The sequence below is a fragment of the Heterodontus francisci genome, chromosome 12 (assembly GCF_036365525.1).
Source record: "Heterodontus francisci isolate sHetFra1 chromosome 12, sHetFra1.hap1, whole genome shotgun sequence".
NCBI classification, from domain to species: Eukaryota; Metazoa; Chordata; class Chondrichthyes; order Heterodontiformes; family Heterodontidae; genus Heterodontus; species Heterodontus francisci.
The window spans coordinates 37152297-37296475 of record NC_090382.1 but is presented as its reverse complement, the minus strand read 5'-3'; the positions used below and the strand labels follow the sequence as shown (position 1 = coordinate 37296475).

The window sequence follows — 144179 nt, the reverse complement described above, 5'->3', positions numbered from 1 at the left end:
CCAGGCCCTAAGCTCTGTAATTTCTTCCATAATCATCTCCACCTCTCTACCTCTCTTTCCTCCTTTAAGATACTCCTTAAAACCAATTCTCTGACCAAGCTTTTGGTTATCTATCCTAATATCTTCTTAAGTGGCTTGGTGTCATATTTTGTTTTATAATGCCTCTGTGAAGTGCCTTGGGCCTTTTTATTATTTAAATGTGCTATATAAATACAAGTTATTGTTAAAGGCTGGATGAAAAGTTTTACCTAAGCCAGTAAGCTTTAATGTTATGAGACATATTTCCTGTGATACTGAAATTGCTCTCAGCACTCTGACCGTCAGTAACTGATCTACAATGCACCCATCTTTCCAATAATTCCTAATTTCTCTCCTTGGTCAGCATCTATTCTCCCATTGACTCCACGGAGAATTCTGTTAGAATTTGTTCCTACATTTTAGGTGCTATATAACATTATTCAGTCAAGGGATCTGAGCATTTATTTCCCTCGAGAAGGTCGTGGTGAGCCACCTTCTTGAACCATTGCAGTCCATGTGGTGTAGGTACTCCCACAGTGCTGTTAGCGAGAGAGTTTCAAGATTTTGACCCAATGGCAATGAAGGATTGGCAATATAGTTCCAAGCGAGGATGGTGTGTGACTTGGAGGAGAACTTGGTGTTGTGGGATGACCTTAACAGCGGAACACCTTAAGAAGCTGTATGTGAAGGTCACAGGAGGAAGTGATGTCGTGTCACACATGACCAGGGAGTTGTGGGTGTAGCCTGACAGAGTGGGATGTGTTTCGATGTGGCTCATGCAGTATATATAGGTTCTCGTTTAAAGTACAATAAAAACCCACATTTTCTTTGGCTATTACCTATAGTCCTGTGAGTCTTACAATAGTCACATATCAAAGGAACAAATAATAGTACATTTGAAGGTGGTGGTGTTCCATGTGTCTGCTGCTCTTGTCCTCTGTAGTAGAGGTTGTGGGCTTGGGAAGTGCTGTCAAAGAGCCCTTGGCAACTTCAAGTTCAAGTGGACTTCACCTTCAAGCAGAGAGTATTCCATAATACTCCTGACTTGTTCCTTGTAGATGTTGGACAGGCTTTGGAGAATCAGGTGATGAATCACTCACTGCAGAATACCTAGCCTCTGACCTGCTGTTGTAGTCACAGTATTTATGTGGCTGGTTCAGTTAAGTTTCTGATCAATCGTGACTTCCAGGATGCTGATGGTGTGGGATTCAGTGATGGTAAGTTGGCATCCTTCCATCTACGAAAGATGATGGACATGCAGCAAACAATCCATTTAGGTGGGATGTCTTCTCTTGGTGCACCTTTGCTGATGGCTATGAAGGCCAATCCTTCAGTAGCAGATTCTGCCACAAGTGCTGCATGTGAAGCTGCCAAATAACGTTGTGAGTTGTTGTTTTTGATGTTGGTGCCTGTTGCCAAGCTGCCGTAGCAACTGGTCATCGTGGTAGTGCACACCAGTCCACAGGATGTGTTGTCATTTCTCTCTTTCACCAGCCCGTGACTCCCATGTGCGATAGTCGACATTTAGGGCCTTCATGTCACGCTTGCAAGCATCCTTGAAGTGGAGCTTTGGGTGCCGCACTGGTCATCTGGTCCTGGCTACCTCATCATACAGAAGTCCTTGGGTGTGCAACCGTCTTCAATCCCGTTGTGCCCAATCCACCAAAGCCGCCTCTGTTTGATTAGTGCCAACACACTTAAGAGCTCTTCCTTTGAAATGGTAATGCTGTTGAATATCAAGCAGAGGTGGTTAGAATCTCTCTTGCTGGAGATGGTCATTGCCTGGGACATGTGTGGTGCAAATGTCACTTATTAGCTCAAACCTGAATATTGTCCAGGTCTTGCTGCATGCAGGCATGGACTGCTTCATTATCTGAGGAGTTGCAAATGATAGTGAACAGTGTGCAATCGGGAGTGAATATGCCCATTTCTGATCTTATGATGGAGTGAAAGTCATTGATGAAGGAGCTGAAGATGTTTAGGCCTAGGACACTACCCTGAGAAACTCCTGGAGTGATGTCCTGGGGCTGAGATAATTGGCCTCCCAACAACCACAACCATCTTCTTTTGTGCTAGTATGACTCCAGCCAGTGGAGAGTTTTCCCCCAATTCCCATTGACTGCAATTTTACAAATGCTCCTTGACAATACACTTGGTCAAATGCTGTCTTGATGTTAAGTGCAGTCAGTCTTATCTCACTTCTGGAATTCAGCTCCATTGTCCATGTTTGGACCAAGGTTGTAATGAGGCCTGGAGCCAAGTGGTACTAGTGATGAAGTGCAGAAGATTGATTTTCTGGGGAGCATGGGAGGCTGAGGGCAGCAATCCAGCCCTGAGTCTCTGGTGACAATTGGCTTTAAAGCCCTGCATTAAATGAATTTTAGTAGCCTTAACCCAGTTCATGATACAAAGCTGACCACAGTGATGCTTGATTGGCAATTTCATTCAAAGAAGCCCCTTAGTAATGACAGTTGTGTGAAATCAAAAAATGTAAAAAGCAAAGGGGATACTTTCCTGCATTTGGAATGAAGGCATATTATTGGGAAGTGTATCTGTGTCTGGTTTGTGCTGTAACTTCTTAGGGATGTCTGAGTGTAGGCCACATAAGGACCCAAGCCCTGACAACTTCAAAGCCTTAGTCCTATTTGTATTTATATCTTTATTTGTTAGTTTGTTCTGTTGAATTTTGTGGGCCTGCAGATTGAAAAAGAGTTGTTCTTAACTCTGTTGCCTTATTGATGGCCAAGTCCTAACATTGAACATCATGCTCTGTTCATATCCATAACTTGAGATATATACAAATAAATGGAAAAAAGATTTAAAATGAATAGCCAATCTGATCCAATCACTGGAGGGGGTGCAGAGGAGATTCACGAGGATGTTGCCTGGGCTGGAGCATTTCAGCTATGAAGAGAGACTGAAAAGGCTAGGGTTGTTTTCCATAGAGCAGAGAAGGGTGAGGGAAGATATGATTGAGGTATACAAAATTATGAGGGGCATTGATAGGTTAGATATGAAGAAACTTTTTCCCTTAGCGGAGGGGTCAATAATCAGGGGGCATAGATTCAAGGTAAGGGGCAGGAGGTTTCGAGGGGATTTGAGGAAAACTTTTTTCACTCAGAGGGTGGTTGGAATCTGGAACGCACTGCCTGAAGAGGTGGTAGAGGCAGGAACCCTCACAACATTTAAGAAGTATTTAGATGAGCATTTTAAACGCCATAGCATACAAGGCTACGGGCCAAGTGCTGGAAAATGGGATTAGAATAATTAGGGGCTTGATGGCTGGCACTGACACAATGGGCCGAAGGGCCTGTTTCTGTGCTGTATAACTCTATGACTCTATAATCCAGCCAGTCTCTCGTTGGGCGGGTTAGATTAAAACAATTCTCCAAGTGTTGGATTATTGCCTGTGGTAACATATTGCAACCAGTAGCAGCAATGATATGCACCATCTCCCCAAACTGTTGTCTGGTGCTGTGACTGCCATTGAATAAGAAGATTTAAACTCACCTGCAAGTGGAGAACTGCAAAAGAGAAGCTTGTGTGTGGGTGTTCCCAACAGCATGGGTCACCAGCCCTATAGAAGGGTAAAATGTCACTGAACCAAGAATCTGGAGACTGTGTTTACTAAGCCTGAGGCACACAAACAAACATTCTTAGACACAGGATACAATAGATATAAATCAGTGTAATGCAGTCTCGGAGATTATAGAGACCATAACATTTCATTCATCTTGAGTACTATGAGTTTACACTTAATGTTACCTGTAAGGTCCACTGTACTCTCTTAGTAACCACAAGCTAGTTCATCCAAAAATAATTTGAGATTGGGTCATCATAGCAATAGGCCAGACAAAAGCAACACAGCAAAAGATCAGACCAGTCTGGAAGACTTCTCTATGTTTCCTGAGAATTATGTAAACAAAGGGCTTAACTTTGTCAGCCTGTCGTGGGTCCCAGTGGCAGCACTGGAAGTGGGTGCCGTTGCTGCATGTCACGTGTGCGGCCAGCTGGCTAACCACAATCACATGTTAGCTGGCCAACTAACATAATCAAGGCATGGAACCTATCCTATTGCAGGATGGTGGGGGCGGGGGGGGGTGGTGGGGGGTGCTATGAGGTGCTGGTCATGTCATCAGCTGATGAGAATGCAGGTGCTGGCACCATCTTTAAAGCACTGCCAGCCCTGCTTGTACTGCAGCCTTTCACTGATGCAGTGAATCTGGAGTGCTGCTGGACCCCTCTTCTGCTGCTGTAATCCTGGACCCCCTTTACTACTGCTGCTGCTGGACCCCTCTCTGGATATCCCTCTACTGCTGCTGCTGCTGGACCCTCTCCTCTGGATAACCCTCTACTGCTGCTGCAGCTGGACCCTCCTCTGGATACCCCTATGCTGCTGCTGCTGTAATGCCTGGGCCCCCCTGTACGACTGCTGCTGCTGCGAATTCTGCATCTCTCTGCGCCCCTGCAGTAGAACTGTGGACCGACCGGACGGATCGGAAGCCAACTGGGAACATGTCCGAGGCAAGACGCTTAGTTACCCCACAGGTTGGAGATTCTGCTCCAGGCTACAAGAGAAGGGCAGAGGTCCTCTTTCCAAGGGATGGCAAGAAGAGATTCTCCCGCCTGACCCTCTGAGAAAAATAAATTCTCCTCATCTCCGTCTAAATGGGAGACTCCATATTTTTAAACTATGTCCCTAGTTCTAGATTCCCCCTTGAGGGGAAACATCCTCTCAACGTCCACCCTGTCAAGTCCCTTCAGGATCTTAAAAGCAAAATACTGCGGATGCTGGAAATCTGAAATAAAAACAGAAATTGCTGGAAATACTCAGCTGGTCTGGCAGCATTTGTGGAGAGAGAAGCAGAGTTAACATTTCAGGTCACTGACCTTTCATCAGAACTGGCAAAGGTTAGAAATGTAATAAGTATTAAGCAAATAAAGGGGGTGGGGGAAAAGAGAACAAAAGCGAAGGTGTTGATAGGACAGAGGGCTGGAGAGATTAACTGACAAGGAGGTCATAGGACAAAGGCAAAGAGAGTGTGCTAATGATATGGTGAAAGACAAAGCATTAGTGGAGAGAGGGTGTTAATGACAGAATAATGAACAGCCCTAGCCAAAAGCACAAACATGAAAAATAATTGGGCAGGCACATGGTAAAAAAAAAGATGAAACAAAATAAAACAAAAAGAAAAAATTAAAATAAAATAAAAAAGGGCCAGTCATGCTCTGAAATTATTGAACTAAATGTTCAGAACGTAGGCAGTAGTGTGCCTAATCAGTAAATGAGGTGTTGTTCCTCGAGCTTGCGTTGATGTTCACTGGAACACTGCAGCAATCCCAGGACAGAGATGTGGGCATGAGAGCAGGGAGTGTGTTGAAATGGCCAGCAACCGGAAGCTCGGGGTCATGTTTCTGAACTGAGCAGACTTGTTCCACAAAGCGATCACCCAATCTGCGTTTGGTCTCCCCAGTGTAGAGGAGACTGCATTGTGAGCAGTGAATACAGTATACTAAATTGAAAAAGTACAAGTAAATCACTACTTCACCTGAAAGGAGTGTTTGGGGCCTTGGATAGTGAGGAGAGAGGAGGTAAAAGGGCAGGTATTACACCTCCTGTGATTGCAAGGGAAGGTGCTTTGGGAAGGGGATGAGGTGTTGGGACTAATGGAGGAGTGGACCAGGGTGTCGCGAAGGGAACAATCCCTTCGGAATGCTAGCAGGGAAGGGGAGGGAAAGATGCGTTTGGTGGTGGCATCACGCTGCAGATGGCAGAAAGCTGATGAGCACACAGTGATGAGAATGGTGGATCCCTTCGGGATCTTATATGTTTCAGTGAGATCACCTCTCATTCTTCTAAGCTCCAATGGGTATAGGCCCAACCTGCTCAACCTTTCCTCATAAGATAACCCCTTCATCCCAGGAATCAGTCAAGTGAACCTTCTCTGAGCTGCTTCTAATGCAGTTATATCCTTTCTTAGGTAAGGAGACCAAAACTGTACTCAGTACCCCAGATGCAGTCTGAGGGCCTGTACAACTGTAGCAACACATCCCTACTTTTGTACTCGAACCCCCTTACAATAAATGCCAACATTCCATTTACCTTCCTAATCTCTCTCCATTTAAATAACTTACTGCTTTTCTATTCTTCCTGCCAAAGTGGACAAGTTCACATTTTCCCACATTATACTCGGGGCTGGAATTTGTGGAGGTGAAATGGTGGGGAAGCTCCACCTCGGCCTTTGCATCAACCCCCCTCACCCCACCCCCACCCCCACCCCCAGAACGATCTTCCGGTGTTTCGAGGGTTGTGTCCCACGTCAGGATCCCGTCCCTTTAAAGACAGCCGTCCTGCCTCCAAGAGCTGCTGGCCAATCACTGGGCCTGCAGTTCAGCTGTACCGGCACGCCACCAGGAGCGGTGGCCACTGCCAGTATTGCAGAGGCCTTGGACTCAGGCCCAACGCTGGAATCCTAGACCTCAGTGAGGCGGGGTTGCCGGGGCCAGTCCGGAAGACCCCGACGAGGGTGGCTGGGTGATGTAATCGTAAAGCCCAGGGAGAAGGGGGCCCTGGAATGTGGATTGCTTCCTGGCCAGGGCCCTCCATGGGTTGTCCACAGAGGGAGAAGGGATGCCCCCACCCAAGCCCGTAAGGAGGGCGTCTCATTTTACAAGGCGCCCTTCCCCGCGGGGTGGTTAGATCCCAGCAGCGGCAGGAAAAGGCCCTTCAGTGACTGCTAATAGGCCACATAAGGGCCTCAATTGGCCTCTGGACAGGAAGGCTGAAGTAGGCCTATCCTGCCTCCCAGCAAGATCATTTGGCGACGGGGCAGTGACGGGCCCTCTGTGCCCCACCACTCTTCGCAATTCTGTGGGCGCAATCACCCCCCCCCCCCACCCCCCACGTTCTACCTCGCCTCGGAGGAGGGGGCATAAAATCCAGTCTTCCATCTGCCAAATTTTTGCCCACTCACTTAACCTGTCTAAATCCCTTTGTAGACCCTTTGGCTGGAATTTTATTTTGGGCAGAAGGCCCCACCCACCGGCCAAAAAGTCAGGCGCGAGCCCGCCTCCGGGGGGGGGGGGGGGGGGCGCCTGGGGAGCCACGCTGGGATTTTCCGCTCCCAAGGCCCTTAATTGGCCTCGGGCGGCAGTTCCACCTCCTTGAGGCAGGAGGTCCTGCCTAATGGAGCTGCCGGCCAAATAGCGGGCCGACAGCTCTCAGTTCCAGCTGCGCCACCGGGAGCGGTGGCCACTGAAAGGACTGCACCCAGCCAATGACAGCAAGAGGGAGGATGGCCCTGAAAAGAAGGTACGTTTTTGGGGCCTCGTCGGGGACAATCAGCCAAGCCCCAGTGAGGCAAGGGGGTTGGTTAGAGGTGGGGGGGGGAACCTTTGTGCAGTGGGGCAGTTGGGCTATGGGGGTCCCTCCGTGGGGCACAGGGTGCCCAATCAGGAAGGCCATTCCAGCCCGCAAGAGAGCCACCAGGTTTTACCTGGCGGCTTTCTGGGGGCCTTTGCTGCCCAGTCGCCGCTGGTAAAATACCAGTGGCAGTGGGAGGAGACCTGTAAGTGTCAGTTAATTGGCCTGGGGTGGGCGGGCCGTTTCTTGCCGCCGCCGCCCAGCATAAAATTGCAGCAGGGCGGGATCGTGTAGGGAACGGCACCCCCTGCCTCCCACTCAATTTTACGGCCCCCCTGCCACCAGCCCGCTCCTGTGGGGGCCGTAAAATTCTGGCCCTTATGTCCTCTTGACAGCTTACTTTCCTACCTATCTTTGTTTCATCAGAAAATTTAGTGACCATCCATTCGGTCCCTTCATCCAAGTCATTGATATAGATTGTAAACAGTTGAGGCCCCAGCACTGATCCCTGTGGCACTCCACTAGTAACAGCTTGCCAACCTGAAAATGACCCATTTATCCTTACTGTCTGCTTCCTGTTAGCTAACCAATCCTCTATCCATGCTAATATGTTATCCCCCACACCATGAGCTCTTATTTTGTTTAATAACATTTAACACGGCACCTTATATAATACCTTTTGGAAATCCAAGTACACTGCATCTACAGGTTCCCCTTTATCCACCTTGCTTGATACTTCCTCAAAGAACTCTAATAAATTAGTCAAATATGATTTCCCTTTCACAAAGCCCTGTTGGCTCTGCCTGATTGTATTCTTATTTTCTAAATGTCCTGCTATTACCTCCTTAATATGGCTTCTAACATTTTCCCGACATCAGATGTTAGGCTAACTGGCCCGAGTTTCCTACTTTCTGTCTCCCTCCTTTCTCGAATAGAGGTGTTATATTTCCGATTTTCCAATCCACTGGGACCTTTCCAGAATCTAGGGAATTTTGGAGGATCACAACCAATCTACTATCTCAGCAGCCACTTCTTTTAAGACCGTAAGATGAAAGCCATCAGGTCCAGGGGACTTGTCAGCCTTTAGTTGTAATGGTTTTCCCAGTACCTTTTCCCTAATGATTGTGATTATGATAGTTTTAATTTCCTTTATTCTGGGAATTTTTTTGTGTTTTCTACAGTGAAGACAGACACAAAATACCTGTTCAACAGTTCTGCCCTTTCCTTGTTTCCCATTATTACTTCCCCAGTCTCAGGAACCAACGCTCGCTTGAGTTACTCTTTTCGTAGAGTCACAGAGTCATTTATGGCACAGAAGGAGGCCATTCAGCCCATCAAGTCTATTCCGCTCTCCATGGAGCTATCCAGTCAGTCCCACTCCCCTGCAAGTCTATTTATCTTAGGTGGCCATCCAACTTCCTCTTGAAGTCATTGATTGTCTCCGCTTCCACTACCTTTGTGGACAGCGAGTTCCAAGTCATTATCAACTGCAGTGTAAAAAAGTACTTCCTCGTATTCCCCCTGCATCTCTTGCCCAGAACTTTCAATCTGTGTCCTCTAGTCCTTGTACCATTAGTGAATGGGAACAGTTTTCCCTTGTCTAACTTATCTAAGCCTGTCATAATCTTGTACACTTCTATTAAATCTTCCCTCAATCTCCTTTGTCCTAAGGAGAACAGTCCCAGCTCTTCTAACCTAACCTTGTAACTAAAACCTTCCAATGCTGGAACCATTCTGGTAAATCTCCTCTGCACCCTCTCAAGGACCCCCACATCCTTCCTGAAGTGTGGTGATCAGAATTGGATGCAGCACTCTCGTTGGGGCCTAAACAGACCTTTATAAAGGTTCAGCATAACTTCCCTGCTTTTATACTCAATGCCTCTATTTATGAAGCCCAAGATCCCATATGCTTTACTAATCACTCTCAATGTGCCCTGACACCTTCAAAGATCTATGCACATGCACCCCCATGTCCCTCTGTCACACAATTCCTAGAATTGTGACATTAAGTATATATTGCCTCTCCCTATTCCTTCTGCCAAAATGCATCATCTCACACTTGTCAGTGTTAAATTCCATCTGCTACCTCTCTGCCCACTCCACTAGCCTATCTATGGCCTGAGAGGCAGAGAGGAGCGGAGCCCAAGGAGCAGCAGGACCGGAGGTTTGTGTGGGAGAGAGGCAGAGAGGAGTGGAGCCCGAGGAGCAGCAGGACCGGAGGTTTGTGTGGGAGAGAGGCAGAGAGGAGTGGAGCCCAAGGAGCAGCAGGACCGGAGGTTTGTGTGGGAGAGAGGCAGAGAGGAGCGGAGCCCGAGGAGCAGCAGGACCGGAGGTTTGTGTGGGAGAGAGGCAGAGAGGGGTGGAGCCCGAGGAGCAGCAGGACCGGAGGTTTGTGTGGGAGAGAGGCAGAGAGGAGCGGAGCCTGAGGAGCAGCAGGACCGGAGGTTTGTGTGGGAGAGAGGCAGAGAGGAGTGGAGCCCGAGGAGCAGCAGGACCGGAGGTTTGTGTGGGAGAGAGGCAGAGAGGAGCGGAGCCCGAGGAGCAGCAGTACTGGAGGTTTGTGTGGGAGAGAGGCAGAGAGGAGTGGAGCCCGAGGAGCAGCAGGACCGGAGGTTTGTGTGGGAGAGAGGCAGAGAGGAGCGGAGCCCGAGGAGCAGCAGTACTGGAGGTTTGTGTGGGAGAGAGGCAGAGCAGAGCGGAGCCCGAGGAGCAGCAGGACCGGAGGTTTGTGTGGGAGAGAGGCAGAGAGGAGCGGAGCCCGAGGAGCAGCAGTACTGGAGGTTTGTGTGGGAGAGAGGCAGAGAGGAGCGGAGCCCGAGGAGCAGCAGGACCGGAGGTTTGTGTGGGAGAGAGGCAGAGAGGAGCGGAGCCCGAGGAGCAACAGTACTGGAGGTTTGTGTGGGAGAGAGGCAGAGAGGAGCGGAGCCCGAGGAGCAGCAGGACCGGAGGTTTGTGTGGGAGAGAGGCAGAGAGGAGCGGAGCCCGAGGAGCAGCAGTACTGGAGGTTTGTGTGGGAGAGAGGCAGAGCAGAGCGGAGCCCGAGGAGCAGCAGGACCGGAGGTTTGTGTGGGAGAGGGGCAGAGAGGAGCGGAGCCCGAGGAGCAGCAGGACCGGAGGTTTGTGTGGGAGAGAGGCAGAGAGGAGCGGAGCCCAAGGAGCGGGAAAAAAAAATTGAAAACTGACATCAGAGTGATGTCACATTGAACAGTGAGAGCAGGGAAACAGAAAGCAGCTGGGGTTAGTATTCAGGTAAGTTTTTAATTTAATTTAATTTAATCAACATTAACATATTGTTTGCCTTTGCCCCGTGACCTTTTGGTCAGCTATGTGGCCTGGTCCAATCTACACCTCCTTTGTTATCTCTTGCCCCACCCCCACCTCACTTGCTTATAACCTGTGACTTTTCTAATATTTGTCAGTTCCGAAGAAGGGTCACTGACCCGAAACGTTAACTCTGCTTCTCTTTTCACAGATGCTGCCAGACCTGCTGAGTGGTTCCAGCATTTCTTGTTTTTATTTCAGATTTCCAGCATCCGCAGTAATTTGCTTTTATTATAGAGTAAGACTTGATTGATTTATAAGTATACAAACTAAAGACTAAAGCGGTTTAAAAATAACTAAAGACCAGTCGGAAATTTAAATAAATTAAAATCTAATTATATAAAATAGAGTTGCAGGGCCAGGTGATGTGTTGACCTGCATGATCTGGGAGCTGGTGGACCCCATTGTGGTTCCTGGTGAACACATCTGTAGCAAGTGTTGGCTGCTCGAGGAACTTCAGCTCAGAGTTGATGAGCTGGAGTCTGAGCTTCGGACACTCTGAGACATCAGGGAGAGGGAGAGTTACCTGGACGCTGTGTTTCAGGAGGCAGTCACACCCCTTAGATTAACTACCTTGAATTTGGCCAGTAGTCAGGGACAGGAGGGTGTGACTATGAGTGAGGCAGGTAGAGGGATCCAGGAGGTAGTGCTGCAGGAGCCTCAGCCATTGTCCTTGTCCAACAGGTTTGAGATTCTTGTTCCCTGTGTGGACGAGAGCAGAGACTATAGGGAGGATGAACAAACTGACCACAGCACCGTGGTTCGGGGAACCATTCAAGTGGGGGGGGGAGAAAAAGAAATGTAGTCGTAATCGGGGATAGTATAGTTGGGGGCATAGATACTGTTCTCTGTGGCCAAGATCGAGAGTCCCGAAGGCTCTGTTGCCTACCTGGTGCCAGGGTTCGGGATATCTCATCTGGGCTGCAGAGGAACTTGGAGTGGGAAGGGAAAGATCCAGTTGTCGTGGTTCACATAGGTACCGACGATATAGGTAGAATGAGGTTAGAGGTTCTGCTGAGGGAATATGAGCAGCTACGGGCTAAATTAAAAAGCAGAACCAAAAAGGTAATAATCTCCGGTTTACTACCTGAGCCACGAGCAAATTGGCAAAGGGTCAATAAGATTAAAGAGGTAAATGTGTGGCTCAAAGATTGGTGTGGGAGAAATGAGTTTGAATTCGTGGGACATTGGCACCAGTACTGGGGAAGGAGGGAGCTGTTCCGATGGGACAGGCTCCACCTGAATCATGCTGGGACCAGAGTCCTGGCGAATCGTATAACTAGGGCTGTAGATAGGGCTTTAAACTAAATAGTGGGGGGGAAGGTTCAGTTGCATGGAAAAACAGGAAATTACAGGAGAAGGCAGGAGTGCAGGTTAGTGGTGAGGCTGATTGTTATCAAACTGCAAGAGGCATACTGGTTAAACCAGAAGAGAGAAATAATTAACAGGTGAATAAAGCATCAGTGCTGAGGGACAGGTTAGGCGGTATAGCCCAAATAAGAGTTCTATATACAAATGCACAGAGTGTAAGGAATAAACTAGATGAACTGCAGGCGCAAATTCAAATGGAAGATTATGATGTGGTGGCTGTTGCGGAGACGTGGCTGCAGGATGGTCGGGACTGGGAACTAAATATACCTGGATATAAAGTTTACAGGAGGGACAGGGAAAATGGCAGAGGGGGTGGAGTAGCCTTACTGATTAGAAATAATATCATCTCATTGGTGAGGGAGGATATAATGAGGGGAAAGCATCCAGTGGAGATCTTATGGGTGGAATTGAGGAACAGAAAAGGATCTAAAACTGTAATAGTTGTATAGACCCCTGGTAGCAGTTCTGAGGTGTTAGTTTGTATAAATGCACAAATTAGGCAAGTGTGTAACGAAGGCAGAATAGTATTAATGGGACATTTTAACTTACACATAGATTTGGAGAGGTAGATTATTACCTGTCAGAAAGGTAGTGAATTTCTGGAACAAAAACAAGAAATGCTGGATTCACTCAGCAGGTCTGGCAGCATCTGTGGAAAGAGAAGCAGAGTTAACGTTTCCGGTCAGTGACCCTTCTTCGGAACTGTGAATTTCTGGTATGTGTCTGGGATAGTTTCCTACAGCAATATGTCCTAGATGTAACAAGGGGACAGGCAATATTAGATTTAGTTATGAGTAATGAGCCAAATTTAATTAGTAGCCTAACTGTGCATGAACATTTATCAAATAGTGATCACAACATGATCAAATTCAAGGTAGCATTTGAAAGTGAAAAGCACGAATCAGCTACTAGAATTTTAGACCTGGGTAAGGCTGACTTTACCGGGATAAGACAGAGATTGTCCACGGTAAACTGGGTAGATCTGTTAATGGGTCAAACGACTGAAGAACAGTGGAGAATACTTAAAGAAACATTTAACGAAGTACAGAGCGAGTAAATACCCCTGAGAGGAAAAAGCTCCACTTCACAGAAAAAATAGCCATGGACAACTAAAGAGATTAGGGATAGCATAAAACAAAAAGAAAGGGCTTACAAAGATGCAAAACGCTGCACAGATCCGGCTGAATGGGATCGATACAAAGACCAGCAAAGGGTCACAAAGCAGCTTATAAGAGCTACTAAAGGGATTATGAAAGGAAACTTGCAAGGAACATCAAAATCAATAAGAAGAAATTTTATAGTTACATAAAGGGAAAGTGGGTGGTCAAGAGCAATGTAGGCCCATTAAAAGCTGAAAATGGAGATATTGTTATTGATAATGGGGAAATGGCAGACATGTTGAACAATTACTTTGTCTCAGTATTTACAGTTGAAAAGGAGGATAACTTGCCGGAAGTCCCGAAACAATTAATAGCTGATAGGGGACAGGAACTTAATACAATTAATGTAAGTAAAACATCAGTAACAAGGAAATTAATGGAACTGAAGAGTGAGAAATCCCCAGGACCTGATGGTTTCCATCCAAGGGTGTTAAAGGAAGTAGGGGAGCACATTGTAGGTGCCCTAACTATAGTCTTTCAGTGTTCCCTAGATTCAGGAGTGGTCCCTCTAGATTGGAAAGTTGCACATGTCATTCCACTTTTTAAGAAGGGTGAAAAGGGGAACCAAAGAAATTAGCCTGGCATCTGTGGTGGGCAAGTTGCTGGAGTCTATAATCAAGGATAGGGTGACTGAACACCTAGAAAAAGTTCAGTTAATCAGGAACAGCCAGCATGGATTCATGACGAGAAGGTCATGCCGGACAAATCTCATAGAATTTTTTGAAAAGGTGACTAAGGTAATGGACAGGGGAGTGTCTATGGATGTTATTTATATGGACTTCAAGAAGACATTTGATAGAGATCCACATAAGAGACTGTTAAATAACGGAGAAGCCCATGGAGTTGAGGGCAAATTATTGACATGGTTAGGAAGTTGGGTGAGTGATAGGCAACAGAGAGTGGGGATAATGGGTAAGTACTCCGATTGGCAGGATGTGTCTCGCAGGGATCTGTGTTGGGGCCTCAATTATTCACATTATTCATTAACGACTTGGATGATGGCATAGTAAGTCATATATCCAAATTTGCTGATGATACAAAGTTAGGCGGCATTGTAGACAGTCTAGATGATAGCATAAAATTGCAAAGAGATATTGACAGACTAGGTGAGTGGGCAAAACTGTGGCAGATGGATTTCAATGCGGGCAAGTGTGAGATTATCCATTTTGGACCAAAAAAGGATAGAGCAGGGTACTTTCTAAATGGGAAGAGGCTAAGTACAGTGGATGTCCAAAGAGACTTGGGGGTTCAGATCTTTAAAATGCCACGAGCAAGTGCAGAAAATAATCAAAAACGCTAATGGAAAGCTAGCCTTTATATCTAGAAGGTTGGAGTATAAAGACACAGAGGTTATGCTGCAGCTGTACAAAACCCTGGTTAGACCCCACTTGAAGTACTGTGAGCAGTTCTGGGCACCACACCTTAGGAAGGATATATTGGCCTTGGAGGGAGTGCAACGTAGGTTTACAAGAATGATACCTGAACTATAGGGGTTAACTTACGAGGAGAGATTACACAAATTAGGCCTGTTTTCACTAGAATTTTGAAGGTTAAGGGGTGATCTGTTTGAAGTCTTCAAGATATTAACTGGAAAAGACAGGCTAGATAAAGATAAACTATTTCCGCTGGTTGGAGATTCTAAAACTAGGGGGCATAGTCTAAAAATTAGGACCAGACCATTCAGGAGAGATGTTAGGAAGCACTTCTCCATGCAAAGGGTGGTAGAGGTTTGGAACTCTCTCCCACAAACAGCAGTTGAAGCTAGAACAGTTGTTAATTTTAAATCTGAGATAGATAGATTTTTGTTAAGCAAAGATATAAAAACATAGAAAATAGGAGCAGGAGTAGGCCATTTGGCCCTTCGAGCCTGCTCCGCCATTCATTATGATCATGGCTGACCATCCAACTCAGTAGCCTGTTCCGGCTTTCTCCCCATACCTTTTGATCCCTTTAGACCCAAGAGCTATATCTAACTCCTTTTTGAAAACATTCAATGTTTTGGCCTCAATTGCTTTCTGTGGTAGCGAATTCCACAGACTCACCACTCTCTGAGTGAAGAAATTTCTCCTCATCTCAGTCCTGAAAGGTTTACCCCATATCCTTAGACTATGACCCTTGGTTCTGGACTCCCCCACCATCGGGAACATCCTTCCTGCATCTACCCTGTCAAGTCCTCTTAGAATTTTAAAGGTTTTTATGAGATTCCCCCGCACTCTTCTGAACTCCAGCGAATATAATCCTAACCGACTCAATCTCTCCTCATATGTCAGTCACGCCATCCCAGGAATCAGTCTGGTAAACCTTCCCTGCAGATAATAGCAGATAAGACCAAAACTGCACACAATATTCCAGGTGTGGCCTCACCAAGACCCTGTATAATTGCAGCAAGACATCCCTGCTTCTGTACTTGAATCCTCTCGCTATGAAGGCCAACATACCATTTGCCTTTTTTACCGCCTGTTGCACCTGCATGCTTACCTTCAGCGACTGGTGTACGAGAACACCTAGGTCTCGCTGCATATTCCCCTCTTTCAGTTTATAGCCATTCAGATAATCTGCCTTCCTGTTTTTGCTACCTTACTTTTATCCACATTATACTGCATCTGCCATGCATTAGCCCACTCACTCAACTTGTCCAAATTACCCTGAAGCCTCTCTGCATCCTCCTCACAACTCACCCTCCCACCCAGTTTTGTGTCATTTGCAAATTTGGAGATATTACATTTAGTTCCCTCATCTAAATCATTAATATATATTGTGAATAGCTGGGGTCCTAGCACCGATCCCTGCAGTACCCCACTAGTCACTGCCTGCCATTCGGAAAAAGACCCATTTATCCCTACTCTTTGTTTGCTGTCCACCAACCAATTTTCTATCAATCGCAATACACTACCCCCAATCCCATGCGCTTTAATTTTACATGCTAATCTCTTGTGTGGGACTTTGTTGAAAGCCTTCTGAAAGTCCAAATAAATCACATCTACTGTCCCCCTCATCAACTCTGCTCGTTACGTCCTCGAAGAATTCTAGTAGATTTGTCAAGTATGATTTCCCTTTTGTAAATCCATGCTGACTCTGTCCGATTCTACCACTGTTCTCCAAGTGCTCTGCTATAAAATCTTTGATAATGGACTCTAGAATTTTCCCACCACCGACGTCAGGCGGATATAAAGAGATATGGGCCAAAGGCAGGTATAGGGAGTTAGGCCACGGATCAGCCATGATCTCATTGAATGGCGGACAGGCTCGAGGGGCTGAATGGCCTACTCCTGTTCCTATCTTCCTATGTTGCAGGTGGGTCATATCATCCTGACCGTTTGCCGCACCTCTAAGTTTGGGGTCATTGGCAAATTTTGAGATTCTACTCTGTATTCCAAGATCCAAGTCATTTATATATAGCAAAAAAAAACCGTGGTCCCAGCACTGACCCTTGGGGAACACCACTGTCTACCATCCTGCAGTCTGAAAAGTAAACATTTACTATGACTCACTCTTTCTGTCCTTAAACAAATTTTCTATCCAGTTGGACAGTGACCCTCCTATTCCATGAGCCTCAGTTTTGTCAACCAGCCTTTTATGTGGCACCTTATCAAATGTATTCTTAAAATCCATACAGCCAACATCCACCGCATTCCCTTCTTCAACCTTCTCTGTTACTTCATCAAAAAATTCAATTAGATTAGCTAAGCATGATCTGTCTTTGACAAATCCATGCTGGCTATCCTTAATTAACTCAAACCTCTCTAATTGTTGATATTTTCTCTGGTAATTGTTTCTAAAACCTTAGTCACCACAGATGTTAAACTAACTAGCCTATAGTTGCTAGGACTGTCCTTATACTGTTTTTTGAATAAGGATGTCACATTTGCCACTCTCCATTCCTCTGGCACCTCCCCTATATCCAGGCACGATTCGAAGATTATGGCAAGCCCTTCCACTACCTCCATCCCCACTTCCTTTAGCAACCTTGGATGCAAGCCATCCAGACGAGGTGACTTAACTACCCTAAGCATAGCCAGCCTTTGTAGTACCTCTCCCCTCCAATTTTTATCTTATCTATTGCCTCTACTTCTACTGATATTTTGTCACGTTCCATTTCCTTTGTAAACACTGATACAAAGTACTCATTAAGTATATTAGCCTTGCCCTGTGCCTCTAAGTATATATTACCCTCTTTGTCCGTAATAAGGCCCACTCCATTTCTTACTTCTCGCTTACTATTTACACGCTGGCAGAAAATCTTTGGGTTCCCTTTTATGTTGACTGTTATTCTATTCTCATAGTCTCTCTTTGTCAGTCTTATTTTCCTCTTCACCTCAATTCTCAGCTTATTGTATATGCCCTGGTTCTTACTTGATGAGTTCACCTGACATGCATCATACTTTTTTTGTTTCATCGTAATTTCTATCTCCCTCATCATCCTTTTAAAATATTTTCACTAGATAGCTCTCATACTCCAGCTTATCCCTCGTTTTTTTTTGTGATTCTTTGCTGGTTTCTAAAATCTGTCCAATCTCCTGACCTATCACTAATCTTTGCAGTATTGTATGTGTTTTCTTTCAATTTGATACGATCCTTAACTTCCTTAGTTAGCCACGATGGTGCATCCTTCTCATAGCATCTTTCTTTATCACTGGAACAAATCTTTGCTGAGATTTACGAAATATCTCCTTAAATGTCTGCCACTGCTTCTCTACTATTTTCCCAGTTCATTTTAGCCAACTCTGTCCTCATCTATTTAAATAAAGGCAATTACAAGGGTAAGACACTTGTCTTAGACCAACACGTCTCACCCTCAAACTGAGTGTGAAATTCTATCATGTTATGATTACAGTTGCCTAGAGACTCCTTTACTATGAGGTCATTAATTAATCCTGTCCCATTGCACATTGCCAGGTCTAAAATAGCATGCTTCCTGGTTGGCACTAAAACATAATGCTCTAAGAAATTGTCCCGAATACACTCTATGAATTCATCATCCAGGCTACCTTTGCCAATTTGATTTGTCTGATCTATATGAAGATTAAAATCACCCATGATTCCTTGCAAGCTCTCATTATTTCTTCCTGTATACTCTGTCCTACAGTGTAGCTACTGTTAGGGAGCCTATAAGCTACTCCCACAAGTGACTTCTTAGCTTTGCTATTTCTTATCTCTAACCAAACTGATTCTACATCTTGATCTTCTGAACTAAGGTCATCTCTCACTTCTGAACTAAGGTCATCTCTCACTACAGTACTAATGTCATCCTAAATAACAGAGCTACCCCACTATCTTTTCCTAGCTTCCTGTCCTTCCAAAATGTCAAATACCCTTGATTATTTAGGTCCCAGCCTTGGTCACCTTGCAACCACGGCTCTCAAATGGCTATCAGGTCATACATTTTTTTTTGCTATCAATTCGTCTGTTTTGTTATGAATGCTGTGCACATTCAGATACAGAGCCTTTAATTCTGTCTTTTTAGTATTCTTGCAAACTCTATCCTTATCTGCTGGTGCACTCTTAAGTTTACACATTCTGTCCCATCCTGCCACACTCTGGTTATCATTACCCATATCGCTATTCTGCTCTATTGCCTTGTCCTTTCTCTTTAATTTAGCACATCTTCCCTCACATGATTCCTAGCTCCCACTTTTTAGTTTAAAGTTCTCTCTACCACTGTAGTTACGCGACTCGCCAGAACACTGGTCCCAGCACGGTTCAGGTGAAGACTAATCCAATGATAGAGCTGCCACTTTCCCCAGTACTGTTTCCAGTGCCCCATGAATAGAAACCTATTTCTCCCACACCAATCTTTGAGCTATGCATTCAACTCTCTAATCTTATTTACTCTATGCCACTTCACTCGTAGCTCAGGTAGTAATCTAAGGATTGTTATCTTTGTGGTTCTGCTTTTTAATTTAGCCCCTAGCTGCTCATAATCCCTAAGCCGAACCTCTTTCCTCATCCTACCTATGTCGTTGGTATCCACATGGACCACGACAACTGGATTCTCCTCCTCCCACTACAAGTTCCTCTCCAAACCCGAGCATATGTCCCGAACCCTGGCACCGGGTAACCAACATAGCCTTTTGGACTCACGCTCTCAGCTGCAGAGAACTATCCCTCTGACGATACTGTCCCCAAAACCACTACATTTCTATTTACTCTCCCCACTTGAATGGCAGATTCATTGCTGTAAATGGCTCATGCTTCTATTGCTGCCTTGTGAGAGGCAACCTTTACCTTTGCTCTCCCAATGGGCTGCAGTGTAGGCAAAGGCCACATTTTGTCAGCATCTCAGATGTGTCAGAGCACGTGGTAATCCTGGTTGCTAGACTCTGGAGTGCGATAGGAAGGAGACGACAGGCGGAATACAGTTAGGTGAGTCTTTGTTGAGTTCACTTTGAGAGGCCATCACGGTGGCAGAAAGCAGGTATGTATGAGATTGTGTTGTGTCTCCTTTACGTGACTCTCAATGGCCATGGCTTCTGGTGCAAGGGAAGTAAGATCCAGTGCTATCTGTTGAATAGCCTTTTCCACATCCTCTTCATCAGATGAGGATTGGCAATCAATCATGACCTCTTCATGCAAGGCCTCCCCTTCTGCTGTGCTAGATTGTGCAGAGCACAGCAGACCACCACGATACACGAGACCTTCACTGGGGCAAACTGTAAGGCTCCACCAGAGCGATCAAAGCACTGGAATCTCATCTTCAGAGGCCCAGTGGCTTGCTTGATGGTCTCTCGGGTGGAGCCATGGCAGGTGTTGTATCTCTTCTCTGCTGCATTGCGAGGATTCCTCACAGGCATGAGTAGCCATGTCTTCAATGGGTAGCCCTTATCCCAAGAATCCATCCCTGAAGGCAAGCAAGGGGCCTGAAAAACTGTGGCATCTGGGACTACCGAAGTATGTAGGCATCGTGTCTGCTGCCTGGGAAGCGGGCGCACATCTCCAAAATGCGCTTGCAGTGGTCGCAGACCAGTCGACCGTTGATTAAATGTAAGCCCGTCCTGTTGAGGAAGGCCACTGGCTGCGCCGTGGGAGTCTTGGTGGCCACGTGTGCAGTTGATGCCACCTTGCACCTGAGGAAATCCAGTGATGACCCTGAAGCCAATGGCCCTCTCCGCCTGACTGTCAGGGTCAATCCGATATCGCACATTGTCATCACAATGCATTGGTCACTTCCTTGTTGCAACGATGGGCTGCTGCCTGTGAGACCCCACATATGTCCCCAGTGGATCCCTGGAAAGAGCCAGAGCTATAGAAATTGAATGCCACAACGATCCTCAGAGCCACCGAAGCCCATGGGTCGCAGCTCGGCCTGCAGCATGGCACATAAGTCGGTGATGGCCTCCCTGGAGGGCCAAAGTCTTGGCTGACATTGCCGCTCGGACATTTGGAGGTAACTGAGGCAAGCTTGGTACACTCTCTGGTGCGGATATACCCTTCTTGGAGTGGCCGGCTACTGCTGCTCCCCTGTTGGAACTTCACGGATAGGTGCAGCCAGATACTAGCCCTCCCTCCCTCTGAGCCACTGCTGTGTGGCATGGGGGTCCACAAAGACATAGTGTATCAGAGCCATGCCAGCTGATTTTTCCCCTCCCGTGTGCTGTCCTTGCAGAAACAAACTTGCCTTGTGACCTTTCCATTGCTACTTCCCTCCGAAGACGCACTAATGCCCCTCAGTGCAAACCCTTGAGAGCCCAGTACCAAAAACAGCACCCGCCCTATCCTTGCACCTAAGACTGCGCCCACCCTACCACCCGAGACTGCGCCCACCCTGTCACCCGTGACTGCCACCCACCATACCCTTGCACCCAAGGCTCCACCCACCCTTGCAGAGAGCCCAGCACTGTAGGCCGACAATGGCCTCCGCTCCCCGTTCTTCCCTAATCCATCACTCCCCATGGCTGCCTTCCCGCGGTGTCACTGAGGACAATCCTTGGTGCTGCCACTTTTAAACAGCCGGGGATTTGAAGGCACTTGATCCCTGTGTGCCATTGACTAAATCTGAAATCCACCCCATAAAATTTGCTTCAAATTCAATGTAAATGCATTTTAACTAGCTGTTCACCAATTCAAATTGCAGTCCTGCTGCTTTGCAAAGGCAACGCGGTCTTGGAGCATTTCTGCCACTGACCAAATCCGGAACTGACATCATGACCAGTTTCCGGGCAAGCATGTCTATCCTGACTTTTCGGACCCCAGCCCTCCAGTCCCGTTCCTGTTGGCTGAATAAATTCCAGTCTAAGAAGTCACAGACCTGAGTTAGAACCATCTGCTTTGTAAATAAGGAAGAAACCAGGTAATGACAACTTGTATTTATATAGCACCTTTGATATGAAAAGAAGTTCTAATCTAATTCAAAGGTGTCATCAGAAATAAATGAATGCCAATCTAAAGAAAGAGATATTAGAAGGAGTGACCGAAGGCTTAGAATTCCAATATATAGGGCCAAATTGGCAGAAAACATGGCTGCCAATGGTGACAAAAAGGGACTGGGGTGGGGGTGCACAAAAGACTGCAGTCAGAGGAACAGAGAGTTCGGGATGGGGTTTATAGGACCGAAGAAAGTTACGGAAATAGGGAGGGTGAGACTATCAAGGGGTATAAACACGAGTATGAGATTTTTGAATTGGAGGCATTAGGGAACAGGACCTAATGCAGATCAGTGAGGACAGGAGCACTGGGTGAGTGGGACTTCATGCAGAAGAGCATACAGGCAAAAGAGGTTTGGACAAACCACTCAGGGTGGAAGATAGGAGGGTGCCCAGGAGAGCAGTGCAATACTCCAGTCTGGAGATGACAAAGGGTATTACTAAGGGTTTCTTATTGGATGGAAGAAGAATTACTGCTGACGAGAGCCAGGAGTAGGCTTGATTTTGTTCTAAGTATACTAAAAAAAGAGCAAGCTTCTACTCAGCTGTCTGTTGTTTCTTCGTGGGGAAAAAGGGAAGGTCCAGTTTGTGCTCAGTTTTGGTGGGGGTGAGGGTGGTAAAGTCTAGTTTGTTCTCAGTGGGGATGGGAGGGGAAGGAAGAGTTTGTCCACTGTGGAAAGAGGAAAGGCTGAATTTTTTTTCTGTTTTAGTGGCAGATGGGATGATGTAGGGGTCGAGGCGCTTGATATTGCATAGTCAGAAATCGGCCTTCTTTGTGAAGAAGAGAACTTGGGGTCAGAAGCACAGCTCAGGATCGAATAGGATGCAAGATTGCGAACAATCTGGTTTAGCATGATGGAGTGGCCAGGGAGAGGCATGGAAAAGTGCCGAGGGTGCAGAGTTTGTGGCAGGGACCAAAGACGATGGCTTTGCTTATCAATATTTAACTAGGGGAAATTGCAGCTCATCCAGACTGGACACGTACTTACATCAGAGATAACCAAGCCACTGAAACAGAAGAAAAATTCAGCCTTCCCTCTTTCCACAGAGGACAAACTCGTCCTTCCCCTCCCATCCCCACTGAGTACAAACTAGACTTTACCACCCTCACCCCCACCAAGACTGAGCACAAACTGGACCTTCCCTTTCTCCCCATGAGAAAACAACAGCCAGCTGAGAAGAAGCTTGCTCTTTTTTAGTATACTTAGAACAAAATCAAGCCTACTGCTGGCTCTCGTCAGCAGTAATTCTTTCTCCATCCAATAAGTAGCAAAATCTACCTCCTCACCCATTAGAAAAGACTTGTGCCTCTTCCAGTCCCTCACTCAGAAGAAACTCAGCATCATCAAGCACCTTGAGCTGAAAATCTACACTCTATTACATACTTCCTCTCCAAAAAACACACACACAAGAAGAAAAATACTCATTGTGCTTCTTGGAGATGGAATAGGGCTCCAGGACAATGCAGCTCCCCACCTCCACTGAGAGGAAAATTGGCCCAGTGCTGCAACGCCACCCAGTGCTTCCTCATCCAACATTGCTGCCTCTCCTCCCCACTGGACTAGAAACACAGAGACCCAGGGTATTGCTTTGGGGACTTGGGTTCAAATCCCACCATGGCAGAAGGTGGAATTTGAATTCAATTAACAAATCTGGAATTAAAAAAGCTAGTTTAATGATGGCCATGAAACCATTATCAATGGTTGCAAATCTGGTTCACTAATGTCCTTTAGGGAAGGAAATCTGTTGTCCTTACTTGGCCTGGCCTACATGTGACTCCAGACCCACAGCAATGTGGTTGACTCTTAAACACCTTCTGAAATGGCCGAGCAAGCCACTCAGCTGAATCTAACCGCTACGAAGTCAATAAGGAATGAAACCAGACAGACCACCTGGTGTCGACCGAGGCACCGGAAATGACAACAGAAAACCCAGCCCTGTCGACCCTGCAAAGTCCTTCTTACTAACATCTGAGGGCTTGTGCCAAAGTTGGGAGAGCTGTCCCACAAACTAGTCAAGCAACAGCCTGGCCGAATCATACCTTACAAACAATGTCTTAGACACCGCCATCACCATCCCTAGGTATGTCCTGTCCCACCGGCAAGACAGACCCAGCAGAGGTGGTGGCACAGTGGTATACAGCCAGGAGGGAGTTGCCCTGGGAGTCCTCAATATCGACTTCAGACCCCGTGAAGTCTCATGGCATCAGGTCAAACATTGGCAAGGAAACCCCCTGCTGATTACCACCTACTACCCTTCCTCATCTGATGAGTCAGTATTCCTTCATGTTGAACAGCACTTGGAGGAAGTACTGAGAGCGGCAAGGGCACAGAATGTACCCTGGGCGGGGGACTTCAATGTCCATCACCAAGAGTGGCTCGGTAGCACCACTATTGACTGAGCTGGCCGAGTCCTAAAGTAGGTAGGTAGGAGAATGGTGGGGATGTGGTAGGGAATATGGGATTAATGTAGGGATAGTATACAAATGGGTGGTGTTGGTCAGCACAGACTCGGTGGGCCGAAGGGCCTGTTTCAGTGCTGCATTTCTCTATGACATAGCTCCAAGACTGAATCTGCATCAGGTGGTGAGGGAACCAACAAGAGAGAAAAACATACTCGACCTAGTCCTCACCAATCTGCCTGGCGCAGATGCACCTGTCCATGACAGTATTGGTAGGAGTGACCACCGCACAGTCCTTTTGGAGGCAAAATCCCGTCTTCACATTCAGGATACCCTCCATCATGTTGTGTGGCACTACCACCGTGCTAAATAGGATAGATTTCGAACAGATTTAGCAATACAAAACTGGGTATCCATGAAGTGTTGTGGGCCATCAGCAGCAGCAGAATTGTACTCAAACACAATCTGTAACCTCATAGCCCGGGATATCCCCCACTCTACCATTACCATCAAGTGGGGAGACCAAATGGCATGCCAGGAGCAGCACCAAGGCATACCTCAAAATGAGGTGTCAACTTGGTGAAGCTACAACCCAGGACTACTTGCGTACCAAACTGTGTAAACAGCATGCGATAGACAGAGCTAAGCAATCTCATAACCAACAGATCAGATCTAAGCTCTGCAGTCCTGCCACATACAGTCGTGATTGGTGGTGGACAATTAAACAACTGACTGGAGGAGGTGGCTCCACAAATATCCCCACCCTCAATGATGGTGGAGCCCAGCACATCAGTGCAAAAGACAAGCCTGAAGCATTTGCATCCATCTTCAGCCAGAAGCACCGAGTGGATGATCCATCTCGACCTCCTCCTGAAGTCCCCAGCATCACAGATGCCAGTCTTCAGCCAATTCGATTCACTCCATGTGATATCAAGGAACGACTGAAGGTACTGGATACTGCAAAGGCTATAGGCCCTGACAATATTCCGGCAATAGTACTGAAGACCTGTGCTCCAGAACTTGCTGTGCCCCTAGCCAAGCTGTTCCAGTACAGCTACAACACTGGCATCTACCTGGCAATGTGAAATATTGCCCAGGTATGTCCTGTACACAAAAAGCAGGACAAATCCAACCCGGCCAGTTACTACCCCACCAGTCTACTCTCAATCATCAGTAAAGTGATGGAAGGTGTCATCGAAAGTGCTATCAAGCGACACTTGCTTAGCAAAAACCAGCTCAGTGACGCTCAGTTTGGGTTCCCTCAGGGCCACTCAGCTCCTGACCTCATTACAGCCTTGGTTCAATCATGGACAAAAGAATTGAACTCAAAAGGTGAGGTGAGAGTGACTGCCCTTGACTTCAAAGCAGCATTTGACCAAGTATGGCATCAAGGAGCCAGAGCAAAACTGGACTCAATGGGAATCAGGGGGAAAACATTCCGCTGGTTGGAGTTGTACCCAGCGCAAAGGAAGATGATTGTGGTTGTTGGAGATCAATCATCTCAGTTCCAGGACATCAATGCAGGAGTTCCTCAGGGTAGTGTACTATGCCCAACCATCTTCAGCAACTTTAGCAATGACCTTCCTTCAATCATAAGGTCAGAAGTAGGGATGTTTGCTGATGATTGCACAATGTTCAGTACCATTCGTGACTCCTCAGATACTGAAGCAGTCGTGTAGAAATGCAGACAATATCCAGTCTTGGGCTGAGAAGTGGCAACTAACATTCGCGCCACACAAGTGCCAGGCAATGACCATCTCCAATAAGAGCGAATCTAACCATCTCCCCTTGACATTCAATGGCATTACCATCGCTGAAGCCCCCACTATCAACATCCTAGAGGTTACCATTGAACAGAATCTGAAATGACGTAGCCATATAAATACTGTGGCTACAAGAGCAGGTCAGAGGCTAGGAATCCTGCAGCGAGTAACTCACCTTCCGACTCCCCAAAGCCTGTCCACCATCTACAAGGCACAAGTCAGGAGTGTGATGGAATACTCTCCACTTGCCTGGATGGTGCAGCTCCAACAACACTCAAGAGGCTCGACATCATCCAGGACAAAGCAGCCCGCTTGACTGGCACTCCGTCCACAAACATTCACTCCCTCTTCCACCGACGCACTGTGGCAGCAGTGTGTACCATCTACAAGATGCACTGCAGCAACTCACCAAGGCTCCTTAGATAGCACCTTCCAAACCCACAACCTCTAGCATCTAGAAGGACAAGGGCAGCAGATGCATGGCAATACCACCACCTGCAAGTTCCTCTCCAAGCCACACTCTATCCTGCCTTGGAACTATATCGCCGTTCCTTCACTGTCGCTGGGTCAAAATCCTGGAACTCCCTTCCTAACAACACTGTTGGTATACCTACCCCACATGGACTACAGTGGTTTAAGAAGACCACCTTCTCAAGGGCAATTAGGGATGGGAAATAAATGCTGTCCTACCCAGCGACGCCCACATCCCATGAATGAATTAAAATAAATATATATAATGTGTATAGCCAATCTAATGCCATCAAGACACTGTATGATTTAAAACACATTTCTCCCTATAAATAAAGCAACTAAGCATACAAACATCAATGGAGAGCAGCACAAATGTATTAGCTAGCTAGCAAGCAAAATAGTATGCAATGCTAATGCTAATTATTTTTGTTGACAGAATAGAGATAGCTACACCATATCATGGGGTGGTAGATGGACCTTATCAGATGACCTCTGTGGATTCACACTTTATCAGGAGTGCAGATTCATTCAATAAACCGTGGAACTCAAGGAGATGATTGTTATTGTGGTTATTGAGGTGAGGCAATAGAAAAATCAGCAATAGGAAGATGGACCATTTCTCATGCTGCTGTTGTCACAAGCCAATTTAACCTGTGATGGTCAATGTTTGTGCAACTTCTACACCTGCTTGTAATATGTGTCTGAAGACAGGGCAGCCAACAAAAGGACAGTGATCTCCAAATCAGAAGAATTTTATAGGATGAAGCAGATAGTACTTCAGAAGAGTCAGGTAAAACAGAAAAGCAGAGTGGGACAGGAAGGGACAGAGAGATTAATGGTAGGTAGCTAAGACTAGTTTATTCATCTTGACAAGCTGTTAAACCAGGTCCTGGATTCTAAAATACAGAAACAACAGCACCTCTCATGGACAAAATGTTATTTACTCACCAAAGCTAGTGACAAAATTAGATAAACACAATTACAAATAGAGAGCGCCCTTCAGTTCCTCCAATAAAGTGATTGTCTTAAATTCACTTATGTCTATATCTCAGTCGATTACTGGCAATCCCAATTCAGCTCTGATTATCACTAACAAAAAGCTTTTCTGCAAAAGGTTGAGCAGTTGTTACTGCATGTATTATTCAGTTATAAAATGCTTAGTCACTATATGCAAGATTGTACTCCAGACTAATTTATGTCTACGCCAAATCTCTTACCGTTTTCAAAGGTACACTTTTAATGTAATATAATTGTATGATACAGGCAACTTTCAAATGACATTGGCCACTCAGGTTATCTGCCCTCAAACTGTATAGTAAATGACACACATTGCAGTTACTGATCTCTCACATACTTGTAAAACTTGTCCTTTAAACCAATTCACAGCAAAAAAAATTGTTAATGACGGTTTCTAACATGGCCATTGAAACACAATAAATTTTTACTATGTATTCCCCAACAGGTTTTAAAACTGCCAATGCAGCATGTATTTTGTTAAGGAATTTTAGACAGTTCATCATAGATTAAGGTCTATTAAAGCTTTCCATTACTGTGTATTTACTAACCATTGTATACGGGTCAGCAGCATCCTGTTTTTTACCAGTATCACTCAGTCCCATTACACTGTACTCTTGTATTCATGAGGAACTTACAGTGCAGGCATCTGGAGATTCCTTGGATTTTCTTGCCTGTTTTCCCCTCCATACAAGTTCTGAAACAATATGATTCCAAATGGATAGCAGCGGAATTGTGACAGTGCAGTGACTTCTCCTATTTTAAGATGAGTTGCATAACACAAGCCTTTAAACTTGTGTTTTAAAATTACCTCGCTGCTAAGGAGTGGCAGGCCAGGGAGAGAGAGAGGAGGACAGAGAGAGAGAGAGTGACAGAGAGGGGAGAGAGAGAGAGAGAGAGAGGGGGCTGTCCAACCTTCTCGCGTGGTGGGGGGGAGGGGGGCACATTACCATGTTCCCCCCTCTCTCTCTGTCTCCCTCTCTCTCTCCCTCTGTTCCCCTCTCTCTCCCTCTCTCTCTCTCTCTGCCCCCTCCCTCTCACTTTCTGTCCCCCATCTCTCTTTCTCTGTCCCCCACCTCTCTCTCTCTGTCCCCCTCTCTCACCCTGTCGCCCTCTCTCTCTCCCTCTGTCCCCCTTCTCCCTATGTCCTTTTCTCTCCCCCTCTCTCTCTGTCGCCTCTCTCTTTCTCTGTCCCCCCTCTTTTTCTGTCTCTCTCTCTGTCTTCTCCCTCTGTCCCTCTGTCTCCCCCCTCTCTCTCTGTCCCTCCTTTCTCTCTCTGTCCCCCCATCTCTCTCTGTCCTCTCTCTCTGTCCTCTCTCTCTCACTCTCTGTCCCCAATCTCTCACTCTCTGTCCCCAAACTCTCTCTCTCTCTGTCCCCCAGCTCTCTTTCTGTTCCCCTCTCTCACTCTGTCCCCCTCTCTCACCCTGTCCCCCCTCTGTCTCCGTCTGTCCCCCCTCTCCCTATGTCCTTTTCTCTCCCCCTCTCTCTGTCCCCCCTCCTTCTCTTTCTCTCTCTGTCTCCCCCTCTTCTCTCTCCCCACTCTCTCTCTGTCCCTCGTCTCTCTCTATCCCCTCTCACTCTCTCTCCATCTGTCTCCCATCTCTCTCTCTCTGTCCCCCTCTCTTGCGCTCTCCCTCTGTCCCCCTCACTCTCTCTGTCCCCCTCTCTTTCCCCCCCTCTCTTTCTTTCCCCCCTCTCTCTCTTTCCCCCCTCTCTCTGTCTCTGTCCCTCCTCTCTCTCTCTGTCCCCTATCTCTTTCTCTGTGTCCCCTCTCTCTCTCTATCTCTTCTCTCTTCCCCCTCTCTCTCCTTGTACCCCCCTCGGTCTCTGTCTGCCTCCCCTCGCTGTGTCCCTTCTCTCTCTCTATCCTCTCTCTCTCTCCCTCTCTCTCTGTCCGCCTCTCTCCCTCTGTCCCTTCCCTCCCTCTGTCTCTCTTTCTCCCCCCCAAACACTCTCTTTGTCCTCTCTCTCTGTCCCCCCCAAACACTCTCTCTGTCCGCCTCCCTCTCTCTGTGTCCCCTCTCTCTCTCTCTCTGTCTCGGTGTCCCCCCCTGTCTGTGTTTTCTCTCTCTCTCTCTCTCTCTCTCTCCCTCTCTCTTCCTCTGTCCCCCTCTCTCTCTTCCTCTGTCCCCCTCTCTCTGTGTCCTCTCTCTCTGTCCCCCTCCCCTCTCTCTCTGTGTCCCCCCTTTCTCGGTGTCCCTTTCTCTCTCTGTCCCCCCTCTCTCCTCTCTCTCTCTCTCTGTCCCCTCGCTCTCTCTCTGTCCCCTCTCTCTTTCTCTGTGTCACCTCTCTCTGTCCCCTCTGTCTTCCCCCTCTCTCCTTGTAACCCCTCACTCTGTCTGCCCCCCCCGTCTCGCTGTGTCCCCTCTCTCTCTCTCTATCCTCTCTACCCCTCTCTTCCCCCTCTCTCTCTGTCCCCCTCTCTCTCTCCCTCTGTCTCCCTCTCTCTGCCTCTGTACCCCTCTATCTTTCCCTCTGTCCCTTCCCTCCCTCTGTCCCTTTCTCTCCCACCTCTCTCTTTGTCCTCTCTCTCTCTCTGTTCCCTTTCTCTCTCTGTCCTCTCTCTCTCTGACCCCTCTCTTTCTGTTCTCTCTCTCTCTCTCAGTGTCTCTCTCTCTCTCCCTCTGTTTGCCTCTCTCTCCCTCTGTCCCCTTCTCTCTCCCTCTTCCCCCCTCTCTCTTCGCTCCCTCTGTCCCTCTCTCTCTTTCTATCCCCCCCTCTCTCTCTGTCCCCCCCCCTCTCTCTGTCGCCCCTCTCTCTCTCTGTGCCCTCTCTCTCTCTCTGTGCCCTCTCTCTCTGTCTGTCTGTCTGCCCTCCCTCTCTCTCTCTGTCCCCCCCCGTCCCTCTCCCTCTCTCTCTCTCTCCCCATCCCTCTCTCTCTCTCTCTCTCAGTCTCTCTCCCCCACCCTCTCTCTCCATCCCTCTCTCTCTGCCCCTGCCCCAATCCTTGCTGGGAGCAGGAACAGCAGTTTCTGAATTGCGGGCAGATTCGGGGTTTTCCGGCAGGCTTTTAAAAAACTCGGAACCCACCGGAAAACCCCAAAGCTGTCCAAAGTTCAGAAACTGCTGTTCCCATCCCAGCACCTGTCTGCTGTCAGCTGTGATGGAGTGATTTTTATTTTACAGCCATTCTGGTTGGAAAGAAGAAGCCAATGGGAAATTTCTCGTCCCTGAAATTACCAGTCATGGACCTCAAAATCTTTTACCACAGGACTGGAGCCAGAGAATCACCTGCAATGGCTTCTCTTCCTGCTCCTGCACCATTACTTCAGGGGTCTCCCGAGGAATTATCTGTGGCCCCCTCCTATTTCTCATCTACATGCTGTCCCTTAGTGAAATCATTGAAACATACAACGGCAGTTTTTACATGTACGCTGATGACCCTCAACTCTACCTCACTACTGACTCTTTTGATTCCTCCACTGTCTCCAAATTATCAGACTGCTCTTCCGACATCCAATACTGTATGAGCAAAAATTCCCTGCGTTGAAATATTGGAAAGACTGAAGCCATTGTTTTCAGTCCCCACCACAAATTCCAATCCATAACTACTGTCTCCATCTCTCTCCCTGGCAACTGGCTGAGGCTGAAGCACACTGTTCTCAACATTGGTGTCATTAAATTTGACCCTGAGATGAGCTTCTGACTACATACCCGTGCCATCACTAAGACCGCCTATTTCCACCTCCATAACATTGCATGACTCCGCCCCGCCTCTGCTGTTGAAGTCCTCATCCATGCCTTTGTAACTTCTAGACCTGACTATTCCAATGGACTCCTAGCCATCCTCCCACATTCTACCCTCTGTAAACTTGAAATCGTGCTTTGTCCTAACTTGCACCAAGTCTGTTCACCCATGACCCCTGTGCTTGCTGACCTATATTGGGACCCAGTTAAGTAATGCCTTGATTTAAAAATTCTCATCCTTGTTTTCAAATCACTCCATGGCCTCACCTCTCTGTCTGTAATCTTCTCCAGCCCAACAATGCCCCGATATAACTGCACTCATCTAATTCAGGCTTTTTGAGTATCTCCAATTTTAACTACTCCACAGTTGGTGGCTGTGCCTTCAGTTACCTCGGCCCTAAGCTCTGGAATTCCCTTTCTACATCTCTATGCTTCTCTGCCTCTCTTTCCTCCTTTAAGACACTCTTTAAAATCTACCTCTTTGACCAAGTATTGTTCCTCTGCCCCAATATCTTCTTATGTGGCTCAGTGTCACATTCTACTTTATAATGCTCATGTAAAGTGCCTTGAGACGTTTTATTACGTTAAAGGTAATACAAGTTGTTGTTGTTATTGTTGTTGTTGGTGCATGAGGTGAACAGGAGGAAAGAGGACCTGTAACCACAGGGGGCCAGGAGGCCCTCCAGACAAACTTTGCGAAGGCAGCGGAAGCAGATAGCCATCACTGTTGATGCAAGTAGTCTAGCCCCGAGGAACTGGATGCAGTGCAGGAAGAAGTTTAATGACCTCACACAAGTGGTCAAGGTCAGTGAATTCATCCTCAAATGCCATATCCTCACAACTGAACCGCTAGCCTCCCACACTGCTCAATTCACCATCCTTTCTTCACTTACCTACCAACATTTAACATTCATAGCTTCACTTCACCCTCACACCCAAATCTCAAAGCTTGCACACATTTCCATCTGTTCTACCATGTCAGGCACATCACCCAAACAGATAGCACCATACCCATTGACAAACTTCTCTCTCTTGCAGGACAACGAGTCCCATAACTGGAGGCAGCAGAAGCTAACCTACAGGGGACAGACATGGCTGCATGTCCTTATCCTCATGGAGGAGACGGTGCTCGCCTTCATTGGAGTGGCCATAACTGTGGCTGTGGCCAGCGGTGGGGCTGAAACAATTGAAGATGACATATATTCATACTTAATCCTCCTCCTCACATTCCATTTCCCTTTCATCCCACAATATATTTTGATTTACAGTCTGCAGCTGGTTTAAGGATGCACCTTTTGGTTTCTATCCCTCCCCTCAGCACAACCCTCTCGTCCTTCAGATATCCAAGAACTGCAACCTGGCCAGGCAGTGGTGCAGGGGCAAGAAGTAGTAGAGGAAGAAGAGACTGATAAAGAAACACTGTCACTTGTTCTAACACTCGCAGTCACCAGATATTGACATTGTGCCTCCTTTAGAGGGAAGTTAAGAGACAAGATCTGCCTGTGGTGAAGCATCAGGTTCAAGTGGCCTGCAACCAGGGCAGGGGAAAGCGATAGCGCAGGTGCCAGACTGCCAGAAGGTGAGGTCGCACACGCGTTCTGCTGCACCACACTTCGATGGGGCGACGACAGGTAAAAGCTGATGGCCATGCACGCAAAATGCTTGCTGCATTGGCAGGCCTGTCAGAAAGCTCGCAGTCACTGCCAAGGAGCATGCAGGAATCTGACACCAACCTTGCACAGGGCTTTGTGCAGAGCTTGGAGCCCATCCTTTCCATGAGAAGACCCAACCGTGATGCAGTGTCTGATGGCTGATGTCTCAGCTCCCATTGCAACACTTGCAGAAACCACGCAACAGCTGAGTGCTGCATTGGAAGCTCAGACTGAAGTCATGCAAGTGCTCAAACTGCTGCCACCATGGTTGTGGATACCAGTGCTCAAAGGGGTTTGCAGGATATCACAGCAGTCCACAAATCTGCTCCAGCACATTACTAGCATTGCTGAGGTGCTGCCCTGGGGGAGTGGCAGTGGCTCTATGGAGCAGGGCCCTACTGTCCTCTCTCAGGATCATGACAGGTGGCAGATTTCAGTCAGCACCTCCTTAGTGGACGTGTTGGCCAACTTGATGACAACACTTGTGGATCCATCATGATGTAGCATCTGATGGCCAATGTCTCAGCTTCTTTTGAATCAAATGCAGAAGCTATGCAACGCCTGTGCTGCAGCGGAAGCTCAGACCAAAATCACGTAATCTCAGCTGTTGCCATGCTAACTATATCACCCGTGACTGGGAATAAGTGGTCTGAGCAGAAACCTTGAAGTGAAAACCAAGGCCTTCACCACATGCCACACCGTTCCCTGCAGATTTCACCAACTTTAAATAACAGTACAAACCATCAAACACTTCTATTAAGTCAGCAGCAGCCAGCAGAAATCAATCAGCAACTAACGATCACTATAAATAGCGCTGGTGGGGGTGGGCAGGGTGTCAGTTGCATACAAATCTTCCTACTCTGCATACATCTGACGCATGCTACTAGTGCCGGTGCTACTGACTTATCCAGAACAGCGCCCGGCAGGGCCTGCACCAGAAGTGTGCATGCATGGTGTGGATGCTGCTTGGATGTTAAATGGTATCGTTAGCACCAAAAATATGGGCACTAAAGGTCGATTTTTGCAGCAGGAGAGTCAGAGAGGTGAGGGAGAGAAAGATTGTCTTTCTTCACAATATTACTTCAATATCAAAAGAAAATGGCTGTTGAATTTTGAAGCTAGTAAATTACCTCACTTGCGCTTAGTGACAGAAAAGCTTAAACATCATTCTAACAGCATTGGGATGAGGGAGAGAGATAGAGAATGACAAAAATAGAGAGGAAGATAGGCAGGGGATGGGAGCAGGGAACCTGGCTGAGGATCGGGGGCCTCTAGAATCTTACCACCTGCCCTTGGAGGAGCAAATAAAAATGGAGGGATTGGATGGAGAGTTATGGCTGAGGTGAATGAGAGTGGAGCAAGGGAGAGGGGAGAATAAAGAAGTTGATTGGGAGTGAGGGTATGATGCTGATGGGAGTTTGGATGTCAGTATAAGGGGAGTGGAATCTTAAGAGGTGTGGGACATGAGATTGAAAGAAAACTATTGATTGGCGGAGGTGATGAAAAGAACCATTCAGGGCCACCTTCTTCCCATCACCCCCAACCCAATCCCAGCAGCTATTGGTGTCTCCTTTGCTTGCCACGTCATTCCATACCAACTGCCACTTCCCATACAAAAGGAAAGGAAACTAAAAAATAGAGAAAGTAAGAAAAAAACTAACAGGAGAAAAGTAAAAGAGAAGATAGAGAGGCAGAACTAGAGGAGACACAAACAACAATATGAAGATAGCAGAGGTAGATAAAAGAGAGACTATTTTCAACACCATGGTAGATCAGCTTGTATACAAATAAATATAAAAAGTTATGATTGGAAGGATTGTCACAGATGGGAACCTATTTAAATATGCAAATAATTGAGCATTGCTGTCCTTGAAAGGATGATGTGAAGGTGGCCTTGTTCATGTAGTACAGTAATAAATACCCATCATGTTGCATTCAATACTTCGCTGAGCCAGCTGCGTTTGCTTTTTGACATTGTTTCTAAGATTATTTGACTGTGGTAGAAACAGTGATGTCAGACTGCATCTTGTCTATGATCTGCTCCAGACAGCATAGCAACAAATCACTACAAAGAATATCTCCATAATAAAGGTTATCAGTAATGGAGCCACCCTGTATCACTGTACTGCAACTATTAATCAATTGCCCACATACCAGTTAGTGATAAAGGAATGAAGACCTAAGCCATGCCTACATAAACATGAGATACTAGAGTTACAAACTATCAAATTGTTCCTGGGACCCCGAGCAAGTCTAATTATCTCTGACTTTGATGTGGTTGTTTACAGGCACGGAGGAACAAGAGTAAAACACAAAGGGGGCTGTTCAGTTTTGAACATTATTGATTAGTGCAGGTTCAGGTGGGTGAAGGAGGAACAGTACAGGGTTTGTTGAGTGTTCTTCTAACAGCCTTCATAATTGATCTGACTGCATGGGCTGAATTTTACTAGCCCCTCGACGCGGCGGGGGGCCCGTAAAATTCAGTGGGGAGAGGCCCGCCTTGACCCGCCTTGACCCCCGACGTCGAGAAGGGCCCGCCGCATATCACCAGCAGCGGGGGGACCTCGGTGCGGCGGCAGGGCCTTCATCTAAATATGCAAATTAACATAAATTAGATGTAAATTGACCTACCTGCAGGTGGCGGCCGTCCCACGCCGATTTTACCGCTGCCGAACGCAACTCCAAACGGAGTTCCGAGGTGAGAATCTGGTGGGGAGGGTGGAGGAATAAAATTTTCAGGTCAGGAGGAGTGGGGGAGCGGGGAAAGCAATTTTTATTGGCCGTGGGGATGGTGGGAAGGGGTTGAGGGTCAAAGGGAACAAGTTGCAGGGGGAAAGTTCAGGAGACTAATAAAAGTTTATTATGGGGGGAGGAGAGGGCACTTAATGTATAAATTACCTATGGGGGGTGGGAGATGTGATTTATATTTGAAATAACAGAGCATTTTTATTTCCCGGAGATCGGAACCTTTAAATTTTAAGATATAACTGAAGGGCTTGAAGCCCTTTAAAAATGGCGCCTGCATGATGGCACCAGACACCGTTGCCGGGGATGCGGCGGCCACCCCCTCTACGTCATCGGGGGCAGCCACATCGCCCCCTCTATTCAAATCAGTCCCCACTCGTAATATCGCGGGGCTGTATGGCAGCACTTCCATGTTGGAAGGCTGCCAGGTTCAAAGTAAAATCCAGCCCCATATGTCACTAAGACACATCACATTTCCTTCTAGCAAACCATTGTTCTACAGAACTTGAGAAAATGTTATGATTGGAAGGATTGTGGCTGATGAAATCCTGTTTAAATATTTATATAAGTGGGAGTTGATAATTCTGGATATTGGGCTTTATATTTTGCAGCTTTCTGCTTTGTTGTTTGGCCACCAGATACACCATCTCTCTACATTATTCATATGATGCTAATTTAATGTTTAACTTAACGCAGAAGAAACAAACCAATTTAAACATCATTGTTATTTCTTATATTGGAATAGTCGTACTGAAATAGTCGCAGTGGTGTCGTGTCTACCTGCAACAACAACTCGCATTTAAATGGCGCCTTTAACATAGTAAAACTTCCCAAGGTGCTTCAGAGGGGCGTTATCAAACAAAATTTGTCACCGAGCCACCTAAGTCGGTATTGGGACAGTTGACCAAATATTGGATCAAAGAGATAGGTTTTAAAGAGCATCTTTAAGAAGGAGAGGTGGAGAGGTTTAGGGAGTGAATTCCAGAACTTACAGCCTAGGCAGCTGAAGGCACGCTGCCAATAGTGGAATAATGAAGATCAAGTGACATCATAAGTCTCACAAAACAAATTTAGCACAATCCAAGACAAACCTCATTCAAAATTAGCAGTACAGTAGTGCTGTGACACAAATATCCCTATCAGCAGCAAGTGTAGAAACTCCAAAAGAGGATTTCTGGAGTTTGCCATTCCTTGAATTGAAACTCTGCTGAAGGCCCCTTTATGCCTTGAGTTAAAGGGCATGGGGTCAGAGAATATCTGCATAGTTGGCAACCTTCAGCAGGAATTATATAGTCAGCCCAAATGCCACATAAAAATATTTCTTATAACTTCGTAGAATAATTTGAAAATATACAATAATGCACAGTGGTGCAGTGGTTAGCACCGCAGCCTCACAGCGCCAGGGACCTGGGTTCGATTCCGGGTACTGCCTGTGTGGAGTTTGCAAGTTCTCCCTGTGTCTGTGTGGGTTTTCTCCGGGTGCTCCGGTTTCCTCCCACAAGCCAAAAGACTTGCAGGTTGATAGGTAAATTGGCCATTATAAATTGTCACTAGTATAGGTAGGTGGTAGGGAAATATAGGGACAGGTGGGGATGTTTGGTAGGAATATAGGATTAGTATAAATGGGTGGTTGATGTTCGGCACAGACTCGGTGGGCCGAAGGGCCTGTTTCAGTGCTGTATCTCTAATCTAATACAAAGCACAAGGAATAGCAATTTTTTTCTGGCTTGCCATTATTTTGTCTCAGATAATACAATTTTTTAACTTAAGTTTTTGTGCTCATCAAGGTGAGGAGTGTTTGTACTGGGGAGTGGAACATTTGACATTTTGAAGACCCAGAATGGGTGCAGCATGGTTAGATGCAGAGAAAAGCTCCCTCCACTCTACTCCAACAGCGTACCATGGCACCAACTTCAGAAGATTGGTCCATTACTACATCAATACAACATTTTTCCACCTCACACACCCGTCCTATGACCTATCTCAAATGAAATTGCTACAAGAATGCAAGAAATAGGAGCAGGAGTTGGCCATTCAGCCCTTCAAGCCTACTCCACCATTCAATGAGATCATGGCTGATCTTCTACTTCAACACCATTTTCCTGCACTATCCCTGTAACCCTTGATGTTTTTAATATGTAGAAATCTATCAATCTCAGTCTTGAACATACTCAACGACTCAGCCTCCACAGCCCTCTGGGGTAGAGAATTCCAAAGATTCACCACCCTCTGAGTGAAGAAATTCCTCCTCATCTCAGTCCTAAATGGCCTGCCCCTTATTCTGAGACTGTGTCCCCTGGTTCTGGACTCCCCAGCCGGGGGAAACATCCTTCCTGCATCAACCTCGTCGAGCCCTTTAAGAATTGTATATGTTTGAATGAGATCATCTCTCATTCTTCTAAACTGCTGAGAATAAAGGTCCAGTCTATTCAATCTTTCCTCATAGGACAATTCCTCCATCCCAGGAATTAGTTTGGTGAACCTTCTTTGCACTCCCTCTATGGCAAGTATATCCTTCCTTAGGTAGGGAGACCAAAACTGCATGCATTACTCCAGGTGCGGTCTCACCAAGGCTCTATATAATTGCAGTAAGATATCTTGACTCCTATGCTCAAATTCTCTTGTAATGAAGGCCAACATACCATTTGCCTTCTTAATTGCTCGCGATATCTGCATGTTAGCTTTCAGTACTTTGAAAGGCTTTAAAAGACTTACATTCATTTAACATAAGAACTTCAGTGGAGAACTGCTATAATATTTCAAGTGATTTTATAACAAAACTAATACCCAATTTTAACTCTTGGCCAGTTTTGGGTAGCTGCACTTGGGTAGGTAGAAATTCAACTTCTGCTCCAAAGATGAGGTCGGAAAGTTGGGAGGAAATGGCAGAAAATTGTGCTCCTCAGAGGCCAGTTGCAGATCAGCTACTTAGAACATCCCACTAGGGTCTCACAATTAGGAAAGCAGGAGTAGGTCTGTGTATGTGAGGTCCTCGTGAGGTGCCGTTGTGGGCCCCATAGGGACAGCAAAAAAAGTTTTAAAAACGTATCTTTTTGGGCCTCTTCGGGACAGCTCTTCTTCCTCCCAGTCTAAAACTGATGGGAAACAGTGCCGTTCCCACTCTGACGCCTAGATAAAATTGCAGTCGGGTCCCGATTACATCATCAAAGCCCAATATGCAATATGTAAAAAGATGCCACCAGCTTCGGGTCAGAGTTTTTGCCACTTGCTCACATGCGTAGATTAAAATTGGGAACTATCGGCTCCCAGCAATCACCAGAGCGGGTAAGTAACCTCAGCAATTTTAACTGCCCACCTGCCCATCCTAGAGTGCAAAGATAACTCCATGTTCCTTTACTCCATTACTAATTGCCTCCTTAAACCCCTCTGCCTGCCTACCCCACTCTTACCTTAATCAAGAAGTGGGATGAGCTCATTGATTTCTTCGTCACCAAGATGAAAGACCATCAGTTCAGCTATCTTTGCTGCTTCCCTGCTTTCCCCTTGCCCACCATAGCAAACATTGCTCAGCCCTCATCCTACAATAGCATGAGCCCTCCCCCTCTCTAGTTTCTCTCCCACCTTCCGCACACCCTTTCCAAGCTTGCTGCATCCTGGAGACCCAGCTCCTACATGCTCAACCTCATTCCCACTAAATCACTTCACCACCCACCATTCCCTCCTGGCCTCCATAGTAGCTGACATTGAAATGGTTCCTTCCCCTCAGCTACTGCTTTCTTCCCTTTCAAATTCCCTTCAGCCTCCCTTCTTCAAAAAACCTAACTTCAATTTATAACTTGCCTTTATAACTTACGGAGCCAAACCTAACCTCTCTGACTTCTCTAAATTCCTTTTGTTGCCTCCTAGATTTGTGCCAGTGTTTCGTACTAGCCTTTGTTTCAGTTCCTCCAGTCAAGTTTCTGCCCATCCAAGAATACTGAAATCGCCATAACCAACATCATTCTCTGTGATTGGAGCCTGGGTATCTTTATGCCGAATGGCAGCCATGCTTCCAGTACCACATTCTCAAATTCCCTCCCTAAATTGCTTTACTACTCTACCTTTGAGACTCAGCTGAAAACCCATCAAGCAGTTATTCATCCCTCTTAATAGCACCTTTCTTTGCTTGGCATCCATTTAATTCCTATGTCTCTGTGAAGTGTCTTGGGATGTTTTTACTTAAAAGGTACTATATAAATGCAAGCAGTTGTTGTTGCTTTACAGTAGCTTTTCTTTCTGCTAAACTGGGAGTGTTACTGCACAGGAAGAGATAGAGTTATAGAGTTATATAAACATCACAAAGCTGATTTCACCTTAAATGTCTTTATTTGGCCCTAAAACTGGACAGTTTATTGTTGAATACATGAGGTACACAGACAGGGTTCACTAGGTCAGTCTGGCTCAATGACCTTTTACATAAAACAAGTTAAACAAGGAAATTGTTCCAGATTAAATCAATGTTGAAAAAGGCAGGAATTACTTAATTGGCTCTAATTGATTTCAATTATCTATGTAACTCTGAAAATACAGCAAGTGACAGGTTGCTGCTGTGGAGCAGGTCTTCAAACATCTTCAAATACAATGTCAGGGAAGATGAGGCCTTCAAACATTTCAACTAGAATATATAGTTTCTTTCATAAAAATCAATAAATTAAATGTAATTCTCTGAATTGCAAAAACACATTTTAATTTTACAAGTTGATTGAAAAGTTACTCATTTTTTGGAACATTTCTATCAATGAATTAACTCACCTAAAATGGGCTAAAATGTTCCAGTTGGGAGAAATTCCCATTTCCGGGTTTCTTCATCATACTATAGCTGGGCAATTGGTCTTCTTCACACTGCCCCAGTGGAATATCCTACTGATATACAGTATTCCAGCTCGTGAACTGGCTGTCTCAAGGACTGATTCTGGCAATAGTAGCAGGGAGATTTAAGTGATAGGTACCATGGGACTCAGACTGAACTCTGCACAGTTTGGAAATAGCTGTTGTAACTGGTGTGACAAGGGAATGATATTGTCACCGATATGGTGCATAATGGTATGCACACTTACGGCAAGGAGATTGTGTTGTTTGTTTGTGTGCATGTGAGTACAAGGGTATGTATGTCTGACAAGGGAACAGTACTGTATAGGAGAGGATGTCACCATGGATGTGCATGAGACAGAGCATTAATGTTGAGTATGTAATGACCTGGAACTCACTGCCCACAAGAGGAAGTTGAATGACCACCTGAGAGAAATAGACTTGCAGGGCTGCAGGAATCGAGCCAGAGAGTGGGACTGACTGCATAGTTTCATGGACAGCCGGCACAGACCCGATCGACCGCATGACCTCCTTCTGTGCCATAAATGACTCTGTGACTCTATTTCAGTAAATGTGAGAGACGAGGGCATTGTGCTTGCATGTATCAGTGACATGGGATTATGTGATATGTGCACTGTCAGGAAATAGGTTGTTGTATATGGATATCACATACATTAGGTGTTCCATACATTCACAATATGTTTGATATTAGAGTTCACAATTTTGAGGCTAGTGAGTCTTCTGCCAGTTCTATGGTAGAAAAATTACAAATAAGACCACCCAGAGAAGCAGTATAAACCCTGCTGTGATTTTAAAAATGTACGGACACTCACAAAAGAAATTGTAGAGTATTCTTGCATACAAATGACTTACAATATATTTGATTAATATTTTAAAAATATTACTGATAAAATTAATATATGGATTGTTATTTCAATGTAATAATCAGCCATTAAAGGTAGTACAAAAATATAGGTTCATTAATGAAATTATTTCTTAAACTGCTGATTCTTTCCTCCCAGTACACCTTGTGATGATTTCCAAAATGTTGTTGGTATTTTTACAACATAAGTATTTAACCATATGACTCAGTAATTGGCTGGTACCAACCTTGGTAAGACCAGTGTACAGTAATTGGCTGGCACAGCCTTGGTAAGACCAGGGCACAGTAGTATGATGAACTCAATCCCAAATAGTAGCACTACCGACTGGATGTGCTAGGAAACCTGATGAATTGTCTAATATGAAGGCCCCTAAGTTTCTAGATTAATGTCACTGGAATTTCTACATTAGGCTGATGTGAAAATCCTTCCTGTTGTCTTACAAAGTGGTTTTCATGGAGGTTGTCCATCAATTCTGTTTAAGCTTCAAACTAGAAAAAAAACCAATATTTGAGGAGGTATGAAAGAAAGTACCTCACAGCTTGTAAATCAATACTATTCAATATCTCAATGATCATCTCCTCTCTGGGTTTTGCCTTTACACTGTACTGTTCTTAGAGAAGAAAAAAATCCCAATTTAGGACAACAAAACCATGAATTTCCTATTGAGAAGACTGAAAAAAGGCTCAGTGAATCTATCTAGTCAGTAACAGAGATATAGATCAGGTTCAATCCCTAGTTTGCATGGCTCAGCAAGTTTGGCCTTGGGGATAGGATAGGAAAGTGGAGTTGATGTAAAAGATCAGCCATGAACTTATTGAATGGCAGAGCAGGCTCAAGGGGCTGTATGGCCTACTCCTGCTCCTATTTCTTATGTTCTTGTTCAGAGAGTGAATGAGGGGAGAGGATAAAATTAGTAAGGAAAAAAATGAAAGTTTTTGGGTTGTGGAGAGGTAATTTAAATGAATTGGTTTCTATAAATGATGGGGTAATGTATGCAACCAATCTTTGTGCCACCAGTGTTAGCAATGGTCCTTTATTGGTAAATGTTAATATGAATGTCAGGGTGTAATCACACAGTAATAACTAGATTAACTCTAGATAAACATTACACCTTTTAGTTCAATTCTCAGTCAGCATCCTGCCGACACTAAGATGACACACAACCCCACTACCTTAGGGGGTGGAAGATGCAAGCAGGCAGTCCTGCTTCCTATATGAGGATTGCAGTTCTGCCTGCTCAAGGGAGACCATATACAGGAATGCTGTCTCACCTTCCTGATTCTGTTTTATCCCAATCCTGACTTTAAATACAGTTCCACCTTCTTACTATTTCAATCGAACTGCTGTATCAGTCCACAGCAGGTTTTGAGGCAGCAGGCAGCTCCAAGAGGAATAACAAAACGAAGGGGAAAGAGCAGGAAAGAACCAGCATTCATTTTTACAAAGTGTTGTTGATGCTGAAGACATCAGTCATCCATGAGGAACCTTCAGCAACATAATGGAAAGAGGGGAGAAGCTTTCAGTCTTGTGCTTCAGCCTCTTATTCCTGTGGGTAAATTGTGCACAATAAAATGCACAATTACTGTAAATCCCTGCCCTGCCAACAGTATATCCCAGAACTCTTCAATTGTATTGTTGAAGAAAGGCACCTTCATTGTAGTACCAGTTTATGAAAAATAATTTAAAAAAAGGCAACAATTTGTTTGCAATAAACATGCCAATATAAGACATTCTGTACAGCTACATTCAATTCAATCTTATTTACAGGAAATGTGATTGATAGAAGGACAGGACAATTCAGGCATTCTGTGGTGACTGTTGGTCACATGTTCAAGGGTCCCGAGGTCATATTTATACTCATAATGCTAAAGTCTGGTTGGAAGGCACCCTATTTACAAATACTGCAGCAGAGCTAACTTCTTATCAGTCACTGAGTTTTGGTACATCAATGACTGACATTAAAATAATACATGAACTTACAGCAGCAGCTTCGGATCCTAAACAAAGCACTGTTTTTTTTTCATGGTCTCTATCTTGAGAACAGCCACTGGCAGCATGATTACAGTAATGGTGATGCTCCCTGAAGAGACAGTGTCCCTGATACAAACCAGCTATCAACATTCCTGCATCCCACTGCCTCTGAGAATGCTAAGGAAGTTAAACTTTTCAGCTGAAGCATGTTGGAGCAATTCTCCCACCCTCTGGACCCTGGACCAGTGGGATATGGATTCATTACTGCAATTTCTCTTCCCCTGCCCCTTTCCTCCACATTGCCAATCTGAGCTGTCTCAGTGTGTGGAGCAAAGTTCCCACAGTAGGAGATAGGTAAAATTGGAATGAAAGCTGCTCATATTTTCATGCCCTGGGAGTTGGTTATTCTCTGTTCGCTCAGCAACCGTTTGTGTATGGTATAAGAAACCAGGGAATGGGCAAATAACAAAAAAAGGAGTCTTACTCTCAAGAAAAAAACATAACATCCGAATGTTCTTTTCTACAGATGTCTCCAATAGCTACTGTAAATAATTCTAGACCACAAAAATATTGAAACTAATAACCAGAAAAGGAAGTATGACTGCCAATAAGTTTGGACATGCTCCTTAAACAAAAATTTCAGATACAAATATTTTTCTATTTTACAGTTTTCTGCAAGGTTTAAAACAGTAAACTGATGATTATCTGGATAAGTGGTGTTGCAAACAGCTGGACCAGCTGTTCTTGTTCCCAGACTGTTTTATTCACACAGAAAAATTAATTTAATTTTCTATAGAGAGTTGCTATGGTAATACCTCTTGTGAGACTAGTCACTGTGTTTAAAGGCAAAGGTGAATTCAGCGAATCAGTGGGATAAATGACTATGTTATTATGTCGCCAATTGTGTCTGGAGCTTCAATTCTAATATTGTTTAAATCAATCTGCTTATAAAAAAGTTAAACTTGAACTAGACGCATAAATCTTCCCATGGACATTTGTGGTGAGCTCAGTCACTGGGTCTTCAGAGCAGGCAGTTCCAGGAAAAGAGCCAGCCCAGATGTGGTACCAGCTCTGTAAAGATGGCAGAAATTAGAATTATATCACATTTATTTTGATAGCTATTTGCCTGTGTAGATACAGGGATATTTTCTCTTTAAAATGGGATATCAAACTATTACATCCTTAGGATTCCAAATACTCCAGAACTGATTCATCACTGTGATTTGGTTATAGTAGGATCATCATTTCAAGGCCGTCTAAGGCAAGTCGACAGGAACATGCCATCAGGACCAGGTGAAATTGTTATCTCAAAAGTTTTGTACTCCTTCTGTAGCAGTAAGTGGGAGCAAAATTGAACTCTTTTTAAAAAAAAATCTGGATTGCTGAGTGATGCAATCTCATTGGGAATTCATCATGTTGTTGAAGAAGATAGAGTTGATCCTTTTACTGGAAAGGTTAGTCCAGGAATTTCATGCTAACACACTTTCACTTGATCTGTTCCAATCATTGAAGTTTGTGATGAATCACAATAAAGGTTGAATCATGAAGTAAAATGTACTTTTTTCACTGGTTGATTCTTCACAAGTGGACACCCCTTGATATTAATTGCTTTTCAGTTTCTTCTTCTAGTCTAGGCGAATTTCTATTCCAGCTAAATTCTCTACTGGTCTCTGCTGTAGCTAAGTTTATGTTCCTTGACTGCCATAAGTCATCCCACTGTGATACTGCAGGTTCTTTGTTAGTGTCTTGCAGGAAAGTTGAAAATCATTATGATCACCATAAAGGGTAAAGCACAGAGCTCCGTAAGTAGGGAGTTCTGCTGCTGCCCCATGCCTGAATACACTGAGCTTTTCTCCATTCAAATATGGCTTTCATTGTCAAAATTATCAATCTCAAGTGGCAAGAATTTTTATGTCAGAATCAATGAAGATCTTAATGGTTTTACACAGCCATGCTGGGAAAGGATTTTCCTCTGAAAAAAGATATTTCATATCTTTCAGGAAGAAGGAGATCTTAAGGAAATTCAGTCTCTATCCAGTTTTGAACCACCTGCAAAGTACTGCCATGGTAAATTACAGGGGAAATTAACAATATTGAGCCAACAGTTCCAGAATTACATTTCTCTCAAGTCCTGTTTCGAGTGTTACAGTCATGGTAGTTGAGTAAGCAAGGGTCATCAGACAAAGGCTCATGGGCAAAGACAGAGTCATTAGACGAGCATGTACTGTTGCTGTCTTCACATAAGGGAGAATACTGCTCAAAAGGAGTGGAGAGGTCCAAATACTGTTGAGGGAGAAAATTCAAACACACTTACTTCATCTGTCAGACATCACAATCATTTACAAAATACAGTATACATTAAGAACAAAGTTATCATTGGACTTTTACATAACCTAGCTGGAATGAAAGCATCTCCAAAATAGGGGAACTGGGCTGTACAGTTGGTTATTACATTGTCTTTTTACATCTCAGGCTTGGGTTCCTATCCAGTGCATTTGGATAGAATGAACGTCTCCTCTGTTTAATGTCATAATGAAATGAGTTTGGCCAGGTTCAGTCCAGTTCCAAATAGGCACTGATTCTCAACACAAAGCTACCATAATTAAGCAAAAATTTAGATTTCACTTTAGAAATCTCACTTTAGAAGCTGTGAAGACAGGTGGTGTAGTAAATGGAGATATTTATACTGGTGCAGTAGAAGTGCTCTTCTGAGATTGGGAGTCAGGTACATTGGTGAAGCAATTTATCCATTATGTACTTGACAAAGGAATGTTTGCATTCCACAAAATGAGCATTTTACACCTTGTTATAAAAAAAATGAGAAACACTTCTTTGCTTCAAATTGTCTTCTATGCTACAATTTATATGGTTTGTAAGGCAACATAAAATCAGGAAAAAGAGATTGGGTAATGCCAAGCTTGGGTTTTAAATGCCTGGCGATACCAGGAGGAAGAACACACACAGTGTGGGCGGCACAGCACCGCAGTGGCTAGCACCGCAGCCTCACAGCTCCAGCGACCCGGGTTCGTTTTTGGGTACTGCCTTTGCGGAGTTTGCAAGTTCTCCCTGTGACCGCGTGGGTTTCCTCCGGGTGCTCCGGTTTCCTCCCACATGCCAAAGACTTGCGAGTTGATAGGTAAATTGGCCATTGTAAAAATTGCCCCTGGTGTAGGTAGATGATAGGAGAATTGAGGGAAGGTGGGGATGTGAGAGGAAAAAAATGGGATTAATGTAGGATTAGTATAAATGGGTGGTTGATGGTCGGTGCGGACTCGTTGAGCCGAAGGGCCTGTTTCAGTGCTGTTTCTCTCTATGACTCTATGATTAACAGACTGATGGAAATATTGGGGTGCATTGCTGAGATTGTTTTTGGAAAGAACGGACTAGTGTCCTAGCCTTTCTTCTATTCGTTCATGGGATGTTAAAATTGCTGGCAGGGTTGGCATTTTTGCCCATGTCTAATTGCCCTTGAGAACTGGTGAGCTATATTCTTGAACCGCCGCAGTCTGCAGGTCCATCCACAGTGCTGTTAGGTAGGAGGTTCAAGGAATCTGAGCCAGTGATGAAGGAACGACAATCTCTTTCCAAGTCAGGCTGCTGTGTGACTTAGAATCACAGAATCATAGAACTTTACAGCATGGAAGGAGGTCATTCGGCCCATCGTGTCTGCGCCGGCCAACAAGTAGCCATCCAACTTAATCCCACTTTCAGCTATTGGTCCATAGCCTTGTGGCTTACGGCATATCCAAGTACATTTTACATGTTATGAGGGTTTCTGCCCTTTCAGGCAGTGAGTTCCAGATCCTCACCACCCTCTGGGTGAAAACATTTAAAACATTTACACTTTTAATTAGGTCTCTCCTCAGCCTCCCCTGTTCCAAACAAGCCTATCCAATTTTTCCTCATAACTAAAATTCTCCAGTCCAGGCAGCATCCTTGTAAATCTCCTCTGTACCTTCTCTAGTGCAATCATATCTTTCCTATAGTGTGATGAACAGAACTGTACTCAGTACTCCAGCTGTTGCCTAACTAGTGTTTTATACAGTTCAACTGTATACAGACTCGAAGTCACTCTGTACAAGGTATTTTGACTTCAGTACAGTAAGGATGCACAGAGGAAGAAAACTGTCCAGGGGAGAAAACTTGAAAGCACAGCACATAGTATGTAGGTGCACTAACCTCATCTGATATTGAAGTCAACACCTTGTCAAGCTCTGCCACCAGTTGTTTGAATGTTGGTCTCTGAGAAGACACTGCGTGCCAGCATTCCCTCATGAGCAAATACCTGAAAGAGAGAAATACAATTTGTAGGATCCAATGACAATAGTTTCACACAAATCACACATTTTGTCACAAACATTTGAAGAGCAGACTTGCTATTGCTATTTTGAATGCCTTTGCATGGAATCTATTGAATGAGATGCACATAAACAGTCCAAACAATCCCCATATTAAGACACGCAAGGAAAAACTGCATCAAGCCCATTTGTGCAACCACCCCACGCCTAGTCCCAACAAGGCAGGCAGCATGCAAACTTTGTGCTGGCTCCTCATTTCAATGATTGCAGCATGCAGCCCAGTGCAGAACTTGCTGCCAACTGGCTGCACACTTGAAAGGGGACCCAGCAGTGTGCGTGGCTAGCACGTGTTCAACAAAAATACATTCCATTAAAAGTTCAACAAAAATAAGTTCCATTAAAAAACAAAAAATCAGTGAGAAAGATCCATCTGTGGCTTACTAGGGAAGTTAAGGGTAGTATTAGATTAAAAGAGCAAAAGTAAACATTGGTACCCTAGAAACAGACACGAGAAATTAGCACAGGGGATGAAGAAATGGCAGAGACTTTGAACAAATATTTTGTGTCTGTCTTCACAGTAGAAGACACAAATTACATACCAGAAATAGAGGGTAACCAAGAGGCTAATAAGTGAGGAACTTAAAGTAATTAATATCAGCAGAGAAAAGGTATTGGATAAACTTAAGGGACTAAAACCTGGCAAATATCCAGGGCCTAATGGCCTAGATCCTAAGGTTCTAAAAGAGGCAGCAGGAGAGATTGTGGATGCACTGGTTATGATTTTTCAAAATTCCCTAGATTCTAGAATGGTCCCAGCAGATTGGAAGTTAGCAAATGTCAGTTAGCCTGACATCGGTTGTCAGAAAAATGCTGGAAAAAATTACTAAGGTAGTCTTAACAATGCACTTAGAAAATAATGGTAATGATCAGACAGAGTCAACATGGTTTTACGAAAGGAAATTATGTTTGACAAATTTATTAGAGTTTTTTGAGGATGTAACTAGTAGTATAAATAAAAGGGTAAATATAGTATACCTGGATTTTCAAAAGGCGTTCGATAAGGTGCCACACAAAAGGTTAATATGCAAGATAGAGGCTCATGGAGTTAGGGGTAATATATTAGCATGGGTGGAGGATTGGTTAACGGACAGGAAGCAGAGAGTAAGGATAAACGGGGCAATTTCAAGTTGGCAGGCTGTAACTCGTGGAGTGCTGCAAGGATCAGTACTGGGGCTCAGCTATTTACAATCTATATTAATAACTTAGATGAAGGGACTGAGAGTTAAGTAGCTATGTTTTCTGGCGTTACAAAGCTAGGTGGGAATGTAAGCTTTGAGGAGGACAGAAAGCAGATGCAAAGAGATTGAGTGAGTGGGCAATAAAGTGGCAGATTGAATATAATGTGGGGAAATGTGAGGTTAATCACTTTAGTAGTAAGAATAGAAAAACAGAATATTTTTAAAAGGCATGAAACTCCTAAATGTTGATGTTCATGGGTGTATTCATACAAGAAACACAGAAAGTTAGCATGCAGGTACAGCAACCAATTTGGAAGGCAAATGGCAACTTGGCCTTTATTGCAAGGGGATTGGACTACAAGAATAAACAAGTCTTGCTACAATTGCACGGGGCTTTACTGTGCTGTACTGTGCACAGTTTTGGTCTCCATATTTAAGGAAGGTATCACGCCAACTTGCTTTGCTGAACAATAATTTTCGTTAATCCACTGACTGGAGATCTGAATATTTTTTTTTGAAGAAATTTAAAAGGAACAGATAAAAAAAGGATGAATTTGCTGGCCGCTTAAGATGGCCCCCTAATTTGTAACACTGTAGCCTATGTTACAAGGCTTGTAAGGCAGAGATGAAATGGCTGCTCACCCCATTAGGAACCAAGACCAGGAAGTTTAAGGGAACAACCTGTTCTTTTTAGCTAGAAAAGAAACACTGCTTCCATGTTTGAATCACTGGGTGACTGTCATGTAAAGGCCTGCTCGGATCTGCAAAAAAAAACCGGACCCGAGCCCGATAGAACCACATCCGATCCGAGCCCGACCTGGCCCGGTTCCTTCCATTTTTTCCTGCGCCTAACCCGACCCGACCATCAATTAATTTCCGTTTTTCCCTTTGTTGCTGATCTGCACAAGCTTACAATAACGGTAAAAAACCCCCACCTTTCTAGGCAAATTATTACATTAACAGTGGAGCCACTTACCTGCGATAGAGCGTGTCCGACCTGAGCCCGAATGCTGGACCTGGAAGTGCAACCCGACCCGACCTGAACCCAACACATGTCGTCGGGTCCCGTCAGGTTCAGGTTGGGTAGCAGGTCTTTACTGTCAAGTGACAAGCCCCTCCCCATCTGTGGTTCTAAACTTGTGTTTTTCTGCAACAGAGAGATGATGATTCTGGACTCTGATACATGCAGACCCAAGTGGGAGTCCCTCTCTCTCCATTTCAGCTTACAAGCTTTCAGCTCTGCCTGTTGACTGACCACCTTTGCATACTCCGGCTACAATCAGAAATCCTGTTGGGAGGAAATCATCTACATCGCTGTCTCCAAGAGACCCACCGAACCAGTCGTCTACCTCTTCAAACTAAAAGCCTCAGTAGCACCGAATTCAGCCGAATCACCAAACACCACAGACGGTATACCCCTTTTTTCTATGGACTCGAACTCAACCAAAATACCCTTCCCCACTGTGTAACCTATTTGTGTGTGTGTAAACCTCCAGTGTGTGTATGTGAGTGAAAGTTGGCACTTAGTTTATTATTTTTATTAGTCCGGTTTAGGTACAATAATGTTAACCTTTGTTAAACTCAAGAAAACCTGTCCGATTGGTTCTTCTTGTGATCATAGCAAGTAAGTAATCAAACACCTACTGTATTGGCCAGTACATCCACTTTAAAAAAAATTAAACCTGTTTTGGTCAAACAGGGAGAGGGAAAAAAGGGAAGCCCTTTGACCCTTCCTCACCTGACAGTAACAGAAATTTGGGGGCTCACATCTGGGATCAAATCCAAAGACAAATGGGAAATTGGAAGCGGGAAACCAAATTGATCCCTAGCAATAATTTTAAAACGTCAGTTCCGGTTTTCTTATGGTTTTCACTGCTGGAGTATTAAAATGTCCACATTTGAGGCCAGTACCTTCCTAGACCAGAGTGAAGTAACTTGGGCCAGGTTAGAAGCCCTACCTGTTGAAGAGTGACGAATGTAGCTGGACAGTTAGAGATTACTATCCATCCAAAAGCTAGGAAGCCTGAAATCCTAAAACTTGTGGCCAACCTTTTTAAAATTGACACAGAAGAACCGGAGACAGGCATAGAAACTGAAACAGACGAAGTAACATTAGCTAAGATACAACTAGAACAAAGGAGACACAGCAGAGAGAATTTCAGGAAAGAGGAAAAGAGAAAGCTTTCCAGAGAGAGAAAGAGGAAAGAATTCTGGGAAAGGGAAAAAGGAAGAGCTTTCCAAAGGGAGTTAAGGCAGCTTGAACTGAATAGGGGAAGACCCAATGTACCCAGTGAAGGTGCCGTTAGTGAGGAAACCTACCCCTAGCTCAGGACCGGCTGCTGAGCTCTTAAACTTCTCCCAATTCATTCCAAAGTTCAATGACGGGGATGTGGAAGCATTTTTTGTCTCTTTTGAAAAGCTTGCAAAACAGTTGAAGTGGCCGGCAGAGAGCTGGACACTGTTATTGCAAAGCAAACAAATAGGAAAAGCGCATGAGGTTTATTCAGTGTTGTCTGATGAGAGTTCATCAGATTATGAGATGACTAAAAATGCTATCCTGGGAGCATTTGAGCTAGTACAGGAGGCGTACCGCCAAAAATTCTGAACCCTCCGAAAGCACCCTGAACAAACTTACCTCGAGTTTCTAAGAGTTAAGCACTTGCTTTTGACCAGTGGATACGGGCACTTAAGATAGAGTCCACCTATGAAAACCTTAGAGAGGTGATCCTCCTCGAGGATTTCAAAAACTTGCTTCCCCTTTCCATAAAAAAACCATGTGGAGGAACAAAAGATTCCAAGAGCCAGGCAGGCAGCAATCCTGGCTGATTATACACTTATTCACAAGCCCTTGCCCCAAGTCACCTTAGTCACCTCCAAAAATCTGAAAAGGATAGAAAGTGGGAGGGTGATAGGAGGATGAACAGCCATGGGTGAGAATGGAGAGCTGGAAACACAGTGGGCACTCCTCAGGCCTAATAGAAAGGTGCTGAGAACAGGGGTGATGCCCAAAAGCCTGTATGTTTCCATTGTAACAAGGCAGGTCACCTTCGAGCTGACTGCTGGAAGTTATGGGGAAAACCCATAGGTTTAGTCAAGGTACACCAGACCAGTGCAGGAAAAGGGGCCCTGATGGAAAGCACAGCAGACCAGGCAGTAAAAATCAGTAAACCTACCACTGAGAGTGCGGGAAAACTTAACAAAATCCCTGAGAGTTACCAGAATTTTGTGTCCAGAGGAAAAATGACCCCATACCCCTCGAGTGAGGCGTGTAAGCCATAGTCATACTTAGGATACAAAGGCATAAGCTTTCCCCCGAGAAAAGTATATGCCCTTTACTTTATACAGGGTGCACCTGGAGTGCGACCTTGTTTCAGGACCGGCAACCCTGAAAATTGCCCCTAGTTTACCTGTGGACGGGGTCGACCTGCGCCTGGGTAATGATCTGGCGGGGGAGAAGGTGGTAGCTTCCCCAGTGGTTTTAGAGAGACCGAAAGAGGTCAGGGAGACAGAGCAGTTACAGGAAAAGATTTCTGGCATTTTTCCTGACTGTGTGGTTACCTGGTCCATGGCCAAACAAGCTCCGTCAGAGGAGGCTGAACTGGCACTGCAGACAGATGACCGTACTGTCTGGTTATCTGAAACCTTCTTTGGGAAGTTAGAGGAACAAAAGGATGGGGTTAAACAGGTCTTCCTTCGTCGAGGCTCAGCAAGTTGACCCAGGGTTAAAAATGTTAGCACAGACTGCCCAAACTGAAGCTGAAGCAGACGGAGTCCCAGAGTGCTACTATTTAAAGGTTGAGGTGCTGATGAGAAGAGTGGACAGTGATTCACCAGGTAGTGGTGCTGCCGAGGTACCGTAGGGAAATACTGAGAACAATTCATGAGATTCCAATGGCTGGACATGTCAGTATCAAAAGAACCCGAGCCCACATCAGACAGCATTTTCACTGTCCAAAACACCACAAGGATGTGGTGGAGTTCTGTATGACTTGCCACACGTCCAGGTTGTGGGGAAGCCTCAAACTGCAATAAAATCTGCACGCCTAATTCCTATAACCTGCTTTTGGGGAACCGTTCAACAGAGTGCTGGTAGATTGTGTGGGACCCTGCCGAAAACAAAAGGGGGCTATAAGCATCTTCTCACCATTGTGGATGTAGCTACTCGATTTCCGGAGGCTATTCCTCTAAGAACTATCTCTGCCAATATAGTGGTGGAGGGGCTAACCCGATTCTTCACCCGATATGGGCTGCCTGCTGAGATCCAGTTGGATCAGGGCACAAACTTTATGTTCAGTATTTTTTAAAAGGTCATGGGTAATTTGGGCAAAACCCAGCTAAAGTCCTCAGCCTACCACCCACAATCACAAGGGGCTTTGAAGTGGTACCACCGGACCGTAAAGACAATGATCAGGGCATACTGCTATGAGTACCCCCATGACTCGGACAAAAGGCTGGGATTTCTTCTGTTTGCTACCAGAGACTCACCCAATGAGTCCACTGGCTTTAGTCCCTTTAAATTAGTTTCTGGACAAGAGATGAGAGGTCCTCTAAAACTAATCAAGGAGAGGTTTTGGGGACACAGGGACGGATCATCCCCATTCGACTACATCTCCATGTTCTGAGAACAGCTCACGAGAGCCTGTGCAGTGACTCAGGAACACCTAAAAACCTCCCAGACAGCTATGAAAAGGCAGGCAGATAAACATGCCAAGGCGAGAACATTTCAGCCCCAAGACCATGTGTTAGTGCTATTACCAATACAGGGAGAACCAGTGAAAGCCTGGTTCAGTGGCCCATACAGAGTAGTAAAGAGAATTAGCAAGGTGAATTATGTAATTGACACTCAAGGTCGTAGGAGAAAGCAAAGGCTGTGCCACATCAATATGTTAAAACAGTATCACAGCTGGGAAGGGGCCAAATAAGCCTGTCAGGCAGTCAGGAAAGAGGAGGGCAAAAGGAACAGTGAGGACGAGTTAGAGGGAGGCCTGGAGGATTCCCAAATCTAACCCCCTACTGTCTGGTTAGCTAACACTGAAATGTGAGAGAAATTAGACACCGTACTCTTGTATTTAAAAGCAGAACAGAGAGGTGACCTAACAAGGCTGCTCACAGTGTTCAAAGGGATCTGCAGGAACAAACCAGGGTTCGCAACCCTAACCCTACGTGATGTGGATGTAGGAGAGACCCCTCCCATAAAACAAAATCCCTCTCGCCTAGTTCCCAGGAAACTGACCCATGTTCGGGAGGAAGTTCAGAATGAAGACCTAGAAATTAAAGATTTAAATTCTGAAGGGAGACACAGGAAAGCTGATAAGCCAAAGGAAAACCCTAAGCCCTAAGGTTTTGTGGCAGATTTGGAAGGTGGTGATGGTAGTGGTGACTGCAAATCAAGTATCCTAACTGAGGAGGAATTGTGGGCCAGGCTGGATGAGCTGGAACAGGAAGAGATGCAGAACGAAATTGATTGGTGGTCTCAAGCTGCAAGGAAAAAAATCCAGCACTGTGTTAAAGTACAAAATACTATGAAGAACTTCAAGGCAGGATTAAAACTTTGCCTGACAACATGTCTTATGATGTTATAGTGCCATTTGGCTCACTTGCATTTATGCCAGGACAGCTAATCCACACAAATGAAGTCACTGTTTTACCAGGTGACAATTGGTTTGCAAAGTGCTCTGTAAAGCAAGCTGCTGGCCTGGTGCAGCACAGGAAAAACCATGTACAAAAAGCACTGGATGATCTTCACAAAGTTATGAACAACTTTGAATCCAGGGTAGAGTTTATTGATATAGAGAAACTGGAAATGGAATGTATTGTAGCAGTACACGAGGAAATACGGTACATGCTGGAGCACAAGCTGATTGAGCCCAGTCAAAGCAATTGTACTCATGCCCAATCCCGGATTTAAAAAAATTAAAGCAGAGTATGGCTATGGCAGTGAGACTGATGAGTGTGTGTGTGCCGTTTCTTTTTAATTTGTGACCTCATAATGAAATGTTCCTGTTGTCACATTTCATTTTGTGTGGTGGGGAGGTTAAATTGTGACGTTCATTAATCCACTGACTGGAGATCTGAATTTATATTTTTTTGAAGAAATTTAAAAGGAACAGATTAAAAAAAATATGAATTTGCTGGCAGCTTATGATGGCCACCTAATTTGCAACACTGTGTCCTACATTGCAAGGCTTGTGAGGTGGAGACGAAATGGCTGTTCACCCAGCAAGAACCAAGACCAGGAAGTTTAAAGGATCTACCTGTTCTTTTTAGCAAGAAAAGAAACGCTGATACCCTGTGTGAATCATTGGGTGACTGTCGTGTGACAAGCCCCTTCCCATTTGTGGTTTTAAGCTTGTGTTTCTCCACATCAGAGAGGAGAAATTTCTGGACTCTGATACAGGCAGACATAAGTGAGGGTCCCTCTCTCTCCCTATTTCAGCTTACAAGCTTTCAACTCTGCCTGTTGACTGACCACCTTTGCATACTCCGTTTACAATCAGAAACCCCATTGGAGGAAATCATCCACATCGCTGTCTCCAAGAGACCCACCAAACCAGTCGTCTACCTCTTCAAACTAAAAGCCACGGGACCACCGAATTCAGCTAGAAGCCAGCCGAATCACCAAACGCCACAGACTGTATATCCCTTTTTTTCTATGGACTCGAACACAACCAATCTACCTTTCCCCACTGTGTAACCTATTTGTGTGTGTGTAAACCTCTGTTGTGTGTGTGTGAGTGAAAGTTGGCGCGTAGTTAATTATTTTGATTAGTTTGGTTTAGGTAAAATAAAGTTAACCTCTTTCTTTGTTAAACTCAAGAAAACCTGTCTGATTACTTACTTGCTATGATCACAACAAGAACCAATCAAACACCTACTGAATTTGCCAGTACATCCACTTTAAAGAAAAAGAATTAAAGCTGTTGTGGTCAAACAGGGAGAGGGAGAAAAGAGAAGCCCTTCGATCCCTCCACCTGACTGTAACAAAGGATATAGGAGGCAGTACAGTGAAGGTTCACTAGATTAGTCCCTGGGATGAGATGGTCGTAGCTCCCACCACTGTCACTTCGCCAGTGTCCATGCTGTTGCCTCTTAGCCAGCCCGCTGAGACTGCTGCCACCCATGCTGAGGTGGTGCAGGACGAAGCAGGACCTCAAGGCCCAAAGCTGCTCAAGGTTGACCTGCAAGGCCAATTACTGTTTCCTCCAGTAAAAATCAGCAACCTTCCACCAGCCATGCTTCAAAAGAACTTTGTCATTTAATCTCTCCTGCCCTCTGCCCTATCACATAACTTATCTTTTGTTCTTCTTCCCCCACTCCACCTTTCCCTTGCTGAAAGCCTATTACAATTCTAACCTTTGCCAGTTCTGATGAAAGGTCACAGACCTGAAATGTTAACTGTTTCTCGCCACAGATGCTGCCAGATCTGCTGAGTATTTCCAACACTTTGTTTTTATTCATGCTACATATTAAGTTGTTTTAGGTCCCTTAACAATATTACTAAGAGTATATTAATAAACACTCATATCTATGTTTTTCCTACTCTTCTTTTTGTCATTAATAGTAAATTTCACACTCCCAATGGGGAGCAGCATTTACAGAGGATGCTGGGATTGCAGACTCTGCCTTTAAAAAAAACTAACAGGTGAAAGGGGTAAAGAAAAGTTTATCAGTTTATTTGTATATACCCAATGCAATGCTGATAAGTAACTTACAGCTCATGTGTACAGTTGGAGGGTTTGTCCATTCGATGGCCCTCCTTGAGAAGCTTGAATAACTCCTCTACAGGGATTCCTGGATAGGGAGAGCCGCCAAGTGTGAAGATCTCCCACATCAAGACTCCAAATGACCATCTGCATCGGGATGGGAACAAACCAAGGATTCAGGTCAATCACTCTGTTGTCTAACTACTTGAACACACTCATGGAAATTGTTATTAGTATTGTGATTGAGAGAATTTACAAATGATCCACAGTGTGTTTTCATGAAAATTATGACAATGGCATCAAGTGCAATTTTTTTCATACAGCAAGGCTGGATTAATCATATTGTTCATAATTCAGTGCAATTTGAAATAAGCCATATTTATTTCACGAGATCACAAGGTAATTAGGGATGATGAAGGAAGCCATTTATCCCAGTTGGATTCACCCAACCATTCACACCATTGTCACATTCACTTGTAGCTTAAATTATTCCAGGGTTTGGTTTCACTACTCTATCTTGAAGTCTACTCCACAAGATGATCACTCTTCTGTGAAGAAAATATCCTGATATGCATCCTAAAAGTACTCTTCTTTAGTTTGAACCTGTTTCCCCTAGCTCTAGACCTACAGTTGAATTTAAAGTAATATTCTGGGTTAACTCTTACCTTATCCTTAACATGTTAGATATTACATTGCAGGGATGGTGTAGGAGGGAGGGTTTTGGTTTCCTGGATAATTGGGGCTCTTTCTGGGGTAGGTGGGACCTCTACAAACAGGATGGTCTTCACCTGAACCAGAGGGGTACCAATATCCTGGGGGGGAGATTTGTTAGTGCTCTTCGGGGGGGTTTAAACTAAATCAGCAGGGGAATGGGAACCTAAATTGCAGTGCCAGTGTACAGGCTGTTGAGAGTAGTGAGGTAGGGGATAAGGTTACAGGGACACAAGAGGGCACTGGCAAGCAAGAACTTGGTTTAAAGTGTGTCTACTTCAACGCCAGGAGCATCCGGAATAAGGTGGGTGAGCTTGCAGCATGGGTTGGTACCTGGGATCCTGATGTTGTGGCCATTTCGGAGACATGGGTAGAGCAGGGGCAGGAATGGATGTTGCAGGTTCCGGGATTTAGATGTTTCAGAAAGAACAGAGAAGAGGGTAAAAGAGGGGGGGGTGTGGCATTGTTAATCAAGGAAAGTATTACAGCGGCAGAAAGGACGTTTGAGGACTCGTCTACTGAGGTAGTCTGGGCCGAGGTTAGAAACAGGAGAGGAGAGGTCACCCTGTTGGGAGTTTTCTATAGACCTCCGAATAGTTCCAGAGATGTAGAGGAAAGGATAGCGAAGATGATTCTCGACAGGAGCGAGAGTAACAGGGTAGTGGTTATGGGGGACTTTAACTTTCCAAATATTGACTGGAAATACTATAGTTCGAGTACTTTAGATGGGTCTGTTTTTGTCCAGTGTGTGCAGGAGGGTTTTCTGACACAGTATGTGGACAGGCCAACCAGGGGCGATGCCACATTGGATTTGGTACTGGGTAATGAACCCGGCCAGGTGTTTGATTTAGATGTAGGTGAGCACTTTGGCGATAGTGATCACAATTCGGTTAGGTTTACCTTAGCGATGGGCAGGGACAGGTATATACCGCAGGGCAAGAATTATAGCTGGGGGAAAGGAAATTATGACGCGATTAGGCAAGATTTAGGATGTGTAGGATGGGGAAGGAAACTGCAGGGGATGGGCACAAACGAAATGTGGAGCTTATTCAAGGAGCAGCTAATGCGTGTCCTTGATAAGTATGTACCTGTCAGGCAGGGAGGAAGTTGTCGAGCAAGGGAGCCGTGGTTTACTCAAGAAGTTGAAGCGCTTGTCAAGAGGAAGAGGGCGGCTTATGTTAGGATGAGACGTGAAGGCTCAGTTAGGGCGCTTGAGAGTTACAAGCTAGCCAGGAAGGATCTAAAGGGAGGGCTAAGAAGAGCAAGGAGAGGACACGAGAAGTCATTGGCGGATAGGATCAAAGAAAACCCTAAGGCTTTCTATAGGTATATCAGGAATAAACGAATGATAAGAGTTAGAACAGGGCCAATCAAGGATAGTAGTGGGAAGTTGTGTGCGGAATCAGAGGAGATAGGGGAAGCGTTAAATGAATGTTTTTCGTCAGTATTTACAGTAGAGAAAGAAAATGTTGCCGAGGAGATTACTGAGATACAGCCTACTAGGCTAGATGGGATTGAGATTCACAAGGAGGAGGTGTTAGCAATTTTGGAAAGAGTGAAAATAGATAAGTCCCCTGGGCCAGATGGGATTTATCCTAGGATTCTCTGGGAAGCCAGGGAGGAGATTGCAGAGCCGTTGTTGTTGATCTTTAAGTCGTCATTGTCGACAGGAGTAGTGCCGGAGGACTGGAGGATAGCAAATGTTGTCCCCTTGTTCAAGAAGGGGAGTAGAGACAGCCCTGGTAATTATAGACCTGTGAGCCTTACTTCGGTTGTGGGTAAAATGTTGGAAAAGGTTATAAGAGACAGGATTTATAATCATCTTGAAAAGAATACGTTCATTTGCGATAGTCAGCACGGTTTTGTGAAAGGTAGGTCGTGCCTCACAAACCTTATTGAGTTTTTCGAGAAGGTGACCAAACAGGTGGATGAGGGTAAAGCCGTGGATGTGGTGTATATGGATTTCAGTAAGGCGTTTGATAAGGTTCCCCACGGTAGGCTATTGCAGAAAATACGCAAGTATGGGGTTGAAGGTGATTTAGAGCTTTGGATCAGAAATTGGCTAGCTGAAAGAAGACAGAGGGTGGTGGTTGATGGCAAATGCTCATCCTGGAGTTTAGTTACTAGTGGTGTACCGCAAGGTTCTGTTTTGGGGCCACTGCTGTTTGTCATTTTTATAAACGACCTGGATGAGGGTGTAGAAGGGTGGGTTAGTAAATTTGCGGATGACACGAAGGTCGGTGGAGTTGTGGATAGTGTCGAAGGGTGTTGTAGGGTACAGAGGGACATAGATAGGCTGCAGAGCTGGGCTGAGAGATGGCAAATGGAGTTTAATGCGGAGAAGTGTGAGGTGATTCACTTTGGAAGGAGTAACAGCAATGCAGAGTACTGGGCTAATGGGAAGATTCTTGGTAGTGTAGATGAGCAGAGAGATCTTGGTATCCAGGTACATAAATCCCTGAAAGTTGCTACCCAGGTTAATAGGGCTGTTAAGAAGGCATATGGTGTGTTAGCCTTTATTAGTAGGGGGATCGAGTTTCAGAGCCACGGGGTCATGATGCAGCTGTACAAAACTCTGGTGAGGCCGCACCTGGAGTATTGCGTGCAGTTCTGGTCACCGCATTATAGGAAGGATGTCGAAGCTTTGGAAAGGGTGCAGAGGAGATTTACTAGGATGTTGCCTGGTATGGAAGGAAGGTCTTACGAGGAAAGGCTGAGGGACTTGGGGTTGTTTTCGTTAGAGAGAAGGAGGAGGAGAGGTGACTTAATAGAGACATACAAGATAATCAGAGGGTTAGATAGGGTGGATAGTGAGAGTCTTTTTCCTCGGATGAGGATGGCAAACACGAGGGGACATAGCTTTAAGTTGAGGGGTGAAAGATATAGGACAGATGTCAGAGGTAGTTTCTTTACGCAGAGAGTAGTAGGGGCGTGGAACGCCCTGCCTGCAACAGTAGTAGACTCGCCAACTTTAAGGGCATTTAAGTGGTCATTGGATAGACATATGGATGTAAATGGAATAGTGTAGGTCAGATGATCGGCGCAACATCGAGGGCCGAAGGGCCTGTACTGCGCTGTAATATTCTAATTCTAATTCTAACATTCTCTGCACTACCTCTAGCACTCTACCATCTCTCTTGTTTCTTGATGACCAAAACTGCAGTACTCAAGGTGATGTCTGAATAGAGCACTATACAGTTTCATCATTACCTCCTCTGACTTACATTCTAGTGTTTTGAATATTGTAGTTCAACATCCGATTTGTTCATTATTGCTCTGCATTGGTTGGACAGCTCCACTAAGACGCCTAGGTTTCTTTCAACTTTGTCCTTAACTATTTCCACACATTAATGGAATATATTTGTTCTCTATTTTTCTTCCAAGTTGTAGCACTTTATATTGGTCTATATTAAATTTCACTCATCATAGATCTAACCAGTTACATTTCTTATACAACTTATTCTATAGTTTCTATGCTGCCTCTTCCAATTCTACAGTTCTTGCTAGTTTGGTATCACCTGCAAATTGACCACTGTATGTAAATTAGAAACAGTAATAGTCTCAACACTAAGCCCTGAGGTACCCCACCCAGTATTTGACCCCTCCACACAGATATTACTCCTCTAATGAGTACTTGTTTCCTATTCTTCAGCCAATTTCTTATCCATTTCCAGGGTTTACCCTGAATTCTCACAGCTTTGAGTTGAATGAATAAGCTTCTGTATGGAACTATATATCACTTTTGAAACAAAAGGGAAATTAAGTGGAGATCTCAGATGTTTTGGATAACATCAGTTTAGTAATCGGTGACTTGAGTGGATATAAATTTTTCAGGTGCAGGCATGGCTTCTACTATCAGTAGTGAGTGACTCATATCTCTTCAATTTCCTAGCAGCTATGTGACAGAGAACAAGTAGTCTGAATCTCTCCCTTTTTGCACACTATACATAATAGATATTGGCTGATTCAGCCTATTCCACTTTGCCTGTTGAATGAGTGATGGCAAGTGGTTCAGATGAAGGTATGCAGTAAACAGATAGCAGTCCAGCTGCCCTGTCCTTTCCATTGCAGCAGGACTTATAATATGTTTACCACTATATATATTGAAATGCAGTGGATTCCACAAAGTTTATCACATTCGGAATAAATTATATCCAAAGTTAAGGAGGAGCCTCCATCAGTAAAGTGAGTTAATATTATGACAGAATGTCTAACTTGTCAATCCATTCAGTGCAGGGTGTAATGACACAGCACTGGCAGGTTCCTGTCAATCATCTCTTAACTTTCTTACATTCAGTGCAACCTGTTCAGACTGAGTGAGGAGAATGCAATACTTAAGAGTACTTAAACATGATCAGTACTTACACATCACTCTGGTGCGTGTACACTCTGTCAAACAAGGCCTCTGGCGCCATCCACTTTACTGGCAAGCGACCCTGGAATAAAACATCAAAGTCATCATCAGTGAGCCTAATATCCCCTTTGGACAAATTCAATGTACTTTCACATTAACATTCATGACAAACTGCCAGCCATAGCCTCATGTATTGTGGTTCCAAATATTACAATAAACTATATGCATTGTCCAAAGCACATTACTTATTTGGACCTACAATACTAGATTTATTTGTATTTGCTACTTACCTCCTTTCCTGAAATTTGGGTCTGGTTTTAATAGTATGAGCAGTGCGCCAGCAGTTTTCCAAATTTTTTTTTTTTAATTTGTTCTTGGGATGTGAGCATCACTGGCAAGGCCAGCATTTATTGCCCATCCCTATTTGCCCTTGAGAAGGTGGTGGTAAGCCTCCTTCTTGAACTTCTGCAGTCCATCTGGTGTAGGTACACTCACAGTGTTTGCATCTGTAGCAGTTTGGAGTGTAGCAGAGTGGCTTGCTACACCATTTTAGAGGGCAGTTAAGAGTCATTCACATTGCTGTGTATCTGGACTTACATGTATGCCATACCTGGACAGGATGGCAGATTTCCTTCTGTGAAGGTCATTAGTGAATCAGATGGGTTTTTACAACAATCCTGTAGTTTCATGATTATTATTAATGAGACTGGCATTTATTCCAGATTTATTAATTAATTGAATTTAAATTCCCCCAGCTGCCTTAGTGGGATTTGAACTAATGTCGCCAGAGCATAAATCCAGGCCTCTGGATTACCAGGCCAGGAAATTACCACTATGCTACTGTCCCCCTCTATTTAAATATTTAGAATTAAATCAAGGCTTACAAATTTAGGAGATCCCAGAGCTGCTTTATTGAGTTTCCTGATCTCAGCTGGGTTGGCATAAATTATGACTTTATTTCCAAAACATTACAAAGCGAGTTTAGTTACCTCTTTTCAGGTCACTGGAGCTGCTACAATTGATTCTGTTTAACTGAGTCTATCTTATATTACTCTACTTAGTGGGAAGGTTCTTCCTATTCCTATCTCACTTGAAGTTTGTTACTTTTGTACTCAAAATAAGCCCTGCTTTTTGTTTTAGTCTCAAAAGCAGTTTAGTGTTTGATCCTTTCATTCCTCAGTAATTCAAATGCCTTTTTACTTCCTAGTCTATTTTCTGGCTTTCCTGGATAAATCCCCAATGAATTTGTCTCATTCCTTGATGTGTTCACCCCCCTCACCTCTCTGAAGAATGAGTTCAACTAGATAGGGTTGGTGCAGGCCTGTAAATTCAGTAGTATTTTGTGCTTATCTAGTTCTGGAGAAAGTACAGCCCCCATATGTGGTTGTCAGGGCACTCTGCTACTTACATTGGTGGTTTTCTTGTAGTAGTCAATGTTGTTCACACCTCGTGCCAGACCAAAGTCTGCAATTTTCATGACATTGTCTTCAGTTACCAACACATTCCTAGCTGCCAAGTCACGATGGATACACTGTAGAAGGCATTAAAACAATGTACTTAATGTGCTCACATCTCTGTGCTACAGCACAAGCTTCCAAGTGATGAGAAGTAAAGGAGTACCATAGCATCGGGAAAATCTGGCACAGTATAGTGTTACAAGGACAGATAGTGTACTGCCTATTTGAGACAATACTCTTCAACATAGCATGCTGGTGCTCAACACATTGACCACTGGACACTTTTAACGATGTCCTATTTATAGTCTGAATGTCTAAGATGTCAGTCCAACAACTCTCCTTCAGAAAGCAGTCAAATGTAAATCATGCTTGACGGCTACCTGACAAGCCTGAAAAATCTAATCCTCGCTCTTCATAGCTGCTCTTGCTAAGTCACTGTAATGTGAGCTTCATTCCCCTTTGCTTGTCTGGGGTGGTTGCTGTTTTTGAACCATCATCTTACTCGTAGAACATGGGAAAAGTGAGACAGTGCCCTTCCCACATTGCTCAGTTCACACGACCTTTCACCTATCCCAAGGGGCCAATGCACATACCCAAACTCTCCCTAAGTTAAATGAACAATCCACCTGGGCCTCATCCAAACAAGCTACCAACAAAACCTCTGTCCCATTATGTCACATGGAAAGCTAGATTAGTTGATGACTTACCTTTTTAGATGCCAAATATTCCATGCCCCGTGCCACTTGGTAGGCACTGGACACCAGATCTTTAAATGTTAACTGTTCTTCAGGCACCTTTGTGATGTGAAAGTTGTAATCCATACCAGGTGGCCGCCGGGCCCTAAGGTATTCCCGTAAGTTACCTTTCGCTGCATACTCCACTATTACATACAGCAAACCTAGGATACAAACAGCAGATTTAAACACTGAACTCTCAACAAACAGAAGCACCTCTTTCATGACATTTTCACCTTGTACCCATCATGGTACAGAATTAATGTCCTCAGAATTAGCTGCCTTTATATAAATCTTATACCCAATGTGTTGCCATTCATTGCATGCTAGTTACAAGAGCAATATAATCAAATCGTGCTGCCCCTTATGCTTTGCAATACTGTATAGTCCTGTATAACTGGGGAATACAATTGTCTGTACTTGATGTGTGATTGTTTTCTGTTCCCTCCTTTCCTGAAGGTAGTGGCATTTATGGTTGGTATAGTTACATTAGTACCAGCAGCTCTCCTTTGCCTCATCAAAGTGGCCATCCTTCACGTACAAGCTTAAGAGGGTAAATTTTAGCAGACTATTCGAACATGAACGGTATCACAGCTAAGTTCAGTTCTATTCTCAGTGCAGACATACACTGGATGGTTTTCCAGAGTGGAAATTCTTTCTGATTTTTCCAAAATCTCTCTAACCCAGAGGCAGCAAACTATGGCTGCTCCTCAAGCTGAGATCAGCACAGTGTTGCACTGGGCCAGTGCTTTTAATGCTGATGGAAGTTTCCCAGTCCCACGTTAAAGTGACAAGCATAACACACCAGCAATGGTGCATGGAAAATATCCCATAGTAGTCAGTCAGTGTATTTGATCGATACCACAATATATAGCATTCTCGTGTATCAGAGTGCTCACTCCAATATATCACAGCAATACTGTCATATGTATTCCATTGTGGGTGCAATATTGCAACATATAATGCTGCAGTGTATGTCATACTATTGTATTTGTATAATATCGCTTTGTGCATTTCTGAATACTATATGTATGTAATACAGTTATAGAATCATAGAAAGTTTAAGGCACAGAAAGAGGCCACTCGGCCCATCATGTCAGTGCTGGCCGAAAAACAATCCACCCATTCTAATCCCACCTTCCGGCATTTGGTCCTGCAGATTATGGCACTTGCGGTGCATATCCAGACTTCTTTCAGGCAGTGAGTTTCAGACCCCCACCACCTCTGGGTGAAAAAATCTTTCCTCATCTCCCCTCTAATTTTTCTACCAATCACTTTAAATCTACAGTAATGTATGCCCTAGTGTGTGTATAATTTTAATATCCTTGTGTGTACTCCATAAAATGTATGTTGTGTAATACTGGATCATGTAACATTACACTTTTGGTGCCCTAATACTAGTTAAAGTACTGACAGTATTACGAAATTCTCGGTTATCTGTATCCACCATACACTCACCATCCTGTGTGCAGGCACCGAGCAAGTTAATGATATTTTTGTGCTTATCCATCATTTTCATCATCTCCATCTCTGATATTAGATCTGCCAGGTCTTTTTCTGTAGCATCATCTAGAGATAAGAATTTTAAAAGTTATATTTTAACAGCTTCCTTCAGGTTGATTTCAGCAAGAGAGAGAAACTGTTACATTTACCAACTGAGATCAGAGAGCAGTCACCTGGAGTTATTTGAAATATTCTATTTGTAACAGGTTAAATTATTAATTCTCCTACTGGGGTCAGCTAGAAAGCAGACTGCATATTGGGTCTCATATTGGGTCCAACAAAGGAACAAGCTGAGTTACAAGGTTTCATATTTTGTGAAACTGTTTCTTGCTCACCTTTCAGTGATTTCACTGCCACAGTAACTGGTTTATCTGGGTTGTCCTTATCAATCCCATAGGCTTCTGCTTTAACCACCTGTCCAAAGCAACCTTCTCCGAGGGGTTTCCCCAGTACTAGTCTGGAAAAGGAACAGCAATTTCAAAGGTATAGCACATTTGTGAATTTTATGCTTTACTATATGGCTGACTGTCTGAATTCTTTAGCACTATTTTCCATATGATGAATCTTCTGGATAAATTTTCAGAAATACAGATGACAGCAATGAAGGTGAGATAAAATACCAGACCCCTAACACTGACCATTTAACTCATGATTTCATAGTCCCCTAAACTGCCCTTTCAGCACAAAAGCAGATGGAAGATTGGTTGCTTCATGTCTTATTTAGGTCCATCTGTCTTTGAGCCATCTGCCATCTGTCCAGATAACTGCAAGGTTTGAAGTTTAATATTCTGTCTGCAGCCCTTCTCCTCATCACACTTACTTATCTCGATGGAATTCCCATTTTGGATCCATTGGCAGCTCAAACTCCACAACACCTGCCAACATGGGTGTGCCACTGGAGGATAGCCTTGCCACCCTCACCAGAGAGGCATTTGACTTCATTGAAGAGTTTGATTCTCGCGAAAACTACAAAAGAAATAAAGTGAGTAATTAGACTGAATGTAGGCATACATAAAACATCACTTCAAGCCTACTTATCACCAGCAAGACCCAACTTGTGGTCGTGAAGATTGATTGTACTTTTGTAATATTGTTGGTGCACTTTGGTTGTTTACTGCGATATTGCTGGTGCAGGTTGACTGTATTGTGATAGTGTTGGTGCAGGTTGGCTGTACTGTGATAGTGTTGGTGAAGGTTGACTGTATTTGGTAGTGTTGGTGTAGGTTGACTGTACTATAAAAATGTTGGTGCAGCTTGTCTGTACTGTAATCATGTTGGTGTAGGTTGACTGGCTGGAACCCGTGTAAAATCCCTCGGGCTGTATGCACCAAAATATGGTTTTGCTGTGTAATGCAAATGTACATTGCATGTAAGATAGAATGGCAAGGATTGTGAGTCAGGTTGACTGTACTGTGATAATGTTGGTGCAGGTTGGCTGTACTTTAATAGTGTGGGTGTAGGTTGGCTATAATGTGATAGTGTTGGTATTGGTTGACTTTACTCTGAAATGTTGGTGCATGTTGACTGTTCTGTGCTAGTATTCAAGTTTTAATGCCATTCAAGGCTAGAAATCGCTATTTGTGATGTTACTGCATAAACACAAGTTTGTATCAATTTCCTCTTTTTGGAACTTTTAACCTGCAAGAAAATATCAACATTTTAAGAATTTGTATGAAAACACCAGCAACTGTAATTTCAGACTATATAATATGTTACGGCAGCGTGCCTCTCTACAAAGAAATGTAGATTTAGCCAGTCTCAGTCACAGTGCTCATAGGTGAGTGGCTACAATTGGCCTCAGCATCCCTAGATTTGAGAAAAGATTAAGCCAGGATTCCCACTCCCGATTGGTATCTCGTGACCCCTATTAATATTGATAATGTTAGGTGAGGGCAGGATCAGGCTCTGATATGATGCCTCCCACCATAATGACAGAACAGCCTACCAGGCTCACATATGGAGAGTAACTATTTAGGCAATGCACAAGAGGGTTGTTGGTGCCCATGCAACCAGCATGAATTATCAGCTCCACAGCTGAAGAAGAGAGAAAAAAAGAAAAGCAGTAACATGCTACATCAGATATGACAAAAGCCCATAAATGAAGACTCAGTACTCTGCACTTTTAGTAGTTGCTTATTTTCAGGCATTATTCAACACTGTTCTGTGATGTGCTGGGAAATGTCCAGGGTTTAACACAGTGATAAAGATCCTATTATGCCCATAATTCTATTATCCAAAAACCTAGCTGATACTCTTACCTATCTCCGATTCATGAAAGACAGTAACATTTTTCTTAATTTTTTTTTGACAGTAAAATATTGTTTGGAATTTTATTACCTGTCTTTTGAAAGGGAACTTGGAGAGTTTCTGCACAGGAAGTGGGTCAAAGGCCCTCTTGGTGGACCTTGCCTGCATCCTGCATAGTATAACGATGACCACTGACAAGATGATGGCCAGAGAGGTAGCAGCATAAATCAAGATATCAGTGTATTTGGCCCCAGAGGAGTCAACTGTTTTCAGGGGTTCTTCTTCTATGGAATAAGACATAGGACAACTCTCATGAATATTCGTTACAACTTACATTTATAATTACAGAGATTACTGAGGCCAGCACTACAAGTATGTGAAACAGCATGCAAAAACTATGGCCGGGATTTTACGTGACCAGGCGGGGAGGGGAAGGCCCTATTGGAAACAGATGGTGCTGGCGTTCCTGCTCCGATCCTCTTTCTCGGAGCAACTTTGCACGGCTGGCCAATTAAAGACTGGCAGGTGGGGTGGCCGACCATTCACTGGCTAGAGGTGGAGACTGAGGTGGCGGCCGGGTTGTCAGCTGACACAGTCGGATGTGCTGGGCCATCTTTAAAGGGCCGCCAGCACTGGAAAACTGCCACAGACATCCTGCCCAGCAGCCTGTGACCAACTGTGCAGCAGCCTCAGACCATCCTGCCCAGCAGCCTGTGACCAACTGTGCAGCAGCCTCAGACCATCCTGCCCAGCAGCCTGTGACCAGCTGTGCAGCAGCCTCAGACCATCCTGCCCAGCAGCCTGCGACCAACTGTGCAGCAGCCTCAGAAGACATCCAGCCAGCAGTGTGGACCAACCATTGGCAGAGGGCGAAGAGGTCACCAATGCAGCCTTCTGCCACTTCACCATCCCGAGGTTGCCGTAGCAGGTGGACATGAGGTTGCTGCTGACCAGATCTGTGTACCCGCATCTCCCTTCCTCTCAGGCTCTCCTCTTCGCTGGAGGACCCACCTCCTAAATGAACAATGCCCATGTCACTTGAGCACTGCCGGTCTGAAGGGCCATTCTGCCAGTTGCTTCCTCAACACTGCCCACCCCACACCACTCTAAGGCCCCTCTCGATTGGTCCCCATGCCAGGAGCTTGATGGTATGATAGAGGCTCGACCCCAGACCCCTGGATCCTCAAATCCCCCTCCTCCACGCTAAACATTCTGGCCATGCTGCACCAGCCTTCCTGTGAAGACGAACTCCCTGACTGCACAGTTGCTGGATGCTTCAATGGCCTCAGCTACTGTCCCGTTGCCACCCTTAAATACCTGCCGGGGCTCCGACACCCTGTGTCCCCCCATGCACCCCTTGTAAAATTGGAATGGGCAAGTAAAATGCCGTTCAATTGTGTCTTCAACAATCTTAACAACCTCTCAATTGCTGATTTTGAAAAAGCATGAGATGCTCTCACTCAACTTGCCATCCGCTGCTGGTAAAATGTGGACTTAGTGTGATGACGTCAGAGGCCCGTCCTGATGCCACTCCATGTGATATTATGCCCCCCAACCACTACCAATGCCGTCCGATTTGCAGCCATAAAATACCAGCCTAAATCAGAGCCTGTCAGCATCCACACAGCAACTAAGGTAGCATGCAGATCAGTGGTCAGCACTTCTCTTGTATATAAGTCTACATTATTTTCAAACAAAGGTTCATTTTCATCCTGCCGCCCAGCTGGAATGATGCAGGAGGAAGGTTAAGGTAGCTGGTGGTGGGGGGCGGGGGGGGTGGGTGGAGGGAATTTTGCCATGTTCCCTTACCTCAGAATAGGCATGAGTGGGCTGCCCACCCCAGGGGCAGGTGGTGGTCTATTTTACAGTCAAAAGTCACATCCCAATGATGTCATCAGCACCTCAATGCCATCTTAATTAAAACTGGGAGGCACGCTCAGGGCCAAACCTGACAGCAGGATATGGCGGCAATCAGTGGAGAGGCAATGGTAGGTATTTACATTTACTTTACTGCAGATTGCTTGTGTTTCCCAAGACTGTGCAAGGAGTTCTCTGATCTCCCCAGTCCCAGTTTTGTCACTCCCACACAATGCTAACAGTGTCTGTGAATACCACACCCCCTCCCCACTCACAGCACTAACATTGTGCCAAGGACCATTCACATGTATTTGTGGTGTCCTTGGGCTCATGTCTCAATTTCTACCACCACCCGCTGCACTGGCCCTAACGTCATTGCCCCCCCAGTTTCTGGCAGGAGACAGTGTTTCAATATTTAAATGAGGTCAGGGTGTTAAAATGACCTGGATTGCATGCTGAAGTCTCTGTTGGGGTTTCCATCTCATCCTTTTCTTGCCAGGCCTGTATGCACCCTGAGTTAAAGTCGACCCTACAATCTTTTAAGCACACATTTTAAGTGCCCACCTCCTGTCTCAACTGGTTTACATTGTCTCCATCCTATAGGTACAGCAGTACACACCTGGTAAAACTGTCAGCCATGCTGAGTGGTAAGAGATCCCAATAGAATTGCCTGCCAAGCAGGTGTACTTCCCCGCATCCTCAAATGTGACATTATGCAAATAGAGGACTTCAATTTCAGTGCTGTTAATATCAGCAGTCTGTGAAGAGAGGAAAAATACATCAACTGGCTTAGGAATGAATAATATTCTGCAGAGGGCAACATGTGTATAAATTGTGTTCTGCAGGTGCATAATATTGGGTTACAGAGAGATGCGACAGGAAATAACTGGGTTATTCAAGGTTGTATTAGCATGGTTTGTGCCATAATAATAACAATGGCAAGCTACTGTCAAGGTTATTTGAGAACCAGCTTGTCAACTAAGTGTACTATAATTGGTTATAAACAGCTTTAGAATGGTTATAGTCCCGAAAATGATCCATTTGTTGGCCCACGTACCTACCTTTAAAACCTGGACATATGGGACCTCATCTGGCCCATATCTACTGCCATTCACCTCCACATGTTTCAGCCATTGGATGTGAGGCTGGGCATCACTGAAAACTCTGCAATAGAACTCTACATTGCTGCCCACCACCACGGATTTGTTAGCTGGCAGTCCAACCTGCAGGATAGGCCGGTGAGGAGACCGTTCTGTGGGCAGAAGTTACAATACATATATAAATTTAGGATACTGTACTTAAGGATGAAGAGCCTTGCAACCTAGAGAATCTATGTAAGTGTATGTGTGTGTGTATATATATTTATGTATATATATATATATATATTTAAAAATACAATTTAGGAGCTCCCGATACTTAAGTCCCTATTTATGTTTGTCTCTGCATTTGTTTAGCTGATTGTCCTGAGTCATCTCAGACTACTCGAACAGGAAGAAAATAGTACTATGGCAGCACTCTCAGTTTCTTGCCCACTGTTTATTTGTATTGCTAATCATAACAGAACCTGGCTGACTCTTTCCATTCTTCAAATAATTTCCAGGCAGAAATTGTCAACATTTATTCCTAATTCCCTACAGTAGATAGATACAGTAGACAGATAAACAAGCAATGTAACATGAAGGATCAGAACAGCTCATAATGGGTTTTATTATTACAGATAACATTGTTGTGACCTTTGATGTTCCTTTGAAGTCTTGTTGTACACAGAGATCTTGGTCAAACCCTACACTAACTCTAATTGCACCACTAATAACATCTTAGGTCAACCAGAAACATCATATCGGCTCAGATCCAAAGTCAACCACAACCAAGTCCAACAAAAACACCTGGCTTTCATGGAAATTTTTGAATCATTTGTAGACTTTTACTTCTGTTTGATTCTTATCAGCATTTGTAATTTGGACATAGTTGAACCTATATTCCACAAGCAAAAATCTGCCATTATCAGAATCATAACAATTGGCGCCCTTTTGCCTATAATTACCTGACTCTAATTTGAAGATTATTTTTCATGCAATTGTGTTCATTCCATTTTGTAGGCACAATGCTTAGTTTGAATATAATGGGCGAAACAAATGCACCTAATATGGCTTTGTTATACATACTGGCTTGGATTTTCAGCCCATGATTTTAATATTCAAAAAATTCATGAACTGGGAGTGCAAAAAATCCCAACATGTTCTCCTGGTGTTCATAAAGAGCACTGAAGCAGAAAATCCAAGCCATTACATGTACAACAGACCTCAGAAGATCAAAGCATAGAAATTACTGTTACTGATAATAGTGGAGAACTGCTTAATGTGTTAATATGATATTCCTCTGTTCTCTATTTTAATGGAAACATGCAGCATTTATTTTAGAGCAATACAACACAAACATTCTGAGTCATTTCTAGCTGTAGGACGTTATAACCTAATTATTAGAATCGAAAGAAGTAAGAAGCAAGGTTCTTCAGATATTTGAACCTACTTTTTAATTACCTATCCCAATTCCCACATCAAGTTGCTTCTCTCCAAATCACTCAAGACTTACCTAACACCTCCAGTTGGTAACTGTGGTTGATGCTACCATACTTGTTCTCTACCACGCAGGTATAGTTACCACGGTCAGATGGTACAACACTCTCCATCACCAGGCTCCAACGCTGATGGCGTAGCTGACAGGAAAAATGAAATTAAAAATTTGCAAACCAGATAAAAGGCAAATAAACTTGTAAAAGGCTCTAAAAAAACCATGAACTGAGTAAAGACCAGGAATCAAACTAAGACTTTCTGGACTGTATGCCTTGTCTACGTGTTCATTTTACCATTGAGGTTTGGATTAAGATCATTTAATCAGGACAGATTATTATACACATGGTAATGCTGTCCAGAAAATACCTGCTGGGTCTCTGTCGAGGGAACTTTGCTTAACATCTAACCTCTGTTATATTTGATTTGGCAATGCTTGTTGGGATAATGTATAACCATGTTTGTCATGATAACATCATGTGTAATTGATGTGATTATGTTTTCAGGTGATATATAGTAAACAAGGTTTGCCAAACAATTTTTCATGAAGACAATGCCCCTCTAATTTTAAAAGGCAACATGGTCATTACTAATTTCAAAAATATGCAGAGGCTGACACCAGACAGGCAGGCAGTTAAAATTTCCTGGGCCTCATGCTGAAAAGGTCAGGGAGGATTTGTGCTCGACTCCACCTGCCTGATTACTGTTCTGGGTTAAGATTTGGGCTATTGGTACTGGATATTTTATTCTGCTTTACAGCATTCACCTAACAAATTGTTTGGTCTTGTTTTATCCAAAGAAAAAAATTGCATTTATATAGTGCTTTATCTTGTCTTCAGGCATCCCAAAGTTTTACAACCTAGGAATTTGTTTCTGAAATGTCGGCAAACACAGCTGCCAATTTGCTTACAACAAGATCTCACAAGCAGTAAATTAGGTAAGTGACCCCCCCAGTTATCTGTTACTAGTGAGAGTACTTCCAACTGAGCCAAATGAACTCTAAACAAGTTATATATTTAGAAGCAAAGCCTGTTGATTTATATGTCAAGACAGAATACAATGATCATAGAACACTCTTAAAGCAGCACGCCAATTCTGTCAGCGATGACAGCTCTGATTTTAAGACTTTGCCCATAAACACAATTCTTAATATTCTTAACTTCCTAAAAAAAAAAATTCTAAAAATAGTTATAGAAGCTGCCAAACTCTCATTCTTTTTGTTGGTTATGGCTCCTCCTCTGCTGGCAGACTCCTACATGTTAGGAAAGAATCATATATCACTCATACACCTCTGCCTTTTTGATAATTTATTATTCATATAAACCACTTTTTTAATGCGTTATTCACACAGCTGCTGGCAATGTTCCAGGCCTGCCTTTCAAATGGTAAAATCTTTTATACTGGAGCTGAGCTATATAGTACCTCTGTAATGCCAATTTCAGTGATGTAGTAATGCAGGAACACTCAGCTGGATTGAAATACAATATTAATTACTCAGGATTGTGTTTCATTAAAGCAGTACATTTAAGAAAACAAAAAGAATTGGAATAGTATTGCTTTAGTGGCCTTCATATCCTTTTCCTTTATGGATTAGTTGGGGGAGGGTTATCCACCTGATCCCTGTTGGACTCATGAGATTTGCCAACCTAAGTTATATCCTAGTGGTCTAGTGGGGCAGACACCTGGCTAAATGGTTGGTGTTTAGGGGAAATAGAATAGGTATATGATCACTAGTGGTCCTGGGGAAGAGGTGGGGAAGAAGGTATGTGTGTCTGACTGGTCTAATTTTGAAATAAAAACAAGAAATGCTGGAAATACTCAGCAGGTCTGGCAGCATCTGTGGAGAGAGAAGCAGAGTTAATGTTTCAGGTTTGTGACCCTTCTTCAGAACTGGCAAACATTAGAAATGTCAAAGGTTATAAGCAAGTAAAGCGGGGGTTGGGCAAGAGATAACAAAGGAGAAGGTGTGGATAGGACAAGATCACAGAATAGCTGACCAGAAGGTCGTGGAGCCAAGGCAAACAATATGTTAATGTCTAATTTTGATGTGTGTATGTCAAATTCCTGGTAGTCTGTTGAGGTCCCTGGTGATTTTGAGAGAATATTTATTAACCTCTTTATTTAAATTCAGACTTTGTGTGGTTTGAATTGTGATTCTTCTGAATCTGAATCAACTCTTATCCCCAGCATTATGTCGTTCATGGTAAATCTGAGTTATACCTTAATGCCTCCGATTCGCTGCTCTCCTCTGAACTCCCTGCTGTTCTTCAGCCAGCGTATGCTAGGAATGGGATTTCCAGCAGCTGGGCAGCGAAATTTAACCGTATTCGCAGCTGGAACCACATGCAGGTGCTTCTCCATACGCTCAAAGTGTGTCCAGTAAGGTGTTCCTGTGTGTGAGGAGGGGAACCAGGAAGGAAAGCTCTTCAGTTAGCAATGAGTAATTAATTAGACAATAACAGACCTGGATCCATACTGGCAATGGGATATACAGAACATATTTAATTTATAATTATGTGGAACATAGCAACTATTTGATAAGAAACTTTAGAGCTGGATCAGCATCTCTATAAAACTATGGACAAGAGGGAAAACTGATCCTGCACTCCTGGTGAGAGTTCTACTTGAAGGGAATGTAGGTTGGAGAATTGGCATAAAGTGTTATACCTCCATCTCTGACCTTTGCTCACTTTGAACAGGGCTTCATACTGGTAGCACAGATCAGTGAATTTATCCTATACGGTATGAAAAACATATGTGTCACTGTCTATTTAATCAATTCATTTGCATTCTCAGGATAGAATGAAGTGACCAGAAATCCTTAATAGTGGAAGGAATGAACCTGCTATATATTTGTGGCATATATATTCGATAAAAGCACACAAAATAGCAAAACTAACACACACAAAAGAAAGTACTTGTAATCACATCCTCAGAACATCCCAAAGCACTTCACACCCAGTGAATTGCATTTGAAATGAAGTCATTTGTTATGTAGGCAAACATGGCAACCAATTTGCATATAGCTAGCTCACACAAACAGTTATGAGGTAAATGAGGTAATCTGTTATTGGAGGTTTTGATTGAGGGATAAATGTTGGTCATATACCAGGACAACTTCCCTGCTCACCAAGAGCTAGGAGAACTTTCCTGCTTGCCTTCAAAAAGTACCATGGGATACCTGACAATGCAAACAGGGCCTTGATTTAACATTTAATCCAAAAGGTTGCACTTCCAACTATGCAGCAACTCTCTCATTACTACATGGAAATGTCAGCCTATATAATGTGCTTAGGTCCTGGAATAAAGCTTGAAATCACATCTTTCTGATTCAGAGACAAGAGCACTACCACTGAGCTAAGATGCCACTTAAATGTTTGTGTTACAACTGGTGTTGTAGTTTATGATGTGTGTGTTGAGTGTTAAATTGGTAGTGCAGAGTTGCCAACTCAATGTATGTATCAACTTTCCAAAGATGTTTGATAAAGTACCACACATTAGGTTAAGCAAAATTGAAGCCCATGGGATATAAGGGGCAGTAGCAGCATGATACAAAATTAGGTAAGAGATAGAAAATAGAGTTGTGGTGAATGGTTGCTTTCAGACCGGAGAGAGGTATACAGTGGTGTTCCCTAAGGTTCAGTACTAAGACCACTGCTATTTTAGATATAAATGACTTGGACTTGGGCACCATTTCAAAATTTGCAGATGATATGAAACTTGGAAGTGTAGTAAACAGTAAGGAAGGGAGTAATAGACTTCAATAGGACATTGACAGGCTGGTGGAGTGGGTGGACATCTGGCAGATGAAATTCAATGCAGAAATGTGTGAAATGATACATTATGGTAGGAAGAATGACGAGTGACAATATAAGTTGAATTTTAAAGCAGGTGCAAGAACATAGAGACCTGGGGGTGTTTGTGCAGAAATCTGTTAAGGTGGTGGGACAGGTCAACAAAACAGTTAATAAAGCATATGGGATCCTGGACTTTGAAAATAGAGACATTGAAAACAAAAGCCAGGAATTTCTGTTAGAGCTACACAAAACACCAATTCAGTCCCAGCTGGAGTATCATGTCCAATTTTGGGCGCCACACTTTAGTATGTGAAGGCTTTGGAGAGGGTGCAGAAGAGATTTATGAGAATGATTCCAGGAATGAGGGATTACTGTTACGTGAAGAGACTGGAGAAGCTGTGATTGTTCTCCTTAGAGCAGAGAAGGCTAAAAGGAGATTTGATAGAGGTTGTCTAAAATCCTGATAGGTTTAGATAGAGTAAATAAAGAGAAACTGGGTTGACGTTTCCCAAGCCCTTGAAGGCAGGGATGGAGGCGGGGTGGGTGGGGCAAGCATATACTGAAAAAAAAGTGTCAGGCTAGTTTGCCGATGAGTTCTCGCCTCCGGCTGCTTTTGCCAGGGGCAGGCTGGGTCTGATGCCACCAACCTGCGCGTCCACAGCGGGATGCCAGTTCAGATTGTTGAGTGACTAGTTATCGGCCACCACACAGCAATTTTGCCAGTGTCGCACGAGCCCCCTGCTGTGTCAGAACCCCAGTAACTAAGGAGGTGGCTTCACAATGGGATGTTAGAGCTGCGTGAGAACTGAAGAAGTTTTCGTGGCTACCAGCAAAAAATGGCAAGGCTGCTGTCTTGGCAAAATAACCAGAAGTGACATGAGGAAAAAATGTTTTTACATAATGAATGATTAGGATTTTGAATTATAGAGTGGTGGATACAGATTCAGTAGTAGCTTTCAAAAGGGAATTGGATAAATACTTGAAGGAGAAAAAATTGGCAAGATATGGGTAAAAAGCCAGGGCATGAGATTAATTGGATTGCTCTTCAAAAGAGCTGACACCGACTCAATGGGCCGCCTGGTCTCCTTCTGTGCGGTTCTATTTTGTGATTCTATGATCCTCATTCCAGTATAAACGCCAATCAACATTTTCTCACTGAATTTATGTGAAAGAATTCTGAAGCCAGTTGGCAATGAACACAAATGGGGATGGAGTGGTGGTTGTGGTTACTGGAGTAGTTTAGTTTAGTTTAGAGATACAGCACTGAAACAGGCCCTTCGGCCCACTGAGTCTGTGCCGACCATCAACCACCCATTTATACTAATCCTACACTAATTCCATATTCCTACCACACCCCCACCTGTCCCCTATATTTCCCTACCACCTACCTATACTAGGGGCAATTTATAATGGCCAATTTACCGATCAAGCTGCAAGTCTTTGGCATGTGGGAGGAAACCGGAGCACCCGGAGGAAACCCACGCAGACACAGGGAGAACTTGCAAACTCCACACAGGCAGTACCCAGAATTGAACCCGGGTCGCTGGAGCTGTGAGGCTGCGGTGCTAACCACTGCGCCACTGTGCCGCATTTACATAGGGTAAATCATAGAATCATAGAAAGTTTAAGGCACAGAAAGAGGCCACTTGGCCCATCATGTCTGTGTCGGCCAAAAAAAGATCCACCTATTCTAATCCCACCTTCCAGTATTTGGTCTGTAGCCCTGCAGATTATTTGAGGTGCATATTCAGATTCCATTTGAATGAGTTGAGGGTTTCTGCCTCAACTACTCTTTCAGGCAGTGAGTTCCAGACCCCCACCACCCTCTGGGTGAAAAAGTTTTTCCTCATCTCCCCTCTAATTTTTCTACCAATCACTAAATCTGTGCCCCCTCGTCACTGACCTCTCTGCTAAGGTGAATAGACCCTTCACCTCTACTCTATCCAGGCCCCTCAAAATTTTGTACATTTCAATCAGATCTCCCCTCAGCCTTCTCTGTTCCAAGGAGAACAACCCCAGCCTCTCCAATCTTTCCTCATAGCTGCATTTTTCTAGTCCTGACAATATCCTCATAAATCTCCTCTGTACCCTCTCCAGTGCAATTACATCCTTTCTGTAATGATATGACCAGAACTGCACACAGTACTCAAGCTGTGGCCTAACCATTGAGTTATACAGTTCCAGCATAACCTCCCTGCTCTTATATTCTATACCTCGGCTAATAAAGGAAAGGATTCCATATGCCTTCTTAACCACCCTACCGACCTGTCCTGCTACCTTCAGGAATCTGTGGGCATTGACTCCAAGGTCTCACTTCCTCTACACTTCTCAGTATTTTCCCATTAATCGTGTATTCCTTTGCCTTGTTTGACCTCCCCAAATGCATCACCTCACACTTATATCCAGGTTGAATTCCATTTGCCACTTTTCTGCCCATCTGACCAGACCATCAATATGTTCCTGCGGCCTACAGCTATCCTCCTTGCTTTCTACCACACGGCCAATCTTTGTGCAAACTTCCTGATCATGCCCCCTACATATACGTCCAAACCGTTAATAGATACCACAAAAAGCAGGGGACCCAGTACTGAGCCCTGCAGAATGCCACTGGAAACAGCCCTCCAGTCGCTAAAACACCCGTCAACAATTTCCTTTTGTTTCCTGCCACTGAGCCAATTTTGTATCCACCTTGCTACATTTTCGTGGATCTCATGGGTTTTAATTTTTTTTAAATATCTGCATTACCTTCAGAATCTCTAAAAATCTGACACTCTGGCCAACATGAGTCTGTTGTTTTAACCTGAATTTAGGAACTCTGTATAAGTGAAACTCAACAGTAACATCAAGCACTAACCATTTTGAAACTCTCTCCCAAAGAGGTTATACATTCCTAAACATTCCTGCCTAATCAGCTCTACAGTAATTGACCCAATTAGCTGGACTGGGAGCTCCTGTGGTAATTAGGCTACGCATTTAGCAGTAGACTGAATCCTCAGAGCCTGAACAATTAGAGCCAAGACAAATTGTCGCCCAAAAATACACAGAGCGGTTTAATTGGAGAGCTCAGTGATTGGTTTGAGAGTGACTCAATTGCTTCTCCAAGTCAGAGACATGTTAGGACCCTGAATGTTTCCAACAGCCCTTAGACCACAGTACTGCAAAGAGCTGATTTAAATTAATACATACAAGTGTGGCTAACAAAGGGGCTGTACAATGGGTGGCTGAAAAATCACATTGTCTCACTGTTCTAATGTACTCATAACTCTGCATTCCACACCCAGTTATTAATCAATATGCAAACCAAAACCAGGTTGTTCCATTGCAGCTTAACAGTAGTATGTACCTGACAATGTGGAAAATTGCCCAAATGTGTCTTAGCCACAAAAACCAGGTGAATCTAACCAAGCCAATGACAGCCCTGCCAGCCTCCTCCCAATCATTAGTTCAGTGATCGAATGAATAATGCCATCAAGCAGCACTTACACACCAATAACATGTCCACTGATGCTCAGACTCTGTCATGGCCTTGATCCATGCTGTAGTATATATACTATCCACACTGTGGTGTATACACTATGCATGCTGTGATGTATACATGACTCAAGCAGTGCTTTATAAATGAACCACACTGTGCTTTATCCTCCAGGCTTGTTTAATATACAGGCCACATCGTATTTGATACACCACATATACTGTGATTGATATACTACCCACAATGTGTTTTATACACCAGCCACCAAGACTCCTAAATGTCTGTAGACCATACTATGCCTGAAAAAGGTACAAAATATTTTTGGACTCATGATTGTGTGTGTGTGTGTGTGTGGGGGGGGGGGGGGGGGGGGGTGGCGGGGGGTGGTGGTGTGTGAAACAACAGATGATCAAAACCACTGACCTTTGCGAGGATAAGTATGGCCATCAACAGATTCTGGAGCTGAATCTTCAGATCCACCATCTTCATCATCATCACCAGAGGACAATGAGTCTGAAACAATTAATGTAGGGGATATTAGGCCTCATAAATCTCGACCTGGAATCTCATACTGTGCTCACTCCAGTCTGGATTTTACTGTCTGTACTGTAGTAACACTGCAACGAAGGAGCTGTGTTGGTTATATTGTATTGACTATGCAATAGGTTTAATCTTGTACTCCAGAAGGGATCTGTCAATGGAGGGGAGCCCATTTCCCTCTTCCAGTACTAGACCTGTACTAAGGAAATGGATGCTAAGCACCCTGTAAGTAGCATGTCCAAGTGCACATTCTTTACACAGTTGTAGGAAGTGAGGATTTGAGAGCTGTTAGATTGGGGTGCAGATCATAGCTCCATCCTGTCCTTGCCTTACTTGTGCAGGTGCTGCTTATTTTACTGAGTATGCTGTATATCCTGTATTAATTATATGGTATCAAATATATAATTAGATTCTTACAATATACTGATATCAGACCTGGCATTTTTGTGCAAAGCTGTGAGCTGAATTTGAATTTTACAATCTGAATATCTGCATTGTACCTAATTTTCCAGAATGCATCAGTACTGTTTAGTCAAATGTACTGGTGGAATAATTTTCCTCAGCTTCTAGCATTTTCACTCAGTTGTAAAGACTATATAATTGCCCATAGTAATACAGTACTATAAGAACTGTGATCAAACATTATTTATGCAAATATTATTAAAATTGGTACATCTGTCACATCTTCCAGTGAAAACACCAATTAATCGATTCCCTATGAGATATCCCATTCCAAAAAGTATAGGTCCCATTACCTTAAAGATCAGTTTGGCAATAGCTTCTGACTTATTCGCCAAGTTCAAACATATGGGTGTCAAATGCTGCCAATAATGAATTGTGTTTAGTTTATTTTTCAACGGAAGAGGCAATTCCCATACCAACACAATATTCAATTTTGAGTCCTAAATCAGCATTTTATTAAATACCTGAAGGTTGCACATTTAGCCCTATTGAATAAACATGCACAAACAAACAATGCATATGATGGGCATGCTTTTGTACCTGCACACCTAAATTCCGACAGGACATTGGGTCAAAATAGGCTGCCTGACACAGAAATTAGGGAAGGTCCTTTTATTCCAGATTGGGGGATCTGTATTTCAAATACATAAAGGGGATTTTAATTCCCCAATATTTACATTGAATTGTTGCCCACTCAGGGATGGAGAAATGTGCCTCCCAATGGTTCAGGCCCATGAAAATCCTAGGCATTAACAATAATTAAATGACTGTACCTCATATGCTGTATTAACAAAGTCTCAAACCCTTCTTAGCATCTTTTTTTTAAATTTACAAACTCAAATGAAGAGCTAAGATCGATAGTGCAGAGCACCATCAAGACTGAAAAACATTAGAAAGCAACTTAAAAAGAAAAAGTGATTAATTGCAGTGCTTAAAGTTACACACAGAATATAATGCTATATTCTCCTTAGATATGCTTACATGTCAGAGACTTTAATGAATAGAATTAAGAGTCTTACCTGCTACGGTTACTGTGAAGTTTCTTAGAATCTCGCCTGTTCCACGCACCACACAAAGGTATAGGCCAGAATCATCATATGTAATCTCTGCAATTTCCAGAACCTTCTGGACTACATGCACCCTGTCACTAGTCAGGATCTGCTTGTCTTCTTTGTACCAGTTGATGTTTACAGATCGATTGGTGTCACATGTTAACTTGAGTCCATCACCAAGATTCAGGAGGATATTGTCCTGGGGTTCTGCAGTTTCACTGCCAAACAATACTATAGAGATGGAAAAAGGAAACTTTAAATACGATGACATAACATAAATTGCTTCAAATTCTCTCTCTCTTGTATATCTATCTCTATCTTATTAAACAGCTTGCGCTTCCTGTCTTTGGAAAGTGTTACTTTTGGGTGTCAGTTTTTTCTAACACACTTTTGTGTCAACTTTTTCCATTATAAATTCATACGTCCACTTTTATAATAGAAACCACAGACACAAACCTGTCACCCTGTAATTGTATAGTATGGCCACCAGTTGCCAGTATATTATCTTTTCCCCACACATTGCTCAAAATATCACCTAGGGTTCCAAGGTAAAGTCAGAGCCTATACCCCTGAAGATAAGGGGACTGATCAAAATTATGGGGGGCTTTTAAGTGGCCCCCTTTTTCAGGGGCCTGCTACCCAGACTCCCTCCCCCCCCAACTTTGGGCAAGTCAGTTACCTTCAGTGTGTTTGGGATCTCTGATGTGGGGCACCACAGATGTGCGCACAAGGCCAGCTTCTGTGGTTTCTCCTTCTGACCCATGAACTTTAGCGCAGTCAGTAGCAGAGTTTCATGACAACTGTCATCTTTGCTTAACCTGTGCACGCCAGTGGCCCAAGTGTCTTTCCTCATCTTAATTTGAGGGTTTTCTCCTAAATTAAGAAACAACTGAGGTGGATTTTGAAAGCTCTAATTATCTAATTTTGTTAATAGTGATTGGAATAGTTACATTTCTTGTACATGTAAGAGACAGAAACAAAGAGCCAAACACAAAGATACACATTCAGGAAATAATCACAAAAGTCTAAATCTAATGTTTATTGACATTTCTTAGAAAGTCACAAATCAGCATGGCCAGATGCACGATTACACCCTAACCCCCACCCAGTGCTGTCCAGGCCAAATCTTTCCCCTCCTCTTACTGTTGATAAATACCAGGAATCCAACAGTGAGCCAAACCTCAAATTCCATCCCCAGTTGTGGCAAACCACAGACTTACCTTACAGTTATACCAAACCATAGGTTACTACTCTAAAGTTCTGCCTGGTGGACCCTCCATATTGCTATACTCCGACAGCCTCACTGTAGTTCTGTTCAAACTTCAGCAACTCAATTTCAGTTGAGCCATGCCTATAAACATTCCTTAGTGCTAACAAAGTCCAGGACTGAACCCAAAGTGCAGCTAAATGACATCCCACCATCCAAGTACTACTATACAACTACCTACAATTGTTGTACTATGCACACAAAGCCCTGGTTAGACCACACCTGGAATACTGTGAGCAGTTCTGGGCACACCTGAGGAAGGATATATTGGCCTTGGAGGGAGTGCAGCATGGAGTTACTAGATTGACACCTGGACTTGAAGGGTTAAGCTACGGAGAGAGATTAAATAAACTAGGCTTGTATTTCCTGAAATTTAGAAGGTTAAGGGGTGCTTTGATTGACGTTTTCAAGCTATCAAGGGGAACAGATAGGGTAGATTGGGAGAAACTATTTCCACTAGTTAGGGACTCTAAGACGAGGGAGCATAGTCTAAAAATTAGATCCAGACCTTTCAGGAGTAAAATCAGGAAACACTTATGCCTACAAAGGGTGGGAAAAATTTGGAACTCTCTTCTGCAAATGGCAATTGATGCTAGATCAATTGTTAATTTTAAAACTGAGATTGATAGATTTTTGTTTGTCAAAGGCATTAAGGGATATGGGGCAAAGGTTCCGAAGAAGGGTCACTGACCCGAAACGTCAACTCTGCTTCTCTTTCCACAGATGCTGCCAGACCTGCTGAGTGGTTCTAGCATTTCTTGTTTTTATTTCAGATTACCAGCATCCGCAGTATTTTGCTTTTATTTTAGTGGGTATATGGAGTTAGGTCGCAGATCAGCCATGATCTCATTGAATGCTAGAACAGGCTTGAGGGCCTAAGTGGTCTTCTCCTGCTCCTATGTCCTATGTTCCAACCATCTTCCTGTGTACTCTCAGCTTTAAAAATAATAGATAAAATTACATTTCTAAATATTAAAATATTTAGTCATTCATTCATTCATGGCTTTCACAATAATGTATTCAATTCAATCCCCAAAGCAACAGTTAAAAGTCCCAGAATGCCATTTAATAGAAATGGAGCTTGACTTATTAAATCATTGGCTGTAATGCTCTGAATTTGAGATAAAAATTACTCTCTCTGACATGGTGAGCAACACACACATATCTCGATCCCTGAAATGCTGTTCTCCACCCAATGGTTTTACTTCATGAAATAAGGAGGTCTTCTTGTATGGAAAATATGTAAGCCATCTCTAAAGTACTCTTGTACAAAACCTACTGGGCAGAATTTAGTGAGCCCATCATGGGCCCCGCCATCAGACTTGGAAGTGGGCGCCGTCAACACTAGTTACGTATGTGGGCCAGCTGACCGTGATCACACAATGGCCGGCCCATTTGAATGCAGGAGGTGCGGGGCCCCTCGCATTGGAGGGCAGACGGAGGCAGCAAGGCGCCGATAGTGTTATCAGCAGAGATGAAAGCAGGTGCTGGCGCTATATTTAAAGCGCTGACAGCCCTGCTTAAATTGCTGCTTCACTGATTGACTTTTTCTGCTGCTGTGCCTTTAATGCTGCTTTGCTTTTGCTGCTGCTGTACTGCTGTGATGCTGACCCCCAGCCTGGAGTCCCTCTGCTGCTGAACCCCTCCTGGAGTCACTCTGCTGCTGACCCCCTGCCTGGAGTCCCTTTGCTGCTGCTGACCCTCTGCCTGGAGTCCCTCTGCTGCTGCTGCTGACCCCCTGCCTGGAGTCCCTCTGCTGCTGAACCCCTCCTGGAGTCACTCTGCTGCTGACCCCCAGCCTGGAGTCCCTCTGCTGCTGAACCCCTCCTGGAGTCACTCTGCTGCTGACCCCCAGCCTGGAGTCCCTCTGCTGCTGAACCCCTCCTGGAGTCCCTCTGCTGCTGCTGCTGACCCCCTGCCTGGAGTCCCTCTGCTGCTGCTGCTGACCCCCTGCCTGGAGTCCCTCTGCTGCTGCTGCTGACCCCCTGCCTGGAGTCCCTCTGCTGCTGCTGACCCCCAGCCTGGAGTCCCTCTGCTGCTGCTGACCCCCTGCCTGGAGTCGCTCTGCTGCTGCTGACCCCCTGCATGGAGTCCCTCTGCTGCTGCTGCTGACCCCCTGCCCTGAAGTCCCTCTGCTGCTGCTGACCCCCTGCCCTGGAGTCCCTCTGCTGCTGACCCCCAGCCTGGAGTCCCTCTGCTGCTGAACCCCTCCTGGAGTCACGCTGCTGCTGACCCCCTGCCTGGAGTCCCTCTGCTGGTGACCCCCAGCCTGGAGTCCCTCTGCTGCTGAAACCCATGCCTGGAGTCACTCTGCTGCTGACCCCCTGCCTGGAGTCCCTCTGCTGCTGACCCCCTGCATGGAGTCCCTCTGCTGCTGCTGCTGACCCCCTGCCCTGGTCCCTCTGCTGCTGCTGACTCCCTGCCCTGGAGTCCCTCTGCTGCTGACCCCCTGCCTGCAGTCCCTCTGCTGCTGCTGCTGACCCCCTGCCCTGAAGTCCCTCTGCTGCTGCTGACCCCCTGCCCTGGAGTCCCTCTGCTGCTGACCCCCAGCCTGGAGTCCCTCTGCTGCTGAACCCCTCCTGGAGTCACGCTGCTGCTGACCCCCTGCCTGGAGTCCCTCTGCTGGTGACCCCCAGCCTGGAGTCCCTCTGCTGCTGAAACCCATGCCTGGAGTCACTCTGCTGCTGACCCCCTGCCTGGAGTCCCTCTGCTGCTGCTGCTGACCCCCTGCCTGGAGTCCCTCTGCTGGTGACCCCCAGCCTGGAGTCCCTCTGCTGCTAAACCCCATGCCTGGAGTCACTCTGCTGGTGACCCCCAGCCTGGAGTCCCTCTGCTGCTGAAACCCATGCCTGGAGTCACTCTGCTGCTGACCCCCTGCCTGGAGTCCCTCTGCTGCTGCTGCTGACCCCCTGCCTGGAGTCCCTCTGGTGCGGCTGACCCCCTGCCCTGGTGTCCCTCTGCTGCTGCCGCTGAACCCCTGCCTAGAGTCCCTCTGCTGCTGCTGCTGACCCCCTGCCTGAAGTCCCTCTGCTGCTGCTGACCCCCTGCCTGGAGTCCCTCTGCTGCTGCTGACCCCCAGCCTGGAGTCCCTCTGCTGCTGCTGCTGACCCCCTGCCTGGAGTCCCTCTGCTGCTGCTGCTGACCCTCTGCCTGGAGTCCCTCTGCTGCTGCTGCTGACTCCCTGCCCTGGAGTCCCTCTGCTGCCTCTGACCCCCTGCCTGGAGCCCCTCTGCTGCTGCTGCTGACCCCCTGCCTGGAGTCTCTCTGCTGCTGCTGACCCCCTGCCTGGAGTCCCTCTGCTGCTGCTGACCCCCTGCCTGGAGTCCCTCTGCTGCTGCTGCTGACCCCCTGCCCTGGAGTCCCTCTGCTGGTGACCCCCAGCCTGGAGTCCCTCTGCTGCTGAACCCCATGCCTGGAGTCACTCTGCTGCTGACCCCCTGCCTGGAGTCCCTCTGCTGCTGCTGCTGACCCCCTGCCTGGAGTCCCTCTGGTGCGGCTGACCCCCTGCCCTGGAGTCCCTCTGCTGCTGCTGCTGAACCCCTGCCTGGAGTCCCTCTGCTGCTACTGACCCCCTGCCTGGAGTCCCTCTGCTGCTGCTGACCCCCTGCCTGGAGTCCCTCTGCTGCTGCTGACCCCCTGCCTGGAGTCCCTCTGCTGCTGCTGCTGACTCCCTGCCTGGAGTCCCTCTGCTGCTGCTGACCCCCTGCCCTGGAGTCCCTCAGCTGCTGCTGACCCCCTGCCCTGGAGTCCCTCTGCTGCTGCTGACCCCCTGCCTGGAGTCCCTCTGCTGCTGCTGACCCCCTGCCTGGAGTCCCTCTGCTGCTGCTGACCCACTGCCTGGAGTCCCTCTGCTGCTGCTGACCCCCTGCCTGGAGTCCCTCTGCTGCTGCTGACCCCCTGCCTGGAGCCCCTCTGCTGCTGCTGACCCCCTGCCTGGAGTCCCTCTGCTGCTGCTGCTGACCCCCTGCCTGGAGTCCCTCTGCTGCTGCTGCAGACCCCCTGCCTGGAGTCCCTCTGCTGCTGCTGACTCCCTGCCCTGGAGTCCCTCTGCTGCTGCTGCTGACCCCCTGCCTGGAGTCCCTCTGCTGCTGCTGGCCCCCTGCCTGGAGTCCCTCTGCTGCTGCTGCTGACCCCCTGCCTGGAGTCCCTCTGCTGCTGCTGACCCCCTGCCTGGAGTCCCACTGCAGCTGCTGCTGACCCCCTGCCTGGAGTCCCTCTGCTGCTGCTGCTGACCCCCTGCCTGCAGTCCCTCTGCTGCTGCTGACCCCCTGCCTGGAGTCCCTCTGCTGCTGCTGCTGACCCCCTGCCCTGGAATCCCTCTGCTGCTGCTGCTGACCCCCTGCCTGGAGTCCCTCTGCTGCTGCTGCTGACCCCCTGCCTGGAGTCCCTCTGCTGCTGCTGCAGACCCCCTGCCTGGAGTCCCTCTGCTGCTGCTGACTCCCTGCCCTGGAGGCCCTCTGCTGCTGCTGCTGACCCCCTGCCTGGAGTCCCTCTGCTGCTGCTGACCCCCTGCCTGGAGTCCGTCTGCTGCTGCTGGCCCCCTGCCTGGAGTCCCTCTGCTGCTGCTGCTGACCCCCTGCCTGGAGTCCCTCTGCAGCTGCTGCTGACCCCCTGCCTGGAGTCCCTCTGCTGCTGCTGACCCCCTGCCCTGGAATCCCTCTGCTGCTGCTGCTGACCCAATGCCCTGGAGTCCCTCTGCTGCTGCTGACCCCCTGCCTGGAGTCCCTCTGCTGCTGCTGACCCCCAGCCTGGAGTCCCTCTGCTGCTGCTGACCCCCTGCCTGGAGTCCCTCTGCTGTTGCTGACCCCCTGCCTGGAGTCCCTCTGCTGCTGCTGACCCCCTGCCTGGAGTCCCTCTGCTGCTGCTGACCCTCTGCCTGGAGTCCCTCTGCTGCTGCTGACCCCTTGCCCTGGAGTCCCCCTGCTGACCCCCTGCCTGGAGTCCCTCTGCTGCTGCTGACCCCTTGCCCTGGAGTCCCTCTGCTGCTGCTGACCCCTTGCCCTGGAGTCCCTCTGCTGCTGCTGACCACCTGCCCTGGAGTCCCTCTGCTGCTGCTGACCCCTTGCCCTGGAGTCCCTCTGCTGCTGCTGACCCCCTGCCTGGAGTCCCTCTGCTGCTGCTGACCACCTGCCCTGGAGTCCCTCTGCTGCTGCTGACCCCCTGCCTGGAGTCCCTCTGCTGCTGCTACTGACCCCTTGCCCTGGAGTCCCTCTGCTGCTGCTGACCCCCTGCCTGGAGTCCCTCTGCTGCTGCTGACCCCTTGTCCTGGAGTCCCTCTGCTGCTGCTGCTGACCCCCTGCCTGGAGTCCCTCTGCTGCTGCTGCTGACCCCCTCCCTGAAGTCCCTCTGCTGCTGCTAACCCCCAGCCTGGAGTCCCTCTGCTGCTGCTGCTGACCCCCTGCCTGGAGTCCCTCTGCTGCTGCTGCTGACCCCCTGCCTGGAGTCCCTCTGCTGCTGCTGACCCCTTGCCCTGGAGTCCCTCTGCTGCTGCTGCTGACCCCCTGCCTGGAGTCCCTCTGCTGCTGCTGCTGACCCCCTCCCTGAAGTCCCTCTGCTGCTGCTGACCCCCAGCCTGGAGTCCCTCTGCTGCTGCTGCTGACCCCCTGCCTGGAGTCCCTCTGCTGCTGCTGCTGACCCCCTGCCCTGGAGTCCCTCTGCTGCTGCTGCTGACCCCCTGCCCTGGAATCCCTCTGCTGCTGCTGCTGACCCCCTGCCTGGAGTCCCTCTGCTGCTGACCCCCTGCCTGGAGACCCTCTGCTGCTGCTGCTGCTGCTGACCCCCTGCCCTGGAATCCCTCTGCTGCTGCTGCTGACCCCCTGCCTGGAGTCCCTCTGCTGCTGACCCCCTGCCTGGAGACCCTCTGCTGCTGCTGCTGCTGCTGACCCCCTGCCCTGGAATCCCTCTGCTGCTGCTGCTGACCCCCTGCCTGGAGTCCCTCTGCTGCTGCTGCTGACCCCCTGCCTGGAGTCCCTCTGCTGCTGACCCCCTGCCCTGGAGTCCCTCTGCTGCTGAACCCCTGCCCTGGAGTCCCTCTGATGCTGAACCCCTGCCCTGGAGTCCCTCTGCTGCTGCTGCTGACCCCCTGCCTGGAGTCCCTCTGCTGCTGACTCCCTGCCCTGGAGTCCCTCTGCTGCTGAACCCCTGCCCTGGAGTCCCTCTGCTGCTGCTGCTGACCCCCTGCCCTGGAGTCCCTCTGCTGCTGCTGACCCCCTGCCTGGAGCCCCTCTGCTGCTGCTGCTGACCCCCTGCCTGGAGTCTCTCTGCTGCTGCTGACCCCCTGCCTGGAGTCCCTCTACTGCTGCTGCTGACCCCCTGCCTGGAGTCCCTCTGCTGCTGCTGACCCCCTGCCTGGAGTCCCTCTGCTGCTGCTGACCCACTGCCTGGAGTCCCTCTGCTGCTGCTGACCCCCTGCCTGGAGTCCCTCTGCTGCTGCTGACCCCCTGCCTGGAGCCCCTCTGCTGCTGCTGACCCCCTGCCTGGAGTCCCTCTGCTGCTGCTGACCCCCTGCCTGGAGTCCCTCTGCTGCTGCTGCTGACCCCCTGCCTGGAGTCCCTCTGCTGCTGCTGCAGACCCCCTGCCTGGAGTCCCTCTGCTGCTGCTGACTCCCTGCCCTGGAGTCCCTCTGCTGCTGCTGCTGACCCCCTGCCTGGAGTCCCTCTGCTGCTGCTGGCCCCCTGCCTGGAGTCCCTCTGCTGCTGCTGGCCCCCTGCCTGGAGTCCCTCTGCTGCTGCTGCTGACCCCCTGCCTGGAGTCCCTCTGCTGCTGCTGACCCCCTGCCTGGAGTCCCTCTGCAGCTGCTGCTGACCCCCTGCCTGGAGTCCCTCTGCTGCTGCTGCTGACCCCCTGCCTGGAGTCCCTCTGCTGCTGCTGACCCCCTGCCTGGAGTCCCTCTGCTGCTGCTGCTGACCCCCTGCCCTGGAATCCCTCTGCTGCTGCTGCTGACCCCCTGCCTGGAGTCCCTCTGCTGCTGCTGACCCCCTGCCTGGAGTCCCTCTGCTGCTGCTGCTGACCCCCTGCCCTGGAATCCCTCTGCTGCTGCTGCTGACCCCCTGCCCTGGAGTCCCTCTGCTGCTGCTGACCCCCTGCCTGGAGTCCCTCTGCTGCTGCTGACCCCCTGCCTGGAGTCCCTCTGCTGCTGCTGACCCACTGCCTGGAGTCCCTCTGCTGCTGCTGACCCCCTGCCTGGAGTCCCTCTGCTGCTGCTGACCCCCTGCCTGGAGCCCCTCTGCTGCTGCTGACCCCCTGCCTGGAGTCCCTCTGCTGCTGCTGCTGACCCCCTGCCTGGAGTCCCTCTGCTGCTGCTGCAGACCCCCTGCCTGGAGTCCCTCTGCTGCTGCTGACTCCCTGCCCTGGAGTCCCTCTGCTGCTGCTGCTGACCCCCTGCCTGGAGTCCCTCTGCTGCTGCTGGCCCCCTGCCTGGAGTCCCTCTGCTGCTGCTGCTGACCCCCTGCCTGGAGTCCCTCTGCTGCTGCTGACCCCCTGCCTGGAGTCCCACTGCAGCTGCTGCTGACCCCCTGCCTGGAGTCCCTCTGCTGCTGCTGCTGACCCCCTGCCTGCAGTCCCTCTGCTGCTGCTGACCCCCTGCCTGGAGTCCCTCTGCTGCTGCTGCTGACCCCCTGCCCTGGAATCCCTCTGCTGCTGCTGCTGACCCCCTGCCTGGAGTCCCTCTGCTGCTGCTGCTGACCCCCTGCCTGGAGTCCCTCTGCTGCTGCTGCAGACCCCCTGCCTGGAGTCCCTCTGCTGCTGCTGACTCCCTGCCCTGGAGGCCCTCTGCTGCTGCTGCTGACCCCCTGCCTGGAGTCCCTCTGCTGCTGCTGACCCCCTGCCTGGAGTCCGTCTGCTGCTGCTGGCCCCCTGCCTGGAGTCCCTCTGCTGCTGCTGCTGACCCCCTGCCTGGAGTCCCTCTGCAGCTGCTGCTGACCCCCTGCCTGGAGTCCCTCTGCTGCTGCTGACCCCCTGCCCTGGAATCCCTCTGCTGCTGCTGCTGACCCAATGCCCTGGAGTCCCTCTGCTGCTGCTGACCCCCTGCCTGGAGTCCCTCTGCTGCTGCTGACCCCCAGCCTGGAGTCCCTCTGCTGCTGCTGACCCCCTGCCTGGAGTCCCTCTGCTGTTGCTGACCCCCTGCCTGGAGTCCCTCTGCTGCTGCTGACCCCCTGCCTGGAGTCCCTCTGCTGCTGCTGACCCTCTGCCTGGAGTCCCTCTGCTGCTGCTGACCCCTTGCCCTGGAGTCCCCCTGCTGACCCCCTGCCTGGAGTCCCTCTGCTGCTGCTGACCCCTTGCCCTGGAGTCCCTCTGCTGCTGCTGACCCCTTGCCCTGGAGTCCCTCTGCTGCTGCTGACCACCTGCCCTGGAGTCCCTCTGCTGCTGCTGACCCCTTGCCCTGGAGTCCCTCTGCTGCTGCTGACCCCCTGCCTGGAGTCCCTCTGCTGCTGCTGACCACCTGCCCTGGAGTCCCTCTGCTGCTGCTGACCCCCTGCCTGGAGTCCCTCTGCTGCTGCTGACCCCTTGTCCTGGAGTCCCTCTGCTGCTGCTGCTGACCCCCTGCCTGGAGTCCCTCTGCTGCTGCTGCTGACCCCCTCCCTGAAGTCCCTCTGCTGCTGCTAACCCCCAGCCTGGAGTCCCTCTGCTGCTGCTGCTGACCCCCTGCCTGGAGTCCCTCTGCTGCTGCTGCTGACCCCCTGCCTGGAGTCCCTCTGCTGCTGCTGACCCCTTGCCCTGGAGTCCCTCTGCTGCTGCTGCTGACCCCCTGCCTGGAGTCCCTCTGCTGCTGCTGCTGACCCCCTCCCTGAAGTCCCTCTGCTGCTGCTGACCCCCAGCCTGGAGTCCCTCTGCTGCTGCTGCTGACCCCCTGCCTGGAGTCCCTCTGCTGCTGCTGCTGACCCCCTGCCCTGGAGTCCCTCTGCTGCTGCTGCTGACCCCCTGCCCTGGAATCCCTCTGCTGCTGCTGCTGACCCCCTGCCTGGAGTCCCTCTGCTGCTGACCCCCTGCCTGGAGACCCTCTGCTGCTGCTGCTGCTGCTGACCCCCTGCCCTGGAATCCCTCTGCTGCTGCTGCTGACCCCCTGCCTGGAGTCCCTCTGCTGCTGACCCCCTGCCTGGAGACCCTCTGCTGCTGCTGCTGCTGACCCCCTGCCCTGGAATCCCTCTGCTGCTGCTGCTGACCCCCTGCCTGGAGTCCCTCTGCTGCTGCTGCTGACCCCCTGCCTGGAGTCCCTCTGCTGCTGACCCCCTGCCCTGGAGTCCCTCTGCTGCTGAACCCCTGCCCTGGAGTCCCTCTGATGCTGAACCCCTGCCCTGGAGTCCCTCTGCTGCTGCTGCTGACCCCCTGCCTGGAGTCCCTCTGCTGCTGACTCCCTGCCCTGGAGTCCCTCTGCTGCTGAACCCCTGCCCTGGAGTCCCTCTGCTGCTGCTGCTGACCCCCTGCCCTGGAGTCCCTCTGCTGCTGCTGACCCCCTGCCTGGAGCCCCTCTGCTGCTGCTGCTGACCCCCTGCCTGGAGTCTCTCTGCTGCTGCTGACCCCCTGCCTGGAGTCCCTCTACTGCTGCTGCTGACCCCCTGCCTGGAGTCCCTCTGCTGCTGCTGACCCCCTGCCTGGAGTCCCTCTGCTGCTGCTGACCCACTGCCTGGAGTCCCTCTGCTGCTGCTGACCCCCTGCCTGGAGTCCCTCTGCTGCTGCTGACCCCCTGCCTGGAGCCCCTCTGCTGCTGCTGACCCCCTGCCTGGAGTCCCTCTGCTGCTGCTGACCCCCTGCCTGGAGTCCCTCTGCTGCTGCTGCTGACCCCCTGCCTGGAGTCCCTCTGCTGCTGCTGCAGACCCCCTGCCTGGAGTCCCTCTGCTGCTGCTGACTCCCTGCCCTGGAGTCCCTCTGCTGCTGCTGCTGACCCCCTGCCTGGAGTCCCTCTGCTGCTGCTGGCCCCCTGCCTGGAGTCCCTCTGCTGCTGCTGGCCCCCTGCCTGGAGTCCCTCTGCTGCTGCTGCTGACCCCCTGCCTGGAGTCCCTCTGCTGCTGCTGACCCCCTGCCTGGAGTCCCTCTGCAGCTGCTGCTGACCCCCTGCCTGGAGTCCCTCTGCTGCTGCTGCTGACCCCCTGCCTGGAGTCCCTCTGCTGCTGCTGACCCCCTGCCTGGAGTCCCTCTGCTGCTGCTGCTGACCCCCTGCCCTGGAATCCCTCTGCTGCTGCTGCTGACCCCCTGCCTGGAGTCCCTCTGCTGCTGCTGCTGACCCCCTGCCTGGAGTCCCTCTGCTGCTGCTGCAGACCCCCTGCCTGGAGTCCCTCTGCTGCTGCTGACTCCCTGCCCTGGAGTTCCTCTGCTGCTGCTGCTGACCCCCTGCCTGGAGTCCCTCTGCTGCTGCTGACCCCCTGCCTGGAGTCCGTCTGCTGCCGCTGGCCCCCTGCCTGGTGTCCCTCTGCTGCTGCTGCTGACCCCCTGCCTGGAGTCCCTCTGCAGCTGCTGCTGACCCCCTGCCTGGAGTCCCTCTGCTGCTGCTGACCCCCTGCCCTGTAATCCCTCTGCTGCTGCTGCTGACCCAATGCCCTGGAGTCCCTCTGCTGCTGCTGACCCCCTCCTGGAGTCCCTCTGCTGCTGCTGACCCCCAGCCTGGAGTCCCTCTGCTGCTGCTGACCCCCTGCCTGGAGTCCCTCTGCTGTTGCTGACCCCCTGCCTGGAGTCCCTCTGCTGCTGCTGACCCCCTGCCTGGAGTCCCTCTGCTGCTGCTGACCCTCTGCCTGGAGTCCCTCTGCTGCTGCTGACCCCTTGCCCTGGAGTCCCCCTGCTGACCCCCTGCCTGGAGTCCCTCTGCTGCTGCTGACCCCTTGCCCTGGAGTCCCTCTGCTGCTGCTGACCCCTTGCCCTGGAGTCCCTCTGCTGCTGCTGACCCCTTGCCCTGGAGTCCTTCTGCTGCTGCTGACCACCTGCCCTGGAGTCCCTCTGCTGCTGCTGACCCCTTGCCCTGGAGTCCCTCTGCTGCTGCTGACCCCCTGCCTGGAGTCCCTCTGCTGCTGCTGACCCCCTGCCTGGAGTCCCTCTGCTGCTGCTGACCCCTTGCCCTGGAGTCCCTCTGCTGCTGCTGCTGACCACCTGCCCTGGAGTCCCTCTGCTGCTGCTGACCCCCTGCCTGGACTCCCTCTGCTGCTGCTGCTGACCCCTTGCCCTGGAGTCCCTCTGCTGCTGCTGACCCCCTGCCTGGAGTCCCTCTGCTGCTGCTGCTGACCCCCTGCCCTGGAGTCCCTCTGCTGGTGACCCCCAGCCTGGAGTCCCTCTGCTGCTGAACCCCATGCCTGGAGTCACTCTGCTGCTGACCCCCTGCCTGGAGTCCCTCTGCTGCTGCTGCTGACCCCCTGCCTGGAGTCCCTCTGGTGCGGCTGACCCCCTGCCCTGGAGTCCCTCTGCTGCTGCTGCTGAACCCCTGCCTGGAGTCCCTCTGCTGCTACTGACCCCCTGCCTGGAGTCCCTCTGCTGCTGCTGACCCCCTGCCTGGAGTCCCTCTGCTGCTGCTGACCCCCTGCCTGGAGTCCCTCTGCTGCTGCTGCTGACTCCCTGCCTGGAGTCCCTCTGCTGCTGCTGACCCCCTGCCCTGGAGTCCCTCTGCTGCTGCTGACCCCCTGCCCTGGAGTCCCTCTGCTGCTGCTGACCCCCTGCCTGGAGTCCCTCTGCTGCTGCTGACCCCCTGCCTGGAGTCCCTCTGCTGCTGCTGACCCACTGCCTGGAGTCCCTCTGCTGCTGCTGACCCCCTGCCTGGAGTCCCTCTGCTGCTGCTGACCCCCTGCCTGGAGCCCCTCTGCTGCTGCTGACCCCCTGCCTGGAGTCCCTCTGCTGCTGCTGCTGACCCCCTGCCTGGAGTCCCTCTGCTGCTGCTGCTGACCCCCTGCCTGGAGTCCCTCTGCTGCTGCTGCAGACCCCCTGCCTGGAGTCCCTCTGCTGCTGCTGACTCCCTGCCCTGGAGTCCCTCTGCTGCTGCTGCTGACCCCCTGCCTGGAGTCCCTCTGCTGCTGCTGGCCCCCTGCCTGGAGTCCCTCTGCTGCTGCTGCTGACCCCCTGCCTGGAGTCCCTCTGCTGCTGCTGACCCCCTGCCTGGAGTCCCTCTGCAGCTGCTGCTGACCCCCTGCCTGGAGTCCCTCTGCTGCTGCTGCTGACCCCCTGCCTGGAGTCCCTCTGCTGCTGCTGACCCCCTGCCTGGAGTCCCTCTGCTGCTGCTGCTGACCCCCTGCCCTGGAATCCCTCTGCTGCTGCTGCTGACCCCCTGCCTGGAGTCCCTCTGCTGCTGCTGCTGACCCCCTGCCTGGAGTCCCTCTGCTGCTGCTGCAGACCCCCTGCCTGGAGTCCCTCTGCTGCTGCTGACTCCCTGCCCTGGAGGCCCTCTGCTGCTGCTGCTGACCCCCTGCCTGGAGTCCCTCTGCTGCTGCTGACCCCCTGCCTGGAGTCCGTCTGCTGCTGCTGGCCCCCTGCCTGGAGTCCCTCTGCTGCTGCTGCTGACCCCCTGCCTGGAGTCCCTCTGCAGCTGCTGCTGACCCCCTGCCTGGAGTCCCTCTGCTGCTGCTGACCCCCTGCCCTGGAATCCCTCTGCTGCTGCTGCTGACCCAATGCCCTGGAGTCCCTCTGCTGCTGACCCCCTGCCTGGAGTCCCTCTGCTGCTGCTGACCCCCAGCCTGGAGTCCCTCTGCTGCTGCTGACCCCCTGCCTGGAGTCCCTCTGCTGTTGCTGACCCCCTGCCTGGAGTCCCTCTGCTGCTGCTGACCCCCTGCCTGGAGTCCCTCTGCTGCTGCTGACCCTCTGCCTGGAGTCCCTCTGCTGCTGCTGACCCCTTGCCCTGGAGTCCCCCTGCTGACCCCCTGCCTGGAGTCCCTCTGCTGCTGCTGACCCCTTGCCCTGGAGTCCCTCTGCTGCTGCTGACCCCTTGCCCTGGAGTCCCTCTGCTGCTGCTGACCACCTGCCCTGGAGTCCCTCTGCTGCTGCTGACCCCTTGCCCTGGAGTCCCTCTGCTGCTGCTGACCCCCTGCCTGGAGTCCCTCTGCTGCTGCTGACCACCTGCCCTGGAGTCCCTCTGCTGCTGCTGACCCCCTGCCTGGAGTCCCTCTGCTGCTGCTACTGACCCCTTGCCCTGGAGTCCCTCTGCTGCTGCTGACCCCCTGCCTGGAGTCCCTCTGCTGCTGCTGACCCCTTGTCCTGGAGTCCCTCTGCTGCTGCTGCTGACCCCCTGCCTGGAGTCCCTCTGCTGCTGCTGCTGACCCCCTCCCTGAAGTCCCTCTGCTGCTGCTAACCCCCAGCCTGGAGTCCCTCTGCTGCTGCTGCTGACCTCCTGCCTGGAGTCCCTCTGCTGCTGCTGACCCCCTGCCTGGAGTCCCTCTGCTGCTGCTGACCCCTTGCCCTGGAGTCCCTCTGCTGCTGCTGCTGACCCCCTGCCTGGAGTCCCTCTGCTGCTGCTGCTGACCCCCTCCCTGAAGTCCCTCTGCTGCTGCTGACCCCCAGCCTGGAGTCCCTCTGCTGCTGCTGCTGACCCCCTGCCTGGAGTCCCTCTGCTGCTGCTGCTGACCCCCTGCCCTGGAGTCCCTCTGCTGCTGCTGCTGACCCCCTGCCCTGGAATCCCTCTGCTGCTGCTGACCCCCTGCCTGGAGTCCCTCTGCTGCTGCTGACCCACTGCCTGGAGTCCCTCTGCTGCTGCTGACCCCCTGCCTGGAGTCCCTCTGCTGCTGCTGACCCCCTGCCTGGAGCCCCTCTGCTGCTGCTGACCCCCTGCCTGGAGTCCCTCTGCTGCTGCTGACCCCCTGCCTGGAGTCCCTCTGCTGCTGCTGCTGACCCCCTGCCTGGAGTCCCTCTGCTGCTGCTGCAGACCCCCTGCCTGGAGTCCCTCTGCTGCTGCTGACTCCCTGCCCTGGAGTCCCTCTGCTGCTGCTGCTGACCCCCTGCCTGGAGTCCCTCTGCTGCTGCTGGCCCCCTGCCTGGAGTCCCTCTGCTGCTGCTGGCCCCCTGCCTGGAGTCCCTCTGCTGCTGCTGCTGACCCCCTGCCTGGAGTCCCTCTGCTGCTGCTGACCCCCTGCCTGGAGTCCCTCTGCAGCTGCTGCTGACCCCCTGCCTGGAGTCCCTCTGCTGCTGCTGCTGACCCCCTGCCTGGAGTCCCTCTGCTGCTGCTGACACCCTGCCTGGAGTCCCTCTGCTGCTGCTGCTGACCCCCTGCCCTGGAATCCCTCTGCTGCTGCTGCTGACCCCCTGCCTGGAGTCCCTCTGCTGCTGCTGCTGACCCCCTGCCTGGAGTCCCTCTGCTGCTGCTGCAGACCCCCTGCCTGGAGTCCCTCTGCTGCTGCTGACTCCCTGCCCTGGAGTTCCTCTGCTGCTGCTGCTGACCCCCTGCCTGGAGTCCCTCTGCTGCTGCTGACCCCCTGCCTGGAGTCCGTCTGCTGCCGCTGGCCCCCTGCCTGGTGTCCCTCTGCTGCTGCTGCTGACCCCCTGCCTGGAGTCCCTCTGCAGCTGCTGCTGACCCCCTGCCTGGAGTCCCTCTGCTGCTGCTGACCCCCTGCCCTGGAATCCCTCTGCTGCTGCTGCTGACCCAATGCCCTGGAGTCCCTCTGCTGCTGCTGACCCCCTCCTGGAGTCCCTCTGCTGCTGCTGACCCCCAGCCTGGAGTCCCTCTGCTGCTGCTGACCCCCTGCCTGGAGTCCCTCTGCTGTTGCTGACCCCCTGCCTGGAGTCCCTCTGCTGCTGCTGACCCCCTGCCTGGAGTCCCTCTGCTGCTGCTGACCCTCTGCCTGGAGTCCCTCTGCTGCTGCTGACCCCTTGCCCTGGAGTCCCCCTGCTGACCCCCTGCCTGGAGTCCCTCTGCTGCTGCTGACCCCTTGCCCTGGAGTCCCTCTGCTGCTGCTGACCCCTTGCCCTGGAGTCCCTCTGCTGCTGCTGACCCCTTGCCCTGGAGTCCTTCTGCTGCTGCTGACCACCTGCCCTGGAGTCCCTCTGCTGCTGCTGACCCCTTGCCCTGGAGTCCCTCTGCTGCTGCTGACCCCCTGCCTGGAGTCCCTCTGCTGCTGCTGACCCCCTGCCTGGAGTCCCTCTGCTGCTGCTGACCCCTTGCCCTGGAGTCCCTCTGCTGCTGCTGCTGACCACCTGCCCTGGAGTCCCTCTGCTGCTGCTGACCCCCTGCCTGGAGTCCCTCTGCTGCTGCTGCTGACCCCTTGCCCTGGAGTCCCTCTGCTGCTGCTGACCACCTGCCTGGAGTCCCTCTGCTGCTGCTGACCCCCTGCCTGGAGTCCCTCTGCTGCTGCTGACCCCTTGCCCTGGAGTCCCTCTGCTGCTGCTGCTGACCCCCTGCCTGGAGTCCCTCTGCTGCTGCTGCTGACCCCCTCCCTGAAGTCCCTCTGCTGCTGCTGACCCCCAGCCTGGAGTCCCTCTGCTGCTGCTGCTGACCCCCTGCCTGGATTCCCTCTGCTGCTGCTGCTGACCCCCTGCCTGGAGTCCCTCTGCTGCTGCTGACCCCCTGCCTGGAGTCCCTCTGCTGCTGCTGACCCCTTGCCCTGGAGTCCCTCTGCTGCTGCTGCTGACCCCCTCCCTGAAGTCCCTCTGCTGCTGCTGACCCCCAGCCTGGAGTCCCTCTGCTGCTGCTGCTGACCCCCTGCCTGGAGTCCCTCTGCTGCTGCTGCTGACCCCCTGCCCTGGAGTCCCTCTGCTGCTGCTGCTGACCCCCTGCCCTGGAATCCCTCTGCTGCTGCTGCTGACCCCCTGCCTGGAGTCCCTCTGCTGCTGACCCCCTGCCTGGAGACCCTCTGCTGCTGCTGCTGCTGCTGACCCCCTGCCCTGGAATCCCTCTGCTGCTGCTGCTGACCCCCTGCCTGGAGTCCCTCTGCTGCTGACCCCCTGCCTGGAGACCCTCTGCTGCTGCTGCTGCTGCTGACCCCCTGTCCTGGAATCCCTCTGCTGCTGCTGCTGACCCCCTGCCTGGAGTCCCTCTGCTGCTGCTGCTGACCCCCTGCCTGGAGTCCCTCTGCTGCTGACCCCCTGCCCTGGAGTCCCTCTGCTGCTGAACCCCTGCCCTGGAGTCCCTCTGATGCTGAACCCCTGCCCTGGAGTCCCTCTGCTGCTGCTGCTGACTCCCTGCCTGGAGTCCCTCTGCTGCTGACTCCCTGCCCTGGAGTCCCTCTGCTGCTGAACCCCTGCCCTGGAGTCCCTCTGCTGCTGCTGCTGATCCCATGCCTGGAGTCCCTCTGCTGCTGACCCCCTGCCCTGGAGTCCCTCTGCTGCTGCTGCTGATCACCTGCCTGGAGTCCCTCTGCTGCTGTGCTACTGACCAAGGCCTCAAAAGGCCAGGAGCTCTCCAGAGGCCATGAGGAACCAAGTCAGGCGGAAATTACCAGGTGGCCTCACGGTTCAGCGATGCTTCCCTGGAGATTCTCCTCCAGGCTCCAAGGGAAAGGCACGAGGTCCTCTTTCCAAAGGATGGCAAGAATGGGACTCCTTGCCTAATCAGGCAAGTCTGGCTGGAGATCACAGAGGAGGTCAGCAGCCATGGGATCACCCAAAGCAACAGGTTCCAGTGCAGGAAGAGTCAATGACCTCATTTGTTCTGCCAAGGTGAGCGCTCCAATCCTCTCTCTTCTTTGGGACTTGTATGTGGCTATGCGGGAGGCAGCGTGACATGGTGAGAGAGTGACCACAAAGGCAGTGGCTGCATCTCAGTGACGGCCCACCTTCTTTCAATGCCGTCCCCTCAGCATGGGCGTTGGGAGGAGCCCCATCAGGCGACGAGAGGCTGTCACCAAGAGAACTGTTCTCTTGCTCTTCCTGCAAAGTCTTACTATCTCCCTCTTTCCACTTGCAGGACAAGCAGGCCCATAACACCAGGGAGATCTTGTAGGCTGGCTGAGGAATAGCCGACATCTAGCGTCTTTCCACAGCGGAGGAGGTGACACTGGAGCTAGCAGGGGCTCAGGGCAGCCACTCATTAGCAGATGGTGAGACTGGAATCTTCATACAAGAGAGTGAAGATTGTGCTCATTCAACATCCACTAGACTTCCAGAGATCCACATCACGCATGGTTGGCATGACAAGATCTGCACACCCTAACCCACAGATGTTTGTGTTCTCTCATGCAGGTCGTCGTCCTCAGGAGGATCCAGCTGAAGGGGGGCAGCCATCAGCCTCTGAGAAGGAGGAGCAGTCAGAAGATGCACCGTCACATGATTCTCCTGCACCTTTCACCAGCACAGATACTTTCACCTTGGTGGGTTTGCGCTCAGCCTTAGAATTCGGGTCACAAGCTGGCGAGAGCACCCTACACACACCCGAGCAGCTGGCTGAGGCTGTGATAGCCGAGGCCTCTGACAGTTGAAGGATTGTGGGTGGCCAGGTACATGCTGAGCCCCAGGCTCATGACAAGCCTCTGGTGTCGACAGCACAGGGCATGCTGGAGTTCCAGAGAAAGGTAAGGCAACATATGGCAGAGATGCCAGAGGCAATGCGCAACCATGAGCGGACATTGGAGGAGTCCATCCATGCCTTCATTGCTGTGATGTCTCAGGCGTGTGAGTGCATGGCTTCCTCCATCGAGAAGTTTTGCAACCCTTATGGAGAGCCAGATCCCACAAATGCTTGCAGACCTGTACACCATCGCCGTGGCCATAAGCTCAGAGCAGCAGAGGCAAGGCGAGAGAAGGACAAGGTGCCTGGAGTCTTCTCCAGGGCCTCATCTGTCTCTGGTCAGCAGGGAGGTTCAAGTGAGCCTTGAAAAGGAGGATTAGAGACTGACCTGCACAGCTGGGGACTCCCCTCAGGGCGCTCTGATTGTGAGCAGAGGCTCCTCAGCCTTTCCGCCAGCGAGTCCAACTCCAGTAGCCGCGACGCCTGAGGAAAGACCTGCACCTGTGCAGAAAACCCTCAGGCAGCTGGGGGCCTCCAAGTCTCAGGCAGGGATGGACACCAACATGTTCCACCACAGACATTTGACAGAATTATTGACTCAGTCACGGACATGGGGGTAGTTAATATGTATACAAATCTAATGCCATCAAAACACAGTCTGATTTAAAACACATTTCTTCCTATAAATAAAGTAGCTAAGCCTACAAACATCAATGGAGAGCAGCACAACTGTATTAGCAATCAAAACATCCACTAGGAATCACTTTGAGAACTGTTGGGTTGATGCTTGTCTATGTATTGCAACTAAACAACGAGCACAAAGGACTTCGATGTAACTGCAGCGGTGAGGTACATTCAGAATCGAAAACATTAAAGTGTGTTGAATTTATTATTATTAGCTTGCTAGCTAACTAGGACAGCTAGCGAATTGTTTTTTCCAGTGTGGAAAATTATTTACAGTTTTACTGGTTGAATGACAAAGTTACTTCTCACAGTCCTGGTTTTTATCACGTAATGGTTTAGCTGGCTGGCTACATGCTAATACAACATTAGCACATGGTGTAGTTAGCTCTATTCTGTCAACAAAAGTCATTTGCATTGGCATTGCATACTGTTTTGCTTGCTAGCTAATAGAGTTGTGCAGACGCATGTAAGAAAGAACTTGCATTAATGTAGCACCTTTCACCACACTGTGACTGAATTTAGGATGGATCCTGGGTCCAGTCCCAATTCCAGACCCCCACCTTTCCCCGACTGATAAACTGCTTGAGAGACGCACCCTCCCAGAGTCTGCGTCCAAGGCAAGAGTGTCACTGACTGGGACAACTGCCCCTCCAGAGTGAGACTTGCCAGTTTAGTGCCAATTTGGGCCACTTGGATTTCTGTGTTTCAAACCAGGAAGAGTCTCTCTCCCAGAACCAAAAGAATCCAGGGGAGGAAATACACATGGATGTTGGTGCAGAAAACTGAGTTTGAGCTGTTAGTGAGTCAGTACCGTCTCTGAATTTTGAAGCATTGAAAATATTTGAAAATCTATACTGAATTTACTCCTTGGTGTTTACTAACCAGTTTCTTTGTAAATTAAATCTTTTTTTTTGATATGTAGAAATGTTTAAAATATGCCTACTGGTGCCTGTGTGATTCAGAGATGCTCAATGTGAAAACCCTCCTCGAAGGGGTACCGAAACTTACCAGGCTCATTATTTCTATCTGGGGGTGGGGGCCAGCATCGAGTGAAATGACTTGTACACCAGGGTTAAAGTTACACCAAGCGTAAACTGAGTTTACTCGATCGTTTATACTGATTTGGCTGATTTCACTCGAATTACACGAATAAAACCAGTGGAAAGTCGACCCCCTTATAGTTAACTTAGTGATTCCTTTTGCAAATAAACTTCAGGTATAAACTGTGGCTTTGTGTAAAAAAAGAGTAATTTATTATATTGTAGAAAAATATCGCATTATAATTAAACAGTATCTATAATTGATGCACGACTTAGAATTGCTTTAACAACAAGAAAGATTTCTGACTTCCCATTCCCTTATCTGAAAACAAAGGCCTATTCCAGACTAACCTCTAAACGGAAGTATGACGTGTGCTTATAGGTAGCTCAAACTTGCCGAAGTCCTTGAAATATCTCCATGTTCCTGGATTGTGGTGGAGCTCATGGTCTGGAGTCAGGTTATGTGGATCTTCAGCTAGTCTGGAACCATGTGGTTCTTCAGCTGGTCCTGATTTTATTTATTGTTCCCACTATTAGCCCCTGCCTGTGTGTGAATAGTGCAATGTGACTTCCTGTCCCGTCGCCACTTCATGTTCTGGGACCGATCCTGATGCCTTACTTTCACTCTTGGTAATTTTAAATGTTTTGCTCCAAGCCTTTAAACTTGTGTTTTTAAATATTTAAAATAAATACTTAATATATTTAAATATTTTTAAATAATTTTAAAACACAGTTTAAAGTCTTGGAGCAAGACATTTAAAATTACCACAGACCTCAGATTTTTTACCATGGACTGTACGGATACCTTGCCGACCCCTGGCCTCAGGCAGCCAGAGGACGGCCATCAAAGTCATCACAGGCCAAGGGGCAGTGTGATCAGCAGCCTGCCTCCAGCCCAGTTGCTATTGCATGGGTCACATCTTGTAGAAACACTTGTATTAAGATTAAGATTAAGGATTAAGATAAGGATTAAGAAAAGCACATAGACACACGTGCGGTTTCACTGCTGTTTGATATTTGCGATGTGTATTGTGTTATTTAGTTCTATGGTTATTACAGTTCACATTCATTATTGAAAAATGCTTATTCGTTCATGCCTTAATTGGGAGATGCTGCTATTATTCCTTGCTCCCTCATTGGGCTGCCAATATAGGTACAGTCCTTCTTTGGTAAGTGTCTCAGATGTGCCAGAGCATGTGCTTAAGCTGGGCATTAGGCATGGAATCCAGATAGAAATGAGGTAACAGACTGAATGCATTGAGGTGATTCTTTATTGATTTCATTTTGGGAGTGTATAAGTATGAGATTGTCTCTTGCCTCCCTGGCCCGTCACTCAATGTGCCTGGACTCCAGTGCAAGGGGTTCAACATCCAGTGCTGCCTGCTCATCACCCTCCTCCGCATCCTCCTCGTCATATAAAGACTGGCAGTCAATCATGTCATCTTCATGGAAAGTCTCCCCACTCTGCAGTGTTAGATTGTGCAGAGTACAGCAGACCACCACGATACTCGAGACCCGAGCCGGGTATGCTGCAGGGCTCCACCAGATCAATCGAGGCAGCGGAATCTCATCTTCAACAGCCCAATGTTCTGCTTGGTGGTCACTCAGGTGGAGCTGTGGCAAGTGTTATACCTCGCCTCTGCTGCAGTGTGAGGGCTCCTCACAGGCGTCAGTAGCCACGTCATCAAGGGTTAGCCCTTATCCCAAGAACCACACCTGAGACTGTCAAAGTATGTAGACATCGTGGCTGCTTCCAGGGAAGTAGGCACAAGCCTGCAAGAAACACTTTTGGTGGTCGCAGACAAGTTGAACGTGATGGAATGGAAGTCCTTCCTGTTAATGAACGCAGCTGGCTGGTCCGTTGGAGTCTTGATGGCCACATGTGTGCAGTCTATCACACCTTGCACCTGGGGGAATCCAGCAATGGCTTGAAACTGACGGCCCTCTCTGCCTGTCATGGTCAGTCCCGTAGCACACAGTTGTGGCCTCTTGAACAGGGCACTGATGAAGCCTGCTTGATGAAGCAGTGGGCTCCTGCCTGGGATACCCCATACATGTCCCCAGTGGATCCCTGGAAAGATCCAGATGCGTAAAAGTTGAGTGCTATGGCAATCTTCACGAGTACTGGCATAGGGCAACCACCAAATCTCATAGGTCACAACTTATCCTGCAGCATGGCACGCAAGTCGGTGACAGCCTCCCTGGAGAGTTACAGTCTTCGCTGGCACTGCCGCTGGAACATTTGGAGGTAGCTGAGTCAAGTCTGGCAAACTCCCTGGCGCAGATGGGCCCTTTTTGGCATAGCTGGCTGCTGTCACTCTCGTCATGGAGCTTTACAGGCAGGCACAGCTGCCTCCTTGCCCTCCCTGAGGCACAGCATTATGCCATGGGGCCACAAAGAGAATGTATGAAACTGATGCCAGCTGATCAGTAGGCTTCCAGAGTGCTGTGCTTGTAGTGACGAATTTGCTTTGGCATCTTTACCTTTGCTACTCCTCTCAACTTACGCAGTAATGGTTCTCAGTGCCCACCCTTGCTGACAACCAGCCTAGCACCCAGTTGTATGGCCACTCAGTCCTCTCTGTTAGAGAAAATTCCAAGCCTATTTGTGAATAAGATACTGAGACAAGGATACCTTGGTGGAGCCTGTTTATTGCTTGCCACAGAACTTACTTCTCCACTCCAGACAACACCCAGCCAGTGCTAGCTGGCTCTTCTTTATATATACAATTAACTAATCAACACCCAACACCTGTTCACCCTATTACCTTCAACTACTAGGTATTTAACATCCATCAAAGAACTTATTAGACACTAACACTCTCACCTGAGACCAAGCCCACCAGTACTGCCATCCAAGACCAAGTCCACACATGCAGAGCACAGCACTGCAGGCCGGCAATGGCCTCTGCTCCCCCATTCCCCTATCCAGTGCACGTCATGGCTGCCTTCCCGTCGCAACTCTGAGGCTTCACCTTGGTGCCACCACTTTTCAACGGCCAGGGATCAGGAGGCATGTGATCCCCACCTGCCGTTCACTTAATTCCAGGCCCCCCCCATTGAATTGCGATCAATTGCATGCTAATATTACAATGACCTGTTCACCAATTCCATCGCAGTCCCATCACATCGGGGCGGCGATGCCGCCTTGGAGCTTTCCCACCACTGACTAAATCTGGAACCGACGTCATGATGTCGGATTTCCGGGCGGGCACGTCCATCACTATTCTGCAGCCCCCCACGCCTCCATTCCTGCTCCTAATGGTCTCACAAAATTGCATCCACTGTGTGCAATAAGGGAGGATTAAAAGATGGTTTCTTCACAAAGGTCAAGAAACATTTTGGAGTGTCCACTAACTGCACTTGAGACCACTTTTGTGAGCTCTAAATTTCACCACGTTTGGCTTGGCTAGGAATACCTTTAATCTAGCAGCTCAAAACTGGGCATTAATGAGGCACTCTGGGCTATCAGCAGCAGCAGAATTGTATTCAACGACAATCTGTAACCTCATGGCCTGGCATATCCCTCATTCTACCATTACCATCAAGCCAGGGGACCAACACAAGTTCAATGATGAATGTAGAACAGCATGGTAGGAGCAGCACCAGACATACCTAAAAATGAGGTGCCAACCTAGTGAAGCCACAACACAGGACTACTTGCATGTTAAATAGCAGAATCAGCATTCTATAGACAGAACTAAGAAGGTGTCCAGAGGGCAAGAGAGAGACAGAGGGAAATGTCCCTACTCCAGAAAAGAATGCAAAATCTGCTGCGGCTGCAGTCGATGGGGGTCAAGGTCAAGGAGGATCTCCAAGAGGTGAAGAGCAAGCAAGCCTCGCTCTTTGCCAGGGAGGCTTCCAAGATCATCTTCTGGTCCAGAGTCTGCTCCGTTGAGCAGGATGAGATGTGCTCGCGTTTATTCTTCCAAAAGGTGCACAGAGAGAGCTCTGTGATTAGCAGCCTGAAGGAAGAGGATGGCTCGGTAACGTCATCGCAGTCTGACATACTAAGGATCAGCAAATTCTTTTATGCTGGGCTGTACAATGTGAAGCCCATGGACAGCACGGCCTCCCAGTCCTTCCTGTCATCTATCATGGAGGTCTTAGACAACAGCATGTGGGAGAGTCTGGACAAACCGCCAACTCTGGACAAGTTGACAAAGGCCGTCAGATCCTTCCAGATGAGTAAAACTCCCGGAAACGTCGGCTTACCAGTTGAGTTGTATTCGGCTCTGTGGGACTGGGTCGGCCCAGACCTGCTGGACGTGTATGAGAGGAAGCTTCTGGTCGGCAGCATTTCAGAATCCATGAGGAAAAGCAACATCATCCTCATCTACAAGTGGAAGAGGGAGAGGGCGGAAATCAGAAATTGGCAGCCCATCTCACTGCTTAATGTTGACTACAAGATTCTTTCCAAAGTCATCGCCAGTCGGGTCAACTCTGCTGTGGAGTTGGTAATTCATGCTGACCAGACCTGTACTGTACCCGGCAGGAAGATCTCTGATAGTCTCGTGCTACTCAGGGATACGATCGCCTATGTACGGGGCAGAGTGGTAGACACCTGCCTCATCAGCTTGGACCAGGAGAAGGCTTTTGACAGGATATCGGACACTTACATGATGGACATGCTCTCCAAAATGGGATTTGGGGAGGAAATCTGCAATTGGATCAAACTGCTCTTCACAAACATGAGTAGTGCAGTCTCAATCAATGGGTGGGAATCAGAAAGTTTCCTGATCAAATCTGGAGTAAGACAGGGCTGTCCTCTGTCTCCTGCCTTGTTTTTTTGCTGTATTGACCCTTTTGCTGAGTCCATTCGGAAGGATGCGGGCATAAGAGGAGTGACAGTCCCAGGCAGCGGAGGCACTCAGGTCAAAGCCTCCCTGTACATGGACGACGTTGCATCTTCTGTTCGGATCCATTGTCCGTTCGCAGACTGATGAGCATCTGCGACCAGCTCGAACTGGCCTCCGGAGCCAAAGTAAATCGCGGCAAGAGCGAAACCATGTTCTTTGGGAACTGGGTCGATCGATCCCTTGTCCCCTTCACCATCAGGTCAGACTACCTGAAGGTGCTGGTGATATGGTTCGGAGGGGCCGGGGAGTGCACCAAAACCTGGAAGGAGCAAGTAGCCATAGAGAGATACAGCACTGAAACAGGCCCTTCGACCCACTGAGTCTGTGCTGACCATCAGCCACCCATTTATACTAATCCTACATTAATCCCATTCCTGTCTCACATCCCCACCTTCCCTCAATTCTCCTACCACCTACCTACACTAGGGGAAATTTTACAATGGCCAATTTACCTATCAACACGCAAGTCTTTGGCATGTGGGAGGAAACCGGAGCACCCGAAGGAAACCCACGCAGGTCACAGGGAGAACTTGCAAATTCTGCACAGGCAGTACCCAGAACTGAATCCAGGTCGCTGGAGCTGTGAGGCTGCAGTGCTAACCACTGCGCCGCTGTGCCACCCTACACCATGGTACACCATAAACTGAGCACTTGGGAGTGGCGTTCTCTCTCCATTGTGGGTAAGAACCTGGTCATCAGATGCGAGGCGATCATGTTGTTGCTGTATGTGGCGCAGGTCTGACCCCACTCCTGTGCCGTGGTGGTCATCCAAACCATTTTCCGCTTTATCTGGAGATGCAAAATGGACCAGGTCCGCAGGGACACCATGTTCAAACCTCTGGATAAAGGTGGAAAAAACATACCCAACATTGCCCTCATCCTGATGACCTTTGTGTACGGCTGTATCTGTCCCTGGTGTTGCGAAGGATGGGTCTGGCCACTTTGCCATGGAACGCTCCATCCAGTTGGACTGGGCCGTGCCACCTACCCTTCATGGAAAGGTTTGTGCAGATAAACACCTTTGACCACAAATCCATCAGGCAGTGGGCTGCACAGAATGTTCTCAAGGCCCTACAGGTAAAGGAGATAGTGGATCCTGTCAGATAGTTCCCCAAGCAGACTTCCAAAGTGATTTGACGGAATGCCTCATCACCAGAACTTTCAAACAAGCACCAAGACATAGCTTAGCTGGTGGTGAGAAGGGCACTCCCCGACAGATACTTCCTGCACGCCCGGAATCTCACTGCCTCCGCATGCTGCCCTCAAGGTGGCTGTAGTGGGGAAGAGAATGTTGCCCACCTCCTTCTGGAATGTGCCTTTGCAAAGTAGGTGTGGAAATAGATGCAGTGGTTTTTGTCGAGGCTCATCCCAAGCATCTCTGTAACACAGGAGTCTGCGCTCTACGGGATGTTCCCAAGGGCGTACACTGAGATAAACATCAACTGCTGCTGGAGGACCATCATTTCAGTGAAAGATGCTCTTTGGTCTGCCCGGAACTTGCTGGTCTTCCAGTGCAAAGAGTTGTCCATGACCGAGTGTTGCGGACTGGCACATTCCAAGATCCAGGACTACGTGCCGAGGGACATACTAAAGCTTGGTGCAGCCGCTGCAAAGGTTCAATGGAGAAAGACCACTGTGTAAGGTTCTCCCGCCATAGTGAACCAAGGGGCTGGACCTGTGGAAAACCCCTCGGGCTGGATACACCAAATATGGTTTTGCTGTAAAATGTACATTTTATGTAAAATGGAATGAAAGGGTTGTAAGGCAACTCACTCCTGTATTGAAGAAAACTGACTCCTTTGCACTTTCTGGAATGTCAACTTGGTACTGTTTCGAACTGATTTGTAATGTGTTTTTTTTTTACAGATTTTTATGAAGAAAATATATTTTTGAGAAAAAAAAGTGATCCCACAATCAATGGATCAGATCTAAAATAAAAACAAGAAATGCTGGAAATACTCAGCAGGTCTGGCAGCATCTGTGGAGAGAGATGCAGAGTGAACGTTTCAGGTCAGTGACCCTTCTTCAGAACTGGCAAATATTAGAAATGCAAAAGGTTATAAGCAAGTAAAGCCAGGGTGGGGCAAGAGATAACAAAGGAGAAGGTGTAGATAGGACAAGGTCACAGACTAGCTGACCAGAAGGTCATGGAGCAAAGGCAAACAATATGTTAATGGTGTGTTGAAAGACAAAGCATTAGTACAGATAGGGTGTTAACGGACTGAAAATTGAACAGCTGCAAGTACAAACATGAAAAAAAAACCAGTGGGCAACCAAACTGAACAAACTAAGATAAAATAAAATAAAATAAACCCAAAAAAATATTTAAAAAAGGAAAAAGAAAAAAAAACTAAAAATAAAAGTAAAATGGGGGGCCTGTCATGCTCTGAAATGATTGAACTCAATGTTCAGTCCAGCAGGCTGCAGTGTGCCTAATCGGTAAATGAGATGCTGTTCCTCGAGCTTGCATTGATGTTCACTGGAACACTGCAGCAATCCCAGGACAGAGATGTGAGCATGTGAGCAGGGGGAGGAGTGTTGAAATGGCAATCAGATCTAAGCTGTTGTAGCCCTGCCACATCCAGTCATGAATGGTGGTGGACAACTAAACAACTAACTGGAGAAGGAGCTCCACAAACATCTCCACCCTGAATGTTGGCAGAGCCCAACACGTCAGTGCAAAAGACAAGGCTGAAGCATTTGCAACTATCTTCAGCCAAGTGCCGAGTGGATGATCTATCTCAGTTTCCTCCGGAGGTCCCCACCATCATAGATGTCAGTATTCAGACAATTCGATAAAGCAAAGGCTGTGGGCCCTGATAACATCCCAGCTGTAGTACAGACGACTTGTGCTCTAGAACTATCCATGCCCCGAGCCAAACTGTTTCAGTACAGCTACAACATTGGCATCTCCCTGACAATGTAGAAAACTTCTCAGGTATGCTCTGTCCACAAAAAACAGGACAAATCCAAACCTGCCAATTACTGCCCCATCAGTCTACTCTTGATCATCAGCAAAGTGATGGAAGATGTTGTCAACAGTGCTATCAAGTGACACTTATTCAACAACAACCTGCTCATGATGCTCAGTTCCACTCGCCTCCAGACCTCATTACAGCCTTGGTCCAAACACATACAAAAGAGCTGAATTTCAGAGGTGAGATGAGATTGACTCCCCTTGACATCAAGGTAGCATTTAACTGAGTATAGGATCAAGGAGCCCTAGCAAAACTGCAGTCAATGGGAATCAGGGGGAAACCTCTCCACTGATTGGAGTCATACCTAGCACAAAGGAAGATGGCTGTGGTTGTTGGAGGCCAATCATCTCAGCTCCAGGACATTGCTGCAGGAGTGCCTCAGGGTAGTATACTAGATTCAACCAGCTTCAGCTGCTTCATCAATGACCTTCCCTCCATCATAAAGTCAGAAGTAGGGATGTTTGCTGATGATTACACAGTGTTCAGTACCATTCGCAATTCCTCAGATACTGAAGTAGTCCATGTCCAAATGCAACAAGGTGTGGACAAAATTCGGGCTTGGGCTAATAAGTGGCAAGTAAGATTCGTGCCACACAAGTGCAAGGCAATGAATATCTCCCAGAAGAGAGAATTTAACCAGTGGCATTACTATTGTTGAATCCGCCACCATCAACATTCTGGGGGTTACCATTGACCAGAAACTTAACTGGAACAGCAATAGAAATACTGTGGCTACCACCTAGAAGGACAAGAGCAGCAAATGCATGGCAACACCACCACCTGCAAGTTCCCCTCCAAGTCACACATCGCTGTTGCTTCACTGTCTCTGGGTCAAAATCCTGGAACTCCTTCCCTAACAACATTGTAGGTGTACCTACACCACATGGCTTGTAGCGGTTCAAGAAAGCGGCTCACCACCACCTGCTCAAGGGCAAATAGGGATGGGCAGAATGAATTTTTAAAATCTGGCACAATACAGTCTGGAAAGAAAACAATCCTGTAAAATAGCAGCATGGACCTAGGGAACCTGTTCAATCCTGTGCAGGATGGATGCTTGAGCTTATAAAATACCAGACAGGTTACTGGGAATGCTTGATATAGCACAATATCAGCTTGAGTTGATACTTCCTCTGGAAGAAGGAAGAAGATTGCTCCTAGATTTGACTAAAAAGCCTTGCCCTATGTAGTTGGTCTCTTTTATCCTAATTTAATTACAGTAACAAAACCAGTGATTCTATGTACTAGGGTCAGTAATGAGGCTGAGGGATAATGAGGCATCAGCTAAATCCAACAACAAACACTATTTTGCATGGGACCATTCCACCCAAACAGGTGATACTAATTCCTAAGGAAAATTCTTGGGATTTTTTAAAGTCATTCTTAAGTACCAAACACAAAACAGTTTGTGAGTATGCAATGTTGGCTGCACTGTGTGACTGGCTGAAAGCTGCAGCTCTATACAGCTGCATCGGATTAGCTAAGACAGTACAGATTGTGGGAAGACTTGGCTACTTGGGAAATAAGTGAACTCATCAAATTTGGGCTAATTCCAAGCTAATTCTAGTTCATATTCAATAAGTGGTAAAACATTGAGAGTTCCCTTCTCTTCCCCAGTCCAACACTTTGATCATGTACAAGTAATACTAATTCTGTCCTGTGTCTTGTGTTTCTTGGTATTTCACCTATTTGTATGTGTACAATATCCTTTTCTCAACATTTCTATGAGGAATATCCTTCTAAAGTTAGGAGTCATCCTTCAACATATAATCAACCCTCTCCTCAATCTTTGCTATCCCTTTATGCCATATAAAGTCAAGGATCACCTCCCAGTCCTGGATAAGCTATATGTGTAAACTCAAGAGTCACCTCTATCTCAAGTAGTGACATTTAATGATTAAACATTCTTGCAATCAGTTATTTTTCCAATTTTAGACCTTCAAAACAAAATTACAGTTCTCCCTTAATTTAGTTGTTTCAATGCATACTCATGGATTGTTTGTCAATAGTCAATGAAAGTAAGCCAGTTTTGTGACTGAGCAAAAAATAAATTACAAAGGAATAAACGCTAAAGGGCATTTGAGTTTGAGTACAACAGATCTGGGACACAATCACAGCCCTTATCAATCCTGCCCAGCATTCCTGAGATAACACTGACCTTCAGAGTACAAACACTTCAAGGTGCACTAAACCCTGTTGAGGGCTTTACTCTGATCATCCGACTTTTCTCAGCTGGGATTGGTTAGGAGGCTGTGGGATGACACTGGCCTGATTTTATTTTAGTTACAGGATTGCAGTCATAGTCACTTATTTTCATGATGTCAGGGCGAGATAAAGAATCTTATGGACACAGTCACTGGTCAAGAATTTCCGCATTGGCCACAATTGGCAATCCAGATACAAACTGCGCTCAAAATTGCGCTAGTTTTCCCAAGTGCAGTTATGGTTCAAGTTTCTGTTCACACTTATTTTCATTATCACAAACATAAAATCTTCCATGAATCGGACAGTGGTTTAGAATGTAATTGTTCTTTTTCCTTGCATTAAAAATATTCCTCAATATAAGTAAGAGTAATAGGCTGGTGCAGTTTTATTAATGCAGCTGAAAATGGGTTGATCACAAAAAAATAAACATTTTTAATAGGAGTGTCTAGTCCATCGCCTGTGAGGAAGCTGATTTTAAAAAAATAACTGAAAATGACTTTTAAAAAACTATACAGAATCTTTCACGAGTTTCATTCATATACTATAGTCAGTTCCTTAGTACATTAAATATTTTTTCATATTTGAAAGCTTTTAAAAGATGTCAATTTGTGTCCTTGCACCTAAAAATAAGCTTAATTTTAAAAGCTTCCTTGAAGGCCTGCAAACAGGTACAATTAACAGAAACTTGCCATGGTCATTAATTCAATTTGGAGGCATTGCCAGTTTTGTGGACAGGGCCAATTTCTGATGCGATATATTTTTAACCAGCACAAGATTGTGGAAACTCAATTTGCAATTGAAATTCCTCGATCTTTTGTGCTGATTTGACTGACTTCAGGTGCATTGTGCTACAAGAACCAGTGCGACCTGGCAAAGATTCTACCCCACTATAGTCTGGGGAGGGATCAGATTCAGACTACAGCAATATCAGCAAGCTTCCTTCATAATGGTCCTAGCAATAATTCTACAGAAATGAGGTATTACTGTTATAAAGAGGGACTTGAAAGGTTAGGCCTTCTTTCACCAGAACCGAGGAGGGGTGACCTAGAATCATAGAATGATAAAACACAGAAGGAGGCCATTTGGCCCATGGTGCCTGTACCGGGTCCAATTGTCCAACTAGTCCCATGCCCCTAATCTTTCCCCATAGCCCTGAAAATGTCTCTACATTATTGAGGTCTTCAAGATTATTAAGGAATATGATCAGATAAATTGTTGCCATTGGCCAATGAGATGGTAACAGGACGGTAACAAATTCCAAATAGTTGCAAAAGTAATAAAAGGGGACAATATAAAAAGTTTATTTGCACAGAGGGTGGTTAGAATCTGTTGTTGAGGGATGTAGGACCACCTAAAGAAAAAACCACCTTAACAAGCTGTAAGTGACGGACCAGGGAGTTGTAGGTGTAGCCCAACAGAGTGGGATGTGTTTAGATGTGGCTCATGCAGTAATTGTTTATATATATATATATATAAGTTCTAGTTTAAAGTATAATAAAAACCCACATTTTCTTTAGAATCCTGTGAGTCTTACTATAGATCACATGTCAAAGGAACAAGTAATATTACACCTATAATTCCTTGTCACAAATTATTGTTGAAACAGAGTTAATAAATTCTTTAAAAAAAGAACTAGATAGTTGCTTGAAAAGAGAAACATGGTGAGCAAAAGCAGGAGATTGGGATGAGACAAGAGTCTCCTACAGAAAAAGGAGCTCACAGACTGGCTGGGCCTGAATAGCTTGTTTCTGTGTTGCAACATTCTATGATACCTTTACACCTTATTAATAATCATTTTCTTCTTTTACATTTCATCCCTTGAGAAGAAATGGCCATAATTTCTCTATCATAATGCCAATGCTAAATGTGTGACAGGCTTTCATTTAAGTGAAACAGATATTTATCTGACAGTGAATGGGTGACACAAAGATGTCATTGCCCACACCAGTGTACTCAAACATACATTCTACTGTGAGAGTGAAATTCTAGTGCATAATGTGAGATGTTCTTACTCTGATAGTTAACGTTTCTGCTTAAAGAGATAGGATGCTCCACTGCAAAAGCAGCTATGACTAATGTTTTAATGATTGCATTGGGCATTCTACACAGAGCTCTGGCCAGATGATGCGCAAGCCCTTCAAATGTATGTGATGCAGCAGTGCTTTTTGTTGAAAATCAATGTCTTTCTCATCATTAAGCTCCCCACTCCTCCAAAGGGTCATGACCCAGTACCTGACATGGGAAGACAAGAAGGAATGATTTGCTGCTTGCTGAGGCATGACCTTTCAACCTTAGCCAATAATCTCACAGTGACAAGGACAAAAGTACGTTACTCTATAGGATGGGGAGCAGTGAGAGGCTGAGACTCTGCAGGTGTCTTGGAGACGAAGAGGTCACCCACTAGGAAACCTGACAACTCCATTGACAAACATGTCAACCTCTGACAGAGCTTAAAGTCAAAGCTTTGGGTGAAATACTTGAGGGTGTGGCTTCAAAGTGACTAAAAGTCACTTCTCGGTCACATTCTGAGCAAAATAGCACAGTGCTCTACCTGCAGGGAAAGAGCAACAATTGGGGACAGAAATAATAGCAAAACAAGCATCATTTCAGCTAGACCCAAAGCCATCAATTCTTACCAAGAACTGCTTCTCTGAGAGCTAAAACATTTAAAGGGATATCCCACTTTTTGTGATAACTGATTGCTCGCAGAAATCTTTCTGCTGTTTTATTGGTTTGGTTTGTATCAGTCATACAGGCATCACAGTTGTGGCTTTGAAGGGTGTACCAGCAAGATTAGTTACTAAAAATATTACACTTTTAATATTTAACCTGATGTTAGTGAAATAAGGTTCTGGTCTTATAATGATCCCACACAAGTTGGATTGTTTAAAAAGTGCTAAATATGAATTAAAGCCTTCAGTCCCATCATTCAGTACTTCCTGTGCCCCACTGAGAAATATACTGGTTTGAATCCTGCTGGAAAAGCAATGGTGTGTTAACGAGGCATGCTGTTATTAATGCGCAAATCGCCCAGCAGGTTCAGTGGATTAAGAGATACGGCATGAATTGCAAATCTCAAGAACCTGTTGGTCAATTTATGCCGCACTGCTGCTTGCTTCTTACAAATGGCATCTCACCCTTAGCCTCCTCATTATCTTTAAGAATTTACTAGATTTGCACAGCAATTACCCATTGAACTAGCCGTGGAAAGTTAGGGCTGGAATTAACAACATAAGATTCTATTAATGACATCATAATTGTCAATGCAATGCCAATTAAATCAGTCTGGCTCAGAAAGGGAACAATTTAATCTGTTCAATTTCATTCCTGTATGTAGTAAATTGTTGTTAGAGATTTTTAAAATGTCAAGTTTTATATTTTTACATTTTTTTCTGACTTATCCTTCTGCCTCCTTTTTCTCTCTCTTCTAATCCAATCTTCTTTCCCCTTTTTTCTCTTTCTGTACCTGATTTGCCTCTAATCCACTCTCCTTCTCCATCATTTCTCCTTTTCTGTCCCAATCCTTAAATTATCGGTTAAGGAGATACGATATTGGTGCTGCCATTCACTAAGCTCCCAGATGGCCTGTTGCTGTCACCATGCTATTAAAAACTCGTGCTTCAATCAAGTTACAGCACAAAAGAGTTTCAAGCTGAAGGGTGGCAGAAAATGTCTAACTAATGGTTTATGCTGTGAGATGCTCTGCTTCAGAAAGATCTGGGCCAATATGTTTTCTACTAAAGGTCTCTGAGTGAAGGAGTAATGGTCCTCTTTACTTAGTAACTAAGTTATCCCTGTGCTCTAAATGCACCTTTGGCAATGTTTTGTGCTGAAATATAGAAACGATATAGCTGATAGATTGCTGTGTTTAATGCCAGGATTGTACATATAGGAGACCATCTTCTGAATCATTTACTCATAGAATGGTTACAGCACAGAGCCCATTCAGCCCATTGTGTTCATGCTGGCTCTTTGCAAGAGCAACTCACCTAGATCCACTCCCTCGCCTTTTCCCCATAGCCCTGCAATTTTTTTCTCCCCAGATAATTATCCAATTCTCTTTTGAAGGCCTCGATTGCATCTGCCTCCATCACACTCTAAAGCAGTGCACTCCAGATCCTAACCACTGGCTGCATAAAAAAGTTTTTCCTCATGTTGCTGTTGCTTCTTTTGCCAATCAGTTTAAATCAGTGTCTTCTGCTTCTGGATCTTTCAGCCAATGGAAACAATTTCTCCTGATCTACTCTGTCCAGACCCCTCATGATTTTGAACACCTCTATCAAGTCTCCTCTTAATCTCTTCTCCAAGGAGAACGGCTTCAGCTTCTCCAACCTATCCACGTAACTGAAGTTTCTCATCCTTGGAACCATTCACGTGAATCTTTTCTGCACCCTCTCTAATGCCTCAACATCCTTCCTAAAGTGTGGTGCCCAGACACAATACTTCGGTTGAATTGAACCAGTGTTTTATACAGGTTTATCATAACTTCCTTGCTTTTGTACTCTGTGCCCCCATTTATAAAGCCAAGGATCCCACGTGATTTATTAGCAACTTTCTCAACCTGCCCTGCAACCTTCAATGATTTGTGCACTTTTACCCCCAGGTCCTCTGCTCCTGTACCCCCTTTACAATTGTACCCTTTAATTTATATTGCTTCTCCTCATCTATCCTACCAAAATGAATCATTTGCCCTGTACACCCAAGTCTAGGTCATTAATATATATAGCGAAAAGCAGAGGTCCTAATACTGATTCCTGGGGAACCCCACTATAAATCTTCCTCCAGTCCGCAAAACAACAATTCACCATTACTCTCTGTTTCCTGTCACTCAGCCAATTTTGTATCCATGCTGCTACAGTCCTATTTATTCCATGGGCTCTAACTTTGCTGACAAACCTATTATGTGGCACTTTATCAAATGTCTTTTGGAAGATCCATAATGCCCATGATTTCCCATCCATAGAAATCAGTGGTTGTAAATTTCCCGTCAGTGCACCCACAATTTTCCAATAAGCTGCCTGCTGTGCCCAAGATCCAACTAGTCTCGAAAAACTTTTCCAAATACCGAATAAAAACTACTCACATCGCAATTTAACTTTCCTGGCAAGGTTAGGCTTTGATAGAATTAATTAGATTCAGGATTTTACAGTTGGAACTAATTAAGTTATATTAGAGCACATTTAGGATGGTCCTGTCAATGCTGAGTCGGTAAATGTATTGCTTGGTATGGTGCTAAACCCAGGGTGGGAAACAGAGGTTGGGACTGTTTCTGGGTTCTAAACCTGCCCCCCGAGGGGGGAAGCGGGGTGGTGGCGAGGGGGGGGGGGGGTGGGTGGATCACAGGTCCTGATTTTCATGGGGATGGGCAATTAATGACAAGAGGGCACATTTGCCATTCAATTAGGACGGCAGACAGGCTCTCGAAGCCGGAGGGCCAGTGAGAGCCCTTTCAGCTTGAAAGGAGCAGCAGGCTGCAATAGAGGGTAAGTAAGGAAGAGGGTACTTCAAGATGGGGGCAGCCTCTCTCCAACTTTTTTAAACTTGGATTGAAAAATGGATCTTGCAGCCAAGCTATCACTGTGGGTAAGGAGTGCCCCTCCACGGGACGACCTGCTGCTGCTCCTGCACCCAGGCAGGCAGGGAGGACCTCTAGCCCTGCCTGGAGTGATGGCCCCTCAGTATGACGCTAAGAGGCTGCCTCCAGGCAGTTAAACTGGCCCCCTGCTACCTGCGGGAACCTAGAGGCCAAATGGAAATTCCCATTCAGCCTCCTTTAATTGGCCTCAATAGGTTCTTAACAACCTGTGTCAGCTACCCGCAATGTGAAGCCCTGCCACCACCACCCATCTTGCCTGTGACAAAATGGACGGAGGCTGAGATGGAGCCAGGAAACTGGCATGCCGGTCAGCTGAGCTATTCTTATTTCCTGCCTGTCTCTGCTTCTGGCCCTAGCGGGGGCTCAAAATCCTGCCCCTGATCTCAGTCAGGGCAACAGGGTACTCGACTTGTCTCAGTATTCTTGGGCTAGAGAGGAATAAGTTTGGCCAGGGTTTCTATTTAGGATCACTGTCCAGTTACCCCTGATGTAAGCTCAAACATAAGGTTGGGCAATTTGGGTGAAGTGCTGGAGAATTGCCATCATGGAACCATGAGGGAAAAAAACTCTTATGCCTACTACTTGGGATGTGCTGGGGACTCATGTTGTAAAATTGCCCAAGTCCAGCCCACAATTTCCCATTTGTTAACTTTAATAAATGCAAATTTGCAGGCTGGGAGTGTGGAATCTTGCAATATTAACTGCCAGTGGAAGCAATGCAGGTCTCATCCCTGTATTCCTGTATGAGCCATCAACTTTAGGGGAGGAATGGTGAGGGGAGAAAATTGGAGAAGTAATTAGAGAAGGAAACAATAGAAATAAATTAGAAATTAGATAGCACTATTATAATTGATAGATCTTGGATTTTAATATGAAATAAGTCATGCCAATGGTTTAAAGGTAAAATCTTCAACTCTGAACCATACAGACTAGCAATGTCCCAGTTTTGATTTTTGTTCGCTGACCTCAGCTGCAATAATGGTAGAGGCACTATGATTAGCCTCAGTGCTTTAGAATTAAGGATAGGGGAAATCAGCCAGGATTAATTCTCCCAAACGTTACCTAGTGATTCCTGTTACCGGGCAGTGCTGTGGGAGGGCAGATGTGGGCTGTGATATAATATCCTTTGCAATCACATAACCTGCTGTCACGCACCATCAAGGCTCACAAATGAATAATGGTCATTTGGGTGAGGTTTGAGAAGACAGCTGGTGCCCACGAGTGAGTCAATACTTTTGGGAGAAAATTGAGCAAAATAATTTGGGGAAAAAGAAATGATTTAATATTGACAGTTCGTAAAGAGAGACTTTTGCATATGTAGATCCTGTTTTGTAATCAGGGAACTGCTTTTGTATTCTCAACTGTCTCTTTATCTGACCCATGCTCTCCCACATGGATATTGTCTTTTGCAAAATGGATTGAAAGGCTGCTTCCTTTCTGTACTTTCCAGCTGGTTGCTGTCCCAGCTTCCTTTCAGAAGCTACTGCTTTTCCCTTGCCTCCTGCCTGTATCTTTAAATTAGAAGTTACTGTTAGTGTCAGGTTTTTATTTCCAGGAGCTGTTGCCTTTTCCTTGCTTGCTGTCCCAGCTGGCAGAAAACACAGGCCACTCTTGGGTCACCAAGTGTTAATTCTTGCCCTCTGGGAGCATGGCAACAACAAACATGAGATTTAAAGCCAGCAGCCTTTCTCTGTAGGCACTAGCCTGGAATTCCCTGGTTCCTTCTCAAAATGACAGAGATTGAGTCCCATACTGGGAAGCAGACAAAGCTACCTCTTCTTCCAATCCTGACACATGAAGAAGTTTATTAAGATGTCATTTATCTCCAGCTGTGTTAAAGAGATGCCGACTGAATAAAATGCAACCTGCTCATTGTGCCTTTTAACTTGCCCAATAGAAAACAGACCTTGTTCTAAAATTCTAGGCTTCCTGGGCTCATGGAATCACTATCATAGTGTGTATTTTTCTAATTAGGAGCAGGGAGAATGTGGGAGTGATGCATACTGCTTCTGGTGATAGACCCACAGTTCTTGAGACTGAGATTGATATCTACTCCACAGCATGTTGAGAGCATCCCTATTTCAGGTTGGAAACTCAAAGTTGGTAACTTGAAAATCTCAAAATCTTTCCAGAGAACACGAGGAGGAGCTGGGAGACAATGAAAGGAAAGAAAAAGAAAGTGAAAAAAATGCAGAAAGAAACTTAAGAGGCATAGCCTCTTTCAAAATTAATTGTTTGCTAGACACTTCACACAGGATATAGAAGTAGTGGTGAACATGATCGTGTGATTGATCATGATCCAACATTGTGGTTTCTCATTCTGTCTGCCATCACTAAGTTTTTTAAATGATAGTTTTAACAAAAGCTAATTTTTTAAGGAATTAAAACACTCTGAAAAACAATGTTTGCTGTAACAGGTAATGAGGCATCCAACATGGTGGCACTGTGGTGATGTTTTCGCAACCACTGCTTCTGGTCATTCCACTGAGGCAATAACATCCCTTCAATTACTGCTGCTGCTTTGCACCAACGTGCAGACCCACCTACCCTAATGTTCCACTGAATACATTGGCTCCATTGTGCCAGCGTACAGACCTACCTGCTCTGAGATTAGGGCTGAATTTTACAGCGAGCTTCAAAGATGGCAAGGCACACCTGCAGGATTTGCTCCGCGAAGCCAGCGCGATTTTAAATGCGGTGGCTTATTTACATGGCCGGGGTGGACCGCACTCCACCCCCCCACCACCGACAAGGGCACCGGCACTACTGCACAGCCACCTGTGCCATTTCTAAAGAGCTTCAAGCCCTTACGTTAAATTTTAATTTTTAAAGTTGTATGCACGACACAATTAAAGTAAAAACTTAATAAAATATTCAAGCCCCTCTTCACCAACCCCCATGACTAAACAATTTATTAATTACCCTCACCTCCCAAAAAAAGCTTATCCTGTGATCCTGACCTTCACCACCCACCCCCCCCCCCCCAACCAACACCCAAAGTTTATGGACTTTTACCTACAACCCCTTCCCACCATCCCCTCCACCAATTGCAACAGTTTTTCCCGCTCCCCCCCCCCTCAAAAACATATCTGCTATCCCCTCCAACCAGTATTCCACCTCGGTTCTCTGAACGGAGATCCGAAGGCGTAGGAGTCCCGGCAACTGACCGGAATATGGCAGCGGGACGGCTGACGGGAGCAGGTAGGTTATTAATTCATGAATTTACATCAATTTAAATATTTAAATCCTGCTTCCGGCCTCGAACGGCAGGGGGCCTGCCATGAGGCCTCGCTGCTGCCAGTAATATGGGGTGGAGCCTTCTCGGCGTCGAGGCCCGTAGCGGGCCTCTCCTGGAGGCATTTTCCAGGCCGCAACCCCGACATCGGGGGGCTGGTAAAATTCGCCCCTATATCTAATGACTCAGCTGCTTTCTCATTGCGAAATCACATACACTCACAACACTTATTCACTCTTTTTGGAGGAGTGATTCCTGCCTTTTAGCCTCATGAGTTGTCTGAGGTCCCTAAAGGGGAAAGATATTCTAGGGAAAAGAGTTTACCATACAAAGTAGTTTCTACCCTTCCTGTTTAGTTAACAATATTATTGTCATTAAAACATATTTCCTAAACGTTAGGAGATATATGTCATTTGATCACAATGTGGGGACTCAGAATTTTTAGTTCATTACAAGCTCTTGTACATTTATGTAATGTTGCTCTGCTTCAGGTGAACATCCTGGAACATGAAAATCTTGTTAAGGATCAGCTAAATCAATACAAGAATTCACTGACAGCTCTAAGCTATGATGGTCCCAGGTTCAACACCCCCCAATCTGTTGAGTTTGCTGAACTTGATCAGAGAAGTATTTTGGGTTTTCCAATTAGCCTCAGCTCCCCAGACTAGTGCGCCCACTGTGCTTCCTGCTAGAAAGCAGGCAAGTGCGGATTTTGGTTGAGCATGGATTGGGCTGGTCCTATAGCTTACCATAATTTACTGTCTAAACTCGCACAAGGATGAAGTATCAGAGGACTTGTGTCACTCGGTACCACCTCCCAGCAAGAGCTCAGCTGAAACAGACTGGCATTAAATAAGTGCTGATTGAGTAAACAGCCAAAAGAAACCTCACAACATGTGTAGAGCCTATTAGTCTAATATTTTCCTGGACATCAGGCAGGGCAGGGTAGAACTTGGGAGTTTACCCTGGTCCACCAGAAGGGGATCTTTTTGATAGTACAGAATGCAGAATTTTGAGAGCTAAAAATCACGTTAATCCCCACAATAACCTTTTTAATTAATTAAAAGGAGAAATTTAACTACCTTTCCCTAGAAGTCTTCCTCTGTGTTGCTCTTGAATAATGCTGCATTAGCCCATTCTCTCATTACCTTCTGCTGCTCTCTGTAAACAGCTTTTAATCTTCACACACCAACTGCGCAGACAAAGCCTTCCATCCCCTCCTCAGCCTGCTCACAGCTTGGTGCTGAACCATCCTCTAGTTTTGTCTATATTGTTTTCATTCTCATGATCTCTATTAAGTTTCAATTTCAGGTGACAACAGCAATATGCATTCCTTGACTAGCCGCTTGAGTCAATTACTATCCTCTTGCCTTAATGCTGTTAATGACATGGGCACAGTTCTATTATCAGTTATGCATCTGCCCCGCCCCATAATACCAACGTGAGTTTGTTTTATTCTTTCACGGGATGTGTCACTGGCTATGCCAGCATTTATTGCCCATCCCTAATTGCCCTTGAAAAGGTGGTAGTGAGCCACCTTCTTAAACTGCTCTAATCTCAGCTATGTACAACTATCCCAGACTGAGACCAGTGTCAGCCATGACTCAGTGATAGCAAACTTGCCTATGAGTCAGAATGTCATGGGTTCAAGCCCCAGGTGGATGTAAAAGATCTCTCGGTCTTCCATCTTCCATAAAGTATCCGCTCTCTTGTTCACCTATCACCCCTGACCTAGATTGGCTTCCAGTTTGGCAATACCTCAATTTAAAAATTCTCATCCTAGCTTTCCAATCCCTCTATGGCCTCGCCCCTTCCTATCTCTGTAATCTCCTCTAATCCCACTCTTGACATCTCTAAACTGCTCTAGTTCTGGCTTCTTGTGCATTCTTGATATTGATCGTTTCATCATTGGTGGCCGTGCCTTCAGCGACCTGAGCCCTAAACTCTGGAATTCCCTCCCTAAACCTCTCTGTCTCACTAGCTCTCTCTTTTACTTTAAGACATTCCTTAAAATTACCTGAGCTGTCCTAATAACTCCTTAAGTGTCAAATTCTTCTTCATAATGTTACGATGAAGCACTTTGTGACCTTATGTGGTTATAAATCCAATTTTTTGTTGTTTTAAAACACTTTGGGCCATCCTGAGATTGTGAAAGGCAACCATTATATAAATGCAAATCATTTTTTCCCTTCATTTTATGTATAACTCTCCCATACTGTCATGCTGACATGGGTATGGGTCTGGTATCAATTATGTACAACTCTCCCACAGTCTCCCACAGTCTAAGGATAAGGGGTAAGCCATTTAGGACTGAGATGAGGAGAGATTTCTTCACCCAGAGAGTGGTGAACCTGTGGAATTCTCTACCACGGAAAGCAGTTGAGGCCAAATCATTAAATATATTCAAGAAAGAGTTAGATATAGTTCTTAAGGCTAAAGGGATCAAGGGATACTGGGAGAAAGCGGGAACAGGGTACTGAGTTTGGATGATCAGCCATGATTGTATTGAATAGCGGAGCAGGTTTGAAGGGCCAAATGGCCGACTCCTGCTCCTATTTTTTAATGTTTCTATCTTGACATGGGTACAAGTCTAGTATTAGTTCTGCAACCCTGCATGCTGACACAGGTATAGATCTAGTATTGGTTAATTTCAATTTACCCAGATTGACACAGGTATGGATGTGGTATCAGCTATGTACAAGTCCTCCATACTGACATGGGTATGGGTCTAAGTCCAGTTATATGCTGACACAGGTACAGATCTATTATCGCAGGTGTACCTTTCCCCATACTGCTGCAGGTATTGTCACTCAGTGGGTCTCGATTGACTGGATTTGCAATTGAACCTTGTTTGCTGTTAGGTAGAAGAAACTATGCATAGCTGATAATAACTGAGGGCCTAACTGCTCAACTGTTCACTGTAGGACACATTCCATAGGCAAGGGGACCATTTAAATGGTAAGCAACAGTCGCTGATGAAATGTGTGTGTCTCTTTGTGAGGAGCATAAACTACATATTCTACAGAGGAATAAATTATATTTGGGAGATAAGAACGTAGATGTTTTCCATGCATGTTTAACTGTTAGCCGTAGTTTGGTGGTACTTTTACTAATTAGGACACAGTGTGCAATTGATGCAAATGGTATAAATTAGTTTAATCCAATGCAATCTGCATAACAAACTGGCTAGACTGCCCACTGACATTTATGGCGTAAAACAGATTTAAAATGAAAGCATATCTGGAAGGTGCACTGTGAAAACTTCCATCAATATGAAGCAATTGATCTTTGGATTGTTTTATACAATTCAAAAAAAAACTCCAGTACCTAAGTGTGAGGGGGGTTGGGGGGTGGGTGGAAAAGGAGACAGAGATACTCCTTCTGCAACCAAGAGCCTGCTATTCATTAAACAAGCAACCCTTAATTGGCTTCCATGTCTGCAACAATTAAATATTCCTGAAAATTAGCCAAGTTCCTTCGCCCTCCATTCAAGAGGAGCAGAGCAGAGTTGCTTGCAGGCCGTGTGAACTCCACGCCTCATCTTGGCTGCTATGTGTGAGACGCTCACTCCATTCATAATAAATTGACAGCTTCTGTTTCTGGTGCCACAGACTGTAGTGGGGCAGGAGCGGGGGATGGGGGTGTTGGGGGGGAGGTGGGGTTGGATTGTCCTTTCCAGAGTGGCAGGCCAGCTTCTCTTCCCTTATCCACCACCCCACCCCCTCCACCCGCTTCCTTCATAGGTTTTGGCCTGGGGCCACCAATCTCACATTAAAGCCCGGAACATTGAAAGATAGAGTGACACACAGAATCAAGCCTGAGCGGGTGCTCTTTATACACAAATGTACACAATTCCCAGGGACAATAACTGGGCCACCACTCAAAAGCAGGCTAGATTACAGTGCGCATTTCTGTGGACAAAGGCCTCTCTCTGGGTCGAGACTTTGGGGGCAGCATGTGAGACAGGCTAATGAGATCTCACGCAGCAAATCCCTCAGTAACCGCACCATGTCCGAATATTCCTCCTTTAACCCTTTGCACACCGAGAAAGATTTACATGTTACAAACCACACAGTGCTGCCTTAGCAACCTTAAAATGGCTGTCTCCTAATCAATTCATTATCCTTCAGGTCTTACAGAATCGAAGTATTACTTAGTAACTAATATTTTTTAATGTGTTACGTGGGGGGCATCTTCTATTACTTCACCTGGTTAAAGCTGTAAATAGCTGAGCTAGACAGAACAGGAATAGCTAACTCTGCATTGAACATGAATCTCGAAGAGGAGATCCTAAACTATATCCTTATATTCACCCTTTAAACCTTGAGGTTTGATCCTTGGTCTGTACTGGTTTCATTTATTTAAGTTGGAGTGGAGGTGGTGGTGCTATAATTGGCCCGTTGGTTATGGAGGTGAAATCAAACAGGGTTCCTATTCCTGATTGCTAGCCAGCAACTGCGGTCGAAAATGAATATGTTTAGATGTCAGGTGAGGACAGAATAGTGCAAGGTTATGATGCTTCCCATTGTCAAATAGGTCATCAGTCTTTATTGTTCATTCATCACACATGAAGAATGGCCACTTGGGCAAATTACCGACAGGTGACTGGTGTCCTGGAAGCCATACCCAAGCAAGGAGTCAGCACGTTTAGGAAAGGAGGTGGGGAGGGGAGACAGTTGGTGGAAAAGGAAGAGAGAGAATAAAAATAATGCTGAGAGTTCCTTCCTTTCTGGGTGCAATCTCTCAACATGCTTATATCCTGTAGAACTGCTAGGTTAATATATTGCAGATTTATAATGAGCAGAGAATATTTGTTAAAATCTCACAGATCAGTTTCTTTTCTTGACCCTCATTCATGAAGTAATGGCTTACCTTATGATATGACTTTGCTGGCCACCACAACCCAGCAGTACCTGAGCCACAGGAGCTTTGGGGCTAATTAATGAAGAGGAGCAATGAGCTAAGCAAGGCAAAGAATGTTCTTAGGGTAGGGGTTGATACAGTCCAACATCTGTGAAGGTGTTTTGAAGACTCCAGCAAAGGCTAGTAAGAACTGGCAAGTAAGTGACGGTTCAAGTTGGAACAAGCAATGGGAAAACATTAGCCCAGGAGCTAATAGTAGAGTGAAGTTCCGTTTACCTGCCAGTAGAGGAGCATTATTTGATCCAGAACAAGTTTAAGTCAGACTTAACTAAGGATTGACCCTTCCCAGTCTATAAGGCTGAGGACAATACCAGGTAGTGTATTTATTCATTGATTCATTTATTCATAGCTCTGATGGATAATTAGCTTATTTTATATTGCAATCTAATATTAAATTAATATCATTATATTGATCTTACCTGGCTGAGTGGTCTTCTCTTCCAATTGTGATTCAGTGGGCCTCAACACAGTGAACATAATAAGGATGAACAAGTCGAGACACAGTTTATTCAACACGTGGCTCATTCCTCTTCTTTTGGTTGAAAATCAAAGGAATTATAAACCTTCAATCTTTGTAGCTCAGCTGCTCAGGGCACTCATTGGTGATGCTGGGGGATGGAGGGCCCCCCAACTCTTTGTATCTCAGTTGCTCTGTGCACTCATTGGCAGAGGTCGGTGGATCAGTTCTTCAATTGCTGGCAGTCTGCTGGAAAAGAACATAAAATGATCAGATCAAAATGAACAGCTCCCTCCACGAACACGGTATTTCCACCAAGTACCTTGAGGGTGAATGCAGTATTACGTTGCATGCCACACAGGCTGAAACAGTTCAGCCTCTCATCAGCAGTATTTTACTGAAGGGTCTGTCCAACAGTTCCTGATAGGCCTATAGTGGGTTTATATTCATGATCTAGTGAAGAAGTGGGGACGGGGAGGGCAGCGAGTGGAGGAATGGGGAAGATGAAAAAGAATAAAATTATTTGTGTTATTTCTTTGCCCATGCTACCTCATTGGGATCAGACTTTGACTATGAATACCTGGGAAAATATAAGGACTTCTCAAGCTCAGCTCCTGTCTCTCTTATTACTGGTGTCTACATGACATTATCATTGAGTAGCCTAAGTAGGAGAAATTATCAGTAAGTGTGTCTGACAACTTTGTCACAAACCGTTCCTTATCGTGTAGATGTGCAGCCATTTCCAGTGCAGGATGTATAAAGCTAAATGAAACCTTAATTACTGACCCTCTGGGATAGATTTTCACCTTCACTGCCCTGGCCGATCGCCTGCCCTTTATAGAACCCACTTGATTTTTATTCAATTGAAATTAATAGGATGTAGATTGTGGGGGGCATGGAGGGGAGGGGTGGGGAAATTCTATAAAGATCTGTGATCCACCTGCTGGATTACTGTCCAGGCAGTGAAGCTGAAAATGTACTCCTCAATTTCCCTCAGCTCCTGTTTCTCTTTTGATCACGTTTTTTTCCATATGACAAGACCTTTGTAGTCTGTACTACATAGTTAACATACTTTCAAGTCAAGAGTAAGGACGTTTGTGCATTCTGACTTATGTCCTACCCTACTGTGCCCAGGATCAAATGATAAACAAAGATAAGGAAGTCTATTTGACCCATCCTAGCTCATCCATTCACAAAGACCCTACATTCTCCTCATCAAAGCACCAAGCTTTTAAGATTCCAATTGTTTTGTCTCCAGTAACCTATCGAAAAACTAATTCCAAGGGTTATCATTATTTTGTGAAAAGAAACATTTTTATGTGTCTCATTTGCTCTTTTGCCAGCCTGTGCTGCAGTCATAATGTTCCCACGCACTTAATCAGACTTGCATGCTTTATCATCATTCTCTTCTAAAACAAAATCCAGCAAAAATAAAATGAGCCAAAACAAGCTTGTATTACTTGGAGAATTGGTTCCCTTGCTGTTCAATGAGGTCAGAGCTTGCTCTTCAGCCTCCTCTAAACATATATATCTGTATTTACTAATTCAACTGTGAATCCTGGCATTGATAAAAGGTCTGCAAAGTCTAACGAAACATACCTGCATGCAATCTTTGAATCTTGAGGCGTTCCCGCACTCTTGCATTTAGCAAATATGCATGAAATGCATACAGTGACTCTCATTTTGTGGGCTGGCATGGAGAATTACTTATTGAATTCAGTCAGAAAATCTAGTGCAATGTATACAGACACTGTTCCGTTCCTTAAGATCATAGGCACAGCATTTTACATGATCATAACAAAAGCTCCATCCTCACCCTGGATAGGGAAGCATTCTGTTCATCACTGTTTTAAAGGGACCCTTTAAATGCATGCTCCTGTTATTAACTAGGTACTGTTGGCCCCCTCAGCAGGCAAATACATTTCCCAATGTGACATGCCGCCACGTGCATAGAGGTTCTAAGTTTACTTCCTGGTCTATATTAAATTAGCTAATCTCAGCCTGGGCAACAGGAGCTATAACTTGCCCTTGACTGTAGAAAGGAAAAATCAACCTAGATTTCCATGTCTGACCACTGTCCAGCATCTCTTTCTTGGAAGTGCATTTAGGTTGATATTGAATGAAGAAAGATTTTGGTTCCGCTGTGATGCTCCCCATAGTTGAATAGCTTTCTGGAACTTACCACCAAGGTTTATGGGCAAGGCTTTCTCGGGTGATCAGCACCCATGGAACCCATGACTCTGCACCATCAGAAGCTGCGAGAGGAAACTGGGAAAAAATGGAATGCTGTGTAAAAGTAGGGACTGCACAGGTGGCTGAGCTAATGCAGTTCATTAAATGGATGCCACTTCCCCCTATTAACAGGGCCCTACATCACATGCAGTGTTCATTTACTGGACATTGTAGTGGCTTCAAGGATTCAGCCCAGGTTTGAAAGGGATAACACACTCCTGCCGCATCCCCCCACCACGCCCCCCCACCCCCACCAACCCGACCACCTCCCCACTGACTCAAGATCACAGGAAAGGATGCTGTATGCTTGATTAGTTTCTTTAACTTGGGAGTACAACAGCAAACAGTTGTGAAAGCAGCCAATCTTGACTAACAGCAGGCCCTCTGTCCACTTAAAAGAGCATGTCCGTCTTTCTCTCACTTTCTCTTCCTGTTGTTTTAAAGTCAGGATCCGAGAGAGCTTTGCTCAAGACAGGGGAGTAATTCTTCTATCGTCTGCTCTTGTCTGAGCCATCAAGGGCCATCTGTTCATTCTGCTGTTATCACAGTGTTGACAAAGAGCCCTCTTACTTTCCAACATGGTTCAGAGCACAATCCCTCCATCCACCTCCCCCCTCATACACCCATTCACTAACTACCACCAACCCCTCCTGAAACCCCGAAGCTTGTGGCTCTGATACCTCAACACTCGTTTATCTCTTATGTTTGTCATTTGTCTAGCATTTGTCAAGTGTCAAGTGGACCAAGACAAAGCCCTTTTTGTCAGCTTGTGCAAGCTGTTCTCTTAATAATTAGAGATAAAATTCACAGGCCATTCCGAGCTAGTTCCTTGTTGTAACTGCCAACAGCCTGTATTGTACTCTCCTTTTTTCCTACCACAGTGATTTGGGCATGGACTTTGGTATTCAGTGAACTTATCTGTAGTCTCTCCTGATAGTTCTGCGAGCTTATTCAGTGAATCACGCAGATTAGAAAGATCCCAGGATTGATTCTCAGCTGAGTAAAGGTGCTACAATTAGTCTACATATGTCTGAGTGAAGAAGAGACTATTTTGACCAATTTCTAGAGTACTACATGCCAGGTGAAGTCAAGGGTTGTCTAGACTGTGATGCCTCCCAAAGTTGTATAGTCTACTAGTACTAACATCAAGGTTCAGACATGATTAATGACTACGGCAAGTTACTAGAGAGTACCTGTGCCAGGAGTAAACATCTTCAAGAGAGGTGGGGAGAAAACTGATGGGAAATACATAAAAAAAAATGTAAATGCTGTTTCACATCAGAAAATTCACTCCTCTTATCATGTAGATTTGGCCGCCTTGATATTGATGAAATGGTACCTCATCTTAACCAAATCATAGAATGTCAATGTGGGGATATGTAGTTGCCCTTGGACAATGTTCCTCCTCCCCTCCAGTATAAAAGGCATGGGCCCCAACTGACACCAAGAGTAAGTGGTATAGATCAAACTGGTGCATTGAGTGAGCGGCATTACAGACCCAGGCTTGCATACAAAGCAGGTGGAACATATGGAACCAGTCTGGCACACAGGCAGACTGAGACTGGCACACAGAGTGAGAAGATAGATAGACCCCAGTCTCCTACACAGTGAGAAAGGCAGATAAGCCCCATATTTGCACACATAGTGAATTGGCCAGATAGGGACAGACTGGTACATGGGGAGGAATCTTATCACCTCTGAAAATTTTTAGGCGTCTGGACCATTTGCGGGTTCAGAGGTGTGATCTGCATCACGATCTTACAGGAGGCGGCCAATTACCAGGCCGTCTCTGCATTTGCCATCCAATTAAGGACGATGGGTGGGACACGGACACGGGAGGCCCAGTAGGAGGGCCCGCAGGACTGGTCAGCAGGCAGTCCCACAGGGAGAGATGAACGCTGCTGAGACAGAGAGAGAGCACAAGGGCGCTTTAAAATGGAGTCACTGTCAAGGGTCTTTAAGAGTCTATTAAAAATGAAGGCCCAGAGCTTTCACAGTATGGAAGGGGAACCCCTTCCACAAGAATGCTTTTGGTCATGTCCATACTTGTTTCAGCCTTATGGCTCCATTATAGCATTATATCAGAGGGACAGCACCTGTGGAAGAGCCTGTCACTCCAGAATTGGCCTTTATAGCCACTCCAGGCGCTGCTTCACAAACCACTGACCACCTCCAGGCGCGTATCCATTGTCTCTCGAGATAAGGAGGCCCAAAAGAAAAAAAGAAAAAAAGAACAGCACCCTCCAATGTCCCTCTGAGCTGCTGCCATGAGGCTACCTCCAATGCCCTGCTGGACCCCTGACAACCCAAGCTCGTACACAGGGAAAAAGATGGATAGGGCCCAGATTAGCAGTGCAGTAATATAGGTTACACCATGAGGATGAGCACATAATGGTAAATATTCTGAATTAATACTACCTCCAAGTATGCTTAGGGAAGATATGAGCAATATACTCTCTCCAAACAAAGTTATCCCAGGTAAAGATAACCCAGAATATTACTTTAAATTAAACTGCAGGAGTAGTACTAGAGTACACAGATTCAAACAAATGAAAGATAATTTTAGGCCTGATATAATTAAATTCTTCTTCACACAAAATGATTAACATGTAAAATAAACTTCTAAATAGAGTAGCGAAGGCAAAAACTCTGGAATCATTTAGGGAACAATTTGATGCTGTAATGGGATGAATCTGGATGGATGAATTAGGATGGGCCTTCTTCATCTATATTATTTTGTCACTATTAATCTCATATGCACTCATACATAAACCATCAACATCAAGCATACTATCCACGAGGTTGGTTGAATGCTGAATAGACCTGCCCAGTATATGAATGTGAAGCAGCCTTGGGACGAAAGACTGCAATCACATTGTTCCTTTAGAAAATGACCTGAGAAGATAAACCTGAAGTATTACAAGTACTCACTCATCTTTTATGTCTAGGTATCTCTCTCTGTTATCACACAAACCACATTGCTTCATTGTAAGGGAAATGTACAAACAAAGTAAAACAAACCTAGATGTGGCGTGGGGGCACTAATTCACTGATGAACAATATGCACAAACCTCATGATGTGAGGGAATGCACCGATCTACGACAGCACAACCTCTCAACTCCTGACCTTCTACAAAATTGCTGGCCCAACACACTGTCCAATTTTGTAAAGTATTTTGAGACTTGATCAGGTGCAGTAGGTCTTGCAAAGTTTGTGTTCCATTTCAGGACAGCAAGTCATTGTGGGTTTGGATATATTTTAATAGACTTTGAGATTTCTTGTAAAACCAGTAATGCATTGTATCTCTGCTTGATTATTTATTGCAATTATTTCATTTAAGAACAGTGCAAAATAACCTTGCAAGGAACAACCTCTCCCGTTACAATCACTCATTACACATTGATAAGAGGGCTCTGCTGTTCTTGACTCTCCACTGAAGGCATCTTTAAATAGTAATTAATATGTATTGGAGAAAGCATCTTTCATGTTGAGCACTGGCTGGTGCTTGCTGGGATCTGATGGGGACTATCTATTTCCTCTAAAGAAATTAACTTTCTGTAAGTAGCCTGAATGAGGTTGACCTTTTTGATTTATAACATCTCCTCATTGAATTCTAAAAGATCAAATCTTATTGAAATCATTCTGACCGTACGGATTTCCTTATCACTGCATTGCAATAACTTTTAGAAAACTACACAAACAGGTCCTGAGCATGGGAGTTCTGAGATCTCATTTAGAACTCTCCGGTAGAAAGCAGGACAGGTCGGTCTCTCTGCAAGTAAAGAGTGAGTCATCTTGAGACTGGGAATGAGTGAGATTTGTGTTGTTCTGAGTTAGTATGAGAAGGATAAGACAATAAATGTGTATGCAAGCTGGTAATTGTTAAGTGTATTTGTGTGTATGATTGGAGGGGAGGATTAATGCAGGTGATGGGGACAGGTGCAAATAGCACTATTTTGTAATGAGACCCATTCACAAAGTGGGAGAGTGGGATTTACAGTTTGATAAAAATAACTAGGAGATAGCTATAGACAGGAAACTGTCTCCAGGAAGTTTTAATTTGTAAAATTACAGTAAATGCACATAATTCTAGATCAAGACAAGCTTTTCCCCATCATGGAAAGCTTGATATCTTTCTGATACAAGTCCCACAACAGCAGCAGCCATAGTTAGAGTGCACTGTTTCACATTGAAACGTTCATGCAAAGGACTGGGTAGGAACTAATTTTACACTGTAAAACATTGCAAGTTCATTTCAATTAACAATGTGTAGTAGAATGAATCAATGAAAAGAGTCTGGTAGAAATATCATAAATAAATCCTTACTACTGACTGCACACTTCGAAGAAAAGCTAATTTTGATGACAGTAGGGTGTCAATTTTGTTCTGTTTGGAAGGGATCTTAGTTGTGATCGCACTTATTCCCAGGGTGTGGTTTTATGAAATGTTTTGTTGAATTAAATTTAACATCTATTTCACTGAAAACTGACACAGCAGCTAGAATCTTATGCTGTGTCATCTCTTCAAGATTCTGATTATTATACACTACTATGAACTACAACCATTAAACTAACCAGAATGAAGGAAAGCAGTGTGCCTCACTGCTGTCATTATTTTGATTTTGAACCTTCAGGTGGCTGTAAGTAATAAATAACACAGTGTTGCCAACAAATAGAGAAAGCACTCAAGCTGACTACCTTCAGTAGTTTGAGATCTAGATTACATGCTCCTTAATGCATTCACTGGGCAGTGATCTCTGCTGTGCCATCATCTTGTTTTGTGACACAGCAGGGCATCCCTTGTAAGCACCCTAAATATTTGAGGACTCTCATGGGTTTGGTATAACTGTGGAGATTCTCATTCCACTTCAATACCACAAAACCAGATAACCATGGCATAATAGTAATTTTCTCCCAGTCATACAGCACCAAGTGCTTGATGTGAAGAGAAGAATGAATTATCATAGGTGGACTGATTTCCCTGAAATAAGGGATTCTTTGAATTTTTAACAGAAAAAATTTGGATGGTGAAAATACAGGGTTATGGAATCATTCACAGATGCATTGCAAGAAATCTTTTGATTTCCCGTGTGGCCAGTCCACTCCTGTGAATTATATCCCCACAGCACTGTTCACAATCTGTTGCAGAAGAATGTGCATTCTGGTGTTTATCACACTGAAATCAGGAGGCTTCTGTCTGCACAGATTTATATACATTCACAAACACACAGAGACACATACGTGTAACATAGCCACTGCATGCTTACTGCTAGAGACCTACCTCTGAGAATCTTCAGAGCAGTCCAAGGAAAATTACTAATTGTAGAAGCAGTAGCTCAGATGTTGGTTAGAACAACTGGTTGGTCCATACACTGCTCACTCCATGAAAGTGCTTGCGTGACGTTGCAGGGAATTCACACGCAGGTAGACCCCACCAATTGCCCTTCCCTTCCGGACACGCTGACAAGAAAGAGGCTTCCAGAAATTCTTCCAAGTATCTGTACACCGGACAGTCTGAGTCAGAGTCTCAAATACATCAAAAGAGAGTCGTCTATATCAGTGGGAGAGGAAGATGGGCACAAGGACACCAAAAAGATTTTGAGCTGAAGGACTAAACCTGAGCTCCAATAATAGTTTCCAATCCCTGTCTCCAACTCTCCAGGAAAGGTTCCTTCTGCTTAATGCCAAATGGCTGATCTCAGAAAAGTTCACATCTCTGGCTATTCCAGCAATTCCTCTGAAATATAATTGCTACAATGAAAAGAATTCAGCTGCAACTTGTGAACCTTTGGCACAGTGAGGAGTCGACTTTACCTGATAGCACCTCCTTTACAGCCTTCGAACTTCATACTTTGGCAGTCACAAATGTGCTACACAGTTAAATCCAAAGTAAACAACACAAAGTATTAGGCGGGAAGAGGGTTGTTTACACACTTGGATCACTGAAGAACAAGTTTTTAAGTCTAAGTCTATAGCAGAAAGCCGTCCTGCTCTTGGTAATGGGACTGCTGTTCCCAGAGAGAAGCGCTCCAGTTTGCACTCACACTGTACACAGGAGGTAGCTGCAGAGCTCACAGCTCCCCTGCCTGTTCTCTCAGCTCGCTCTCTGCACACTGTCTGACTGAGACAGTATTGCCAAAGCCTGTGCCCTGAAGGGGTCAGCAGCATTAGAAATCTCAATTAGCAGCTCTCGCGTTACACCCACTGTTTGCTGGAACGTTCTATCTCTCACTCACTCTGAGGTAACAATAGCTCTTAAAGGGAGCTGAAAGAGAGGGGGTGGCTCCAGTCCCCTGGCACCTCCCCCTACCCCCTAGTTCTGCACTAAAATCCTTTCACACACTAGAAGGAGAAAAGGTAGCGTTTGTCCTATCTGTGGAGAATAGGATTAACCCTTTTCAATGCAGGCTCCTTGCTGCAACAATGACAACCTGCTTTCTGCTACAGTACATAGTCATTTATAAAACATTGCAACCCTCCAAGTGAAGATACTGACAAAGGGAATTCTTCACATGTCTTTAGTATTCAAAGGGAGATGTGAGTGAAAGTTGACATTAAAAAACATATAAATAATCTTTATTGTAATTTTCCTCTGTCACAAATTACTCTGCTTGCTAAGAAGTTGGTCTGAAACACTTCCCATGACCCACTCCTCCTTGAGCCCTGCCCCCCCTTACTGAAATCTGATTGAGTTCCTACTCCTGACAAAGCTTGATCACAATAATTGATTTGACAATTAGTATTATTTTTAAAAAGTTTTCTTTTCATCTAATTTTTTCCCCTCCTCTCCTGTAGGTGCTAGTTCCTGTGCTGGCTGCCCTCCAATACCTCCCAGAAGGTGCTGATTCATTTAGATTATTATTACACTGTGCTGGTTGCCCTCAATGCCTCCCCCAAAGTGCCTATTCTTCATCTATGAGCTGAGAGAGCAAGCATTGACAAGCTGTATGATTGTTGGGTGCCAAGCCTGATCTGGTTTTCATCTGGAATGGAGCCCTTCTGATTTTCCTCTCCCAAAGCCCAAGGGCACCAAAAGCATTATCGCAACTCCTGGGCCACCCTAGTTGAGATCAACTAACATTAGCATGAAATTCTCCTCATCTACATTGTTCAGTGCACTGTGATCAAACAAAACCATCACTGCAGCTTTTGGCAATTTATTTCATTCTGGCTTTTAAATCAGTGCAGAGAGAATATACAAAACAACACCAACTTGCATTTATATGGCACCTTTAACATAGTTAGACATCTCATGGTGCTTCACATGAATGTTATCAAACACAAAAAAATCAGGCCCTTGGCAGACTGTGAGATACACTGCAGCAAAGCACATCTCAGAAATATTATTCACCACTTCATTATTAAACTTTATCCTCCATAGGGGTGTTTCTTCTTCACCTACAAAAGAGTCTTTGCTGTCTCAGCTTTTTACAGCTCATTTATTTTAAGACAGCTCTTGAACAAAAGTATATTTTTTCACCATTTTCTCTAGACCTTCCCTTACCTTCAATGAAGAGTGTAGGACAGCATGCCAGGAGCAGCACCAGGCATAACTCAAAATGAGGTGTCAACCTGGTGCAACTACAACCCGGGACTACTTGTGTGCCAAACAGCGTAAGCAGCATGTGATAGATAGAGCTAAGCGATCCCACAACCAACAGATCTGATCTAAGCTCTGCTGTCCTGCCACATCCAGTTGTGAATGGTAGTGGACAATTAAACAATTAACGGGAGGAGGTGGCTCCACTAATATCCCCATCCTGATTGGTGGGGGAGCCCAGCACATCAGTGCAAAAGATAAGGCTGAAACACTTACAACAATCTTCAGCCAGAAGTGCCGAGTGGATGATCCATCTCGGCCTCTTCCTGAAGTCTCCAGCATCACAGATGCCAGTCTTCAGCCAATTCGATTCACTCTGCGTGATATCAAGAAACGACTGAAGGCACTGAATACTGCAAAGGCTATGGGCCCTGACAACAATCCGGCAATAGTACTGAAGACCTGTGCTCCAGAACTAGCCACGTCCCTAGCCAAGCTGTTCCAGTACAGCTACAACACAGGCATCTACCCAGCAATGTGGAAAATTGCCCAGGTATGGGCAAAAGGCAGGACAAATCCAACCCGGCCAATTACCACCTCAATTAGTCTACTCTCGATCATCAGTAAAGTGATGGAAGGGGTCATCGACAATGCTATCAAGCAGCACTTGCTTAGCAATAACCTGCTCAGTGCCGCTCAGTTTGGGTTCTGCCAGGGCCACTCAGCTCCTGACCTCATTACAGCCTTGGTTCAAACATGGACAAAAGAGCTGAGCTCAAGACGTGAGGTGAGAGTGATTGCCCTTGACATCAAGGCAGCATTTGACTGAGTATGGCATCAAGGAGCCCTAGCAAAACTGGACTCAATGGGAATCAGGGGGAAAACTCTCTCCTGGTTGGAGTCATACCTAACACAAAGGAAGAAGGTTGTGGTTGTTGGAGGTCAATCATCTTCAGCTGCTTCATCAATGACCTTTCCTCTATCATAAGGTCAGAAGTGGGGATGTTCACTGATGATTGAACAATATTCAGCACCATTCGTGACTCCTCAGATACTGAAGCGGCCCGTGCAGAAATGCAGCAAGACCTGGACAATATTCAGGCTTGGGCTGATAAGTGGCAAGTAACATTCGTGCCACAGAAGTGCCAGGGAATGACTATCTCCAACAAAAGAGAATCTAACCATTTCCCCTTGACATTCAGTGGCATTACAATTGCTGAATTCCCCCACTATCAACATTCTGGGGGTTACCATTGACCAGAAACTGAACTGGAGAAAGCCATATAAATACCGTGGCTATAAGAGCAGGTCAGAGGCTAGGAATCCTGTGGCGAGTAACTCCCCAAAGCCTGTCCACCATCTACAAGGCACAAGTAAAAGGTGTGATGGAATACTCTCCACTTGCCTGAATGGGTGCAGCTCCAACAATACTCAAGAAGTTCAACACCATCCAGGACAAAGCAGACTGCTTGATTGGCACCCCATCCACATTCACTCCCTCCACCACTGACGCACAGTGGCAGCAGTGTGTACCATCTATAAGATGTACTGCAGTAATGCACTAAGGCTCCTTAGACAGTACCTTCCAAATCCACGACCTCTACCACCTAGAAGGACAAGGGCAGCAGATGCATGGGACCACCATCATCTGCGAGTTCCGCCCCCAAGCCATGCACCATCCTGACTTGGAACTGTATTGCCATTCCCTCACTGTCGTGGGTCAAAATCCTGGAACACCCTTCCTTACAGCCTTGTAGGTGTACCTACCCCACATGGACTGCAGCAGATCAAGAAGGCAGCTCACCACCACCTTCTCAAGGGCAATTAGGGATGGGCAATAAATGCTGACTTAGCCAGCGACGCCCACATCCCTTGAACAAATTAAAAAAAACCTAACAGGTGGGTGGGTGTCCTGCTCACAGTTCTTCTGTAATGCTACTCTCAAACCAGTGACTCAGAGGAATGCCAAGTGAAGCCTCCACATTCATTCACTATGCCTCTTTGTGGTGGAACTGCTGGTGACTTGTCATGGCAGCATGTCTGAGATCAGGATGTGGAGCAACATGGACACAAACCCTTCAGATCATTGCATGAATGGTGTCTTGTGGTTCCCAAGCACCCCACCATGCAAACTATGCCCAATGAAGGACACAATTCCATCATCGTGCAACTCTAGCACTCAGTCCGCTTTATTTTGAAGAAAATATTAAAGCAAAATTGGAAAGTATCCACAACCAAAGAAGAGATTTGGGTTCATATACTTCTTTGAATGAAATATGAATGTCTTATTGCTTTGTTAAAATATCGAGGAACACGCCAGGCAGTATCTGTGGAGAAAACACAGGTCAGGCAGTATATCTGTCGAAGGACCACAGGTCAGGTAGTATCTTCAAGGGAACACAAGTCAAGTAGTATCTGTCAAGGAACACAGTCAAGCAGTATCTGTTGAGAAAACACAGGTCAGGCATTACCTGCCGAGAAAACACAGGACAGGCAGTATCTGTCAAGGGAACACAGGTCAGGTAGTATCTTCAAGGGAACACAAGTCAAGTAGTATCTGTCGAGGAACACAGGTCAGGCATTACCTGCTGAGAAAACACAGTTCAGATAGTATCTGTTGAGGTAACACAAGTCAGGCAGCATCTGTCAAGGAAAGCAGTCAAGTAGTATCTGTCCAGGAAACACAGGTCAGGCAGTATCTATCGAGGGAACACAGGTCTGGCAGTATCTGTTGAGGGAACTCAGGTACTAAACTCTTTATCACAAAAAAATTGGAAACAAGTTAGTTTTATGAATTCTGGACTTTGTAACATGATTACGTAATAAAAATTGTGATTTTTCAAAGTTTAAGATGGAGTCCGGAAGGTCAGGTGACCTCACATCCACTCTGTTAAAGGACAAGACAGATCAAAGACTTTTTTTTAAAAAAAGACTGCAAGGATAACACCTGAAGAACAATGGGTTTCGCCCTTCCAGACTTTCAGGTCCTAAAAAAAGGAGTCAGTGATTCTGAAGATGCAGATGTACCAAACAGCTGTTAACACCTGGGAACAATGGAAGGCCCAGGCAGCTCTGTGAAACCAGACTTCTGGATATTGGAACAGGACAATAAGCTATTGACTTTTGAGTCCAGATAAGTTTAACAGATATTCGGAAGGCAGACAGACTGTAAGAGAGGAAACCAATGGTTGCAGCCTCAAGGCAAGCTGTAAGGAAGACAACCAGCGGTTGCAGCCTCGACAGAGAGAGAGAGATAGGGGACACCTGCTCTCGGAAGCCTGATATGTCAAAAGGCTGTGAAGACTCAAACCTATTTTGAAAGTTGAAGCTTGCAGAGATGTAGAAAACCAGCAGGATCACCAGGAATCGCCTTATTCACGGACGCCCAGGTCGAAGTACTCGGAGAAGTGAGCAAAGAGGATTGATTTTTGAAAAGGTCTGGGATATCCAACCCTTTGCTACTGGGAGGAGTTTGGGACTTTTAACTGCAAAGGATTTTACCATCAAAAAGGACTGTGTAACATATAAGTATGGTGTGAGGTTGTCAAGTATTTTAATAAGTAAAGACTTTTCTTTGTAATCTGGGGTATCAGGTATTTAGTTAATGGGGATATCTTTTAGTTTAGTTGTTATAATAAAAGTCTTAAAACCTGAAATCTTGTGTAATTCTTTAAATTGGTCTGGGGTTTATATCTTATATTTTAATGTTAATGGTCTCACTGAGGTCCTGATATGTAGCCTAGAACTTCCAAATTGGTTTTGGCATATTTTCAGTGTTAATCACTTTTTTAGCAGCAAAGTGGGGGCGGAAGCTGTTTACCCTGGTTTTCGCCATAAAATCTGTCTCCCTGAATTCCCTCGGGCTGATTGGCTCTTCCCGCACTCCATCCATGGAATCCCAACTGAGCTCATTTACCTATACTATAATGAAGGCCCATGGTGCCGCAGTTTTGTGTTTCCTGCTATTCCATTTGCAGAACACTTGGGGTAGGTTAGACTCAGAATTATAAGAGATTGTCAGGAGAAGTTGAAACAGGTGAAGGTGAGGAGTTTCTGTGTCAGAAGTCAGTGAAGAGTTTTAGTAGTGATTTCTGCAACAATTTCATTTTGGATTCTACCTACATGGACCTGGACTTGGCTTGTCACTGCTTCTGACAGTGCGATGCCACTGGGAGATTTTCTCCCCCAACAAAGAGTTAGGGCTTCTGAGGAGGAGGTATGGCATTCCCCATTGGCATATCCTTTTATGCCTTTATCATGGAGGAGTAACAGCAGCAGCAGGATGGAGCAAAGGGGAATTAGGCAGCATTTCAGGAGGATGGACCCCCACCAGATATGATTCCCTCTCTCACAGGCAAGACAGATCAATATACAGATCATACGAAGAACTCAATGAGGAGATGTGTATACGAAGAATGTGTTTCACCAAAGAGGCAGTAGTGCGGCTCTGTCACCTACTGTGTTAGGATGTGGAGCCACACTCATCTGTCTACAGTGCTGTCTTTATGGTCATGTAGGTCACCATCATCCTCAACCTTTATGGCACAGGATCAATTCAGGCAGTCATGGGCAATCTCTGTAATATCTGCCAGGTTGCATTATAGGATTGCTTGGTCAGGTACTGGGGCATTCATCACATTTGATATTACAGCGAGGCAGCAGCATGACAGGGTTACCTAGTTTTATGGGGTTGCTTGTTTTCCAATGGTGCAGGATGGAAAAAATGGCACACATATTATTTTGTGACAAAAATGCATGTGTATTGTTTTACAGAAAATTCCAAAAGTGAACACAAGTCTACCTACACTTAACATGGCACCTTCCTTGGGTGCTTGCAAGTGCCTTTCTTTCACCTATTCTATGCCTCTCATGTGTCCAAGCTGAGGGTCAATATTTTTTTATTCATTCATGGGATGTGGGCGTCACTGGCTAGGCCAGCATTTATTGCCCATCCCTAATTGCCCTTGAGAAGGTGGTGGTGAGCTGCCTTCTTGAACCGCTGCAGTCCATGTGGGGTAGGTACACCCACAGTGCTGTTAGGAAGGGAGTTCCAGGATTATGACCCAGCGATAGTGAAGGAACGGCGATATAGTTCCAAGTCAGGATGATGTGTGACTTGGACGGGAACATGCAGGTGGTGATGTTCCCATGCATCTGCTGCTCTTGTTCTTCGAGGTGGTAGAGGTTGCGGGTTTGGAAGGTGCTGTCTAAGGAGCCTTGGTGTGTTGCTGCAGTGCATCTTGTAGATGGTACACACTGCTGCCACTGTGCGTCAGTGGTGGAGGGAGTGAATGTTTGTAGATGGTGTGCCAATCAAGCGGGCTGCTTTGTCCTGGATGGTGTTGAGCTTCTTGGGTGTTCTTGGAGCTGCACCCATCCAGGCAAGTGGAGAGCATTCCATCACACTCCTGACTTGTGCCTTGTAGATGTAGCCTCTGACCTGCTCTTGTAGCCACGGTATTTATATGGCTACTCCAGTTCAGTTTCTGGTCAATGGTAGCCCCGAGGATGTTGATAGTGGGGGATTCAGCAATGGTAGTGCCATTGAATGTCAAGGGAAGATGTTTAGATTCTGTCTTGCTGGAGATGGTCATTGCCTGGTACTTGTGTGGTGCAAATGTTACTTGCCACTTATCAGCCCAAGCCTGGATATTGTCCAAGTCTTGCTGCATTTTTACACGGACTGCTTCAGTATTTGAGGAGTCGTGAATGGTGCTGAACATTGTGCAATCATCAGCGAACATCCCCACTTCTGAGCTTATGATTGAAGGAAGGTCATTGATGAAGCAGGTGAAGATGGTTGGGCCTAGGACACTACCCTGAGGAACTCCTGCAGTGTTGTCCTTGAGCTGAGATGATTGACCTCCAATAACCACAGCCATCTTCCTTCGCGCTAGGTATGACTCTAACCAGCAGAGAGTTTTCCCCCTGATTCCCATTGACTCCAGTTTTGCTAGGGCTCCTTGATGCCATACTTGGTCAAATGCTGCCTTGATGTCGAGGGCAATCACTCTCACCTCACCAAAAGAGTTCAGCTCTTTTGTCCATGTTTGAACCAAGTCTGTAATGAGGTCAGGAGCTGAGTGGCCCTGTTGGAACCAAACTGGGTATCACTGAGCAGGTTATTGCTAAGCAAGTGCTGCTTGATGACACTGTTGATGACACCTTCCATCACTTTGCTGATGATTGAGAGTAGACTGATGGGGCGGTAACTGGCCGGGTTGGACTTGTCCTGCTTTTTGTGTACAGGACATACCTGGGCAATTTTCCACATTGCTGGGTAGATGCCAGTGTTGTAGCTATACTGGCTAGGGGTGTGGCAAGTTCTGGAGCACAGGTCTTCAGTACTATTGCCGGAATACTGTCAGGACCCATAGCCTTTGCAGTATCCAATGCCTTCAGTCGTTTCTTGATATCACGCGGAGTGAATCGAATTGGCTGAAGTCTGGCATCTGTAATGCTGGGGACTTCAGGAGGAGGCCGAGATGGATCATCAACTCGGCACTTCTGGCTGAAGATTGTTGCAAATGCTTCTGCCTTATCTTTCGCACTGATGTGCTGGTCTCCCCCATCATTGAGGATGGGGATATTTGTGGAGCCATCTCCTCCCGTTAGTTGTTTAATCGTCCACCATCATTCACGGCTGGATGTGGCAGGACTGCAGAGCTTAGATCTGATCCGTTAATTCTGGGATCGCTTAGCTCTGTCTATTGCATGCTGCTTATGCAGTTTGGCATGCAAGTAGTCCTGGGTTATAGCTTCACCAGGTTGACACCTTGTTTTGAGTTATGCCTGGTGCTGCTCCTGGCATGCCCTCCTGCACTCTTCATTGAACCAGGGTTGGTCTTCTGGCTTGATGGTAATGGTAGAGTGGGGGATATGCCGGGCCATGAGGTTACAGTTTGTCATTGAGTACAATTCTGCTGCTTCTGATGGCCCACAGCGCCTCATGGATGCCCAGTTTTGCATTGTTAGATCTGTTCGAAATCTATCCAATTTAGCACGGTGATAGTGCCACACAACACGATGGACGGTATCCTCAATGTGAAGGCGGGACTTGGTCTCCACAAGGACTGTGCGGTGGTCACTCCTACCAATACAGTCATGGACAGAAGCATCTGCGGCAGGCAGATTGGTGAGGACTAGGTCAAGTATGTTTTTCCCTCATGTTGGTTCCCCCAGCACCTGCCGCAGACCCAGTCTAGCAGCTATGTCCTTTAGTACTTCGCCAGCTCGGTCAGTAGTGGTGCTACCAAGCCACTCTTGGTGATGGACATTGATGTCCCCCACTCAGAGTACATTTTGTGCCCTTGCCACCCTCAGTGCTTCCTCCAAGTGGTGTTCAACATGGTGGAGTGCTGATTCATCAGCTGAGGAAGAGCGGTAGGTGGTAATCAGTAGGAGGTTACCTTGCCCATGTTTGACCTGATGCCATGAGACTTCATGGGGTCCGGAGTCGATGTTGAGGACTTACAGGGCAACTCCCTCCCTACTGTAGACCACTGTGCCACCACCTCTGCTGGGTCTGTCCTGCCGGTGGGACAGGACATACCCAGGGATGGTAATGGCAGTGTCTGGGACATTGTCTGTAAGGTATGATTCCGTGAGTATGACTATGTCAGGCTGTTGCTTGACTAGTCTGTGGGACAGCTCTTCAAACTTTGGCACAAGCCCCCAGATGTTAGTAAGGAGGACTTTGCAGGGTCGACAGGGCTGGGTTTGCTGTTGTCGTTTCTGGTGCCTAGGTCGATGCCGTGTGGTCCGTCCGGTTTCTCCCTTTTTATTGACTTCGTAGCGATTAGGTACAACTGAGTGGCTTGCTAGGCCATTTCAGAGGGCATGTAAGAGTTAACCGCATTGCTGTGGGTCTGGAGTCACATGTAGGCCAGACCTGAAGGGACAACAGATTTCCTTCCCTAAAGGACATTAGTGAACCATATGGGTTTTTACAACAATCGACAATGGTTTCATGGCCATCATTAGACTAGCTTTTTAATTCCAGATTTATTAGTTAAATTCAAATTCCACCTTCTGCTGTGGTGGGATTCAAACCCATGTCTCCAGATCAATACCCTGGGTCTCTGGGTTACTAGTCCAGTGATAATACCACTACGCCACCGCCTCCCCACGAGAGATGGAGAGATTGCGAGAGATGGCTGGCTGCTCATGTTTGACAAAAGGGTCATGAGACAGAGATGGTCTTCCCGTCATTTTATGTTGCTGACTGCAGCTCTGGGGTTTATTTCTGGGCAGCCCAATGTCACCTTTTTTCCACTGATATTATGCTCTGGGAGGGGGCAGTGAGGTAGAAAATGGGGAGGGTTAGCTGGAAGCATGGCCTATGATGTGGCCTGAAAACAGTATTAGCAGGTGCACTCCAACCATCATCATTCACTGGGTACAGGATCTGTACCTCCACTGACAAGATAGCTGATCTGATGATAGTGTCACGGAACTTTTTTTTCTCCTCTGTTTAAAACAGTGTGCCTTTAAGACTGAGCACAGTGTGCCAGCAGCTGCATCTGTTTCCTAGGCCACAGCAGGAGGGAGAGAAGGTCACATGGTGTACTGTAACTTTTAACCATGGATAAACCGGTTTGAACTAGAACCCAGCGAAGCATGCTCTGAAGGAATAAGCTGTCTATTTCTCTTCGCAGAAAAACTACATTGAGTTCCAGGCTGTGTTATTGCCTAAGGAGAGAAAAAAAAACGGAAAAAGAACATTTGCCTTCAAGATTGACTCTCTGTCATTTGTTTGTATTTACTGAAATTCAGTTTCTACTGAAAAACTACCAATTTTAGAATCCAAATAGACCTGTGGCTATACTCCTTGTTAAAAG

General features: G+C 46.6%; 1 protein-coding gene across 6 annotated transcripts; it reads right to left on the bottom strand.

Annotated features, from left to right (window-relative positions):
* Positions 1 to 39636: 39636 nt before the first annotated feature.
* LOC137375824 (fibroblast growth factor receptor 4-like) lies at positions 39637 to 134084 on the bottom strand. 6 transcript variants are annotated; one of them, XM_068043325.1, is made up of 19 exons: positions 133081 to 134083; positions 127750 to 127835; positions 125530 to 125816; positions 80956 to 81219; positions 79358 to 79447; positions 73886 to 74055; positions 71688 to 71811; positions 70157 to 70347; positions 69715 to 69853; positions 67329 to 67522; positions 65812 to 65957; positions 65327 to 65448; positions 64947 to 65057; positions 63462 to 63652; positions 62706 to 62828; positions 61309 to 61379; positions 56242 to 56379; positions 47173 to 47278; positions 39637 to 45276 (listed from the first exon to the last, which is right to left on the bottom strand). In XM_068043325.1, the coding sequence occupies exons 3-19, from the start codon at positions 125633 to 125635 to the stop codon at positions 45118 to 45120; spliced, it is 2445 nt and encodes an 814-aa protein (XP_067899426.1). In that variant the 5' UTR covers positions 125636 to 125816; positions 127750 to 127835; positions 133081 to 134083; the 3' UTR covers positions 39637 to 45117. The 6 variants fall into 6 exon arrangements, with proteins under 6 accessions (XP_067899426.1, XP_067899428.1, XP_067899430.1 ...); XM_068043327.1 differs by having other exon boundaries at positions 125530 to 125813; XM_068043329.1 differs by lacking the exon at positions 127750 to 127835 and having other exon boundaries at positions 67329 to 67519; positions 133081 to 134084.
* Between the last annotated feature and the right edge of the window lie 10095 nt (positions 134085 to 144179).

Coding starts and splice junctions, on each gene's coding strand:
- LOC137375824 (XM_068043325.1), bottom strand. CDS start 125,635: ATGAGCCACGTGTTGAATAAACTGTGTCTCGACTTGTTCATCCTTATT. Junction 79,448..80,955: donor CTTCACAGTAACCGTAGCAG/GTAAGACTCTTA, acceptor TAATTGTTTCAG/ACTCATTGTCCTCTGGTGAT. Junction 56,380..61,308: donor TACACGCACCAGAGTGATGT/GTAAGTACTGAT, acceptor ATCCCGATGCAG/ATGGTCATTTGGAGTCTTGA.